This window comes from Calliphora vicina, chromosome 4 (assembly GCF_958450345.1).
Source record: "Calliphora vicina chromosome 4, idCalVici1.1, whole genome shotgun sequence".
NCBI classification, from domain to species: Eukaryota; Metazoa; Arthropoda; class Insecta; order Diptera; family Calliphoridae; genus Calliphora; species Calliphora vicina.
Genome location: NC_088783.1, coordinates 81,423,417 through 81,567,595, shown reverse-complemented (window position 1 = coordinate 81,567,595; position 144,179 = coordinate 81,423,417). Strand labels below are relative to the sequence as shown.

The 144,179-nt window shown below is 30.5% G+C and overlaps 6 protein-coding genes across 6 annotated transcripts; 3 read left to right on the top strand and 3 right to left on the bottom strand.

Moving 5' to 3' along the window:
- Nucleotides 1–34,067: 34,067 nt before the first annotated feature.
- m (miniature) lies at nucleotides 34,068–143,443 on the top strand. The gene is made up of 8 exons (XM_065509169.1): nucleotides 34,068–34,164; nucleotides 52,911–53,056; nucleotides 88,746–88,848; nucleotides 132,524–132,677; nucleotides 132,759–132,886; nucleotides 137,008–137,155; nucleotides 137,351–137,473; nucleotides 141,938–143,443. Exons 3-8 carry the CDS (start codon nucleotides 88,774–88,776, stop codon nucleotides 143,371–143,373), a joined length of 2,064 nt encoding a protein of 687 aa, XP_065365241.1. The 5' UTR covers nucleotides 34,068–34,164; nucleotides 52,911–53,056; nucleotides 88,746–88,773; the 3' UTR covers nucleotides 143,374–143,443.
- On the bottom strand, nucleotides 89,098–89,920 carry LOC135956590 (farnesol dehydrogenase-like). The gene is made up of 2 exons (XM_065507127.1): nucleotides 89,315–89,920; nucleotides 89,098–89,259 (listed from the first exon to the last, which is right to left on the bottom strand). The coding sequence occupies exons 1-2, from the start codon at nucleotides 89,891–89,893 to the stop codon at nucleotides 89,098–89,100; spliced, it is 741 nt and encodes a 246-aa protein (XP_065363199.1). The 5' UTR covers nucleotides 89,894–89,920.
- LOC135957782 (farnesol dehydrogenase-like) lies at nucleotides 94,296–95,450 on the bottom strand. The gene is made up of 2 exons (XM_065508585.1): nucleotides 94,800–95,450; nucleotides 94,296–94,735 (listed from the first exon to the last, which is right to left on the bottom strand). The coding sequence occupies exons 1-2, from the start codon at nucleotides 95,382–95,384 to the stop codon at nucleotides 94,559–94,561; spliced, it is 762 nt and encodes a 253-aa protein (XP_065364657.1). The 5' UTR covers nucleotides 95,385–95,450; the 3' UTR covers nucleotides 94,296–94,558.
- LOC135956589 (uncharacterized) lies at nucleotides 100,100–104,331 on the bottom strand. The gene is made up of 4 exons (XM_065507126.1): nucleotides 103,729–104,331; nucleotides 103,497–103,659; nucleotides 100,422–101,029; nucleotides 100,100–100,350 (listed from the first exon to the last, which is right to left on the bottom strand). Exons 1-4 carry the CDS (start codon nucleotides 104,299–104,301, stop codon nucleotides 100,174–100,176), a joined length of 1,521 nt encoding a protein of 506 aa, XP_065363198.1. The 5' UTR covers nucleotides 104,302–104,331; the 3' UTR covers nucleotides 100,100–100,173.
- On the top strand, nucleotides 110,783–111,618 carry LOC135958776 (farnesol dehydrogenase-like). Its single transcript, XM_065509673.1, has 2 exons — nucleotides 110,783–111,362; nucleotides 111,442–111,618. Exons 1-2 carry the CDS (start codon nucleotides 110,790–110,792, stop codon nucleotides 111,616–111,618), a joined length of 750 nt encoding a protein of 249 aa, XP_065365745.1. The 5' UTR covers nucleotides 110,783–110,789.
- Nucleotides 115,809–116,749, top strand: LOC135957284 (farnesol dehydrogenase-like). The gene is made up of 2 exons (XM_065508006.1): nucleotides 115,809–116,409; nucleotides 116,498–116,749. Exons 1-2 carry the CDS (start codon nucleotides 115,837–115,839, stop codon nucleotides 116,672–116,674), a joined length of 750 nt encoding a protein of 249 aa, XP_065364078.1. The 5' UTR covers nucleotides 115,809–115,836; the 3' UTR covers nucleotides 116,675–116,749.
- Nucleotides 143,444–144,179: the final 736 nt, after the last annotated feature.

The following is a 144,179-nucleotide window of genomic DNA, read 5'->3' as shown; positions in this document are numbered from 1 at the left end:
TATTGATATGAATAGGGGGGCATGATTCTCTAAGCAATGTAAATGTAATGTGTGTACATTTTTGCTCGTTGACTTTAATTTTCCATTGTTTTAACCATTTTTCTAATTCAAATATGTGGTTTTGTAAGTAACGAGACGCTTGTTGAGGGTTTTCATGAATGCAGTATCATCAGCAAATGTTGATGTATGAGTGCGATTGTTAGTTGGCATATCAGACGAATATATCAAATATAAAAAAGGTCCCAGGATACTGCCTTGGGGGACTCCAGCTTCAATGGGTTGTGCAGTACTTAAAAAGATTCCCTCTTTAACCTTAAATGTTCGACCAGTTAAATAGCTTCCCAACAGCTTATGTGTGTTTGCCGGTAAATTTTGACTCAATTTGTATATTAATCCAGCATGCCATACCTTATCAAACGCTTGAGAGATGTCAATGAAGAGTGCAGAACAGTATTTCTTTTCTTCAAACGCTTTTCTCACCATATTTACAAGTCTATGGGTTTGTTCGATAGTACTGTGTTTTCTTCTAAATCCAAATTGATGATTCGGAATACAATTGTTTTCAGTTAACATCGGGTACAACTTGTTCATAAGTATCTTCTCAAATAACTTTGATATATTAGACAATAGGCTGATGGGTCTGTATGATTCTACTTTTGTGTGATCTTTTCCCGGCTTGGGTATCATGGTAACCAGTGAAACCTTCCATTCTCTAGGATAATATTCAAGTCGTAATATAGCATTAAAAATAAAAAGAATTATTTTTATTGCTATCCGGGGTAGCTCCATAAGCATCTTGTTGCTGATCTTATCCATACCAGGCGCTTTCTTGGGATTTAAATCAGCAATAGCATTTTCGATCTCTCGAATCTCAAAACGTAGGGGTACGGCTGCTGCAAAATAGGGTGCAACAGGTGGCAACTCAATTGCTTCGTTTGATGTGTTCGGTGTAAATACTTTTTTTAAATGATTAACAAACAGATTCCCTTTTTCAGTATCATTTCTTGCCCAACCACCACTTGAATTTCGCAAGGGGGACTTACATATAACGGGTCTTTTAAGATTTTTTGTTGCTCGCCATAATGAGTAATCCGATTGTGGGGTTGCGTCCAGGCTTTCTAAATATTTATTCAATGATTCCATTTTTCGAAATTCCAAGAGCTTTTTAAGTCTTTTTATACAATCTTTAAGCTTCGATTTTAGTTGGGGGGATCTGTGCAATTGCCACTCTCTTCGAAATCTTCTTTTTTCATTTAAGAGCCGTTCGACATCTGCAGAATTAATTCTATTATATCTGAATTTTCGGGGTGTTTGGGTAGCATGTTGAGCAGCCATTCTGAGATTTTTATCGAAATTGATAAGAGAGTGATCGATGTTTTCTGGTGTTCTTAGCGGTATGTTTTCCGAGCAATGTGTACTGAGGTATTTTTTATATTTGAGCCAATTTATTCTTGTGCCTGCCATCGCTAAATTACCAGTCGGGGATACAATTTCTAGGGGGCTCAATAAAGTAATAATTGTGGGTGAGTGATCTGAAGATAGTTCCAGCGAGGATTCAATTTGAATCATTTCTCTATGGATATTTTTCATCACGCTAAAATCAATAACATCCGTCAAATTCATAGTCAAATTATTTTCATACGATATGCCAATTGGGAGTTTAGTTTTCGCCGCAATTTTAGCCTAAAACATACCTAAAACATTAAAAAATTAAATATAGTCAGTTTAATATATAATGTTTGTCCTTAAAGTGTTGTAATAAGCTCTAAATACTTTCACATAGTAACATTTTAGTGTTTTCTCCTATTCAAATCGTCTTGAAAAAAAGTATGAGTGGTTTTTGTTTTTTCACTCGTTGTAGTCATTCTCGTGGAATTGCCCATTTGTGACTAATTTCTCATTTTAATTTAAAATTATGTTCACTGTATTGTGCACTGTTCAATTTTTATTTAGAATTTTCGGAATACAAAATTTTAATGAGGATTTAGATAATAGAAACATTTTTGAAAGATCGGAATAATATTCTAAAACATCCATCAGAATTATGACCCACAGAAAATGACTTGAACATTCATAATTGAAGAGCCGCAGAATATTATAAAAAATATTATAAAAATACCAAAAAAAATTAGAAAAAATATCTATTTTTTCTTGCGGCTCCTCAATTGTCTTATAATAACTAATATCGTGTTGAAATTGGAAATTTCGATGCTATATTATGTTTTGATGAGAAATCATCTGTTAGATTTAATATAAGATCTAAAAATGATTAAATCTGAATAACAGTGAATTTTGAACCTATATTAAATCCAAACAGAAGCAAATTTTGTAATTGTGGAGAACCAAATATAATCGGCTTCAAGTGAGTAAATTATTATTTTTTTTCGTCCTCTCTTACATCGAAAATAGTGTAAATTTTATAATAGTACTCCTCTTAAAAGTCTTAAATTTTCAGTTATGACGACTTGTAGCAACATTTTAATTTATGTTTTAAAATTATGTCTAACCACATCCGAATAAATAAACATCAAGGTACTTGAGTTTTTGATATTGCTAACCAACCAGACATTCCTTAGTAACTGATAACTAGCTGAACAAAGATTTTAACTGTTTAAAACTAGTTATTGTTGGTTAATAATAATTTTAATTTCTAAATGACTATTTACCGCTTCTAAATAATTTTCTGTTTTTGTGTTTTCCCCCCCACTTTTCAAATCTTCAATAAATGATTGACACAATTCAATCATTTAAAATAACAACTTAACAGCATCAATTTAATGACTAGATAAATACTTCCGATGCGAAATGACGTTGTCGAATTGCGGTGAATAGAGATGGTTGGAAGCCGGCCACTGGTGTTGCAGTTGTTGTTGCCACTGGTGGTTGGTGGTTGGCGGTGGCGATAATGATGATGACAAAGATGATGAAGACAACAACAATAAAAACAAAAACAAAAACAACAACAACATCGATGCGAATGATTATGTAGGAAGATTATTATTGTGTCGATGATGGTAATTGAGAGTACGTGGATGTACAATGTACTGGTACAAACATGACATGCGTGTTAAATTAAAATAAAGAAAATGAAAGAAAGAATGAATATAAAACCTCAAAGTAAAAAAGCGTCGAGATTTTTTTCCTGAGCCTGAAGGTTGGCTCTATCATGACTCTGTTGCAGTAAGTGAATAATTACACAAATTAACAGCCACCACAGTAACAACAAGCTGAAAATGCAGCTAGTTTCTTGTAGTATTATATTTTTTTCAGTTTTTATAGTCTTTAGCTGAAAACATGCCGACTCATGGAAATTAGAATCATATAGAGAGAGAGACACACATTTTCACATGCACAGTTTAGGATCACAAATGCTATGAGTGAATTCTTTTTTGGATAGTTTTTATAAAATGTGACCAATTGTCCTCTAATATATTTTATTCTCGCACCAATTAAAACATTCCCTTAAGAAAATTGATATCATTTTAATATTTGTTGGATTTTAGCTTTATTTGTATTTAGTTTTTAGTAGTAAAATTCATATATTTTATTTCAAAATTGTTACTGAAGATGATAGTGTTGCTTTAGCTGCTGCTGTTGCTGTTGGTTTAAAATTCTTAAGTCTCAATAATTCCAAGAAATCGTCATAATCATTACCTGAGACAATGCCGACTTTAATGTGAACTACATGTTTAAAACATACGAACATTGTGTGTTAAATTAACATGACCAGCTGTCAAGTGTCATGGACGCATTACACATTTACGACACCTTTAATGAAGAGCAAGTCACAGTGATATATACTTAGCCGAAAATCCTTCATATTCAGACTTCATGGAATACTTTTCAGAATTTTTTTTTAAATCTGATATCAATGCTAAATAATTCGATAACCATTTTGGAACAAATGTAAAATAACAATTCCAATATAATCGGTTCCTTTCAAATAGTGCGATTTAAATCGTACATATGCCACATTTATCATACTATGTCGCCATCTTTCTGTCAGATTTCTGAAAAATGGGGATATTGCTACAGACATCATGTTAACCCCCAAATTCTCGATTAGAAGGTATAAGAACTTTGAACATATCCGTTAGGGACGTAAACCTAGTTTTGATTTAGGAGTGTTGGAAAGCATACACAAGATAATCTATATATATAAAAGAGTAACGTTACTGACTGACTGATTGACTGATTCATCATCGCACAGCTCAAACGACTGAAGCTAGAATTATGAAATTTTAACTGTGGGTTCCTTGCTCCCCAAAACGATCCACTAAGAAGGGATTTTTGGAAATTCGAACGTTTATGGGGTAAAAAGTGTAAAAACGGGTAAATTCGGTAACCTTATATCTTCAAAAATAAGAAAGATTAAAAAAAACTTAAAATAGCATGTTACTCCATTTAAAAAATAAGCTGACTACTTGCTACTTTTTTGGCACCCTGTGTATCTTTTAAACCAATAAACATAGAACCAAAATTTAAATCGTATTCTTTACTTATCAAAAAATAAAAAATATAAGTTTGGTACTATTTGGAAATTCGAACTCTTAAGGGATACAAATTGTGTTTATTTTTGGTACTTTTTCATAAAATATGTTTTTCTATAATTTGCCATAGCCATACGAATGTTTTACTATGAGCTCCTACCACGATACAGAAATTTATTTGAATCAAATTTTACCACCGCAATGGGGATAAAAAGAGTACCAAAAAGGGGATAAAATCGGGAAATAATTATTAAGCCACTTTTGATAATTTTTTAACATTTGTTCCTCGATTCATAGAAAAATTAACTAACAGGATGTTATTTGAAACTCGAGTGAATAGGTGTATATTGGGCCAAATCCGGGTAAACATTTGGGTACATTTACACAGATTTTACTCGTTTGAGACATGTCTGTAGCATTAACAATTTTTGCAAAATGGAATATTTTTAAATTTCAAACTTGATGGGGGTTCAAGGAGGAAAATTGAAATTTGTACTTTTTTCCTAATGGTACTTTTTTAAAATTTTAAAATTATTTCACTTATCGACATTAAAGTTAGCTGATATGTATCTGAGTGAGGTTAGTGTTAAAAATAGGGGATTATATTTAGGTACCAAAATGTGAGAATTGAACTATAGGTACTTTTTTATTCTTCTAATGGTACTTTTAGAATTTTCTATAACAATGGACTTAGAGACATGAAATTAAGCATATATGGTCCTAAGTGAGTGAGAATTCTAGGGGGAGACTTTTTGGTACTTTTTCTTTATTCGAATGGTACTTTTTGTAATTTCTTCACCAATGAACCTAGAAACATGAAATAAAGCTTATATGGAACCGAGTGAGTGGGAAACCACAAGTGTGGAGTTTTTGGTACTTTTTCTATATTTTTATGGTACTTTTTTGAAATTTGTATAACAATGGACTTAGAAACATGAAATTAAGCATATATGGTCCTCAGTGAATGAGAATTCTAGGGGTACTTTTTCTTTATTCGAATGGTACTTTTTGTAATGTCTGTAGTAATGGGCATAGAAATATGAAATTAGGCGTATATGGTCCCAAGTGAGTGAAAATTCCAGGGCATACTTCATGGTACTTTTTCTTTATTTATTCTCATCGAAGAATTTAAAAACCGATAATTTATTAAATATTAAGTGTTATAGAAACAAAATTAGTTGATAATATAGGAAATGCTATACAAATTTGAAATTCAAACTTGACGGGTTATGGTTTAGTGAATGCGAATTTAAAAGTGATAATCAACCGTACTATTTCTTTATTGCAATTGTACTTTTTGAATATTTTATAATAATAAACCTAAAAAATTTAAATTAGGCACACATGATTCTGAATAAATTTGAATTCACAAAAGGTAACTTTCTTTTGCATTTTCTATAATAATGGACTCAGAAATATGAAATTAGACATTTACAATTATATTCACTTAATAGTACTATTTCTTGCTTCTAAAGCGCACCGGGTCAGCTAGTAGGTTATAAATCTCTAGCAACTATTTGTAGATAGTCTCACCGAATTAGGTGCAATATCAGTGCATCGTGTATCGGTAGTTTCCATGGTTCTATGATCTTTATGATATTTTGTGCAGCACTAAACTATATCATAAAGGATTCAGGTTACGTATAAAGCCGATTATGATGAAAGAGCAAATACATCCCCAGAGACTATGGGCAAAGCATGTGCACAGATTTGGTGGTATCTATGATAAATGTGTCCAGTAAATAATCCAGTAATTAGTCTCAAATCTCCCTTTCCGAATATTAGATACTTTTGGGATCTTCATTTGAATAGAGTAAAAGTGTTTGGACTGTCTGAGCTCTGATAAGTTGTCGGATAATTCTTTCCATAGCGTACGAATGCGGGATGTCCAAGAAAGGTTCAGGTACTATGAATGCCTAGCTTGGTATTCATGATCAGGTCGCCAGGACAATGTCAGTAAATTTTGCACAAAAATGCAACGCAGTCCATGACCTCATAGGAAGATAAGACCCTAAGTGTAGCCTTGCTGTCCGATATAACAAAATTCCTCAATCTCAATCTTATACACCCAGCAGAGCATATTAGGATGACGTAAATCCGCTTGAAATATTGATGAGTAAGTAGCTACTAGGGTATTCGAATTATTCGATTTTTCTCATGTTCGAATAAACCGAATAATTCGAATAAGAGATTTTAACTTGTTCAAATAATTCGATCACACGTTTAAAATTAATCGAATTATTCGAATAATTTGAATTTTTTTTAAAAAAGTAAAGAATGAAGTTTTGTTGTCGGTTTTTTAATATTTTATTGTTAAAGAAAAACAAAAAATAACGTTAAAGTTAACAATTCAAGTATTGATAATGTCAAAAAACATTCGAAAACAATATTCTGATCAGATTAACTCCCAAATAATCTACAAAACAATTGACTAGCAAAATATATAGTTTCCGTTTTGGAGCTTTGCTTTAAAAAATTCGAGCTAGTTGGTCATGATCCTGAATTCAAGTACAATATAAACGTATTAAGAACTTTTTTATGTCGTTCACTAATTCGGGTTTTAATGTGAGTAACTAATTTTTTAGTAAATGAATTAATTATTCACTTTATCTAAATTATTTATAACAAATTGTATTATACCCTCAAGTTCTATCAGGGTTCTGAATCTATGCTTAATCAAGTTGTGTTAGGGAATTACACAAATCTGTCCAAAGTTTGATATCATTGTCAGTGAACGTGGCTAATTTAAAGTCAGGCAGTGCATGATTAACGCATTTACAAATACGCAAAAAGTTTATTACCATGTTAGACAAAGATGTTCGAGATTCTTCTAATATTTCGCCAGATAAATAACAAATATTTTATTCCGTACCTTTTATTTTCATTGGTTCAAGTCCTAAGTTAAAAATTTTGAAAGATTTGTTTTTAGAATTGTAACTTCTTGCAGTAATATTTATATATTTATAGAAGGAGCTATCGGAACACTCATCTACAGTGATCGAAAGTCCCTTTGTCTTTAGCTATTTGTCGAATTTCAGAAACAATACAATTTTTGTGAGTCATTATACTTATTTAAATTACAGCTTTAAAATTTGTAATTTTTTTTTTTTAGATTTTTGGTAATTATTCGAACTGTTTATATATCGAGCCCTTAGCGAAAAATTATCGTAAGCGACAAAACACAAATTTTACAGGAGAAGGTTTTTCCGATGATTTTGAAATTTATACATAAAATTAAAAATGTTATGATGCGATATAATATAATTTCGTTCAAGCTATTTGTCTATTTTTCAAAAATATTTATAACTTTTGACAACTAAAAATTCATGGAATACTTTGTTGAAAAATATGATAAAAATTTTTCGAATTGAAATACAATTGTTATTTATGAATAGTTTTTAATGAAATTTCACAGTTATGTAAAATTTTCTATTCAAGATGGAAAAATAAAAACGAATTTTTAAATTTATTATCAGCAATCCCGCAATTCCAAAAAAATTCTTGAAAAATCCCTAAAATGAAATTTTTAGTATTTTGGCTATAATATCCAACCAGGGTCTGAAAAATTTTTAATTTTTTTTTTCAATTAAAATATTTTATGAAAACTTAGCTTTCAGAAAGTATAAATTCCTTATACATCCTCTTAGAATTTTTTTGCGATAACTTAAAAAGAAAAAAGTTATTTTTTCCCAAAAAATTAGCGAAAAATCGGCTTTTTAAATTAAAATGCATATAACTTTGGACTTAGGCATTATTTTTAAACACTTCTTTTTCTATTTGACACATACATATGTTGTTAGTCTAATGAAGGAAAACTGGAGAAAATCGGAAAATATTTGGATACGCTGTTATCAAAAAACTGGAGTATGCTGGGTAAAACTGTTGAAAATTTAATTTTCAAATGCGAATATATCCTAAGCTATAAGAGGTAATTGATAGCTACGACTAGGTCATTTGTAGCGCTCGATGAAAAGATTCTATATCTTTATTTTTTTGAAATCGGAACACAAACGAATAAATAGGATCGTTTTAAAAATGTAACATACCCGAGGTGTCCTACTTTGAGGACCCTTTGTCGCGCTCCAGTTGGTCCCATGAGGTCCACATTCAGAACTTAAACTCAACAGCACTTCTTCTTTGCGCATGTAAAATTTCATTTAAACCAATCTAATCATTTAGAAGTTACAGATTTATTTCCCTCTTTTTTTTCTATACCACTATGTGTCGCTTACGATAAAATTCGTTTACTGTAAAATGTAAACATTGACTTACGATAAAATCTTACCCCCTATAATTTTGAAGTTATTAACAATTTTGATATTCTGAGAACGCTAAAGCATCAGTCGGTCCATAAAATTTTAATTTTTGCTATAAAAAAAAATTTTGAAAATGTCGCTTACGATAATTTGGCGCTAAGGGCTCGATATGCTGAGCCGAAAATCCTTCATATTCAGACTTCATGGAATACTTTTCAGTTTTTTTCTTTCAAAATCTGATATCAATGCTAAATAATTCGATAACCATTTTGGAACTAATGTAAAAAAACAATTCCAATATCATCGGTTCCTTTCAAATAGTGCGATTCAAATCGCACATATGCCACATTTACCTGGTGACGATGCATGTTTCCATCATGTGCCATCTTTCTGTCAGACTTCTGAAAAATGGGGATATTACGACAGACATCATGTTAACCCCCAAATTCTCGATTAGAAGGTATAAGAACTTTGAACGTATCCGTTGGAGACGCTACGTAATCCTAGTTTTGATTTAGGAGTGTTGGAAGCATACACAAGATAATAGGTTATAAATCTCCAGCAACCATTTGTAGATAGTCTCACCGCATTAGGTGCAATAAAAGTGCATCGTGTATCGGTAGTTTCCATGGCTTTATAACCTTTATGATCTTTTGTGCAGCACTAAACTATATCATAAAGGATTCAGGTTACGTATAAAGCCGATTATGATGAAAGAGGCTATGGGCAAAGCATGTGCACAGATTTGGTGGTATCTATGATAAATGTGTCCGGTAAATAATCCAGTAATTAGTCTCAAATCTCTTCTTTTGGGATCATTCATTTGAATAGAGTAAAAGTGTTTGGACTCTCTGAGCTCTGATAAGTTGTCGGATAATTCTTTCCATAGCGTACGAATGCGGGATGTCCAAGAAAGGTTCAGGTCCTATGAATGCCTAGCTTGATATTCATGATCAGGTCGCCAGGACAATGTCAGTAAATTTTGCACAAAAATGCAATGCAGTCCGTTACCTCATAGGAAGATAAGACCCTAAGTGTAGCCTGGCTATCCGATATAACAAAATTCCTCAATCTCAATCTTATACACCCAGTAGAGCATATTAGGATGAAGTAAATCCGCTTGAAATATTGATGAGTAGGTAGGTACTAGGGTATTCGAATTATTCGAATTATTCGATTTTTCTCTTGTTCTCTTGTTCTCTTTTTTTTAATATTTATTGTTAAAGAAAAACAAAGAATAACGTTAAAGTTAACAAAGTTAATTCAAGTATTGATAATGTTAAAAAACATTCGAAAACAATATTCTGATCAGATTAACTCCCGAACAATCTACAAAACAATTGACTAGCAAACCCTATAGTTTCCGTTTTGAAGCTTTGCTTTAAAAAATTCGAGCTAGTTGGTCATGATCCTGAATTCAAGTACAATATAAACGTATTAAGAACTTTTTTATGTCGTTCATTAATTCGGGTTTTAAAGTGAGTAACTAATTCTTTAGTAAATGATTGACGCATTTACAAATACGCAAAAAGTAGTCAACCTTTGGTTGACAATTCAGCTATGTATGTTTTTGTGTTTTTCATTTTTGCTCCTTAGTGTTGATTCGTTGAATCAAACTGGAGATTGGAAACTGATTTTATATTAGTCTTTACTGTGCCATGTGTATTTTATTTATAGATTTTTGGTAATTATTCGAACTGTTTATATATATAATTTGAAAGCAAATTTTTAATTAGGCTTAAGTATAAAAAACTACATTATCAGATTTCAAATAATGGATTTTAGAACTGACGAAATGATTAATAAATTAAAATTTTAAGAACAAAACACACTACTGAAGTCAAATTTATTGAAAGAAGGTATGTACATCGAATTCAATTTAACGTTTGGTAAAATCACTAAGTTTTTAATGAATTATAAGTAAGATTTAGCCTAAACTTATAGAATTATGCGGAATTTAATTTTTAATAGTTTCATTATGTGAAATTTATTCTGAAAAAGTTCTTAAGTAAACTCATCGTCCACTATTTAGAATCATTGTAATTCTTAAAAATATTAATTTAAAGAGCTTTGTATTATAAATCAGCAGTTTAGGTTTCAAATCATACCAATAATGTGTATACAATGAATATTAAAGTTGCACCAAAACATGAGATTTATTAATTTTAATAGCATATATTAAAAATCGGTTAACCGATTAACCGAAAATCAACATTTTAAATTAACCGGTTCGCAAAAAACTGAGATTTCGATGAAAAACCGGTTTTTCGGTTAACCGGTTTATAACACTACATTTTATTCGATTATTTTACATAAAATTTTTCGAATTATTCGTTATTCGAAAATGGTAATTTTTAAATTGTTCGTATAATTATTCGTAAGAAATTATTCGATTAATCGAACGAGCATTAGTCGAATGAATACCCTAGTAGGTACCCACTGGCATATCACTTTGAAAATTGGGCCCTTAAATTTAAGCCCCAGTGTCACTATAAGCTTTTTGGAACCATCGGTACACCACACCACACCTGATCAGCATTTTCATGCCAGCAACTCTGATTTAATCAACAATCCAAGTTGGTAACATGTAGTCTGATACTGCAATACTATAGTCGTTCCCAAAGATTCCTAAATCGTATTTGGTATTACCCCCAAAGTTTTGCAAAAAGGACACTTGCAGGCATAGATTGCCCTAATATCGTTATTGGTAGTGTTGGACAAGAAAGCACTACTAGTAGGGTAAAAATTATTCGAATAATCGAAGAAAAAATATTTATTTTCTATTAGAATGAATAAGATTTTTCTATTTAGAATAAAATGGGAAAACGCAATTTTTTCAAATTTTCCAAAATGTACAGAAATAATATCATGGATATTTAAAGAAAATTCTTCGTTGGTTCCATTATTTTATTTTGTTCAAAGTAAGAACTTACTTTTAACTGTTTCTATAGAAATAGCAACAAAAACTAATATTAAGCGAGAGAATTTTAATACTGTTCTTCTGCCACAAGTGGAGAGGAGCAATACATTGCAGTTTTGGTTAAATGTATTTTTTATTTTTTTCCTGCAAATAACTTCATGTGGTTGTTGCTATGTTTCCTATAATACAAAAAATACTTCTAGAAAAATAAACAAACATAGAAACGATCGCGAACCACTTTCCAAACTCAGCCAGACAAGCAGATGTTGTTGGTTTGTTAAAGCTGCACTTGGAGCAAAAATAGCAAAAAAAAGAAGACAACAACAATAAAGCTAGAAAAATGCTGAACAGATAGATGCACACACACACACACATGGCTACACCAACCAGCCATCTATGAGTATTTGTAGGTACGAGCTTTGCAAAGATTTGCTAAATAAAGCCAGACGAGACGGGTTAGTAGACTTTACTTAACTGTCTTAGCCTGATTGTTGTTCTAGTAGCTCTGACTATTGATGTTGATGTTGGCTTTGTTATTGTTGTGTTATGGTTGTTGCTGTTTCGTCTTCTGTTTGCCATCCAAGTTCCAGAAGCTTGTATTTGAAGAGTTCTTCAAAAACTATTTGTAATCAGCACAAAAAGTAGTTAGTAGTACGTAGTATATGTTGTTGCAGTTGAAATAGAAAAAAAATAGAAACATCCAACAAATTTTCGTTAAAAAACACAACAACAACAACCAAGTTTTTGCAGTTGGTAAATACAGATACAGTAGAGGGGAAAACATAGTTGGTTTAGTCCAATGATGTTCATTACCTACTGTATGAAAGGCTAAAGCCAGTTGATAGAATAATAGGACTGAGAGACACAAAAACCTCAGTAACAATTGGAAATGACATCTACAAACCAGTTAATACCATAAGAGAACTCAGGAAAGAGTTCCTTTCAACTGGCCGCCTTCTGCATTTTTTCTTTGGTGTTATGTGAAGTCAATAGTCGTAATTCGCGGGATACTATCGGCTGGTCTATTGGGGCACCCAAGTGGTATCTGGAATGCGTAATCGAAAATTGGACCATCCTAATGGACCTACAGTGTAGTCGCGGCCAACATTTAATTTTTTTTTTTAAATAAATTTCAGATATTGTTCTTTCGGGTTATAATAAAGATTCCGACATTTTTTGGAAATAATTCTGACATTTCTAAACGGTTGGTCCGATCGTGATAAAATTTGACGTATGAGTATCCGAGTTCATGTTATAAAGTGCGGTACCTTTTAAATATAATAGTTTTAAACACGTACCATGCTGGCATGTGTTTTTATCTCTTATAATTTCGAATTTATAGGCATTTGAAAATTGTAATTTAAAAATGTTGCCATATCTTGGTCCGCTTTTTTAAAAATATATGGCGTACTTTTGTACCGAATGGACTCGAATTCTCTTCGTTAGTTAGACAATTAATTTACCACTAATATACAAATGATTTCAGAGCAATATCAATATGGATCCAAAAATTAACGATTTTCAATATAAAAATTAAAAAAAATTTTACATTTTTGATGTGTTTTTGAGCGAAAACTTTAAGAAGATATATCGATGGCTTAATATAAAAAAGGCGTAACTCGATTTTTTAATACATTACAGGAGAAGGAAAAAACTTAACAAAATCCATACAATTTTAGATACAAAAAAAGTTTTAATGCAATTTTTAATAAGAAGAAACATCACATTTTAAGGAGTGAGATCGAAAAATTCTTAACACACGTTTTTCATTACATTTTTTAACCCAAGTATTATTTGAATTTTTTTTTGATCAAGTTACCTTTGAAAAACATGTCAGTTATTATGTGTAATGTCAATTATATTAATTTTTTTGTTAATCTGATTAAAATGAGTGACCAGAAAAAAGTGCGTACTGAAATTATTAAATATTTTCAACAAAACCCAACTTGGTCTTACAAAAAGTTGGCCAAGCATACAAAGGTCTGCCGTCAAACTGTTTCCAATGTTATTAAACAGTACCGGGAGAACTTGTCAGTTGATAGAAAACCTGGTTCAGGTAGAAGGAATGGTCCACATGATGTTTCTAAAGCCAAAAAAATAGAACGCATTTTCAAAAGAGCTCCCAACACATCCGGTAGGAAAGCAGCCCGGTTAGCTCAGTGCTCGGACTATTTGGTACGAAAAGTTAAAGCTAATGCAGGTTTAAAAACATACAAGGCTCAAAAAGTTCCTGACAGGAACGCTACTAAAAATTTAGAGGCCAAAAACAGAGCACGGAAATTGAAGTCAAGTTTTATAAAAAAATATTCTTGCTGCATAATGGATGACGAAACGTATGTTCTGGCAGATTTTTCGCAACTTCCAGGTCAAAAATTTTATGTTGCTGATGCTCGAGGGAATGTTGAAGAAAAGTTTAGGACCCAAAAGCAGACAAAATTTCCCAGAAAGTTCTTGGTATGGCAAGCAATATGCAGTTGCGGCAAAAGAAGCCACTCATTTGTTACAACGGGCTCTATAAATACCGAAATTTACATCAAGGAATGTTTACAAAAAAGGCTGCTTCCATTCATAAGACTTCATAATGTGTCCACTTATTTTTGGCCTGACTTGGCATCCTGTCACTATGGCAAACAAGCCCTTGAGTGGTACAAGAACAATAATGTGGTATTTGTACCAAGAGAGGCAAATCCTCCAAACTGCCCGGAGCTAAGGCCAGTGGAGAGATATTGGGCTCTTGTTAAAAGAGAATTGAAGAGTACAAAAAAGGTGTCCAAAAGTGTGGTAGATTTTAAACGGAGATGGACTACATGTTCGAGCAAAGTGACAGAAAGCACTATAAAAACGTTAATGGAAGGGTTTCCGAAAAAGGTTCAAAATTTCATCACTAGTGATTAAAACTATAAAAATAATTTTTTTTGTAAATTGTAATAATAATTTCAATCAAATAAAAAAAAAATTAAAGCTGTAAGTTTAGTGGTTTCTTTTTTATAAACATATATGTATGTTAAGAATTTTTCGATCTCACTCCTTATTTCTCATTTAAAATAAGTTTTTTTTTATTTCAATGAAGTTATTTATTTAACCCTTTTTTCATTGAAATTTAAAAAAAAAAAAATAGTTACGCTTTTTTTATATTAAGCCATCGATATATAACAGTTTTATGATTTTCTGTAAGGTATCTTTCGCATAACATTTTGTTATAAAAAACAAGTCCTATTTTTTAATATGTCGCTCGTACGCCCTTCAGAATTTGACCTATTTTTTGTATCAAAATTTCAAATATGGGCCACATGTTCTAAAATCTAAAAGCCGGGATTAGAAAACGGCTTTATTCCTAAAGTACTTTCCAAGCCCCGAAGGAAATGTAAAAAATACAATTTTTGGGATTTTCGCTCCAATTTTTTGGAATTACGGGATTCCCTTTGACCTTTTGGCAAGTTTTTTTATACTTTGTTATTTAGAATGACAAATATAAAAAACGATGAAAATTTCATTGAGTTTTGTTAACAAATAAAGCCATATTTATTGAGCTTCTAGAACTAAATTTTTTATCAAAATTTTAATAGAATTGCAAATGTCAGGAACAATTTGATCCACATTTATTCCGAACTAATTTTTTTGATCAGATAAGTTAATTTTTGGTCTTACAAAAAAAATTCAAGTCAATATCTCAATTAGATTCAAAAATGCTACATTTAAAACTCAGTTTATCAAAAATATTGAATTTCTATTGCCCATTTCAATAACTATACGATCAGCCCTTTAAAAATGATGGAAAAAATTTTGATTCAGCCCCACTGTGGACTGTGCCGAAACTTATATACCCATCCACCAATATAATACTGACACCGATTTTTGTACATTTTATATAAAAAACATTAATTTTCATCATATTTTTTGGAGGTTGCCTCTCTGGTTCCACTTGACCCTGTGGGTCCTACCGTCCCTTCAACCGACAAACAGATGGACGGACATAGCTAGATCGTCTTAGAATTTTATAAGGACCCATAATGCGATGAATATTTCGATGTGTTACAAACGGTATAACAAAATCAATATACCAAATTTTTGGTGGTGGTTATATAAAGAATTATTAAATAAATCTCCCTATATTAAGAGCAAAAGTCCTATATTCCTCACGTATACTGATGATTTTGACATCATTAGAATGTCTTTCGAAACAAGATACAGTATAACTGCTATTTATAAAATTGAATCAGCTAAAGTTGTTCTGATGACAAAAGAGGACAATACCAATGTAATGGTTCCAACTGCAAAGAAGAAGGCACTTTTAAGGGTGCTGTGGCTTAATTGGTTAGCGCGTTTGATCATTAAGCATGATATGGTATTTGTGGCCTGCGTTCGATTCCCAGCCGCTGCCAATCAACAACATCAGTTTATAATAACTATTAGTTTACTAATAACTAATATTTATCACAGCGCCCTGGTATAACACTATAACGCCACCGAAGTAAAATAATTAAATAAAGGTTGTTGGCTTGACTAAGGCGCACAGTGCTTTGTTTTCATATAGGCAATGGACAAAAATAGAAGGAGTTATTGCAGACGAATAAAAATTAGTAGAATATTACCTTTTGGTCAGATTAAGAAAAAATATAATTCTTGAAAAAATCCGTGAAAGGACACGGGTGCCTCCCATATATCCTGAACATATAATTTTGAATAAAATTCACAGTTATACTCCTAACATTTTAAAATTTGGTTATAATCATTTTAATAAAGTTATTGTTGTTTGTGAAAATTTTTATTACAATCGCAGCACGGATTCGGGTGGCTGCCATACATCCTTTTTCTTAAAAAAAAACTATAAACCTGTATAAAATTATTAATTTTCAGAAATTATAGTTCTCTTATAATATTAGATGCAAAATTATGAAAATTTTATCGGAAGGATATTCATAATTCCAAGACATCAAGATTTTAATATCCTGTATAACATCTAATTTTTTTTAAAAAATTCGTAGAAATCGTTTCTTATTTTGGAACCAATTTGGTTATAATCATTTTAATAAAGTTATTGTTGTTTGTGAACATTTTTATTACGATCGCAGCAAGGATTCGGGTGGCTGCCATACATCCTTTTCCTTAAAAAACCTATAAACCTGAATAAATTTATTAATCTTCAGAAATTATTGTTCTCTTATAATATTAGATTAATTAATTTATTAACATTTCAATTCTAGTAAAGATTTACATAACTGCCATATATCCTTTTTTTTAAAAAATACTGAAAATATTGTATATATTTTCTAAATTCGGAAGGACGGATGGACGGACATTTTCAAATGTTGATAGCCTTATGGTTCAGCTGCAATATTAGAAACTGGATGTTGGATTATACTTTAAGTGTTCCTAATATCAGCAGAAGCTCATATTACTATCTCAACCTAAGGATATGTAGGTTATATTCAATTATTGAGTTACTTACATTTACTGTAAAAATGTATTATTTATGGGTGCCACCAAAAAAATTTTTTTTTTAAAGTTCTAGTCAAAACGGACAAATAATAATTTCACATTATAATAAATAAGAGATAGGCATTAGATAAAATTGAAGAAAAATTAAAATTGATTAACATGTTTTTTTTTCAAAATTAAATCAAACTTTGGAATTTTTTTGGATTTCAGCATAAAAACATACAACATGAAGAACCAAATAAAGACCTATTAATACACTTTATGCCATTAAACTACTTTTGTTAAATAACGCAACATTTCTTAGTTATTTAAAAGAAAAAACGGTATTATTTTATAAAAAACCAAAAATCTGGAGCTATTTCCCCAAACCATCAAATTGAAAATTTACGAAATGGTAATTTATACATTTAAACAAAAACAAAATTTTAATAGTTTTCATACGAAAGGACAACTAATGATTACATTTTCTTATAGATAATACTTATGGCTATTCTATAGTAAAACATAATCAAAATAGATTAACACGTATTTTACTAATATTCCAACAAAGTTTTAGATTTTCAGGCTTACAATAAAAAAAACGTTAATTATTAAAAATTGCGCAGATTAAACTGTTAAACCTTTTTTGGCAAAAACAGTAATTTTCCATAATTCCACATTCATATTCTTTCATTTGCAGTCAATCGCGAGTTTATATCTTTTAAAGCGAACTTTTAACAATGATTTTAGTTAACCAAAAAAAAAAATATTTTTCTCCATAAAATTTATGTTGAAAATGTACTAACTTTAGCGACCTCTAGTGACGGCAAAAAGAGATATTTATAAAAAAAGTATTTTTTACACGAATAAGTTATTTAGTTGTCTATTGAAAAATATAAATTTCATTAACATCAAAGACATGATCTTGTTTTTGATTTTTGTCCATTGAACAAAGCACTGTGAGGCGCCATCTCACCACCAGAGGCGCTGCAACCTGCACTAATAACAAACATAAAGCGCAATTGCAGAGTTGTCAATTAAAAGCTTTTCTCCTCCTTTCACCACCTTTTCCACTACTCTATCCCCTTTCCAAAGAATGTAACACATTTATAATTCATGCAAACAGATTTGATACTAAAAATATCCGGAGATGGCCTATGTTTCTGAAAATAATAGTGTCCATGGAGGAATAGTCAGTTCTTGATCTTGAGCTCAATGATTATATTAGAACAACATATAACATCATTCCAGTCAGAATACGAAGAACACTATATAAATCTGCTTCCTATAATGATGATCGTTAGAATCGAATATGTGGATGTAATCTAGGATTTGTTTTATGGAGAAGATAAAAAATTAGCAACGCTGACCTGTACTGTCACAATGAGCCATTGTGTGTAAGTACATCAGCCATCAACCTCATCTAACTCCAATTTGTTTAAATTTTTTTTACATTCACTGTAACTTACCATGCTCAAAAAGATCTAAACTACATTCATAAAAAAACACACACAGATATTCACGTATACATATTAACAAAAACACTTAGAAAGCACAGACACATTAATGAATAAAAAAAAACCAACGACAAAGATGAAGAAGCAGATGAAAATTGAAAAAAAAGTAAGAAAAAATCGCACAACATCTAGCGGTTTTCTTTTGCAGTTATTTACAATGAAAATGAAGTCTCAAACTGGCAGCAGCAGCAGCAAAAAAGCTAAGTTTAAGTTCACTATGACAGATACTCGTACATGGATGCAGTTGGAAGACAGAGCAAAACCAGCAGATTACAGCAACACAACACAGACACATTCAAACACACAAGATGCAGGCAGACTTTTGCCAAATACTGGAAGTCAGGCAAGGCAGCATGTAGACTACAAGACAAGTTTAATAAACGCCTCAATATGTGACGGAGGGTCGGACGGACGGATGGTACGGACTAACTGACTGAACTGACCGAAACAGAAAGAACCACAAATAATAAAAAAAAAATGTCATACTGACTGACTGAGATTCATGAATATACGAAACAATGTCTTCATGTTTGCCCCAACTTTTGTGTGCAGTAGAAGTAACTTAGCAGATCTGAAATCGGGGGGAAATGAAAATGTAAAGAATAAGAATCAGAATTATTTATTTGTGCGAGAATGTGCGAGTACATTGTGGTTAACTGGCTGATGTTGCTCCTGTCGTCGCACAGTGGGGTCGATCACAAATAAAAGGTGTAATTAGCTGAATTTTCTAAAAAAAACTGATCCAATTGTAAAATAATGTATAAACGAATTATAGAGGAGAAAATTAAATTATGTGAACACCATTTTGGAATATAAGATGAGAGCCGACACTAGGGCTATAACCAAATTTTGGCCCTAGCACCACGCGATGGCAAATTTTGTGTTATTTACGATAACATTTTTTTCGGGTCATTTTGGACTAAAAATCTCACCCACAAAATTGGTTTTTTAAGTCATATGTTTCTCAAATTTTTATTACTTTTTTATTTTTTATAGTAAAAAAGCGGATTTTTTTAAATAAAGATTCGAGTCAGGTTGATTATTGATAAAAAAAACTATTTTTGTTTTTTTGATAAAAAAAATAAAAGAATTATCACCAAACTTTAGAGCGTTTTGTGGGTGAACTTTTTTGACAACCGAGAAGAAGTAATACCATTTTTATACCCTTCATCATGAGTGGCAAAGGTATATATAAGTTTGTCATTCCGTTTGTAATTACTACATTTTTCATTTGCGACCCCACAAAGTATATATGTATACTCTGGATCGTTATAGACAGCGAAGTCGATATAGCCATGTCCGTCTGTCCATCTGTCCGTCTGTATGTTGAAATCAACTTTCCGTAGCCTCCAAATAACTTGCATAGATAATTCATACATCAATATATCGGAAATTCTCCCGTCTCGATTGGTATTTAAAATCGACGAAATCGGTCCACAAATCGATGAGATATCAGGAAAAAACCAGGACAACCTCGATTTTTGGCCTATTTTTGATCTATATCTGGTTTACTATGTCATTAATATAGACAATATGGATATCTAATGATAGATATTTCAAAGTCCATTGCAACGATATATATAAGGCTGTAGTAAGTTGGACCTACAATGGGTCAAAATCGGGAAAAATATTTTTGAATCCGAATTTTTTTTTCATCAAAAAACTTTTTTTGTCAAAAATTCTTTTTGTAAAAAAAAATTTAAATTAAAAAAAAATATTAGAAAATTTTAAAAACAATTTTTGTCAAAAATTCTTGTTGCATAAAAAAAAATTAAAAAAAAAAATTTGAAAATTTAAAAAACAATTTCGAAAAAAAAGTTTGTTCAAATATTTGTCTAAAATATCCTCTTATTTCTAAAAAAGTTCTTAGGCAATATCTCAACCATTTAGTCGTGAAAAATAATCAATATCAATTTTTTTTAATGAAATGTAATTTTTTAAATAATTGTAATATTTTTCTCAAATATTTGAAAAGAACTGGCTTCGTAATTGATTGATAGGATATTTTTAAATCGATATAGACATGCACTCTACTTCAGGCAATAGTCAAAAATGGTGATTAGCTGTCGTGGGAATGATACTCTCTGTTGTTAAGGCTTGTTTGGTATTGAAAACAACATCGATCCATGATTTCACCTAGCGCCCATACAAAAGCCTCACCCGAATATTTTTTGAGCATCCAATAATGATACCCCTGAGGAAATGATTTGAACATTCATATATGTCTTATTGGGTGTATTATTTAAAAATGTGGATTTTTTTCAAATACTTAGCTTCTATTTTGAAACGTTTATACAATATAAATTTATTTAAAGCATTGGCCATTGTTAACTATCCGATATTGATCTTGAGGTCAATATCGGATACTCTTTTCCAAAGTGAAGCGATCGAAACAAATAAAGCGGTTGAAACTTCCCAACCACTTCATTCTATATACATTTTAGCAGGTATTGCTATATATGGCCGAACGTTATCATGATGGACTATTACGGTTTCATGACTGACCGTATATTCTGGAAGCTTTTCGGCCAATGCTCGCTTCAAACGAATCAGTTGCGTTTGGTACAGGTTCCCTGTGATTGTCTGTCCAGATTTCAGCAGCTAATAGAATCCTTTTGCTCTCTCCAAATACACAGCATTATCTTAGCGCCATGGATATTTGGCTTTGGTGTCCATTCGGCTGGTTGGCCGAGCTTCACATACGATCTCTTACGCTTCGAATTATCGTAATGGATTAATTTTTCATCGCAAGTAATAATTCGGTGCAAAAATGATTTTTTTTATAGCGTTCAAGCATAATTTCGGACATGCAAAATCGTCTTTCAAGACATCTCGGCTTCAATTCGTATATTACCCAATTTCCTTGCTTTTGGATGAATGAATCCTGCTGCTCGTAAATATTTTGAAATTGCTACTTGAGTAGCTCCCAATGATTCAACAAACTCTTGTTGAGTTTGACAACAATATTCATGCAGTAATGCATCCAATTCTTGGTCTTTAAACTTTTTTTGCTAGCCTGGGTGATATTTCTCTACTGTGTCAATTTCACCATTTCTGAACCGCACAAGCCATCTATAGCAAATTGAAACCGATGAAACACTTTCATCATAAGCTTCGGTGAGCTATAGGTGTGCTTCAGCTCGGATGAAGTGGTATTAAAATATTCCTATTTAATACCACTAATTTTTTGTTGATCGTGCATCGTGGAAGTTGCGTACGTGGTGAGTTTGAGCGAGAATGTATTTTGTGAGTATGTATTTTGTTTATGGAATGTTTCTATCCATCACCACCAAGGTCCCGCATGAGAAAGAGTTAGTTCATGTAAGATGGCTAAGGCTGATATCATATTGGATTGATTGCGTAGTTAATTAGGTGAGGTGTGGACCTGATTTATAATTGTCTTTATTAAACTGGTGTATTCACCCTTGAAATCGTTTGTACCAAAATTAATGTTGCATTATTGGAAGTTCTGCTATGGTATCATTATATTGAATTGATCTTGGTGTTCGCATCTTACATCTTAATATGTAACTGAAATATTTCCGTTATAGTCTTTATATAGGAGCCTCCAAATTAATATCAACCATTGATCTACAATTAACGCGAAACATTGTTCTTTGTCAAAATTTCTATAAAAAAGTTTAAATTTATGTAAAATGTATTTTCGAATGTGAATTCATTCTGCGAAAACACTGCTTGTGCGCTTTGTGTCTGATCAGTTAAAGATACTTCTTCATTATTTTGCAAACTGAATTTATTAAAGTTTGTTTGGGGCAGAATGGTCTGCGACTCGTATTGTCTTTCTCTGGTTGTTGCTGTTGTTAGTCGAAGCCTCAATGAAGTTCAAGTTCATGCATGCTTATTTAGTTTTACTCAAAATATTTGAGTTAAATTTCACAATGTTTTATGATCTGCCAAAGGTTTTGAGTTGAGTTCTCAAGAGCACGAGTACGACAAACCTCGGCTTGTTGTTTGTTTGATTGTGTTTGTTGCTGAATTTTTGTCTCTACTTTGTTGCATTTATGTTTGTCGTTATTGCTGTTGTAAATTCCTATAAACATTTTGAAGAAAATTTCTGAATAATGTTGGAGTTTGGCAAATTTACGCATGCGCACAGCATTTTTTAAGTTGCATCCTCAAATATATTTTTTTTCGGTTGTCCATTGAATGTTGTTGTTGATGTTTGTATTTTTTGTTTTGTTTTTTTTTTTAATTTTTAATAATGTTGTTGTACCTGTGTTATCACCTGTTTTTTGGTATGTGGTTTGTGATGCCATGGTTGGCTTTGGCATCAAGTACGGATGCTTGTGCTTGGTTAGGGCGTCAGGTAGGTTGGGAGGCTGTCACTGGGTAGAACTGTTATGGTGGGAATTGTATCTTTAAACTTGATTTTTTTATTCGTTTACTCTTTGGGGTTTTCGTTCAGTTCAGTTTTGAAGGATTGTTTGGTTACTTGCTCTGTTATAAATTAAACAGTTTTGTTGCTTTTCGATTTTGAGTTTGATACTCGTAGCCGTATTATGAAATTTCCTTCTTAAATTGATTGCTTTAAGAGTCGTGAAAATACGTTAAACGTAGTATTTACTTATTGTTGATAATAAAATCAATTCTCATGCGTATAAAATGGGATTTGAAGAAGTTGAAAATCGAATGTTCGGTGGAAATTTGGAATAATGCTACTAAAGTAAAGTAATAAATTATAAAAAAATATTTTCTCTGAGTCTTAGTCCCAGTTCCTGGAGAAAGAAATGTCAGCGAACAAAATGTTAAAAATTAATCTCTTTTCACACATTAAGCAAAAAAATAAATAAAAAAGTGCCCATTTTACAAAAATGGTAAAAAACTTTTTGATTGTGAAAAAAAAATGGTATGTCTTGAGTTACAAAATATTTATTTTGATATACACTCAGGTCTCGTTTTATGCGGATTCAAATTTATGCGATTTTTAAATTAACGATTTTTTTTTGGAATTTTAACAGACTTTAAAATTTTAGATGTTTTAGCTTATTTTTGGAACATTTTCTATAATTAAACGGGTTTTGTTTTTACTGTTTAAGTAAATGAAATAAATACAGTAATTTTGACTTAGCTGCACAACCAACTTTGCACGATATTTTGTGCAGGTAAGATAAAAATGCAGTTAACCTTAATACACTTACGTGCTCATTGATGCTGGTAAGTGCATTTAAGTTTACTGCCCAAAAAAGCAGCTAACGGCAAATAATTTACATGAAGCTTTGTGATTTTTCCGTCTAAACATAACGACATATTTGTTATTTTAGCTACGTTTCAAATTATTAAAAAGTTGCAAACTTTTAATTTTTTCAAAATCGTATTTTCCTTATTTTGTTTTGATTTAATTTTGTATTAGGCAGCTAAATGATATTTTTTTCATGAAAACCAGTTATAGCTTCCAAAAGTATTATGCACTTATCTTAAATGTGCAGGTACGAACGAACAATGCACTTAAATTATTGAATTTATATGAAGTTTGGTAAATAAATATACAAAGCACAAGTTTTGTGCACTTATATGCAAAATCCTCTTAAGTGAAAGGCAGGTAAGTCAAAACTACTCTATATTTTTATTGATTTTTTTTATGCGATTTGGCTGTGGCTTTTTAATTAAAATTTGAATTTATTCGGTTTTTCAGAATTTTGAAACGAATCATTAATTTTTATATGAAGCTAGAGTATCGTTTTATGCGAATTCAATTTATGCGATTTTTTTGGAACGCATCTATCGCATAAAACGAGACCTGATTGTATATAAAACTTGTATCCCACTAAACGATCAAAATAAAAGACATTTGTTTTGAGCAAAAAAAAAAATTAAATAAATAAAAAAATGGTTCATTTTTTAAAAAAGTAAAAAAATTATTTTGCAAGAAAAGAAACAATGAAATTCTTTGAGGTCGTCCCCTATTCACTAGATTAATTAATGATATTTTACCATATGATGACAATAAGATTATATCATCTAATGATCAAGATTAATCATGTGATTTAGATTAATCATACATATTTACAGAATTTCCAGAAAAATTGTTTTAGCTCATTTTTTTGGACCTTTTTCACTTTTTCTGTAATTAATGAATTAATATTATATTTTGGTTTATTTTTTTTAACTTATTTGGTTTTAATTGTTTAAGTAAATTAAATAAATATATTTTTGTTAATTTTTTTTATGCGATTTTGTTCTAATTTTTTAATTAAAATTTGAATTTATGCGGTATTTTAGAATTTTGAAACGAATTATTAGTTTTTATACGATGCGAATTCAAGTTATGCAAATTTTTTTGGAACGCATCTATCACATAAAACGAAACCTGGGTTTTACAAATCCCGGGATTCGGGATTTTAGAAATGTAAATCCCGGGATATTTCGGGACTTCGGGATTTTAGTTTAACGACAAAAAACATCAAATTAAACAATAAAAACTATTTATTTCATTAATATATTTAAGTTGGGGTAACAAAAGTTGTTGGTCATTCGTTAAAAGAGTAAAGGATAATGCTACTTCCTCAACTCCGGCTCTTTTAAAGGATGGCCTAACATTTACTGACCCGGCTGATAAAGCTAACCTTTCGAGTTCGGGCTCAACCACTGCCCGAACCGGACTATGCCAAATATATTCTTTCGAGCTCTGCTGTTAAAAGTATTTTATCGGATCTCAACGTAAATAAGTCTCCTGGGCAAGATGGTATTCCAGCACTGGCCTTGAAGCAATGTTCTTCGACGCTGGCTCGTCCATTAGCTAACCTTTTCAGCACTTTATACCGTGCCGGAAAATTTCCTGTATGTTGGAAGGTTGGTAATGTAACGCCAATTCCTAAAAAGGGAGAGGCTAACAACCCTGAAAATTATCGCCCAATAGCAACTTGTTCTGCACTTTCCAAAGTTATGGAGAGTATAGTTAACTACCATACTCTCCATTAGAGTCCAACAATCTACTCAGCGACGGAAGACTTGCTAGTCTTCAAATCGGAAAAATGGTGTCGTTCCATACACCGTTTGCATGAGTAGGGGTCATACCCAGAGTGCTGTTCCAAGAAGAAAAAAGAAATATGTACATATGTATATTTAAGTAAAAATATAACAAAGCATAAACAAATTCATTGAATTAAAATAAATTTGACACAAAAAATATTTCATATTTATACCTATATTCTGAACTTAATAATAGTGAAAAATCCATAAAAATTTTAACTTTTGCATTGTTTTTTCCCAAAATTAGGTTTTTGCATACTTCGATATATAATCCCGTAATACACCATTAATAAAATAAAATTAAATGTCACAACATTAAATTGGTTGAAGACCTTTATAAAAGTCTGTGTTAAAAAAAAAATTGCAACTACAGAACTTTAAGTTTTATTAAATTGTTTCCTTCTCCTCTAAAGTAATGAAAATGTTAGTTAGGGCCTTTCTATATTAAGGTAGCGATATGCTATCTTCATAGTAAAATGATACCAATCATGTAAAACTTTGAAAGGCAGTTCAAAAGTTATTTACAATTGAAATTTTTGTCTAACATTTTTGTTTCCTCCCTATATTTAAAATAAAATATTTTTATTTTATAACATAAATTTTGCTTCTGTCTGTCTTTTTAAAACACTATTGGGCACAAAGGAGCTAGCTGGCTAAAATTGTCCACAAATACTCTCTGTTGATAAGGTTTGTTTGGTATTGAAAATGGTCCATGATTTCCCCAGGCCCCATACAATTGTCATATGTTGATTATTCTGCAATTCTTATAAAATGTTGCACAAAATAAGTTTAAATACTCTGAAATTATACCGTAGATTATTGCGGAAATCGGACTACATTCAACATTCATAATTGTCTTATAATAATTAATATCGAGATAAAATTTAATAAACAAATTGTATATGAAAATAAATCCTTCTACCTACTTTTGAGAGATAATAATAATAATAATATAACACCTGTATCAGAAAAATATTTTATTGTCAATAAATATTTTGTATATAATGATATTAACATAAATTTCGATATACATCAATCATTCATAAATGCTGATTCAAGTCCCCATAGAAGTCCAAAACAACATATATATATTTGAAAAATAGACAAAATCCCCTATCCACTGATATATAACTTAGAATAAGAAAAATAATTAGGGAAAACTTAACACAGAAAACTTACCTCACATCATTAAAAAGAAAATAAGTCAATCCAGATTTTTGATTCTATACAACCCAATATAATCTCATTGCCGAAGATCCTTAAGTTTCATGCGCTAGAGGTATCAGCTTTGAGAGCATCCCTTCTGGCCGTAATGTCAACAGGAAGCCAGTTCTGCATGACAAAGTGGTGTTCAAATATCATATGTAATTATCAGTGCCAAAATATGTAGTTTCTTATCCAAAAAACTAAAATGTAGGATGGGTGGATCTATCGTGAACCTTCCACTAAGTAAGAACACCATACACTAGTATGAGTTTAACAACCATATAGAAAAATGCACCAGGTCACTAATATCTCCTTTTTATATGAGCGACTTTTACCACAGCAGATCAAAAGCATCGCTATGAAGGCAGTAATCCCTCTAGAGCTCATATTATTGAATCTGGGGTCAGATAATTACATACATATATGCCAGCTTTCAAGAAATCTACACTCAAAATATTATGTAGGTAAATTCAACAGTTCAAAATTCATTAATAATAACTATAAATATATTCAAAAAACGGACCGCTAACATTTCATTTGAATCAAAGGAATTTTTCATTTATTTTTTAATGTTGTTTTTATAACTAACAAGTTACGTAAAAATAACTGATTTTTCTTTAGTTTTTGTGACAGCAAACGAAAAGCTTATACTGAAAAACTATTTCTGTTTTTAGAATGAAATGAAAATAAATGAGTGAAATGAAATTAATGTGGAAATATGCAATAAAAAATTAACCCCAAAATTTTAAAATTTTCTTCTGATACGAATAAATATTTGTATGTATTGATTCATTTCAGTATCCCTAGTGAAAATTATTTAGCAATTTAGTTTTTTTACAAAATATTATCATTGAAATGTCATATTTTAATATCAACAAATCTATTGATAAGGGTCCCAAAAATTTAGATTTTGGAATAATTGATATTGAAATTCTTACTGATGTACCACAAATAGTTAAGTAAGTGTAAAAATTAATATACATAATTTTGTATTCCAAAAACAAAAAATCGCATTTCAGTTAAGTCTAAAATATCTCAAATAATCGTTGCCCAAGTAAGTAGAATATCTCCATTCAAACAATTTTCACTCTGTTCGACTACCATAAATTATAAAGACTATAAATGCATATGTACATACGTACAGCATGAGATGCTATCATGAACGTTAAGAAATCCACATTACAACATTTTCTTTAAATTCATTACAATTCGTTTCTTTTTGCAATCACGACATTTCCACCTGTTGTAAGCAGATCTTTACAACATTTTTATTTCTTTGCATAATAACTCTTTTTTTGCTGTTTGTTGTTTGTTCTCTGTGTGAGCAAAAAATAAATGAAGAACAAAATATAAAAAAAAGAAAAAAGGTTCAAGGTTGTCCATGTAAATCTTGGCAAATATCGCAAAGAATGCCATCATCATCTCAACCTCCTTTTAATCTGCTCCTCATGCTGCAAACGAAATCAATCGTTTTCGAAATTCGAATGCAACTGAAGAAATGAGCAAAACTAAAGCAACAACAATTCGTGTATGCAAAAACACACAAAAAGAAATACATTTTAAGAAGACAAAACAGAAAACAAACAAAAAAAATAAAAAAAACACACAATCAAGACAACATGCAACCGGATTTGGAAGACATTTGGTGAAAAATCACGGTATTGCAACTGCAACATTCAATAAAACATGAACACAAAAACAAAAATTCAATACAAACTAACCCAAAAGCCGAAAGTCTCGATTGACAACTTTTCTTCTGCTAAAAACGGCTAAAATCAAAACCAAAAAACTGAAAACAACCAGCCAACCAAATAACAAAAACACACATTTTAACTGCAAAAGAAATTGTTTGTAGACGAATAAAATACGACTTTTCAACTTTAATTGAGTACAAACCGTATCTATGTAGAGAAGCTGGAATTAGTTTTTTTTTCCTCTTTAACACCAAATAAAATTGAGTCAAGTGCAACAAAAACAAAAATATACATATTTAACATATAAATCTTTGTAGTTTTTGTGAATGATTTTAAAAGAAAAATCACAATTCAATTCGAAAATGTTTTTTTGCTTTTATTCAACCAACTGAACTCAATTTTTCTCTGCATACCACCACAATTCACTCAAGCAGATAAAAGTTTAACTCAAATATTTTCAAAATCAAAAAATCCATTCAAGCCATGGTTCACAATTCGGTGAGAAAAAACAACAAATGCAAACTACTCATCTGGTACACTACGGCGCATGAGCAAACGCTGCTGCCGCAAGCTGCTTATAGCCGCCAACTTTGATAACCGCAGCAGAAGAATGAAAAGAACTTGATGTTGTTATTTTTGTTGTTTCTTCTTCGAGTTGAATCGGTAGCAAAGAAAGCAGACCATCAACAAAAGCGTCTACTAAACCGTGATGCCAACTATGTAGAAATATAAAAAAGTATATAATAACCCCATATTCATAATACATTTTTCAACTTGTAAAAAGTTTATAAACAACTATGAAAGAAATTTTAAAGTTAATTTTTGTTGAAGTCGAGATTTTGTTTTTATTTGAAAAAAAGCTTTAAAACTTTTTCCAACTACATATACATTCAAATAATTGAAAATATTTTTCAATGAATGTAAATAAAAAAAAGAAATTTCAAAAAATTAAAAAAACAAAATGTACGTAAAAGTTCAAAATAAAAAGTTTTTTTTAAATAATAAAACAACATAAAAAAACATACATACATATATTTGAAATTTGTTTTATGGTACGAGATTTAAATTGGTCCAAAGTTGAAATTTTTATAAAAATTAGGTCAAATTCCGAAGGCCGTAGGGGCGACATTTTAAAAAATAGAACATGATTTTTTTTATACTAAAATATTCTCCGTAAAGATACCTTACAGAAAAACATAAAATTGTTATACACATGATACAACAACATAAGGTACACTCAGTAAAAAATAAATTCTCAATTATACATTTCTTGTAACGTCAAACAAAAGAAAATATGAAAAAAATTCAAAATCAAAGTTTGACGTTATAGGGCTAAATATTGAAAACTCTCCTTAGTGATTCTACCTTCTACAATTATTGTATCATGGTTATACATACATATGTTCTTAAAGGAAGTTTTTTTTAACAAATAAAAGAGTTAAGCCACCTTTTCGCCAAAAAAACAGCAAAAATCTAATATTTTTTGAATTTTTAAATTGAAAATAGTTTATTTTTGGATTGATCTGAAATAATTTGTATATTATTGGTAAGTTGTAAAACTAACAGAAAAAATTGAGTCCATTCGGTTCAAAAGTACTCTCTATATTTTTAAAAAAGCGGACCAAAGTATGACAAAATTTTAAAATTTAAATTTTGAAATGCCTATAATTCGGAAATTATAACACACGTTTTTTCAAAAAAATGGCACATGTTTAAAAATATTATTTTGAGCCCTCATACACCACCCCTGGAGCATGTGTAGGGTTAATTTTTGATTCTGCCACCCAATTTTGATTGGTAGTGCCACTAAAAAATTTCATACCATAACAATTAAGGGTTTCAGTTTAATAATTTCAGAATGAACGAACCGAAATCAAATTGAACTGGTTAATTCTAACACAAAGTTTGCCATAACCTTACAATGTACAGACAATTTTTATACTCTTCGCCATGAGTGGCACGGGAACTATATATAAGTTTGTTATTCCGTTTGTAATTTCTACATTTTTCATTTGCCACCCCTCATAGTATATATATTCTGAATCGTTATAGATAGCGAAGTCCGTCTGTCCGTCTGCATGTTGAAATCAACTTTCCGTAGCCCCAAATAACTTACATACATGATTCATATATCTGGAATTCTTCCGGCTCGGAAGATAAAATCGGCCCACAAATGGATGAGAAAAAACCGGGACAACCTCAAATTTTGACCTTTTTTTAATCTATAAAAAAAATAAAAAACAATTTGGAAAAAAAATCTTGTACCACTACCCGAAATCGTTTACATTTCTTTACAAATTTTAGTATGCTGGTTCCGGTGGCATGTCACAGTGTCCATTGACATAATGTCCATGGACATTATGACACCCCATAAAGTGACATTATGTCCATGGACATTATGTCATTTCGGTAGTGTCATAATGTCCATGGACACTATGTCACTTTGCATAAAACTTGTCTTTGTAAATAAAGTTTTTCTGCGTGGCGGCCTACGGCCGCTCTTAGGGACTTTCTCCTCCATAGAACGCGGCAGGCGGCTTCGCTAAATAAAGCCTTTCTTGTAAATAAATTATTAAAAAGTATTTTTTTGAAGTGAAAGTTCTTAAATTTTTTATTGAACTTTCTTTTCATATTTATATTTTACATTACCCATTTTAATACTTTTACTTTTTTAAACTTTAAATTTGTGACGTCTGAACTCAACTAAATTCAGATAACAGATAACTAAAAATCGCAGCTATCGTCTTATTACTACTTTAAATTTACAACGGTAAATTCGATAGAAGTTAAATTAAAACATAAATACTTAAATTATTTTTTAAATATCATGGACATTATGTCACTCCAAAAGTGTCATTATGTCCATGGACTTTACGACACTTTACACATGGACATTATGACACTACCAAAATGACATAATGTCATCTTTTGGAGTGACATAATGTCCATGGACATTATGTCAATGGACACTGTGACATGCCACCGCTGGTTCCTATTAACCTCCTGATTACTGAAACCGAAAATGTTGGGTGTGGTGAACTGTTGCGAAAACGCAAAGTTGGCTAATAACATGGACATCACAATTTAGGTATTAATAACACTGTGTACGAATTTTACCCTTTTTTTCTATCAAGCGCGGGTTAATCTAATTCGGGTACGCTGAAAAACCGAAATTCGGCAATAACATTACCTTTAACTAAGACGTAGATTTTTTTAATCTATGCAGTCGTTTCAGAAATATATTTTTTTGCAAAACAAAAATTCTACAAATTTCGTTATTTTAGTTTTTTAAAACGGTATCAAATATTGGAAAATGCAGCTACGCCCTTAACTTTTTCTACGCGCATAAAAATAGATAGATATCCCACTCAGATCCCACTAAGCAATAAAATAGGTCTTAAAGGAAAAGACCTAAGCTTTCTTTTGAGCAAAAAAAAAAAAGGGCCCATATTGAAAAAAAAAATATTTATTTCTAGAGTTATTTCTAGAGTTACAAAATATTTATTTTAATAGATATCCCACTCGCATCCCACTAAGAGAGCAAAATTTTCTTAAACAAATGGACCTAAGCTTTCTTTTGAGTGAAAAAAAAATTGGAAAAAAGGGCCCAAATTGAAAAAAGATCGATTTTGCAAAAAAAATCTAAAATTTTATGTGTTGAGTTACAAAATATTTATTTTGATAGATATCCCACTCGCATCCCACTAAGCGACCAAATAGGTTTTCAAGGAAAATATCTAAGCTTTATTTTAAGAAAAAAAAGGCCCGTTTTGGTCAAAGAAGTTTTTGATTTCAGAAAAAAAATATTAAAATTGTTTTATTTTTTTTTTCGAAAGATTGAAGAAAGAGCTATCTAAACTATTTGGAACACATTTAGATAAGAACAATAGGTAAATAAGTTACATGGATAAGAAAAAACCCTTCTTGGCCAAAATGTGAAATTTTGTTCTCGACCGATCTTGTTGAAAAATTGTGTCTGAGTTACTATCCAATAGAACTAACCTTGGTGCAAGTTTCATGCCGATCGGAAGACATCGATTTCAAAAGTTGGTTCACTTAACATGAAATCTTCAAACAAATATCCAGAATCGGAGCAAAGGCACCAACCAGTATCTACAGTAAAAAATAATAGAACATATCAACCATATGAATGTAAAATCAACCAAAAAACTCAGAATTATTGTAGTTTCATTCAAGATATAATAAAAACATAATAAAATGAGAAAAGTTCTCTCGAATAAAGAGCGAGCTTAGAAGGAAAAAAAGATAAAAGTGTTTTGCATACAGTGATTTTGGGAAGAATATACTGATTATATTATATTATATTTTCATTTATTGCTTTTTGATAAACAATTCTCAATACTTTCTCAAGCTAAATTAAAGAGCAGAATTTTTTTTTTTATTTAAATGTGCATAATATTGTTTTTTAAAAAAGCTTATTGGATATAGCTCAATCGATTTAGAATTTCATAAGGATCAAGAATATATATGTAGGACATACATTGTAAGTACTTTGTTTGGGTCTCAAATTTTACACACGTAATGACAAACTTACATACATATGTATGTATATACCACTTTTGGTTGTGGAAACTTCAGAAAATTTCAATGTTAATCGTAAACAAAAAGAGTTTATAAAAGGTAGAAGAAAATTAAAAGCTGACATTGGCATCACTTGAAGTAATCTAGCAGCACCACAACTGCCAGCAGCAGCAACAAGAAAGAATCAGGCGGCAGATGCATAGCAGTATGACCAACAGTTAGACAAATACGAGGCCAAAGAAAGTATCGCGTTTTCATACGCGTATTTTGTCTTCGTCGTTCGTTCAGTTAACACGTCTGCGCGGTTGGCTAAGATCCACAAAATAAACAATTTAACGTTTTATCTTTTTCTTTTTTTGGTTCGTTCTGTTTCTTGTTTACTGTCTGTAGAAATATAAATATTTTTTTTTTATATTTTTGTTGTTCTTTTATTTGTACGAATAATACGTAGCCAAGATCAAAGTGTGTTTCATGTTCTGTTGGTTGTTGATTTTTTCGCCCTGTTACAATTTATGAAGTGAAAAACAAGTGCTTTTTTGTACCGTTCAGTTCTTCTTTTTTTGTTGGTCTTTTGTTTCGTTACGTTTAAATTTTTTTGGTTTGTGTGTGTGTGAGTTTTTGAATCTGTTCTGATTCTGACCGACAGGCACTTTAAAAAAAATTGTGTTGAAAATAAAATAAAATCAAAAGAAAAACGAATTTGTGCTCAAATTGCCCAACTACACAAAACCAGCCACAAAAAACATCACAATAAAAAAAGGTTGTACAAAAAAAATTTAAGAATAAAAAGTGTTTCATATCGTGTAAAAGAAATAAATTGTGAGTGTGTAAATTGTTTTGGCTCTTCAATTTCCTTTTTCATACACAATTTCTGTGTTTTATTGAAATAAATTCGCGGTATCATTCAAAAGAAATAAAAAAAAGAATTACACCAAACAAAAAAAATAAACGTAAAGAAAAAATATATAATTTAAACGTTACAATTTAACATTAAAAGATCCCTCCGCTCGTTAAAGAAGTGAAGAAGTAAAAACAAAAACGAAATTGCAGTATCAGCTCCAGTTCCAGCCCCACTCAACTCAACGCAACGCTACTCAACTCAACTGGGAGATTGAAAATTGTGTTAATAAGGTGCGAAAATCAAAAGAATTTTTTTTTATTTAAAAGAAACCAACAAAATATAACAAATAAAAAATAATATAATAGTAATGTAAAATAAACATGAATTAACAACATTGTTAATGGAATAATTGGAATATATTTATGTACATTTTAAATTCATTTATACACATTTATAGTTTTTGCTCTTTTTTAACTTCTTTTTTGATTTAAATTGGTTGAAATTCGTTTAACATGTAACTGTGTTAACAATTTGAAATTGTTTTTGAATTGGCTTGGATTTGCTTGGTTGATAGTCAAGTTCAAGTTTGAATGGAAATTTAAATTTAACAAGATTTTCATATGAATATTGAGTAAAATTAAATAAATTATATGTTGGATTTGTGGATAATTTCGATATCATTTCAATTGATTTTTTTAAGGCTGACTGAGACAAAAAATACGGGGGATAGATTGGTTTTGACATTCCGTCTGTAAGACATCAAAATATTCTGCGTCCTCATAAGATTCTAAGACAAATGTCCCTCCGAAATACTGTTTGTTAGTTCAAAGTATGTACTCTGAAATTATACTGTAAAAAATTCTGAAAATTGGTCAACATTTGTCCCTAATCCCCAAAACAGTTCCCCCTCAGAAAATGTGTTGAACATTCATAGTTGTCTTATAATAATTAAAATCGTGATAAAATTGAACATAAACAAGTTTGATATAAACATAGTCTTTCTACCAACTTTTGTGATGATCGGTCCATATAACCCAATAAATAATTTATATATAATGATATCAACATAAATTTCAATATAATTCATATACAATTTTTAAAAATTAAACACTCTATCAAATTCTGTACAGTTGGATCATAACGGTTTCAAATCCCCACTGAATGCCAAAAGTATATAACATAGATAATGAAGTCGATATAACCATGTTCATCTATATGTTAAAATCAACTTTCCGATGCTCCCAAATACCTTAAAAACATGATTGATACATCAATATATAGGGTATAGTTCTAGTTCGGTTGATATCAAAAATTGGGAAAATCGGCCCACAATAAGTAAACGATTTTCGACCTATATCTCGATTACTAAGACGTGTGCAATATGGATATCAAATCAAAGGCATTTAAAAGACTTTTCCAACCACGCAAAGCGGAGCCATTTGAGTTTTTCCGTTGGAAAAATCATAACTTTTGAAGCAAATGAGATAATCAAAAAATTTAAAAGGCATATGATAGATAACACAGAGGAACAAAATTGACATTTTGGTTTGGTGCCGCGGAAAATGTTTTTGATAAAACATGTATGGGACATTACATAGTCAAAACTATATTTAGTTTTTTTTTGAGGAGCTCTTGTTTTTAAGATATCGCGGTTTTAATTTTTTTGGAAACTAAAATTAAAAACGCATTTTTGTACTGGTATTCTACACAAAATTTATCAATTTTGTTTATCTAAGTTTCAGGATATATTGGTGATATCGCAAGGATGTTGAAAATTAACTTTTTTCAGTTTCATCCTTATAAGTTTGACCTAATGTAAAAGGGTTCAAAATTTTTTCACTATATACAATAAAAACATATCAATAAACTAGTTTATATAAAAATATTGAAAATTCGCTGAAAATATACTAACTATTTGGCAAATAACTCAAAGTTTTACAATATTTTTTATATGTATTTCATATTAAAAAAATTATATAAATGTTCGTAACTTGAATGTTTTACACCAGTTTTTTTGATAAATATAATTTCTCTTGTTATATTATTTCATTATGGCTAGTAAGATGAGATGCTGTGTTAAAGATCCTAATATGTTTTGTTACATTTGTGACGAATATATGTTAAAAGATCAGCGAAAATCAATTAAATACACTGTTCTCCAATTATATTTAGCTTACTTTGGTATTCAAATTCGCAACATAGACAATTCCTGGATATATAATGTAGAAATAAATCTATATGTTTGTAAACATTTATTTTTTTCTATAAAATACTAGTGTTTTTAATACAAATGTTAAGACATTCTCACCAAAAACGCTGTAAATGATGTAAATATAAAATTCGCAATATTTTAAAAACGTCAAATGATGTATTAATATTGCTGTAGTTAGATTTAAATGTGTATTAAGAAATAGGACTAATGACTACCTAAAAATTTATTTATAAAAAAAAATAGTTTTTTAGGATGTAAAATTTCGGGATATTATCTAAATATTTCTTAAAATTTTTAACTAATTTTTCATATTAATTAAAAACTATGTTCGCAATAATGCTTTGAATGTGCAGTGGTACATTTTTATTTAAAATTTTCATAATGCACAATTTTATTAAGGATAAAGCTAAAATAGTCGAATTTCAACATTCCTGAAAGATCAGACAAATATGCCAAAACATGCATTAGAATCATTATACTCAAAAGAAGCATATGTTTACGTAGACCAGTCTCAGGCTAAAAAAATTTCACATTCTTAGCTGCATTATCCAAAATTTTGAAGAAAAATACAAAAAAATAGGGTATTCAATGAAAATATAAAAACCGCGATATTTCGAAAACGCGAGCTGACTGGTAAAAAACAAGTATAACATAGTATTGAGGGTTCATCAACATGTACAAAACGTAGTTCAAATCTCGGGCACCAAAATCTCTGTTCCGCAGTGTAATTGATCATCCTATTAAATGAGTGTAAATGGTTCTACCCCTTTAATGTGCCTACTTATGGGTTAGCAAAGTTGAAATTTGTGGAAAAATCAATTTTATTAAAATATTTTTTGGTCTTTTATATTTCTTTTTAAAGATTAAAGATTAGTTGGTTTTTCATGGCCATATGTCATTTTTGGAACCATATATTTTTTCAAAATTTTACCTCTAGAAAAAAATGGGGCAAGGACTGGAAATTTTTACATTAGGTAAAGGAATAATCAAAGAACATATTTTCGAAATATAGAGAATATAGAAATTGATATTTTTGTTTATTTTCCTTCAAATTTGAGAAATATTGAAAAAATGGATAGTTGGTAAATATCGATTTACCTGGACAAATAAAAAGAAATTTTTTTTCCTAATAAATAAATCTGTCTATCAACATAATCAAAAATAATGACGATCCGTTATATAGTTTTCGATATATTGTATCAGACCAAATTACCTAAAAAATTTCTCTTTCTTTGATAACTAAAAATCAGTCAATTTGAAGAGCTATATCTTCTGAACCAAGAATTGTAATAAGAGTAGCATATTTGAATTCATTGGACAATTTACTGTAAAATAGGTTTATTCATGAATTTTTTGATTTTTGCAGCATCACTTGTTCTACGGGAGAATTGTGACCGGCAATGCCTCAAAATCTGTGCCGAAAGACATTAATTGTATTAAGTTAAATAAAACTTAAACCGTTCAAAATTAATATTCTCAAAAATACGTAAATTTATTCAAATATTATACAAATTCATTAAACATTAAAATATTACTCGGTATTTATAAATTTATCCACTTTTTCCGGAAACCCTCCCATTAAAGATTTTATATTGTTGTTTCCTTTGCTATTTTGGACGAGGTGGACTCCTTGGATACCTTTCCTGTGTTCTTTAATTCTTTTTTTACAAGATCCCAAAACCATTCCACAGGCCGAAGTTCTGGTCAGTTGAGTTAATTTGCTTGAATACCACTCAATGGATTTTCTTCATAGTGACATGATGCAAAATCGAGCCAGAAATATGAAGGCACTCTGTGCTGTATTAAGAAAGGTAAATGCCGTTTCGTATGCTTTTTAGTTCTTCAACGCATTACGATCTGGAACTTGCTGAATTTTATAAGGCACCGACCCAGCATTAGCATTGGTTTTGCGCACAAAAGAATCAGAGTATTTAAAAAGGGTTCGGCCGATATTATTAAAATAAACTTAGGAAAATTTAAATTTACATAACTTTTAATCTGTTTATATATTGCATTTTAATCGGCTTAGTAGTTTAGGAGTTATAATAACAAATTGAAGCATGAAAAATCGAAAACGTCAGAAATTGTTCAAGTTTATTACTTTATCGCAAATCCATATGTAATTGGAGTCAATCTTTTCGAATATATTCACAATTAAGTGAATTCGCTCATTTTCACAAAATTTTGGTTTTTTGTTTGATATACATAAAATTGAGTAGTTAATGTTCTTCTTTCGATTGATTGATTTTTGAAAACATTTTTGTTGTTGTGTCATCTATAAAATTTGGGAGTTATGCTCTCAGATTACTATTAGTTGCGCCTCTAGTTGTACCCTATGATGTTTACTTTATTGTTTGCGTTATTAAGCTTACATTTTAAAATAAATTGAAACTATAACTTAAACTTAATGACTTAAAACTAATGATAGGGAATCCATAACAGTACTTAAGTTATTAATGCTAGATGACAATTTATATTGGCTTAAAAACCTTTCAATTTAAAATTGAAAAACTCTTTTCATCAAGATGACTTTGTATTTAATCCAACCCAATGCGCATTTTCTATGCCAGTATTCATCTTTCTCAAATACTATATTTTTGTTATATATTTGTGCTCATAAATAAACAAATTTATAAATGTTATCAATTTATTTTATTGTTTCCATAAACATTTTTCTAGTTTTTCTAATTCAAACTAAAAAGCTGTTGGTTGTATAGAAATAATTGCTTTGAATAAGAAAATACTTTTAAGACATAAACTTGTATCTTTTTTTATTGCTCCAATAAAACGTAAGACTTAAGAAACAAACATAGTCTATAAAATTGAGATCAATGAAAGTTGTTTTTGTTTTCGCTCTCATTTGTTCACAAAACCTAAGACTTAACAAACGAACTTTGGTAAAGAATACAAAAGCAATTATATTGTTGTTGTTGCATTTATTGAAATCTTTAGACATAGGAAACAAACTTTTTCTTTCATTTAAATGTGATCAATGAAATTTTGGTTTAATGCATTTAAATATTGTTTAAACATGTAAAAAGACTAATGAAAAGAAACTGTGGCTCTAACAAAAAACAGGTATTTTAAATAACAATTAATGAAACTGTAAATTAGAAATGTAGAAAAATAAATATTCTTTATGATTTATGCTTAAATTTAAAGAGATTAACGTTTAAGTTCTATTGTAGTTTTTGAAAATATAGTGAAAGTGAAGCTTATATGCAAAGGTTTCAGTTCATAAATTCTGCATTGTGTTCAATTAATTATAAATCAATAAATTATTCGGGAAAGGTAATAAAATATTTCATGTATAGTTATTTCCTGCAAATTTTATGTAAAACTAACTAAACCGCCACATACAATTTGCTGAAAATGAGCGAATTCACATAATTGTGAATAAATTCGAAAAAAATCCATCGGTTTTTATGATTCATATCTCATTTTGTTTCTATTACATATGGCTTTGCGATTTTTTATGATTTTTTTATAACAAAAAAATTGTTATTTTCGCATTAAATATATATTTTTTTGCTTCAATTTGTTATTTTAACTACGAAACTCCTGAGACGATTAAATCGCAATATATACAGGAAAATTTGTACAAAGAATGGGGAAAATGTTTTCAAAATTCAATCAATGAAAGAAGAACATTAACTACTCAATTTTATGTATATCAAACAAAAAAGTAAAACTTTATGAAAATTTGCTGTTTTCACGTAAAAAATATATTTTTTGCTTCAATTTGTTATTATAACTAGTGAGCCGATTGAAATGCTATATATAAATGGATTAAAGGCTGTGTCAACTTTTTTAAATGTATTTTAATAACATCGGAGAAACGTCTAACAAAATTTATAAAATATAATAATCGAAAGTGTAAAAAGATTTCTCCCAACTATTCCAATCACAAAGCAAAGTATTTTATACAAAGATAAAAACTATAATTTATATACAAAAATTAGAAATACGCAATGTTTTCTTTTCAAGAATATCGAAACTTTAATTTTTCTGTATACTTAAGGTTGGTTTATGAAATACTCTCCGGTTGTGGATTCACAATCATTTATGTATAGTTTCATGTTTTCCAGATCATGAATATAGAAATTCTAAAAGGTACTAATAGATTTCGTATCTTTTCAACATGGTTTTTGTTTTTAATACCTTATATGTAATTTTTATGAGTATATATCTGTAATTTATTCTCACTTAGGCTGGGTAACTTATCAATATTTTAAACATAGTTAAACTTTTTTTTTGTATGAAAAAAATATATTTGAACATTGATTATGCCTTAACTATGTTTATAATTTTGTATAAATTACCCGGCCTTAGATATTGAAAATTTTCTTCGAATATGTCGAATTTTGTACCAACAAAACGTCATATGTGGGAAAGTTTTCTTTACTTCTTTAATTTATAAACAAAATTGTCGCTGAGGCTTACCGATTGCTCACAAAAGCTTACGGTGAATGTGTTTCATCGTTTCAACGTGCGAGAGATGGTGTGTGCGCAAAAAAAGTTTCAAGACCAAGAATTGGAAACATTACTCCATGAAAATTGTTGGCAAACTCAACAAGAGCTTGCAAAATCAGTGGGTGCTACTCAAGCAGCAATTTCAAAATGTTTGCGAGCAGGATTCATCCAAAAGCAGGGAAATTGGGTACCATACGAATTGAAGCTGAAAGACCTTGAAAACCTATAAAATTAATAATTTTTAAGAGATCCTATGGGAAACCAGCCGAATCGACACCAAATCCAAATAGCCATGGCGCTAAGGTAATGCTCTTTATTTGGTTTACCAAAAGGTTCATATTTATTATGAGCTGCTGAAATTTGACTAGACCATCTCATGGAAGCCTGTACCGAACGCAACTTATTCGTCAAAAATGCCCAGAATATGCCGTCAGTTATGAAAGCGTAATATTCCATCATGACAACACTGGACCACATCTTGCAATACCTGTTAAAAAGTATTTAGAATGAAGTAGTTGGGAAATTTCGCCTCACCCGTCATACCATGCCCCAACCGACTACTATTTGTTTCGATCGATACAAAACCGTTTCTCTGGGATACGCTTCACTCTGGAGTAGAGTATCCGAAATTTGCTTGATTCGTTCATGGCTTAAAAAGATGAGCAGTTCTTTTGTCTCGGAATCCATATGTTACCAGAAAGATGGGAAAAGGTCATAGCTTACAATGGACAATACTTTGAATACATTTATGTTGTACAAATGTTTCAAAATAAAACTAAAAATTTTAAAAAAAATCCCGCACTTTTAAGTAATACAGCCAATAAATTTCAGTATCTTAGTGGGAACTCATCATAAAATATTCATATACTTATGGTTGATTTCATGTCAAGTGAACCAACATTTGAAATCGATGTATTCCGATCGGGATGAAATTTGCACTAATTCAGACACAGTTTTTCAACAAGATCGGTCAAGAACTCTCAGAGTTAGAGGAGGTCAAGATTTTATATTTCGGCCAAACAGGTATTTTTTCTCATCCATGTAACTTATTAAGTATTGTCCTTAGCTAAATTTTGTTTTAAAAAAATATAAAATTTTTGATTTTTTTTTCCAAAATCAAAAACTTTTTTGACTTTTTTTTAAATGGGCCTTTTACTTTCTCAAAGGAAAGCTTAGATATTTTCCTTTAAGGGGTTTTTGGCCGCTTTGGATGCGAGTTGGATATCTATCAAAATAAAGGTTTTATAATTCAAAACATCAAATTTTGGCCTTTTTTTTTTTTGCAAAATCAAAAAACTTTGTTGACTTTTTTTTTGAAAATGGACCCTTTTTATTTTTTTCTCAAAAGAAAGCTTAGGTCTTTTCCTTTAAGAACATTTTTGTCGCTGAGTGGGATGCGATTGAGATATACAGTGGTGGCCACCAATTTAAGACAAATACTTGAATTTTTTTCATCAACTGAATTTTAAGTGCGATAGAGCCAAAATAAAAGGACCTCTAAGGGTATGAAATTTATTATTAATGTTTCTAGTTTCTGAAAAATGTTTGGAAAAATCGGTAAAACATATATGGACAAAGATATATGGAAATACGTTGACCCACCTCAGCGAACATCCGCTGTTAATAACATGATATGACCGAAACTAATGAAACTAAAAATACGAAATTTGGTCCGAATATTTTATAATAATTATATTATAATGAATTAAATGTGAGAAAATATGTTTATTAAAAAAAAAATTTTTTTGGTCAAGTTGTAGAAAAATTTTATGTGTTCATGGTGAATATGTATGAATTGACACAGTCGAATAAAACACACTTGTGTGTTAAAACCGTCCTCATGCATACATATTTGTGGAAATATTTGAAAAAATAATTGACAATTACATGGAATTTAGCAAACAGTTTTTGTCTTAAATTCCTGGCCACCACTGTATGTAAGTATATCAAAATAATATGTTTGGCCAACATATGAAACTCAGAAATTTCTTGACTGATCCTGTTGAAAAATTGTGTCTGAATTATTATAAAATCGGACTAACATGGTGCAATTTTCATTCCGATTAGAAGACATCGATTTAAAAAGTTTGTTTATTTAACATGAAATCCCTCATATATATAAAAATTAAATTTGAATTTTATGACTAACTGGAATATAACCAAAACAAATTGTATATGAGCAAATTTCGTACTGTCAAGATTGACACCTGCTGCATTTTCAATGACGTTTATGTTAAACAATGTGTTATGCAAATTGCAAATCATCTTATTTAAAAACCAAATACTAAGTAATCACAGTATAAATCTTATATATTTAAAACATTACACGCTCTTCAAAATGAATGAATGAATGAATGAATGAAATCTAAAATTTAATTTCTTATTTACATACATTTACATATTGTTAACCAAAACATTTTGAATTCAAATGTTGCTCAGTCAACTCCACATGAAGTTAAATAGAAAAAATAAAGAAATTTTCACCAAAGCGTGTTAATTTCTTGATAACCCGTACCCAGTTAAATAAATATTTAAACTCTTTATTAAATTTAATTAACGAAAATTTTAATGTTTTCTTTATCAAATTAGAACCCCTTCAATTGGAATCATCATTTATGGAGTAAATGTCATGCTTTCTAATTTTCAAGATTCTGCTTTTATCTTGAAATTCTTGTCTAACAAAACTTGCGTAACGGCGTTCTAAAAGCAAATAATAAAAACGAGAAATATTTCAGTTGGTTCTAGAGTTTTATTTTTCTGTTTTTTTTTGGGTAACACCAAAATAAGCCGTTAACAATGTAAACATTAAAAGAATTAAAAAAAAAACTGAAAATATTTCACCATACAGATAAATAAGTGAGTGAGTAAGAGTATCTGTGTGTGTATTTTTGTTTTAATATTTTATGTATGAATTTTTATTTTTTAACAACACACCTGCTTAAACGAAATAACTCACAAATACTTACGATCAGCAACACTCGCTCGCAGCCACAGTTAAAAACGGAAAAGTGTATGAGAAAAATATGTTGAGATTTTCTCCAGATACCACACGCTCTTATGCAGAGTTATGGACGGACGGAGGGACGGACATGTGTGTGAAGAATACCTTAACATGCAAACACACTCGTTTACATATGAATAATGTTGTTGTCAAAATATTTTAAGTGGTGCTGTGTGCTGTTGGTGGTGGGTTAGTGTTGTTGCATTTTTTCACTTGTTTCTCGTGCCGCTGCTGCTGCTGCTGTAGTTTATGCCACAACTTTTCTTTAACCACTTTTTTTCACAATTAAAATATTTTGCTTTTTTTCTTGTTTTAATTTTTAGGTATCTTAGCGACAAAGTCAAATTAAAAAAAAAACTCTTTACTTTGGTTTTCATTTCCCTTGGTAAGTTGTTGTTTCGAAATGAAATTTCTTAGTTTGTGGTTAAAAGGTTTAACATTTTTTAGCTTTATGGATGTATTGATGCTTAGCTATTGAAGTTAATTATCGTAAAGTATGTATATGTTTAGAAAATAATTTTAATGAACTCAGAGCCGTCTGGTTGGCTGGTTATTCAGTAATCTTGCTCACAAATGTCTGTTCGCAATTTTGAAGAAGGTTTGGTTTATGGGTCTTTTGAAATTGCTTGAAATCGGTTGATTATTTCACCTAGACCCCCGTCTGATTTACATAGGTTGTCCATTGTAAGCTATGACCTTTTCCCATCTTTCTGGTAACATATGGATTCCGAGCCAAAAGAACTGCTCATCTTTTGAGACCAAGAACTAATCAAGCTAATATCGTATACTCTGTTCTGAGGTGAAGCGTATCCCAGAGAGAGCGTTCTGCATCGATCGAAACACGGTCTTGACTAAAAGCGGATGAGGTAGAACTTTCTAAATACTTTATAACATTTATTGCAACATGTGGCCAAGCGTTGTCATGATGGAATATTTCGGTTTTATGTCTGGCCGCATATTCTGAGCGTTTTTTGCCAATGCTCGCTTAGTTGCGTTCAGTACAGGTTCCCTGAGATGGTCTGGTCAGATTACAGTAGCTAATAACTTTTGTTCACAAAAAATACAGAGCATTACCTTACTGCCATGGATATTCGTCTTTGGTATCGATTCGGTTAGGTTAGGTTACGTGGGTTGCTCGAAATTTAGCGAGTTCACTCGGAGGCCGTGTGGTCCATTGTGGTACCCTTAGAAATACTATACCCTTATGCTGAAATTTCGTACATAAAGTGAGAATAGTTTCCCTCCCTAATTTCGTTGACCATGTGATTCCTGTGGTCCCCGTGGGAACCAACCGGTACTTCTAATAAATCTGATCATATTTACTAGTAACACATCTCTGAGACAGTCCAGATCATGGTGTAGTCTTGTAAGGCTGGGCATTCACATAGAAGGTGCTGTACCTATTCCTCCTCCTCTTCATCTAAACAACTTCTACAATAGCTATAACGTGGGTAGCCCATACGTTCCGACATATGTCCAATCATACAGTGCCCAGTAATTATACCCGTAAGAAGCCTAATCGAATTCCTGCTAAGAGACAAAAGAGTCCTAGTTCTATCCTCTGTCAGATTGGGCCAGAGCATTCTGGATATTCTACAAGTGATGATATTTGACCACCTGAGTTCCGTCTCGCTCAAAGCCCATTTATCTATCAATTTCGATACTGTCACCAGGGGAGTGTGAATATCCCTTTGCGCTAGAGATACGTCCAGGGACTAACCGTTGGTTGCGCACTCATCAGATACTTCATTTCCCCGGATGCACTCATGTCCTGGAACCCAAATCAACTCGACGTGATGTTGTGTCAGTTGTGCCAGTGATTTGCTACAATTGAGAAGACATTTCGATCTGATCACATTGGAGTTAAGAGCCTTGATTGATGTAAGGCTGTCCAAGTAGATATGTATGGTCGAATTTTCGAAATTGAGTTCCCGGATTCTTCTCGCGGCTGTATCGATGGCATAAATCTCTGCCTGGAAAACCGGGTAATCGAATAGACATCAAAAGGTCCAGCTCATCTGAGAAGATTCCCGAGCCCGTGCATCTTTCTGTCTTTGAACCATCAGTGTAGATTGAGATCACGTCATCCCTTAAATCGATTCGGTTGGTTGGCCGGGATACACATGCGATCTCTTACGCTTCGGGGTTTCGTAATGTATCCATTTTTCATTGCAAGTAATGGTTCGTATGGTAGCCAATTTCCCTGCTTTTGGATAAATCCTGCTGGATAAATTACTTTGATTTTGCAAACTCTTGTTGAGTTTGACAACAATCTTCATGGAGTATTGCCTCCAATTATTGGTCTTCAAACTATTTGGCTGGGTGATCTTTGTCTTCCATGTCAAAATCACAACTTCGAAGCCGCACAAACCATCTCTCGCACTTTGAAACCATAGAATATATTCACCATAAGCTTTGGTGAGCAATCGCTGTGCTTCAGCGGCACTTCAGCGTCAAAGCAAAACTTCCCCCATGTGACGCTTTGTTGGTATAAAAATCGACATGAATAACTAAGTGAGAATAAGATATGTACTCTTCTAAATGATAGGGTACTCATGGGCCCATTAGGAGAGCGACCAGGTGTCCCCAAAGTAGGACACCTCGGGTATTTTGAATTTTTAAACGATCCAATTTCTTCGTTAGTTTTCCGATTTAAAAAAAATTACATAGAATCTCATCATCGAACACTACCAAAAAACCTCGTCGTAGTTATCAACATATTTATAGCTTAGGACATATACGCATTTGAAAATTAAACTTTCACAATTTTTACACATTCTTTTCTTTTAAATCGGGTCCATTTATTTCCCGAGTTTCTCCATTTTTTCTTTACTGGAATAACAAATAAAAAAAGTATTGTTTAAAAATTATGACTGAGTCCAAAGTTTGAATTTAAAAAATATAAAAAGGCGATTTTTCAGTGTTTTTTGGGAAAAAAGTACTTTTCTTCTCTTTAAGCTATCTAAAAAATGTTTAAGAAGGTGTAAAAAATAATTTATACTTATCGAAAAGGTAACTTTACATCAAATATTTTAAATTAAAAAAAATGTTGATGCCAGGTTCATCTAAAAAAGGCCTTTTTGTAAAATTCAAATTTAGGGAAACAATTCTCAAATCGCATTATCGGAATCAAGAAATAGTAACCCATTTTAGATGGCCCAATATGTTCATTATTTCGCTGGGTGTAAAAATATTCATAAACAAAAGTAAAAAGCATTTTTTGTCATATTTTTCAAAATGTATTCGATGATTTTTTTAATTGTCAAAAGTTGTAGTATATATTTTTTAAAAATAAACAAAACCCCTATCCATTGATTATAATAAGTTTTTATGTGTTTTACGTTTTAAATCTCTCGGAGATAATTATATTAAAAACTTAATTTCCTACTTTGGGGACCCCTGGTGGGACTATGAGTTTCCAATTCAAAATTTAAACTTGACAACACTCCCTCTTTGCGCGTGTGAAATTTCATTTAAACCGGAATAACCGTTTAGATGTTACAGATTTATTTCCCTCTTTTTTCCTATAAAACTGTGCAGCATTGTAAATCCTGAATTTTTAACTCAGACATCCAATAATTTGTGTTACTCTATCGTACATATAGATAAGAAATCTGCTGAGCATATTGGCTTGATTCATCCTTGGTCTTAAAAGATCAGCAGTTCTTCTTCTGAAGAATCCTGGATTTTTAAGTCATACTCTCAATTCAAATATCCAACCGAAAATTTTGTCATTTCTGATTTCAATTAATTTTTACCACAGACATTTCAAATTCAAAGTATTCATCAAATAATCTGGTCCAGAAATATGGCTACTAGTACTTTTTAGAAATTTATACATACTTTGTTCTATAATTTGGTAGAATACGCAGCCTTCCTCAAATATTTCATTTAATTTTCGTATCTCATAATTGCTATTGATGTTTATGGTATAGTTGTATATATCTAAATGTCTATCTTTATTCATTTCACACTCCCCCAGTTACAAAATTGGATTTTTATCTCAAGTTTTAAGCAAACCTCCACTTTGCCAGTAGTACATAGCTGTTTACTTATTTACTGTCTGTATTTTTCATATTTTCCCAATTTACTACTTTTTCCATCAGCTTACTTCCATCAGCATACATACAACATTTTTATTATTTATTTAAGTTTTATTGCATTTTACAGATCTTGTTGACTTGTTGAGCACGCGCAGCTTTACGTATGAGTAGTTTTTCAAACAGCATTCAGTAAACGAATAAGTGAGTGTGTATCTATCTATATAGGAGATTCTCTATCTGTCTAGTGCACATAAAAATAAATACATACGATCATATGAACATTCTAACAAACTCACATCCACACATTAAAACAAATTTTCATTTTTGATTATTTATGCTACCATTTTTCCCAGTAAAAATTTTATGGCAGCACACACTTACTACTCGTACACACACAAAACGATAATGCAGTCGAAACAATAGATCAATGCAGTAGATGTTGCATGTTAACAATAAAAAAATAAAACAAAAAATGAAACAAAAACAACTCAAAACGAATGCACTTGTTCCGTTCGTGTCTGAGTAAAAATACGATCATGTTTTTATGCCATTCATCATATTTATTGGAGAAAAAAAGAAAGAAAAGAAGTAAAACAACGTTTTAAAGAAAAATACATCTCTATGCCGCATTTGAGCTGTAAACGGTGGTAAAGTGGTTGTATCTCTGTGTGTGTGTGAGTATGTGGCTGCTTCATGTTGCATTGTGAAATTGTTATCGTTTGTTTTTGGTTTTCTTGTTGTGCTGTTGTTGTTGTTGGTTTGATAAACAGCCGTTTGTTTTTGCTTCATGCCATTGATCTACTGATCTATATTTTACATTTAAGACGTTTGTTTGTTGTTGCTACAAGTGTTGCTGCTGAAAATGTTGATATTGTTGTTGTTGTTGCTGTTGATTTTGTGCTCTTTTAGCTAATTATCAATTTTTCCTCATCAAATGTAAAACAGAATAAACCTCAACAATGTGTTTTACCATAGTAGTTGCTCAGTTCAGTTGAGCAGCACAGTTTTACCCAATAAACATATACTGCAAGTCTTACGATAATGATTTAGATTAGGAATATCTTTATTATATTGATATACATATGTACGTATATATGAATATATAATTATATGACAGATGCTATAAAAACATAAATGTAAAAAATTATATTATTTGACTATTTTTTATAAGACTTCGTAAATCAGTAAAACAACAAATATTTGTGTGTGTATATGGGACATTAGACTGCTCCAAAATATGAATTTTTAATTTTTCCCTAGAATTATTCCTTTTACTGTGATCAGCTATATACGTTTACATGGCACGAACTGCTATCAAAAAAGTCACAGTTAATTATTTAAATATTAAAGTCCCTGTTTCAACAAGCACTGGTGCTGCCAAATTAATCCAGAGAATGTTAATACAGTTACAGTATAACCACTCTTAAATAACTTTATTGCTTGTTTAGCTGGAATTTTTAATTTCTCTCTTAATTTTAAACTATTTTTTTTAAATAAAATTCTACACCTAATTAACTTAAGAGAAATATTTTGGCACTTGTCAAAAACACATTTACCCCTTGGACATTATATTGGACATATTTGGTGCCCCGATAGATTAGACTACCGTGTGCTGGTCTATCAATCTGAGGGTTGCGGGTTCGATTCCCGACAGAGACTCTGGATGTATCTGCAGACAAGCAAAAAACTTCGAATTTTGTATTTGTTTAAAAAAAAATCGACAGTGCCACCAAGGCCACCTAAAAATATGCTGAAAATTTAATTGATCTAAAGAGTTGTGGGTCAGTTCAGCAATATTTACCAAAAAATCCAATTACAAATATTTTATAATTGATGGTTCAATTACACTGCGGAACAGAGATTTTGGTGCCCGAGATTTGAACTACGTTTTGTATAAATTGATGAACCCTCATTAATATGTTGTACTTGTTTTTTTCCAGTCAGCTCGCGTTTTCGAAATATCGCGGTATTTATATTTTCATTGAATACCGTATTTTTTGGTGTTTTTCTTCAAAATTTTGGGTAATGCAGCTTAGAATGTGAAATATTTTTAGCATGAGACTGGTCTATATAAACATATGCTTCTTTTGAGTATAATAATTCTAATAGATGTTTTGGCATATTTGTCTGATCTTTCAGGAAAATTGAAATTTGACTCTTTTAGCTTTATCCTTAATAAAATTGTGCATTATGAAAATTTTAAATAAAAATGTACCACTGCACATTCAGAGCATTATAGCGAACATAGTTTTTAATTAAAATGAAAAATTTGTTAAAAATTTAATGAAATATTTAGATAATATCCCGAAATTTTACAACCTGAAAAACTATTTTTTTTTTATAAATAAACGTTTAGTCATTAGTCTTATTTCTTAATATACATTTAAAGCTAACTACATCAATTTGTAACTACGAATTTTGTATTTACTTGATTTACAGCGTTTTTGGTGAAAATATCTTAAAATTTTTATTAAAAACACTAGAATTTTATAGAAAAAAAAATAAATTTTTACAAACATATAGATTTATTTCTACATTATATATCCAGGAATTGTCTAAGTTTGCGAATTTGAATACCAAAGTAAGCAAAATACAATTGGAGAACAGTGTATTTAATTGATTTTCGCTGATCTTTTAACATATATTCGCCACAAATGTAAGAAAACATATTAGGATCTTTAACACAGCATCTCATCTTACTAGCCATAATGAAATAATATAACAAGTGAAATTATATTTATAAAAAAAAACAAAAAACAGGAAATTAAAGCGAATTTTTATTTTTGAGGCGTTCGCTGTCAATTACAGAAAAACGGGCCCTTAACTAACCGAAATATTGATAGTTTAATTAGTTTTTTCTTATAATTTATAAAAAAAAATCGGAGATATTTTGTGATCAATCTACAAAAATAAATCTTAAGTTTATATATAATCTTGCAGGTGTAAAACTTTCAAGTTACGAACATTTGTATAAATTTTTTAATACAAAAAAACATATGAAAACAAGTAAGAAAGTATGGTCGGTTAAGCCCGAGCATATAATACCCTACACTAATTAAAGGAGCAAAATAATTTTTCCTTTAAAATACCAATAATTTACATTCGTGAGGGAGCTATAGCTCCACCATAGTGGGGAGGGTATTATGCGTTTGTGCAGATGTTTGTAACGCCAAAAATATTAGTCTAATACCCACCTTAAAGTATACCTATCGACTTAGAATCACTTTCTGAGTCGATTAAACGATGTCCGTCCGTCTGGTTGGTTGGCTGTCCATGTAAACCTTGTGCGCAGAGTACAGGTCGCAATTTTGAAGATATTTCGATCAAATTTGGTACATGTTATATTCTGGCTGAAATCGGTCCATTATTTCACCTAGCCCCCATACAAATGTCCTTCCGAAATTGGTTTTTATTGGTCATAAATGATTAATTTATAAATGTATCTCCACAAATTGTGCTCCAAATAAGTTTTATATATACAAAATTCATGTCACCAAATTTTGTTACGATCGGTCCATAATTAGACACAGCTCCCATATAGACCCGCTTCCGAAAATCACTTTAACGTGCATAAATCGCTTAGAAATGTTGGTATACTCACAAAATTCAATATAGTAAACTTTCATATAGACATAAATCACACGACCTAATTTCATGGTGATCGGACCATCGGTCATAGCCCCCATATAAGGCCCACTTCCGAAAATCACTCAAAACTATAAATTATTGAAATTTTAAAAGAAAAATGTTTTGCTCGACCATACTTTCTTACTTGTTTTATATAAATTAGTTTATTGATATGTTTTTATTGTATATAGTTTGACCATAGGTCAAACCTATAAGGATGAAACTGAAAAAAGTTAATTTTCAACATCCTTGCGATATCATCAATATATCCAGAAATTTAGATAAACAAAATTGATGTCAAAGAAAAGATAATTTTGTGTAGAAACCGCGATATCTTAACAACAAGAGCTGCTCAAAAAAAAACTAAAGATAGTTTTGACTATGAATTGTCCCATACATGTTTTATCAAAAACATTTTCCGCGGCACCAAACTAAAATGTCAATTTTGTTACTCGGTGATATCCGAGTTCATCATTTTGGGTTTCCGTGAAAACGATGGAATTAATGAAGGTCAATTCTGTAGTCTTCAATTACTGGAGTCTTATTAATCGAACTGGTAATTCAGATTTATTGCTTCATTCAGATTTAAGTACAATGTGTATGTGAAAGGAGAATACAATATTGAGGCTGGCGTTCCACAGGGAAGTATTCTCGGTCATACCCTTTTATTAATTTACACCTTCGAATTGCCTACGTGCGATACACAGAGAGCCTATTATTCAGCCCAATCTCCAACAAACTGAAACTTTTAAACTGTAATGGATAGATTTTAGGATTGTCATTATCTTTAAAAAATCAAATAATTTGTGGTATTTACTGTAACCATTTCAACATTTTTAACAATATTATAGCCACAGTAACTATTTATATGATTGTGGTAACAATAATATAGTTAATTTACGATTCACATGATTGTATCAACCATATATATGGTTACAGTAAACAAGTATATATTTACTTATACTAGCATATACAAAATTATAAAAGAAGCTAAATTGTTAATTGGGTAATGTTTTGACTCATTTCTACACACATCGAAATGGTTTTCTACGGTAAATATTTGTTTTTTTGTTGGTTTAACGTTACTTTTCATTCTACTTGCCGTTTTTTTTTATTTATTTTTACATTTTACACATTTTAACAATTTGGCGTCTGGCCAAAAAAAAAAAAATATAAAAAAATAAGTAGTAATTTATATTTATTTATTAATGTCTCATTCACATGCTTTTGAAAATGTAATTACATATATACTTACATATTTAAGACCTAGATTTTTGTATATGCAGACAGATTTTGTAAATTTAAAAAAAATTTCGGTAAATTTAAATTTCAAATAGAAATGAGATTAAGTCAATTGCAATCAGTTTCAATAGGGTTCGTCCTTGCTAAATTTCGTTGTTTGATCAACAAAATTTCGATCTGACCAGAAAATTATTCTAAGATTAACATAAATGATGTTTAATTTAATTGAAGTTTAATCAACATAAATGCTTTATGGCATTTATGTGGTACAGAATAAAAATATTTTGAAAAATTATATCTTCCATTTCAAACTGGCTGAACCGATTGGCATGAAATTAATTTCACATTAACATTAACTTGAGAATTTAATTTAATTTTCATGTTTTTTTATTTTTAATCTAATTAATTGATAACATTTCTGCTTTCCTATAATTTCAGCTGCAAACAAATAACAATAAAATCTGTGCTGCTTAACTGTGGGAAATTAATTTAATTAGTTGCAGTTAAAAGACAAAAATAATAAACTTGGAGTTATTTGAGTCGTGCCACACTTTACATCGTTGCAGTTTCTTGTTTCTTGTGTGGTAAGTTATATTATTCAACAATACATATATTTTAATTTGTTAATTTTATTACTGCAAGAGAGACTGGGTGGTCATTTTTCACATAAGATACCGTAACGCACTGTTGAATCTTAATATATATTAATATTAAAATCACAGCGTTTTAACGATTTATCATGTTATTGATCAGTCAAGTAAAAATGTTCTGAGCTAATTTTATAAGTATTGTTAGTTAAGCTATAAATTTGCAACTTAAAAACGAAAACAGAACCAGGCAAAGCTTGGAGAAATTTATAAATGTGAAACCTATCATAGACATACAGCATTATATGCATTATATTTGGAAATTATTTATTTGTAATAAATATCAGCCTTCCTAACTACATTATAAAATAAAACGAATAATCTAACAAGAAATTTTATGATTTCTCACGATTTAATATTGACAAATATCCACTAAATCACAATCAATTACTAAGCAAATTTGTCTGGGAGCCATCACCTTAACAAGCATTTAATTTCTTAAATTTATCGATTATTGAAAGGAAGAAAAAAAAGCAAAAAAAAAACAATTAACTTTTTAATAATGTGCCCCTTAAAAGCCACGATTATAAACATTCAACTAAAACCTATTCAATATTCCTTCATTCGTCTGCAAAAACTCAGTCAATCAATTGCTGAGAGAATTATGGAAAAACTAGAAAGTAAAATGCGATTATTTTTGTTGTTGCTTGTATGGATTTATTTCCTTTTCAAATTTGAATTAGTAACGAACAACGAATTCATACTAGTTCACAAACAAAAATATTCTCACAATAATAATTCTGTCAAAGTAAAATGTTTTGTTTTGAAGACAAATAAAAAGAAATTTAAACATCAATCATCTCGAACGAAAACAAGTTGAGAAGATGATGCTGAGAAAGAAATTGAAGAAAAATTCAAAATGAATATTGTAGTTCATATTTTATGTGTGTGTTTTTTTTCTTCTTACGTTTTCTTTGTTTAAGGTTAAGTTTAGTAGGTTAAAGATACATTCACAATATTTAAAACAAGAAATGGCAAAAAAGAAGTCAAAGCCAAAGATATACAGGTTGAGATTGAAATGATGAATTCTTGTATCTGAAACATTGTTTCGTCAATACAGCATCGTAATGAGTGTGTAGAATGAATGAATTTTTTTTTGAAACTTTTATTCATGTTTAGTTCTTTTTCTTGTGCACTCTACAATAAAGTTGATGTTTTAGCCCAGTTTTTTTTTTAATTCTCATTGTTTTAATTATTCAGGGTGCATTTTAATAAACATTTTAAGTTTCCTTATAAAGATTTAAAAATTTATAATTTCTGTTAAAGAAAAAATTATATTACTATCGCTAAGGTACTCAGCTATTCACATTGATTTCTATTAAAACTCCCGATTAATAGTGGTCGGATCAGGGTCTAGTTATTCTTATAATTACCAATCTCCTCCTGAATCTGAAGAAACTAAAAACCTTGAACCACAAGTGAAAAGTCTGACAGTACATAAGTTTCATCATTCATCACACAACTGGTGTATTTTATTTGTAAAATTTGACCTCAATTTGTTCCATCAATTTCTTTCTTCTAAATTTTTTAACGCATTGCGATTTTGAACTTTCTGAATTTTATATGACTTCAACCCAGCATTAGTTTTGGCTCTACGCACAAAAGAATTACAGCATTTAACTTTACGAGCTGCTTTTCTGATAGAAGTGTTCGGTGCTCTTCGAATTATTCGTTCGTCTTGTTTTGCCTTACCAATATCTCTTAGATCTTTTTTTCTTCCTGATCCAGGGTTTCATTCAATGTTCAAGGCTTCCTTAGACTGTTAAATGGCTTTTGCAATTGTGACGATGAAACTTCAAATCTTTTGGTATATTTTTTTGAAAGTCCATATTGGATTTTTTTGAAAAGTTTTAATTATTTTTTCACGTACTTTTTTTCGGTGACCATTTTGACCGAAATAACAGTTTAAAATTAATGATTTAGAATAGATAATATGTGATTAAATAAATAATAATTTGTTGGACCAAGTATAAGTTTGGGCTGGAATAGTGTGAATAAGTTTTGTTTGACTCAGTCTTTATATCAATTGGTATAGTTCTCATTGCAACTCTAATGTCTATAAAACATTATCGTTGTACAACTTTGGGGGACTTGACTTTGCAGCTTCTCATCTCTGATGTCCACCAAAATTTAGAGGCATAAGTTAGGATTGGTCACACAACATTATAACCCAGAGGTCATTTTTATTTTCTCGTTACCATTTAAAGCCTATAGATTTTCACCGAAAAGTCCAAATTCACTTTCTAAACTCCATTTTCACTATGTTATAAGCGGATCTCAACATAAATAAGTCTCCTGGGCCTGATGGTATACCAGCACTGGTCTTGAAGCAGTGTTCTTCGACGCTAGCTCGTCCATTAGCTAACCTTTTCAGCACTTTATACCGTGCTGGCGAATTTCCAGTATGTTGGAAGGTTGCTAATGTAACGCCAATTCCTAAAAAGGGAGAGGCAAACAACCCTGAAAATTATCGCCCAATAGCAATTTGTTCTGCACTTTCCAAAGTTATGGAGAGTATGGTTAACTACCATCTTGTGGAATGTTTAGAGTCTAAGAATTTACTCAGCGATCGGCAGTAATGCTTTCGTAGAGGACGCTCTACGAAAGTAAAGTGGTGGCTCTAGATATTTCTAAAGTGTTTGATAGAGTATGGCATGGTGCGCTTTTAGCTAAACTTATTTCTTATGGTGTCGGTTACGACTTCTCTTGATTTATATTGAGCTTTCTCAGAGATCGCACTATACGAGTTGTTATAGATGGAATTTCATCAAACGAGTTCAAGATCAATTCAGGGATATCGCAAGGCTCCGTCCTTTCTCCTACTCTATTTCTTATCTTTATAAACGACCTTCTACATCAAACTTACAACCCTATCTACTCTTTTGCAGATGACAGCAACATTTGCCATTCATATGCATTCAATTATAGACCAAGCCTGCCTGAGATTGGGGCAATGAGGCAAAATATGAATGATACGCTCAACCAAAATCTTGTGACAATCTCTGAATGGGGTTGTGCGAATAGAATCGATTCCAATGCACTCACAAACGCACAACAGATCATGTTTCTCCATCTGTTTTTATGGCATGAGTAGGCATGAGTATTCAGTGCGATGTCCGCGGGACAAAACACATTTTTCGAGTGTTGGAAGAAGCATTCAAGTGCCTTGGGTTTCTAAAACGGTGTAAGAAATACTTCACTCCATCTGATCTCCTAACTATTTACTCCACTTATATCCGAACTAAAATTGAATACAACTCTCATGTGTGGGCCGGTGCTTCGAAGTCTATTTTGGAGTTACTCGACCGCGTATAGGAGAGGGCGAAGATGCTGGAACATCGTTGCAATGTGGGTTGAGTTTCACTGTTCTACCGATACTACAATGGTATGTGCTCTGCTGAAATTAGGGAACTTGTTCCCGAAACCTTTAGTTTTTTACGCAACACACGCTCTTCGGCAAGGGCACATCAATTCGTTGTCGACTGGACAGTAGATCGCATAACAAATTTCAGGGAAAATTCGTTCTTTATCCGTACTGTCCGTATGTGGAATAAACTGTCTCCTGAAGTCTTTCCTGTCACTTTCAATATAGGACAATTCAAATCAAATGTCCACAAACACTACAACACAATGCACTCAGGGGATGACCCCTACTCATGGGTCATCCTACAGAACCTTAGCGACATAGATTAGGCTGGTTGGCCGGGCTACACATACGAGCATCATTTCGGATATGCAAAATCTCGGCTTCAATTCGTATGATATCAAATTTAGCTGAATCCTGCTGTTCCCAAACGTTTCGAAATTGCTACTTTAGTAGGTCCGAATGATTTCGCATGATCTTGTTGAGTTTTACAACAATAATCATGGAGTAATGCCTCTAATTTTTGGTCTTCAGACATGTTTGGCTGTCCTAGGTGATCTTTGTCTTCCGTATCAAAATCACCACTTCTGAAGCGTACAAACCATTTCTCGCATGTTGAAACCGATGGAACACATTCACTATGTTTGGTGAGCAATCGCTGTGCTTCAGAAGTAGAACAAAACTTCCCGCATATGATGATCCGTGGGTACAAAATTCTACATTTTCGAGGCAAAAAAAAACTTTATTGTTTACTCTATAATGTTGAATAACTAAGTGAGAATAAATGACAGATATATATCCTTCAAAATGCCATATAATATTAAAAACATAAACTGCCTTCATAAGATAAAAACGCCTTCTATATTCATTGCCAAAGTGTCTCGATTGATCGTTCCTTCTAAGGGTTTCAGTAGAAATGAATGTAGTCTTATTGCTCTATATGAATTTTTTTGTGTAGCTCTCCTTCGCCGACTTTGGTATGAAAACAACTCTTGCATCTCTCTAGCTTATATAGATTTATACATATTATCAGCTGTTGTTGAAGATCAGTGTTAGCGTGTCTTCTAATAGGTCTAAATTGTTTTTTAAAAGAGTAGGTATGAAATTATTTGTCATATTCTAACTCTAATTTATCATCATATGAGAATATTTCACCATCTTCAAAAACTTACAGATGAATACAACCTGTATTTATGCGAAGTAGACATTCATTAGTCAGCTCTTTTGTTTTAGTAAATATGAACATCTGCAATTTGTATATTTAGCACACAAATTTATCCCATTCTTCTACATATATGAAAATGAATCTATTGTCCCTTGATATTTTTGTTTGATTATTTTTGTTCCCAATTAAACAACACATAAGCATTTACACATTTTCCTAGCCAATTTGGAAGCAACTATTTGTAAAAACTGCCCTCAACAATTAAGAGCTTAAAATCTAAATTCAAGAAATAGTTCAACTCTAAATATTTAGTGGAATACTTCCGATAAGAAGAACTTTAAAGGAACCAATTATACACGAAAAATGTATAGTGAATTTAGCTGGCGATATTCTGAATTGAACAACCGATTCTTGCGTTGTTTTGAATTGTGTAGGGTATTTTACCGTTATCATCATTATAAATAATGAATTTATTCATGTTTTGATACTTGATGATTTGCATACAAATTTATGAATATTCGTATAATTGTTTGCATACAGTATGTATATGAAAAGTATTTAGATTTAGATGTGAGCTTTTGTTTGTAGATTTGAAATCCACCTGACTCGATGTGTGTAAAAGTGTGATTTAGCTTTATGAATGTATGAATGTATTTTATCTTTGATTATAATTTAAAACAGTTAACTGTTTTACATTTATTTCAACATTTGACTTGAATGCACAAACAACTCGTAGTATGTTGTTTCTTTTTCTTTTAATGAATGTATCTAGAAATGTATGACAACTTGTGTATCTAAATGGTGGTGATGGCAACAAAAAAAACGTACAATTTACGTGTACGCCCGACTTTTTATCTTCAATGGAGCAGTAGAGCATCTGTTGTTCTTTGATTGTGGCATGAATTGTACATTTCCATATCTATAAATATACACAGAAACACACTTTTGTTGCTACATTTACACACAAGATTTAGAATTAGAGTTAAGATTATTATGTGTTTGAATTTTACTATTTGACATAGAAAATTTAAATGAAGATTTTTTTTTATTTCGTTGCTTTTGGATTTAAATGAGCTGCTTTTTAGTAACTGTAAACAGCATTTAAGCCGTATAAGAATTTTGTTTATTTTTTTTTTTGGAAATGAGTCAAATTTGTTGAAAAGTAAAAGTTTCTTTTGACAAACACATTTGAATGAGTTTAATCTGTTTGGAATTGTTAATGTCATATGTATGTGGAGTTCAAGCATAAAGAAAATTTATAATTTTATGCCCAGTTGGAGGTGTGAAATTATGTTGTCTTGCAACTTCTTAAGAATCTTGTTTAGACTTTTGCTTTCGGCCTCATAAATTATGATAAACAAGCGGAAGTATAAAGAAATTTAAAGATTTCAATAGAAGTATGATTAAGTTTTATTATGTTAGAATTTCATTCAAGCATTTTGGAATATTAATATTTCATTTGTGAATTATTTTAGTTTTATTTTAAAAAAAATTTTTTAAATAGTATTATCGAATTTTAATATCATCATTTAATAAAAGCATTTTTACTGGAATTCAAGTTGAAAGCAAGTGTAATTCAAGCCTGAATTATACATTATTTCAATAGTTTTTTGATTGAAAATTTTAAAATTTTTCAAATATTTTTCAAGTTTGAAACATAATTACATTTGCATTCAAGTCAAATTCCAACAAAATGTTCAAGTGCTTGATTTTTTGAAGCTTTGGTGATGATTGCCTAATAAGCATTTTTAGTGGAATCCAAGAATGAAAGCAAGTGTAATTCAAGCCATGAATTATAGTCAAGCAATTGAATTACAGTTGTATTACACTCTATTTCAGTAGCATTAACCAGTAAAAAGGAAACATAAATTCAAGCTACATATATGATTTTTAATTGAAAAATATTTTTCATGTTTAAAACATAATTACATTTGCATTCAAGGCAAAATTTTAACAAAATGTTCAAGTGCTTGAATTTTTGGTGTTTTGGTGCTTAACGGTGGGATTTAATATCGTTTACCTAGTTAAACAACTTCAATATATTTATGACAGACGAGTGCAGTTAAAAGAAACAAGTAATAGGGGAGTCACACGGTATGTATTGCAAGTGTATTGTGACATGTATTGGGACTATGGTCACATATGGACCGATCCAAACATTTTGTTTTGCGGTTTGCATAGAACTTATTTTTGCTCAATTTTGTGTGGATACTGCTATTATAATAGCAATAGAACATTAACTACAAATAAAATGAGCAGGTACGGAAAAGCTGTAAGAGGTATTGACATAATTTTTGCATATTTTTATTCCCTTTTTTGATCTCAATAAATCCCAATGTGATGATCAAAAAATTCTGAAATTTGTTTAACAAAATTTTTAAAAATTTTAAAATGGAGATTCGAAACGGCCGGAAAAAAAATATTTTTTTTTTGGCCATACCTGCGAATAGGTTAACGGTATCCTACGAAGACAAAAACTCATATACAAGTAAATAAGAATATATTTTAAGTAAAAATAAGCTCTTATTTTAATATTTCTCAAAATATGTTTATTTTGTTCCTACGTTTCTTGTTCTAGTGGCCTGAAACACGTTAATGGTCTGGCGAATTTGTAATAACTTTAACATTTTTTAACCAAATTTTGTCATTTATATCTCATTACAACGATAATTACGTACACATTTCGATTCTTTTGCATTCAATTGCAAAAGTGTTTATTTAGTAGCAAAATTTTTAAAATATCTGAAAAATTTGCATTTTTTCCGAATTTTGGCAATAATACAGTTTTTGGGTCATTTTGACCCAAAGGAGATGCAGGGTTAACTTCCAAAATTTTTTTTTAATTTAATATTCATTAATATAAATAAATCTATACGTTTCTAGAAAACAATGCAGAAATTTAACGAGTTTCACCTATTTATTCCATATAAATAGTAAAATTTTGCATATATCTGAACTTTGACCTAGATGCGCGTCCAGAAATCGTTGCCCGATTTGGCTCAAATTTTCAGCACTTAACCTTTAGGACTAGTGTCACAATATTCAACTCGGCACTATTTGAAATCTAAAAAAAAAATCGGCTGTCACTCTAATGTATATCAAACAAAAAAGTAAAACTATGTGAAAATGAGCGAATTCACTTAATTGTGAATAGATTCGAAAACTATCAATCGATATTTCTGATCGATATCTCATTTTATTCCAATTACATGTGGCTTTGCGATAAAGTAATAAATCTGAACAATTTCTACCGTTTTCGATTTTTCATGAATTTTTTAAAACAAAAAGATTTTCTATTTTTACGTAAAAAATATATTTCTTGCTACAATTTCTTATTATATCTCTGAAACTACTGAGCCGATTGAAACGCAATATATAAATGAAAATTTGTACATAGCATTGGAAAAATGTTTTCAAAATTCAATAAATAGAAAGAAGGACACTAACTACTCTATTTCACGTATATCAAACAAAAAACTAAAATTTTGTGAAAATGAGCGAATTCATTTAATTGTGAATAGATTCGAAAATAATCAATAGATTTTTATGACATATATCTCATTTTGTTTTTATTACATGTGGCTTTAATATAAAGTAATAAATTTAAACAAATTCTGCCGCTTTAGATTTTTTATGATTTTTTTTAAATAAAAAATGCTATTTTCACGTAAAAAATATATTGTTTGCTTCAATTTGTTATTATAACTCCGAAACTAATGAGCCGATTGAAACGCAATATATAAATGAACATTTGTACATAGCATGGGGTAAAGGTTTTCAAAATTCAGTCAATCAAAGGAAGAACATTAATTACTGAATTTCATGTATATCAAACAAAACACAACAATTTTTAAAAATGAGCGAATTGACTTAATTGTGAATAAATTCGTAATGAATCCAAAGATTTTTAAGATCTATATCTCATTTTGTTTCTATTATATGTGGCTTTGTGATAGGGCAATAAATATGAACAATTTCTGAATTTTTCGATTTTTTTATGATTTTTTAAAACAAAAAAATTAGCTATTTTCACATAAAAAATATATTTTTGGCTTCAATTTGTTATTATAACTCCGTAGCTAATGAACCGATTGAAACGCAATATTTAAATGAAAATTTTTGCATAGCATGTACAAAAAAAAGATCATCTAAAGGTAATTTAGCAAACGTTTTCATAATCGAGTTGATCAAATTTTGGGCCTTACTAGATCTGAAATTACTTCTATAAACATGCAAAAACTTTAAACAAATTTTAAAATGTTATGTTTTCTTCATTCAAGTTATTCAGGCGATTTTTTTAAATTTTAAAATTCCTTAAACAAATATTTAGTAAAAAGAAAGAAAACAAATTCTCTACTGCATGTTTTTTGCATTGCTGTATGTGAAATTTGTTTAATGTGAATGTGTTTTTAGGTTTAAATTACATTTTCCAAATATTTTTTGCTTTAACATGCAATATGAAATAGCTTTTATTTGAAATTCCTTATTTTTTTCTCTCTAACAACTTAAATTCTGGATTTATACATACTTATGTATGTAGATATAAATGAATAAACAACAGTAAAATTCATTATAGCGATCATCATGAAAAGTAGTATACTTAATCAGTTTCTTTGGCCAAGTAAAACGAATATAAAATGGTTCTAATTCTATTTATTAGATACGAGTTCAAACATATTTTTTTTATTTATTTCATTATTTCTTTTTTTCCATTTCTTCTCCTTATGATGAATGTGTGTTTTTGTGTTAATTATTTTGCAATTCTTTCTTGTTAAATATAACTAAATAAAATAAAAAATGCCAAGAATGAGAGAAAATTATAAAATACAGTCGTCCACAGAATTCTCTAGTAACTGGTAGACAGAACTGAAAATTAACTGTTCATTAATGCCATAATTTCCAATTAAAGATTATGGCTTAAAACGTCTCTTAAATAGAATTAAAAACACCAGCACTGTTTAGATACATGAAGACAACAACATGACATTATGATCAAGAAAATGATTATTTAGTACAAGTAACCATCATCATCTACAAGAAACTTGGCTAATGCCATCTGTGGTCAACAAACTAAAAAGACATGTTTTCTTTTCCTCCTCTTTGGAATGATTTTTAGATTAAAAATTTAAAAAGTTTGTGAAATTTTCATACTTAATAGAAAAAGATTTTTATAAATATTTTTTATAAAAGAATGTGGAAAATTATTATTTGACATATATAAATACATATGTAGGTATGTACTTATTTACATACATAGAAATTTATATTTTAATTAAATTATACAAATATAGAGATCCTCCTTATTAAGCGGCTTGATTTTATTATTGCCATAATAAAACGTTCTTAATACTCAATTGACAGCAACTCCCTTGCAAGGGAATAGGAACGATTTTGAAGTTTAAATATACACACATGTACTTGATCTCCTATACTCTTAGAGTTTATTAAACGAGGCCATATTGGGAAAGAGGTGAGTCATCTTTAATATTAAATAATATTAAAGAAGAAGAATCTGGGGATTACGGGTTCGATTCCCGCCAGAGACTCTGGGTGTATCTGCGACAAGCAAAATGCTTCGCAGTTTGTGATTGTTTTTTTAAAAAATAAAAGAACTTAAAATAGAATTGGATGTCGAAATCGCGACTACTCTAATGGCGGTCCTTTTGGAAGGTCCAATTTAAATTTAATTTCGAGGAGACATTTGCATGGGAGCAACTAAAGAATCGTCCCTAGACATAACTCTTGCGCAAAGAGATATTCACACACCCCTGATGACCGTATCGAAATTGATAGATGAATGAATGGGCTTTGAGTGAGACGGAACTCAGATGGTAGAATAGGAGGAGGAATCGGTGCAATCTTCTATGTGATTGCCCAGCCTTACAAGAGCGAAAACTACTACATCTTGGCAGCGCTCTTTTTCACGATCTGGACTTTCTCAGAGATGTGTCACTAGTAAATATGATCAGTTTTATTAGAAGTACCGGTTGGTTCTCACGGGGACCACCAGAATCATATAGTCAATGAATTTAGGGAGTGAAACTATTCTCCCTTCATGTATGAAATATTTTTGAATCTTGAACCGATTTCAAGCGCAATCAACAGTATTCGTCCTTGAACCTAAGAAACCGCAAAACTATCAAAAATCCAAACTTTTAATTCAAAATATATTTTTTTTTTATAATTTTGGCCAGCTTTTCGTAATATACATTTTTTCTAGTCCAATTAATGGATTCAAATAAATCAATTTTTTTATTTATTCTCCAGAAAAGGAGCTTCTAGGGTTACAATTGTAAAAGGAAACTATTTATATTGAAGAAACAGATTAACTTAAGTTCTACCATACAATAGCGAATAGGGAATTAATATTCATATTTTATGGGAAGGTGTTCACGAAGGCTCTCCTGCGGTTTCTATGTTGTGCCATATGTCGGATTTGAGGCCACGTGAGTCCTCGTTGTAGATGCTCCACTTCTACAGATATTCGTTGTCGTTTAACATTTCGTATCCCTTGCGGATTTCATTGAAAACTGGCCTTTGCTATGTTGGAGATGTCCTTACGCAGCGTATGGCCAATCCACGACGGGCTTTTGTGATGCGGTTTGGCCAAAATATTTTGTTTATACAACCATACAGAAGGACCAACTTTACGCTGGAATTGAAGATGTTGATTTTGCGTCACCGCTTTTGTGATGCGGTTTGGCCAAAATATTTTGTTTATACAACCATACAGAAGGACCAACTTTACGCTGGAATTGAAGATGTTGATTTTGTGTCACTTAGAAATTTGGAAAGAATTCCAAACTGTACACAGAGAGGCATATGCACTACGTGACCTTTATTTCTTGGCTTTTGAAATGCGCTTTACATGGAGCATTTCGGTATAGCTCCTTTATAAGGAATATGAGAGGGTCAGGAATTCCAATATTTCCCTGTGTAGACCATATTGCCTGACTAATTATGGTATCGAATGATGTTTCGAAGTCCACAAAAAATAAGAAGAGCGATGAGTTGTTCTCTGCGGACTGTTCGATAACACTGTGCTAGTTGAAAAAACTGTAAAGCGGGGCACCCGGTGGGTTAAACTAATTCGGATAGGCAATAAGAAAGGCATTTAAGAAAGGCTTAACATGTTTTTAATCTTCGCAGTCGTTTAAGAAATATACATTTTTTTGGCAAAGAAAAATTATTATACTGTTTTAGTCTACATATGATCGATTCGCTCTAAATCCATTCTGTTCATTCCGAAGAGAGTTTTCAATGGTTGGCGAAATTCGGTCTAAGATGAACATTGTGATAACCTTATGGATGGTGTTCATCATAGAATATAGGAACTGAAGAGTCATTACCTCTTCAGTTCCTACATTCGGTTAGGTCACCATTTTTAGGTAGTGTTATTATTACTTCTTCTTTCCATTCGGTAGAGAATCGGAATGATATCCACTCTTCTTTGACATGTGGTCATATACAGTGGTGGCCACCAATTTAAGACAAATACTTGAATTTTTTTCATCAAATGAATTTTAAGTGCGATAGAGCCAAAATAAAAGGACCTCTAAGGGTATGAAATTTATTATTAATGTTTCTAGTTTCTGAAAAATGTTTGGAAAAATCGGTAAAACATATATGGACAAAGATATGTGGAAATACGTTGACCCACCTCAGCGAACATCCGCTGTTAATAACATGATATGACCGATACTAATGGAACTAAAAATACGAAATTTGGTCCGAATATTTTATAATAATAAAAATATAATGATATAAATGTGAGAAAATGTGTTAACTTAAAAAAAAAATTTTTGGTCAAGTTGTTGAAAAATTTTATGTGTTCGTGGTGAATATGTATGAATTGACACAGTCGAATAAAACACACTTGTGTGTTAAAACAGTCCTCATGCATACATATTTGTGGAAATATTTGAAAAAATAATTGTCAATCACGTGGAATTTAGCAAACAATTTTTGTCTTAAATTCCTGGCCACCACTGTATATGTTATGAGCTCAGGGCATGTCTTTAAGACATGTATTATCGGGGCCAGCAGCTTTAATGTTCTTAAGTTCAGCACCAGCACTGTTCACTTCTTTGATAGTCCATGGTGCTGTGGAGATGTCTCTTTTTGAATTTCTTCTGATTTGTTGCTGAGATGGTGGACTGTATGAGTCGGTTGCCAGAGGACTCGAAGTACTCTTTCCATCGTCCATCTGATCTTCGATGTCGGTGAGGCCCTTATATTTGATGTTTCGCGAGTTTAGATCTGCTTAACAGCTTGATGGCTTTGTAGGTCTCTCGTGTATTGCCATAGGCAGCAGCATTTTCGACCGAGCTAGCCATTTTCTTCACCTGTTTTCAACAACCTTGAATATGATTTATTTGATGGAAAGTGGAGTTCTATTGTGCTGTGAGTAGTTCCATTTAAATGGCTTTCCTTTCTTTGATTTTATCACATGTTGCGTCCCCGACCCGTTATGTTTTTTTCAACTCGGTTGATGTTTAAACAACATGTTAGAAATTAACTGAATATTGCCGTGTTATATTATCATAAATACAAGAAAACTACAAGGTAAAGCCAATTACAGAAAGTTGTATATTTTGGAGCTATTAAGGAGACTTGTAAAAAGATAAGATAAGAAATTCATTCACTGTGTTTCTGTTTGCTTCCGACTAAGTGTTGTTATCCGGTATATAACTGGAACTTTATTGAGCGTGGTATCACATAACTGTTATGGAAACTAATATTACTATTTGGCGATTTCTTAAAACATTTCGTAATATCAAAACTAAAGGCATCCAATAAAGGGATCACAGCTAAGTCAATTAGATCAGGAGTCGTATTGAGATCTATAGGCCAATAGGTTGGCCATAAGATATGGCATCTAGTCTGTTAGAAGATATTGCCGAGAGCCCCAGAATATATGTAGGTTTATTTGTTATCGCAAACTGTTATAAATGTTGGAACTAAAGGTGCAAACAAAATATTTTCCTCAGTGTATTTGTAATTGCTTTCTTTTCATTGAAAGCATTTCAATTTTTTAGCATTTATGACAAAATGTTCAATTTAAAATCGTTGGCGTTTTTTTTTCTATTGTTTTAATGAATATTCAATGATTCATAGCAAAGAAAGTTTATTAAATAATTAGAGCACTATTGTTGAGGGTTGGAAACAAATATTACAAATATATAAGTATATTAATATATGTTTGCATCTACATAATTAAATACAAAAATTACCATTTTCTGCAAAAATAACTTGAAAAACAGTAATAGCAAATTCCAAACATTTAATCGCTTTATTTATCATTTCAAAAGTAACTGTTAAAATCATGACCATATAAAGTTGTAAAACTCCTCCAATGAAAGTGAAAATATTTATGAATTTTTTTTTGCAAAAAAAAAAAACACTTTATAATTATTTTAGCTGTTTATTTTAATTTTTTTTTTATTTTTATTAACCATTAAACTATACCACATTATAATACATACGTGTAAAATTATTTATTTTATGATTTCGTTACACATAAATAGTTTTTTTATTTTAGAAACTGGTTGAGTCCGCAAAGAAATGTAACGCCTTTCAATTGTGGCCTGGCCAGTGCTGTTAAATAGTGGTAATTTTGAAATTTTCTTTATTTTTAATACTTTTTTTTTGGAATTTTTTTAGTAAATAAATATATGGTGGTTTTGTTTCAAGTATTGTTTATTGTTTGGAGCAAAAACTATAAATCTATTTTTTAAGCATTGATTGAGTTTCGAAAGTAGATTTGAATTGATTTTTATTTTAGTTGTGCTTTTGTTTAGTGTTTTTAACACATATTTTGGTTTCTTTTGTTAAATTATACCGTTTTTCTTTTAGTAGACTTGATTTCATGGTTGTGGTCTTCTAATTGAATACATTGGTTTGGAGAAAGAAAAGCTAAATAAATGCTATTGGTTGCAGTTGAAGAAAAAAGTGAAATTAAATTATCATCAAATTCGAAAGTGAAATATGAAGTTGTTGCAAATCAATTTCAAACAAAGAGTTTACAGTTTATTTTTTTTTTGAAATTTTCTTTAACAATTGATATTGTTTAAATATTAATATGTTAAGAAAACGGTTTGTTAATAAGTAATAAATATACCAACCTACATGATTATTATTTGCTAACTTTTTAAATACACATTTTAAAGATACGTTAACAATATTTAAATATATTTGTCGCAAAACCAGAACTTTTGAATTCGAATACAAATTCCCACAAATATCCAGTATTAACATTGAGATAGATTACACAGGTCAACAGCAAAAAAGCGCTTGAATAACAACTGTATAGATTTGATGCACCCTAATTTGGCTACCTAAATACTAAAATGGTAACATTTTTCAATTCTATGAAGCGATTTTTTTTTTTAAATTTTAAAAAATTTAAATTTACATAACCTTTAATCCGTTTATATATTCCGTTTTAATCGGCTCAGTAGTTTCGGAGTTATAATAACAAATTGAAACAAAATATATATTTTTTATGTGAAAATATCTAATTTTTTTGTTCTAAAAAAATCATGAAAAATCGAAAGCGGCAGAGATTGTTCAGATTTATTGCTCTATCGGAAAGCCACATGTAGTAGAAATAATATAAGATATATATCATAAAAATTTATGTATTATTTTAGAATATATTCACAATTATGTGAATTCACTCATTTTCACAAAATTTTAGTTTTTTGTTTGATATATATAAAATTGAGTAGTAAATGTTATTCTTTCGATTGTTTAAATTTTAAAAACAATTTCCTCATGTTAAGTGCAAATTTTCATATATATATTGTATTACAATCGGCTCAGTAGTTTCGGAGTTATAATAACAAATTTAAGAAAAAAATATATTTTTTATGTGAAAATAGCGGATTTGTTTGTAATAAAAAATCACGAAAAATCAAAACTGGCAGAAATTGTTCAGATTTATTGCTTTATCGCAAAGCCACTTATAATAGGAATAAAATAAGATATCGATCATAAAAATCAATTGATTCTTTTCGAATATATTCACAATTATGTGAATTCGCTCATTTTCACAAAATTTTAGTTTTTTGTTAGATATACATAAAATTGAGTAGTTAGTGTTCTTCTTTCGATTGTTTGAATTTTGAAAACGTTTTCACTATGCTATGTGCAAATTTTCACATATATATTGCCTTTCAATCGGCTCAGTAGTTTCGGAGTTATAATAACAAATTAAAGCAATAAATTTATTTTTTACGAGAAAAAAGCTAATTTTTTTATTTTAAAAAATCATGAAAAATAGAAAACGGCAGAAAGCGTTCAGAATTATTACTTTATTGCAAAGCTACATGTAATAGGAACAAAATGAGATATCAATCATTAAAATAGTTGAATTCTTTTTGAATTTATTAACAATTAAGTGAATTTGCTCATTTTCACAAAATTTTTGTTTTTTGTTTGATATATGTACATAAAATTGAGTATTAGTGTTCTTCTTTCGATTGATTGATTGAATTTTGAAAATAATTTCTCATGCTATGTTCATTTTACCAGATGTAATACATGTGGGTTTGCGATGAAGTTTATTACAATTATATATGGGTGTTTCGAATGTCAAGAACGCGACATTAAAAAAAATAAAAAAATTTTAATTTTTTTTTTGTTTATATTGTTTGGTAGCATATTTGTAACACTATAGTTATTTCCAATATATTAGCAATAAAAATGGAATCCAGAATGCCACAAAGAACAGAATTCGTTTTCAACTGCATCTAGAAATGCAAAAATCAGCAAATTGAAACGAAATTTATTTAGAGAAATTATATTGTATTAAAATGGAATAATGTAGCTATTAATTGAGAGTTGTCTTGTTGAAATTGATTTATGTTTTATAATCTTTAGTATGATTTGTCACGCGACATATTTTTCAAAATTTCTTAAACTACATAAAACTTCGAAATTTATTATATTTTTTATAATTACATATACATTTTTTGTAAAGTTTTGGCACTTGGCTCTTACACTTAAAAGTTTTGTAAATTACAAACAGCAGCACAAACAAATATTATATGATTTAGTGATGTAGATTATAATAACTGTTAAGTTTTCTAAAACAAAGAAAACAAAAATCTAGTTAAACTTTATTATTCTTAACACTGACAAATATTTTACAAGTTAAAGATATTTGTATTTTACAATCATTAGTTTGTTAAAGTTTTAATAAGCAAATTTAATTAAATAATGCCGGATGATTAAATGAGGCTTCATTTTCATTTCAATGATTAATGAATCTAGCCAAAGGGACAATTCTACACCAAACAAGAAAACAAATAAACAAAATTCCCAAAAAGTCATTAATAACACTTTTGTGGTAAAAATGGAAGACATTTGTTCAAATTGCCACAAAGTATAAAAGCAAAGTTCTTTTTTTTTTTAATTAAACTTTTTGGACATTAATGAAAGTTTACATACAAATTACATTCATTATAAAAAACAAAAATAAAGCATTACAGGTCTTAATAAATAAATAAAAAAAATATTTAATGACATCAAGTTTTGGTGGGAATTTAAAGTTGATTCTAAATATTACATGTGAATATAAATAAAACTCTGGTCAATTCTTTATATTTAATGAGTGCGCAAAACGTGATATAAATTAAAACATTAATTCGCAATTTTCTCATATATAAACAATTAATAACTAGAGTTCAATTTAGTTTCAGCTTTTTGACTTTACCATAATCCACAGCTAAATACGCCTTAAAGCTAACCCGACAATTTCCCACCAAACTACATCACTGATAGAGACTGAATGAAAAGTATAAGAAAAACGCCCACTTTCCAAACCCAAACTATTTAGCAACAACATAACTACAAAAAAAAAGGAGGAGACACTCACCACAACCACGAAAAAAAGTTCCACTAAGAATCCAACAAAAAACATAAGAACACATATACAAAGTATGACAATAAATCAAATGATTTTTTCCTGTAATGAAATAATTTTCAAAACAATATTGCCGCCATAATGGGAGGACCTAACCATTCTACACTTTTCAATATCTCAACAACTTCGTCTCTCCTGATCTAACATTAAGAGCGTACACAACTCATAAATATGTCATAAAAGGTGTTCAAATGGTTGGAAAAATCTTTAAAAACTTTTGTTGTTTAGTTTTAGATTCATTTCAAATTTAGTTTTAAAATAGAATAGTACATAATCTAGTTTTATGACCAACAATTACACACTCTAAAATGTATGTTTAAAGTGTTTTATTTGTAGAACAAACAAACATTTCTTGATTTCTAACAACTCGCCGTACGCCCATCTAATATATTTCAACATTTAACTTTAAATTTATATACAGTGGCAACTCCCAATAGTTGACAGCTATTTTTGCAAATAATTTATTCATTTAAGGAAGGTGTGTAATTTCGAGAAAGGAATTCTTAATTAAATATGTATGTTGCAAATAATGTTTCTTATATAAAGTTCAGTGGTGAGAATGTTGATACGATCAAGTGAGGCCCTCGACCGATTTGAAACTTTCAAACTATTTTCAGTATTTCATGTATAATTATTGTAAATTTCTTTAGACTCAGCATGTTTTCAGGATATAGCTAAGCTATGAAAAATGTTGTATATAACAGTAACATTAAATTTTCAGTATTACATCATTTTCTTTAGAAAATTTTCAGTATAATAGTAATTTTTATAGAACATTTTCTATAGAAAATCTGGTATATAACAATATTATCTTTAGAAAACCTTGTGTATATCAATATTTTCTATAGACAATTTTTTGACGATCGGTCCATAATTGGTCATAGCTTCCATATATGAACAAACTTCCGAAAATCATTTTAACGAGTATAGATTTCTTAAAAATGTTGGTATTTAAATAATGTTGTTGTTCAAGTCCAAGGAATTATGCTACTTTGACTGGATTAGTACATATATCCATAGAACTCACAGAGGGAAGATCAAACAAATTTTAATATATGTATGCGTTTCATGGCCGTTATTTTTTTGTTTCAGAAAATGTATGTACCAAATTTTATGCGAAAAAAATCGATCTGGATTGTGTGGGCGGCATGCGATGGGCGTAACAGATTTTAATAAAACTGAGCTTGTTTCAGAAAATGTATGTACCAAATTTCAATACCTTTTCTTGGATAGGAATAATTTTATGCCAAAAAATTGATTTAGATTCTATGGGCAGTGGGCGTGGATTTTGATTTCTTAATTTAGTCCATATAATTCTCGGTGCCAAATTTCAATGCTCTATGACCACTCCTTATAATTTTTGCAAAAAAATGGATGAAAGAGTATGGGATGTAGTGAAGTATGGTTTGCTGAACAGTTGAATATGTGGAGGGTGTCGTGAGGACCCTGACCACATGCTGAACATAAGTTGAAGACGGTACGGTCTATGATGGACCAAAAGGCATTAAGCCTGTTGCTTCATCCTGATCTTATTTGTGCCAGAAGAATTCTTGTTTTACGCAGCAGCATCTACTCTGCTATCTGTGGTGGGCGACTTCCAAGTAAGACATTCACACTGTATCCCGCAGAATTGATGGCATCCTGCTACCGCAGAATTGTATGCTTCCCTCGTATCTGCGTAGTTCCTGTCTGACATGGCTCGGGGAAGACCCCAACTGTGTGATGTCGAAGCTTGGATAACGCCTCCGGTGACATCCCAGAAGAAACTGCTGTGTCAACATGACGTTGTGTTCCTTTACCGGAAGATCCTTAGTTTCATTATGAATATGGTGTTTGGGGTTAATTTGAAGGGAGCCTGTGGCGATCCTTAAGGCCGCGTTTTGACAGCTTTTAATATTTCTGCACCGTGTATCACTCAACGCAGACGACCACACTGAAGCAGCATAGTTGATCACTGACCGACCAATCGTCTTGTAGGTAAATAGCTAGGTTCCTTTGACCATACCGCAAGTACCGCCGGTTAGTGCCTTGAGGACTTTGTTCCTATTTCGAAATGTACAGTGGTGGCCACCAATTTAAGACAAATACTTGCATTTTTTTCATGAACTGAATTTTAAGTGCGATAGAGCCAAAATAAAAGGACCTCTAAGGGTATGAAATTTATTATTAATGTTTCTAGTTTCTGAAAAATGTTTGGAAAAATCGGTAAAACATATATGGACAAAGATATGTGGAAATACGTTGACCCACCTCAGCGAACATCCGCTGTTAATAACATGATATGACCGAAACTAATGGAACTAAAAATACGAAATTTGGTCCGAATATTTTATAATAATAAAATTATAATGATATAAATGTGAGAAAATATTAAAAAAAAATTTTTTTGGTCAAGTTGTAGAAAAATCTTATGTGTTCGTGGTGAATATGTATGAATTGACACAGTTGAATAAAACACACTTGTGTGTTAAAACAGTCCTCATGCATACATATTTGTAGAAATATTTGAAAAAATAATTGACAATCCCGTGGAATTTAGCAAACAATTTTTGTCTTAAATTCCTGGCCACCACTGTATGTGTGATTGCAGTGGCGTGTGCTGAGGAGGTAAAAATGCAATCAAAAGTGACACCCAAGATTTTCGGGTTGTTCACTGTCGGAATTTATTTGGCATGGACCATGATTCCTAAGTTGTGTTTTTCCTCCATCGTACTGGTGGTGAAGAGTGTTGCAGATGACTTCATTGTTGATTACTGCAGGTTATGTGCAGAGAAGAAATTGTGGATTTCACTGAGATAACCATTTACCATACCGCAAAGCTCACCATCGTTGTGACCTGTTGCCAAAATAGTGAGGTCGTCCACATAGGTAATTACCTCCACACCATGGGGGAGCACCGGGAGTTCTTGGTAGTTAGTTTTGCTGAAGTTGCTAAGAAAGATGCCTGAAAGAAGGTGTCGTTGAAGAAAATACACTATCTTCAACGACAACATATATCTTTTTCGAAAATTTACTACAATTTTTATGTGATTCTTTGTGAATTCTTACTCTATTTTAAAAAAGTAGCATTTGAATAAAAAAGTTTACCCCTTTTTGAAAATTAATGTTTTCAGGTTCATTATAAGAGAAAAATCTACTTCATCTAGGATTACATGAGCTTAATTTATTTTTTTCTGGGTTTGTTATTAGAGAAAATTGTGGATTTTGTATCACTCAGGAATTACTATTAGAAAAAGAAAAATAGTACCATTAGTCCTTGGATCGTTACCATAAGCGAAATTTATTATAATAGAAAATTAGAAGAATAAATCAACCATGAGGGTGCTGTGGCTTTTTTGGTTAGCGCGTTTGACCATGAAGCATGATATGGTAGTTGCGGATTGGGTTCGATTCCCAGCCGCTGCCAATCGTCAACATTAGTTCATTATAATTATTAGTTTACTAAGTATCTATCACAGCGTCCTACTTCGGTGGCATAGCATTGAAACGCCGCCAAAGTAAATTAAATTATTAATTGCTTTAAACTAGTTATGAATAATGTACCTACTCACCAGCAGAGGCGCTGCAACCTGTACTAATATGAAACATAACGCGCAATTACAGAGTTGCTCAATAAAAATATCTTCTCCTTTCACCACCCTTCCTTCTCCAATCGAACCCATTTTCGAAGATAGTAGCACCAGAAAGATACCATTACAATTACTCAATTACTTTATTGAAAAGCATACCCACTTTCATATTGGTGAGTTCATTAAGGAAAAATATTAGAAAACTTTTCTTGAAAGAAAAAAGGTTCCAATTTCCCAGTAACACAAGTTATGGTAAAATTAATTCTATGATTCCTCTTGGTTTCCTTGATTATTTAATTCAATCAAATCTTACTCATTTCACAAAATTCTCATCTCAAGATAAAATTTAAATTCTTGAAAAACTAAAAAACTTAAAACTTAAATATTATTGCGAACAGTATTGTGATCTTTGACATTTTCTATTTAAGCAGCTAAACTGTAAATTTTTTCCCAACTATAATTGGCAGTAAATTGTTTATTTAGCAGAGTATAAGTAGACTTTAAAGAAAAAGAAAGGTGTGTTTAAAAACTTAAAGTGGGTAATTAATTAGAGAAAAAAAACACTTCAAATTAAGAAAGTTGGTTTTTTAAGCTTGTGGTCAATTAGTCAATTAACTAATTGTTTAATTGATTTCAGCAAAAATATTTTTAAAATATTTTAAAATTTATGATCAAACAAATCAATCAAAATATGTGAGACTAAAAGCAATTTTGTATAAATACAAGTTATTTTTAAAAATTTTAACAAATAATTAACACAATTTACCACAGATTTCACAAATGAAGGTCAGCGAACTCAAGCGTTCCATTGTTCAAGAAACAAATATTAATAAATAACAATGTTCTTTTTAAAGTAATTGAATTAAGTAAATTGAAAAATAACAAATACTAATGTAATTATGTCAGAGAAATTTCTGTTATTTCTTTTAATGAACATCTATTTATAAGAATCTTTATAATGAAAGAAATGTGATAAATATTTTACAAAATTTATTTTAAAATCAAAAGTAAACCAGTCAAAATAAACATCAAAAAGAATCAGTCAGACAGTAACTAAAAAAAAATAACAAAAATGTTTTATTATCCAAAAGATTATTCTTCTACCCAATGTAACGTTAATAATGACAGACAATGATTTACGCATGCGCTTCAGCAGTTGCTGGCTGCCAAGCTTGATCATTATCACTGTAAACATTTAAACAAATATCAACCAAAATTATCAAAAATATTTAAATGTTCACAATTTTGAATGAGGAATGAAATGTTTTGATATATTGTTGTTAACTCTTTTATAAATGTTTTAAATAAATAAAAAAAACATTTCACTTAACTGAGTTTTTCCTTTTAAACTTGGTTCTCTTTTTATAGTTTATTTATGCGTTTTATTATTGGTTTTTTTACTCGTTTTATATTCTTCGTTAAGAAATTTAAATCAAAAAGACATAAGGTATTTTTAAAAACCTTATGTGAGTTTGATTTTGATTAAACCTGTAACTGTTTTTTAGTTATATTAAATAACAGCTTATTTGTTTGTGTTTAAAGCATTTTATTTGTAACGGTTTATTTCGAAAGTGAAATAAAAACGAAATTCATCTGAAATATAGGTTGGCAAAAGAATTTATTAAAACTCATATTCAATTTACTCTGGGAATAAGTCTTCATTTAAAGACAATGTGATGAAAGATGATTAATTTACTGCTGGTTGATTCATCCATCTTACAGTTAATTAAACCTGTTACAGTCAGCTCTTTATAACACATACAGTGTCTCACATACATACGTTTTTATACTTAATGATATTAAACATTTTACAAATTCATTTGTAATATTAACTGTACAATATTAAAGATTTATATCACAATTTAAACACTTTTAAAAATCAGCTTTACAACTAAGTTTTTGAACTTTTTGTGTGGGAAATTAATTTTCTAGATTATTCGTATGTAAACTAAATCGATAAAGACTGAGTCAGAAAAAACTTATACATGTACTAAATTAAATAAAACTGAAACAACTGAAAAATATGTACATTTATTCAAATATTGTACAAATTCGTTAAACATTAAAATATTGGCATATTACTCGGTATTTATAAATTTATCCACTTTTTCCGGGAATCCTCCAATTAAAGATTTTATAATTGATCCCGTTACCTTTTTGGACGAGACAATACCTTTTACAAGACTTCAATACCTTTTCACAGGTCAAAGTTCTGGACAGTTGTGTAAAATTGCCTCCCGTGGTACAAAATTAACATTATTTCATAGTGGCTGATGCCAAATCGGGCTAAAAATATGAAGGCACACTGTGTTCTTTTGCCACTAAGTTCTTTACCGCATTGCGATCTGGAACTTTGTACAACTTCAATCCAGCATTAGCTTTGGATCTGTGCACAAAAGAATCAGAGCATTTAACTTTACGAGCCGCTTTTCTGATAGAAGTGTTCGGAGTTCTTCGATACAGTTCTTCTTTTGCTTTACCAATATCTGTTAGACCTTCTTTTCTTCCTGATTCAGGTTTTCTTTCAATGTTCATGTCTTTCGTATACTTTTTAATGGCTTTTGAGACAATGTACCTTCAGATCTGCTCCTATTCTTTTTAAAGGATTGTTTGAAAAGTTTTAATTATTTTTTAACGTACTTTTTTTCGGTGACCATTTTGTCCGAAATTACAATTGAAAGTTAACGATTTAGAAAATATAGGCCCATAATAATAGTCAAACACTAAAGTCGGTCCTTCTTATAAAAACAACTTTAAAATAAAAACCAGCTTTTAATTATTTTGCAACTATAGTCAAAATTAAAGTGTCTTTTAAATTGAATCGACTTTAACTGGGTGCCACCTTAAATGTACAAAATGTTTTCATACAATTTACAAAAAAATATAGACAAGTGGCACCACTGAACAGCTGACATAGAAAATTAAAAAAAAAAAAAAAAGGTAAACAATAAAAGTAACAGCGAAATCTAAAGAAAAAAAGCAAATTTTGGTGGAAAAATAGAAAAAATAAGATTAATATCATAATTAGGATAATTGCAAAATCTCTGCCAATATCTTTTAAATAAACATTTTTGAATTTGTGTCGAACATTTTTACTTGGTGAAGAACAGCTGATGCTGTTGTTAAACAGCTTCAGCTGGTTTTATATTTACATCGACTTTAACGTCAAAAGTATATTTTATCTTGTCTATGGTAGACCTAAAGTCCACTCTTAAGTAAAGACGACTTTATTTCTCTTAAAATATACTTTATTTCTGACTATGATTATGGGCCATAGTATCTGGCATATTTTCAAAAGATAACGTGATTAAAAAATAATAATTTTTTGGATAACGAATAGTGTGTACAAGTTTTTTTTGACTCAGAATACTGCTAATTACTTAGGAACTTATTTGGGTCACAATTCGGGTGACATTTTTACAAATTCTTCATATACAGACCTTTAAATGGGCGTTATGGGCGAAATAGATATTTTACCTAATTGATTCTAAAAATAGAAACAAAAACTGTTCGGAACCAGTCTAAATCTTAAGCTATCTGAAGGAAATGTTTTTTATTATGTGGACTCCACATTTGAATGTTCCAGGTTGCAATATTGTAAAATGTTTTTGTCTGATATTATATTAATTAAATTTTAGGCCTATTTTTGTAACAGTAGGCTTAAAAATTTATTTTTTCTAGTTTCCTCTGTATGTATATTCCTAATAAGTATTTTTACTGCAATTTAAGTTGAAAGCAAGCGTAATTTTAGCCTTAAATTATAGGCAACCAATTGAATTACCGTTGTATTACACTTTATTTCAATAGCATTCTCCAGTAAAAATGAATCACAAATTCAAGGCATATGTTTTTTATTTGAAAAATATTTAATTGTTCAAATATTTTTCAAGTGTAAAACAAAATTACATTTGCATTCAAGTCAACCAATTCTAATTGAAATTGACATAGGAAAAACTTCTCCAGGAGTTCATTTATTATTCGGACAGTCCAGCTAAAAAGCAAAATTTTCCCTTCCATACATGGAAGTTATATTCCATTGGATATAGGTGATGTGAAGTATTTCCAACACTGTTTCAAACACCCGAGGCACCTGGATGCTTCTTTTAAGTCTTGAATAACTAAAATCTCATGCCCAGAACATCATAAGTAAAGATGAAGCATGATCATGATCTGTCGTGCATGTGTGAGTCCAAATACAACATTGAGTCTTACATGCTTTGTCGCGAGATCCTGATAAAACGAATTATTCTTGTTTTGTTTAATTGTCCCAAATTTCCGATAGGTTTGGCCTACATACGATTTAATGACAAATGTTGCTGTCATCCGCAAAATAATAGATGTTGAAATAGCACAGGAGGAAGAAGCGAAGGTTGCCTTTCGTTACGACTGAATTAATCCCATGATGAGTTCCCATCTACAGCTACTCGAATATTGCCTTTGTTGCCGGCATTTGTTAATAACCGCCACCTTTTGATAATAACTTACTTGTGAAAAATACAGCCAAAAGGTTAGCTTTATCAACCGTGTCAGTGATCATCCTTTGAAAGAGTTGGAATCAAAGAACTATTATCATCCCGTTAAATAAACTACGAAAATCTTTGCTCGTATAGAATTAAGTTGTAATTAATGAATTATGATATCTAAGGTGGGTCGACTTTTTTTCACAATCACATCTACGAATAATTATAAGCAACTTTGCCATAGAAACCACTTCCAAATTTATTGAAATTCTGAACAAGAGTTCAATTTCGTCCCGTTTCGTAACGCAAATTTTACACTAACTTTGCAGCAAATTTATGAATTTTTTTCGACCCAACCTAATGACAAATCTTGTAACTAATTGGAAGAAGAATTTGTGAACATTAGCACTTTGTAACTCGTTCCTAAGTACTTGACACTCAGTATCACTATTTGTTAGTGATCGGACCACTGTTCTTTAAACGACATGAATGTATCTCCAAAGTGATTATGAAATTTTAATTAACTTCAAAACTGAAAAAATCTCTATTCTACAGAAAAACATAAATGTCTGTTGCCAGGAATCATGCATAGTGACATAAACATCACATTTTTTGCACATTTTTCGTGAATTCCAAATTTTTAGCAGGCAAATTGCATACAATTTGCAAATTTAATCCATTTTAATCTTCCACTTTTCATTTCCAACATGATCTCTATTAAAATTTCTTAAATTTCACTTGTCTAAAAAACCTTTTGAAAAAACACAAAAAGCAGTGAACTGAACTTTATGGAGGTGTGTGTCGTCAATGTGTGTGAGTTTATGCGATAAATACTCATATATGGACGGACTGTGGCACATTCACATACATACATACATATGTGCTGCAATGTTTTACATTTACCTCCTTTAGTCTCTGGCTCTTTTAACTTAGCAAACTATTCGTTCAAATAACCTTGCTGTTTCTTCATCATTTCCTATGGTTTGTTTGTTTTTCATCTCTATTTTTCGTTTGTTTGGATTTTCATTCAATCTCCTTGACTTGTGTTTAATTTTCCTTTTCTGGCCATCGCATAAACAATTCATACATTCAGTCATTCTATCCACTTTACACAGCTAGTAGGAGTATATGAAGTACCTACGTTTTATATGACCTACACCACCATGGTTGGAGTGGGTATTATGCGTTTGTGCAGAGGTTTGTAACGGCCAAATATTTTTTCTTTAAACAATCACAAACTGCAAGGCTTGTCTCCAGAAACACCCAGAGTCTCTAGCAGGGTCTCTATTGGTTCAATACGCTACTTGAAGCTTATTAGTCGACTGAGAATCACTTTCGATTTATTGATGACAACCGTTTATGTAAACTTTGTAATCAAACTACAATTTTGACAAGATATCTTTTATTAAATCAAAGACAAACTGTATTGAAATGGTCCATTATTTCACCTATCCTCCTGGAGAAACAGAACTTTATCGGCCTTAACTCTTTCAGACACAGTTTTATATGTATATGTTTATAATCAAAACAATTGCATTTTTACTTTAATTAGGCTTCAGATATTATATAAAATAAGAAAAAATAAAAATACAGCTAAAGGTTTTCATGGAATAAGGTGGTTAGTTTATTAACCACCATGGCGGTTGTGATCACCCGGCCCTTCCAATCGACAATTTTTCACCGCTTTTGGTTCCACAACAACAGTTTGGATAGATAATTCAGAAATATTAGCCAAATTTTGTAGAGATATGTCATCATCCGAATCAAAATCTCCATCATATTTTGACTGGAGCCCCGAAGGTACGTCACCGAGCACTATCATCAGATCGACTTGCTCCTAATAATTCTCTTCTTCGTCGGGTTCATAAAACGTTTTCAAAATTCAATTAATCGAAAGAAGAACATTAATTACTCAATTTTATATATAACAAAAAACTAAAATTTTGTGAAAATGAGCGAATTCACTTAATTTTGAATAAATTCGAAAAGAATCCATACATTTTTATGATCGATATCTCATTTTATTTCTATTGCATGTAGCTTTGCGATACAACAATAAATCTGAACAATTTTTGCCGTTTTCGATTTTTTATGATTTTTTTAAAACAAAAACATTTTCTATTTTCGAGTAAAAAATATATTTTTTTGTTCAATTTGTTATTATAACTCCGAAAATACTGAGCCGATTGAAATGCAATATATGTATGAAAGTTTGTACATAGCCTGGGAAAAATGTTTTCAAAATTCAATCAATTTGAAGAAGAACACTAACTACTCAATTTTATATATAACAAACAAAAACCAACATTTTGCGAAAATGAGCTAATTCACGTAATTGTGAATAAATTCGAAAAGAATCCATACATTTTTATTGTCGATATTTCATTTTATTCCTATTATAAGTGGCTTTGTGATAAAGCAATAAATCTGAACAATTTCTTCCAGTTTCGATTTTTCGTGATTTTTTTATTACAAACAAATCTGCTATTTTCACATAAAAAATATATTTTTTGCTTCAATTTGTTATTATAACTCCGAAACTAGCGAATCGATTGAAACACAATATATAAACGGATTAAAGGTTATGTAAATCTCAACTTTTCTAAGTTTATTTTAATAACATTGGACAAAAACTTTTAATCATGTGGAGAAACGTCTAAAAAAATTTATAATTTTACTTAAACATTTTTAAAATTAAACGTCTCCATAGAATTTAAAATTTGGACCATATTTGTACTACTACAACCACAGTACATCAAAATTGTGTAGAGGTTTGAAAAGCCTTTAAATTTTTTCGATTTTGTTGTCTTGTGTACTTAGTCCACTTCCGAAATTTACCCTAACGCACGTAAGTCTCTTAAAAGGTCCATAAGTAGATAAATCATTCTACAAAATTGTATGACGCTTGGTCCATAATAGATCATACCTCCCTAGGGGGCTTAATTCTTTAGAGAGAATAGATCTCTTATCATTTTTAGTAAAGAGACAAAATTTTGTATTGCTATGATTCATGTCATACTTATGAATTCAGACCATAATTAGTGCACAAATTTCTTCGAAACCTTTATTAGTGAAAGAAGGATTGCTTCATAATTGACACCAGATTTATTAGGTGCCTCATCCCAGATCTAAGTCTCATTATAAATGCTACCTAATCCTTAAATTTGTTCATTATATTTATACACGTAAGGTATCCTAGGTTCGGACTTGACCGACTAAACTTTCTCACTTGATTCTTTTCAATTTTGTTATTTCACGTTGTTTGTGGTACATCTTATAAATACAGATTGATTGTAATTGATTCTTGTTTGTTGTTGAGTAAATTGTTTGTAGTTAGTTGCTGATAGTGCTGGGGCTGATGTTGCTGCTGCTGCCGCAGCTCTTTATGGCTGGTGTGTGTTACAAATGACTGTTGGCAGAGTGTGGGTGGCAAGAAAAGGTCTGTCTTTCTGTGGCCTGTCTGTTGTTGATGATGTTTTGTTTTATATTTGTGGGCTGTAGGTGGATTATTTTCGCAAACGACAGTTTTAAGTGGTTGCCAAAGTTGTTGTTACTGCTGCTGTTGCTATTTGGTCGTAGTTGTAGTCCATGTCGTTGTCGGTGTCAGTATTGTTGTTTATTGCTAAAGACTTTGATGAAATGATAAACAAAAACAGTTCAAAACAAAATTATTGAAACCAATTTTATGGAATCTTTATCGTCGAATGGAAAGGATATCAATTGCAGAAAATCGTTGTTTGAAGAAACACAAGCCACACAAAAAGTTTCAGCAAAATAAATTGAAATTAAATGGTTAGACGAAGAATTTAGCAATATGTACTAAAGGATGATGAAAAATGGATTTTTAATGGACAAAACTGTTACAATTTTTGGTAACATATGTTCATTTTTCATATATATAGATTTGATAAACCAAATCAGCAGTAGTTGAACAAATTCTATAATAGATTTAAACATATATACTCCAATTAGCTATCAATCGCTTTATATAATCTTAATCATTGTTAATGTTTTTTTGAAACCCCCAATTAAAAACTGAAATACAAAAATTGCTAAATAAGAATATGCATTGCTAATAAATTTTGTTTAATAATATTTAAATATGTACCGCCAAAAAGCAAATTAATAAAATAATGCCAAGAACTCCAATTTATTGATAAACGAAATGTGTATTACGCACTTGAAACCTTAAAACCTTCAAATCTTATTAAATTTGTGCACGTTAAGTGTAACACGTATGCCTTCTTTTAACTCCACGTACTCATATGCTCCTGTCAAAGAAACGTGCAACTTTTTTTCTTTTCTTCCTTTCTTTCGTTTTTTTTTTTGTTTATTGGCCACTAAATGGCATGTATTAAAAGATCATTGAATCCATGATCTTTTACTAATTTGTGGTCATACAAGTATTATTTCGACACACCCAGCTAAAAGCTCAAATCGTAGATGTTCATACGAAATTTTTGGCAGAATAAAGTTCCCCTCCACCCTCCAAAAACTCATAAAAAATAAATGTTTAACAAAATCGTGAGCCATAAACAGTTAAAAGGAAAACTGCCTAAACTTAAATATACATTTGATATGCCAGCAACAACAGCAACAACAAAAAACCGCAACTATAACAATTTGTTGAACAAAATATTTGCAACAAACTACTGATGTTGCAGCAACGTATCGTATCGAAATGCCAGTTACAAACAATGGCTATAATAAAAAAGGATCATTATGAAAATCAAAATTTTTTTATTTGGAGATGTAGGGGTACTGAAATGGTACTATTTTCATAGCATTAATGTGTACTAAATTGATTAAGGTTAAATTGTTTCTTAGCAAAGTAGATGCTTCACAATTCTGTCATGTTATCAATGTAAAAATGTAAGAATTATAATCTACCAATACCTACCCTATACCGAGTTATACACTCGATCGTAATGAAGAAATTTAGAAATAGTCATCTAATAATCGTCAGTTATTAGGAAATCCTTGCACATCTCACCTTACGATGCAGAAACTATAAAATAGTTTTCAGAAGTGGGAAGTTCCTATATAAAAACTATGATCAATTACGACTGATCTGTACAGTCCTGACCTCTTAAATTGTGTGACATTACTTACAATTTTAAGAAATTAATTCGCTTTAAAATGTTTTCCGGTATTAGGCCCTTTATAAGAGTTATGCTCCGATCGAACCGATCGTCATCAAATTCAGTGCAGAGGTATCTTATTTATGTCTCGATATTAATTCTAATAAGAGATTTTTACTCCTTAACATTTTTTCGGAAGTGGAGCTTACTTATATGGGAGCTATGATTCATCGACCAAAACCAAGATTAGCATACCGCCAATCACTATCTTCTACTTTCAATGGTTCTGTTGCTTCTGCAAACAGTAAAAGTAGATACAATTTATGTCCCGAAATTTGCAATACCTTAAATATCAGTACTTAAACCAATGATCTTCTTTCCGCTTTCGTTTGTAACCACACGTGTTCATCGAAGTGACTTCTCCAATGATCTAACAGCACAAAGTTCCGAGGCCAATGGATCCCCATGATCCTAGATATGACTCTAGTGAGCTGCGAATTTAAAAGAATTAAATTCTTACTAGAAATGAGTTCCGTGCACCTCAAGGATCCCGGTGTCGCCCTATAAGCCTTCAGAGATCATCCACACGAGAACTTTACGAGTTGGTAATACAAGGAGGTTTGGCATAGGCACGTGAAAGTGAAATGGAGAACCATAAGCATTTACCAACATTGTAAACAGATTTATTTAATAATTTCCAGGCACGGAAATAGTCTGTGAACTTAGGAAACTTATTTCGAACTATGAAATCAATTTGAGGAAAAGTACTGATATTCCTTGATGTCAAAAGTATTAAAGTCCCCTAGAGCAAATAATAGAATATATGACTCGCTGGGGCAGAATCGAAATTTTTTGGAAATAAATCTGGCATTTTTAAACGGCTGGTCCGATCGGATATAAATTTGACGTGGACGTAGTCAAGGAGTATTCGAGTTTAAGTTATTAAAATGGGACCTACAAATGCTCCACGGCGGGGCTATGGGAACTCAAAGTAGGGTACCTTCGACATGTAAAATTTTTAAACACGTGCCATTTTTTTGTTTCCCATCCTTCCCAGATTTTTATATTTTTGGAAAGCGCTCATCTAGGTCTTGAAAAAACAAGCTTGGATGTGCTATTTATTTCTTATAATTTCCGAGTTATAGACATTTAAAAATTTTAATTTTAAAATTTTGCCATACCTTGGTAAGTCGGACTTTTGGACCGAATGAACTCGAATTTTTTTGTTGGTTATACAACTAAATTATGAATAACACATAAAAGATTTCAGAGCAATATCAATTTTGGATCCAAAAATAAACGATTATTAATTTAAATATTCAAAAAATGGTTATTTTTTTTTTGTTTTTGGCCGAAAAGGTGACTTAACTCTTTTTTTATTTAAAATAAACTTTCTTTAAGAACATATAACAATTTTATATTTTTCTGTAAGGTATCTTTACGAAGAACATTTTGGTATAAAAAACATGTCCTATTTTTCGAGTATGTCGCCCCTACGTCCTTCGGAATGTGACCTATTTTTATCAAAATTTCAACTTAAGGCCACATGTTCTAAAATGTAGTCCATTTTTTATTTATTGAATCTTTCTTTTCAGAAATTTACAATAAGTATTAAAATCTTAACTTAAAATAAAAAAAAAAATGTATATCAAACATCCTTAACATTTAATGTGGTGACTTATGGAAGTTAGATGTATCTATTGATAAGTAAGAAACTTGTTACCATTTCCAGGTTCATGCAGTTTTTTAGGTGGGCGAAATAAATAAAACTCATTTTCGAAAAAATTTTAAATGTGCGAAAAAGTACCTTTTGTTCTGCGGCTCCTCATATACAAACATAATCATAAAATAACAGAACAGAATACAGCACTGATCGCAGAGGCATTTTTAAAAATCGTTCACAAATATTCATATTTTATTCATACTTTTCACTTTATTAGAGATATTTAAGATTTATGCAGGTTAAACATTCGAAACTGTGCCTTATGTACTATATAGATCTATGATCAATTATGGGATGATCTTTATAAAATTGGTTGTGTTCTGATTTAAAAAAGTTATTTGTGCTGAAATTTTTATGGATACCGACATATTAAAGGCATTTATGGCAGCTAAAACCCTATTCCGGGAGAACAATTGTATGGGAGCTAGGTAAAATCGACTCGTGACTCTGACTCAAAATAAGTTCTGATGGAGTAGGATACAATAAAGAATAAAAGTAAAACAATATCATCTTGATGACTCCATTTAGTGATTATTGTCTTATGAATTCAAACCGTGTTACGGTTTGCGAGAGATCATGATCTGAAGCATACTGCTTGGAGCAATCAATGATCGCAGAATACCAAAGTTAATCATGTTTGATATCAGGAGGGGAACTTAATTTAAATATAGTATTCAGTCACAATATTTAATTTTGTTCGATTTTAAAACTTATTCAATTTCACTTTATTAAGTATTCCCATTTTGGCACGTTTTAGGAACAAATTTGGCTATGAATAAAAATATTTCTTACTTCACTATTTTAAACCCATACTAATGAGATAAGTACCAAAATTAGGTACTTTTTTGCAATAAAGTTCCTTAATTAATTGCACCCCCCTTAATTTTGCAAAAAAAAAATTGTATGTTTTTCCTTATTAACGCTGTAAATGCGATCAATGATCAAAGTGATCGTAAAGCAATTATTATGACGAACCAATTTGAACGAACATCCACATGTAGGCTTAAGGCCAAAATGTAATAAAACGTACCAACAAAATCCGTTGTATAGATTTCTGTTGTTGTTATTTTTGGGTTATTTGTTGGTTAAATAAAGGTTGATTATAGTGAAGTACCAGAGGAAACAAGAAAAAAAAGCACACATATCTTTGAAGGAGTAGGCCAAGCATACGGAAAAAAATTGTATGGTAGGCCAGGTCTAACTGTTTTTTCCGCCAAACACACATACATATGGCCTTACAATACATTGACCACTAAAGAGCAAGAGGTCGTCCAAACCATTGTTGCCATGGAAAAGTCTGATACAAAATACGAATATGTGTTATGTTGTGTTGTATTGTCGTATTTGGTTGGCTGGTTTGGTTGTTTGTTTGTGGTTGTTGTAAGAACTAATTTAAATTGGCATGAAATTTCATATAAAGGCGGTAAATTTACTTTCGAAATACCACAAAAGCAACACAACACAACAAAAACTAACTATAGCTGCACTGTACATTCTGAATGCCCAAATATATTTACCTGGGAAACATTGTGGTTTAATGCAATTTTTGCTCGTCTCTTTGATGATTAAAAATTAAATGTTTGATTTAACAGTTTCTTTTTTTTATAGTTCGCTTTTGTTTGAGTCTCTTTCAATTTAAAATGAAATGAAAACTGAATGCAGAACATAAAATGAAATAAAGTTGCAAAGAAAAGAATTAAAAAGGGCTTTTATGTCAATATTTTTGTTCCAGGGTATTTTTATGTTCTTTCGGCTTGTGTATAATAAAGTTGTCCTACCAGATTATTAAGACAAGCAGTAACATCTTTATATGATTATTTTTATTTTTTTTATTTTTGATATTTTTTGTTAAAATTTGTTAAACCAAAAATATTTTACGCAAAAATGCTTTAAGGACTTTTTGGCCCCAGAGGTTAAATGTGTAATGAAATTTTGTGCAACATTTTTAAACATCTTACTTGAATTCATTTCTTTCTTTTTTTGTTGAATTAAGGTTTTTTAATTGTACAGGTTCTTTGTGTGTAAAAAATTATTGGGATCACAGAAGTGTATAGGGCGAGTAAAAATAAATAAATAAATAGTGTGGTTTTTGAATATAATTGTTAATTTATGTCATGATTCTTTTAAACTATATTGTATAATTATAAATAGGGAAAAAACAAAAATTTTTCACAGGACATATGGTACATATGTACTTTATGCTTAAAATTAATTCAATGTTGATACAAAATTTTAAATTCACTTCGTTTATCATTCAAATTTCAGGTTCAAATTTAAAATTTTATAAAAGAGTGATGTACAGCCGCTCAATTACAATTGCATGGTTAACAAGTCAGAGAGCTATATTAGGCTGTGCCGAATCTTATATACCCTTCACCAAATTATACTTCAAAATACCAATTTTAAATATTTTTAGGTAAACAAATTTTTTTATTTTTCCAAAGATGTTTTTTTAATTTCTTGGAAAAAAAAAATTTCGAATTACATATTTTAAAATTTTTTTTGGTGAAAAAAAAATTCGGGTTAAAAAATATTTTTTCCGATTTGGACCCATTGTAGATCAAACTTACTATGGTCTTTGAAAAGGTCTTTGAAATATCTATCATTAGATATCCATATTGTCTATATTAATGACGGTAATCCAGATTTAGGTAAAAAATATATCAAAAATCGAGGTTGTCCTGGTTTTTTCTTCATATCTCAGCCATTTGTGGACCGATTTTGCTGATTTTAAATAGGAAACCTCTCGAAAGCATTTCTGACAAAATTGTTGAAGATTTGGGTCCCGAAGATATTTCGGGACCCTTCTTCAGAAAATTTTAATGTTTCGGTTTGTTGGAGATTGAGTTGAATAATAAATTCGGTTGTGAAAAAAAAGATTTAAGTCGGACTATAATCATTTTCATGATCCTAAAAAAATCAAAAAATTCGCGGGTGTTAACTCACTTTTGAGGCTGTGTATATCTGGATTACTAAGTCATTAATATAGACAATATGGATATCTAATGATAGATATTTCAAAGACCTTTGCCACGACGTATATAAGACCATAGTAAGTTGGACCTACAATGAGTCAAAATCGGAAAAAATATTTTTAAAATTTTTTTTAAATTTAAAATAACAATTCAAAAAAAAATTTTTTCCAAAAAATTAAAAAAAAAATGTCGTTTACCTAAAAATATTTAAAATTTGTATTATGAAGTATAATTTGGTGAAGGGTATATAATATTCGGCATATAGAAGATATAGCTGCTCTCTTACTTGTTTTTTCTTATTTATTTTCTTGTATAATTCTAAATAAATATTAACACATAATTCAATTATTTTTATTTTTAGATTTACCATCATACGATACAGCTCCGGGATGTGGAGCCCACAAAAAGGTCCTACACGACTGTGGGACCTTAGGTTTAGTCTTTTATTTATTTTACAATTAATGGTAAGTTTAACAACACGACATACACAAGTATAAATATTAATTTAAATCATTGAAATATGATTTGAACAATTATTTAAGTATTAACTAGCTAACAGCATTAATCTTTGGTGTAAAATCCCTTATATTCTTTCACCTATTGGTTTAATTGTTAGTTCATGGATCTAGAAATTTAAAAAAAATAATTAAAAAACATTTAATAATTTTTAATTAGATTTTGAAATTATAGCAATCTGTCCTAAATCTATAAATTTAACCAATATGGAAACACTTTACCTGCACATGAGGTGGAGTTTGTAGACAATAAACTACAGCATCTGCCACATCAGAAGATTCCAGTATTGGTGCATCTTTTAAAAGTATCTCCGCTCTTTCAGGAAACAATTCTGATTTCACTAAACCCGGACTAATACTCTGAAATAAAATTGTTAAGCAATTATTTGATAAACAAAAACAACCACCTACTTACGGTTATTTTGATTTTCGTATTATTCATTAGAAACTCATTCCTATAGACTTCTGTCATGGCTGTTAGGGCATATTTTGAGGCGGCATATAAATTTAAGGACAGGCCCGGAAAACTCACCACACTATGGCCTCCCACACTATTTATTAATATCACATGACCCTGACTGTTCTCATTCTTGGACATGGTCTTGAATGCCTCTCTCGTGCAATATACCACACCCATGACATTTGTATCCATGGTATCACGTAAGTCTTGCGTATTATTCTCTTTGATCAGCTGTGTATCACGTACAATGCCAGCATTATTTATTAGCACCGCTATGGCACCATATTCTTGGACAATCTTTTCGAATGTCTCAACTACTTCAACTTCATTGCGTACATCACATTTGAGGGCATGCAAACGTTGTTGTTTTTCTTTCTCACCCGGCCATGTATCACGTAATTGTTCGATTCGTTCTTGGCGTCTGGCCAGACCCACAACATTCATGCCATTTTCAACCAGTGCTATACAGCAGGCCGCTCCAATGCCCGCACTGGCTCCCGTCACTACAGCCACCTTATTGCGCCACTTTTCCATTGTTTATGGGAATTCTATTTATTTCTAATGTAATTTATGCTTTTAGGTTGACACTATTTTTATTTAGATTAGATTTGAATGCGAGTATTTATTTAAATGTGCAGTAATAATGATGTGAACTCTTCAAATAATGTAAAATGAATGAATAGAATTTTAATTTAAAAGCAGGCAATATTTACACATTTTATATTATAGAAACCACGATGGTCAAGCTTTTTAATTACTGCAGTTTGTTTTTTGTAAAGAAAACATTTAACGATAATTTTTCTGAATTAAACACATACAACCTAGCAAAGCATTTGGTAGTAATTACATATCAGTTCAACATAATTTGCAGCTTCTAACAACAAGTAAACTCTGGCTACGAATTAGGAATATTATTACACAACACATCGGGAAAATATTAACTACAACACCATGACCAAAAGTAACATTTTTTAATATTTATTGGAGGATTTTGATTATGATCATTATCAGTGTGTGTTTTAAAATAGTTGTTACAAATTTTAAACTACTGATCGCTTTTATTTAAAAGAAATAAACCACCGTTTTTAAAAGGTAAAAACATAACAATATGTTTCCATAGTTATCATTCTTTAGTTGTTTGGAAAATAATTATGTTTCAGTGAACTATACTCAAATTTATAATTGTGATGAACATAAATAAATTACAATAACTACAACATTGTTGACATTAAAGTAACAAGTATTAGTGTACGACAACAATGTATGTATGCCGTACCATGTTTTTTCTGAGTGCTATTTCGACTTAAACAAAGATTTTGCTGGGATGCATATTAATTCTATGAATTTGAAAATATACTAATCAAAGTATACATTTAGTATTTCTGTAATTATATGTATAACAAATGCAGATTTTTATATAAATTTATCATAAAATATACCGTGCACTGTGGTTTGTTGTAATTGCAAAATGATTTTAAATTAAAATGTTATTGATTTTTGAGACGGGTTCCAATTATCCGATTGGTTCCAAATATTCCATAAAATAGTTTTAGATACTAAATAATTTAATAATAACACTGTCCTACAAATTGAGACTTTTTGATTGCAACAGAGTAGGGGCCCTATAATTCTGAAAGGGCATGTTGAGTAGATAATTTTTGTAGAATAAACTTCAGCTGGTCGAATTTTTTTTACAGTCGGTCAAGGTTTTAATTTTTTGACCGAAGGAAGCATTATACTAATTGAAAAAAATGTTGTAAGTTCATGTCTGAGATAATTCATATTGTAAGAGTTATTTTGTGAAAATTCAGACCAGCTGGACTATAAGTTTATTCTACAAAAATTATCTACTCAACATGCCCTTTCAGAATTATAGGGCCCCTACTCTGTTCCAAAAATGCTGTTGGACAGTTTAATTTACTTGTTACCCTAAACCATAGATTTATTTATAAAATATTTGAAACTTATACCAGATCCTCCAGCATTAATGACTGTTGCGTTTTTATACAAAATTGTTCGTAGATCCCAAAAATTGTACATGAGGAAAATCAAAAATATTGGTCAATTTGACTAAAATCTTTTCTTATGGCACGAATGCCATTTTTTAGTTGTATACGCCGCGGCATATACAAGGACGGAGTTTTAAAGCGGCATATTTTTTAATCTAATTGAGAGATTGACTTGAAATTGAATAGTTGGGAATAAATGTGGATCAAATTGCTCCCAATATTTGCAATCCTATCAAAATGTTGATACAAATTTTGGCTTTAGAAACTCAATAAATATGTAATAAAATCTTTATTTATTAACAAAACTCAATGAAATTTTCAACGTGTTTTTAAATTTGTCATTCTAAATAACAAAGTGTAAAAAAGCTTTTCAAAAGGTCAAAGGGAATCCCGCAATTCCTAAAAATGAAGCGAAAATCCCAAAAATGGTATTTTTTACAATCTTGCTCATAGGGTCCACATTTCCTTTGGGGCTGGGAAAATCCTTTTGGAATAAATAGAGAACAATTGATCTAAGCTATGGGATTTTAGAACATATGGAACAAATTTGAAATTTTAATAATAAATAGGACAATTTCCAAACGACATATTCGCAAAACTGGACATGTTTTTTATACCAGAAAGTTCTCCGTAAACATACCTTAAAGAAAAACATAAAAATGTTATATGTTCTTAAGGAAAGTTTTTATTTAATAAAAAAAGAGTTTACTCTTTGCGGTCACTTTACTAACCACCTTTTCTATAGTCTTTAAAACATAGTTTATTGCCATCTATTGCCATTTTGCTAAACAATTATATTTTTTGAAGTCATCGTTTATGATTTTTTGCAAAAGTTTGCCGTCTCTGGTGCTCTGGTTAGATAAATGTAATAATTTGAAAATATTGTAAAAATCAGTTTTAAGAGACTTTCACGCATTCAATAAAAAAAAGCACAGAGTGTTTATTATTCATCAGTTTGGCCCTATATTTATAAAAAAGTGTACCAAGGTATGGCCAAATTTTGAAGTGCCTATAACTCGTAAATTATAAGAGATAAGAGATGCCCACGTCAAAGTTTATCCCGATCGGACCAGCCCTTTAGAAATGCCAGATTTATTTCCAAAAAATTTGGATTCTGCTCCACTGTATGCTGTATTGATAATATACATTTTATCAATCACGATGAATTTTTACAAATAGGTACTTACAAATACGAGTTTCTCACAGCACGACTTTTATTAAAAAAGTGTGGAATTTTTTTTTAACTTTTTTTTAACGGAAAATTTTAAAAATTTGGATTTTGATCAACCGAAACGGTGGTGTCATTTATAAAGAAATTCGGTTAAACCGATATTATAGACAAGTTCAAAGATATCTGTGAATGGCAATCGCAAAAAACTTTCACTTTTTAAAAATTTACAACAATTCTTTGAAAGTCTGCCGCCAACAAAATATACTTTTAACTGTTAAAATTTTTAATAAAAAAACTGAAAACTTTAAAAAATCGGTAAATTTTGACTTTCTTAGCACTATATATTTTTTTTGCCATAATTATTTATAGGCTATAACAAATGTCATAATCTAGTGACTCTAATTTATTTTGGATTTAATCTGTAATAGGGGGGTCAGACGGCATGTATTGCTTGTGTATGGGGACATGTATTCGACACATATGGAATTCCATGTGTATGTCAAAATTCATTTTATACATACGATTCATAATTTCCATGTTCAAACGTACATATGTAATTGCATGTGACATAACCTCTATTAGTTTATATGTTTGTTGTTTTTAACCATATATTTATTTAAAACATTTTTAAATAACAATAAATATATTCAATGCAATGAAACTTATTTTGTTATGATTTTTTTTTTTTTTTTTTTATTTTGCACTCACACAGTGTTGTATTTCAAAATACAATACTGTCATACACACGAAACTAGAACATGCTCTAATTGCCAAAAATGTCACGAGTAATACACATGTATTTTACATACACAAAGTTTCATATGGATCACACGGTATGTATATGTTTACATGTGGAAAAATGTCCCAATACATGGCACAAAACACAAGCAATACATGCCCTTTAAGTCAGTAATTTTGTGAGTACAGATGTTAAAATGATGAAAGATCTCTTGAAAGTTTCAAAGCTTAAATACTCAACTTTTAAATGACATTTAGAGGAGAAAGTTTAGTAACCTAAGATTTCGGATTCATAGGTTTCTTGTGTATGGTCTACCAATATGTGTCACTAATTTTTTTCATTTCGATAGCCAAAAGAAAATTTTTATTTTTCCTCATATATTCGGGGCTTGTCTGCCTTTTGAAAGCATGCGAAGTGCAATTTAATTTTTTAATTTTCACCAAATATTGTCTGATGATCATATTGCAAATTTGGTATTGGGTATTGCAAATGGGCAAAATCGATCCAACCAAAAAAATAATTTAGAACAAATTGTCTATTGGTAAAAATAAATAAAACACGATAGGGCCTTAATGTAGAAATCCAAGATATATTACAAAGTTATTGCTAATATAAAACAAACCAGTTGAACCCGGTAAAAAGATTTGGATCAAAATATAAGAATAACTTTGTTTCGACTTTCACTTACATATTTTATTCCCAATAATATTTAAAGGAATGAATCTAGCAAGGTGATATTTACCAGTGATAATTTCTAGCAGTAGAAAATATAAAATTATCTAAATCTGATAAATGTTTTCATATAAAATTCACAAAAAATGGTGCCGGTATTATATTGGAGGTTATAAGAAAACAAATCCTCAAAACCAAATTATTTGCAAAATAAAATATTTCTAAACCACTGTACATCGTCTAAATGCAAAAGTGTTTTTGTCTCACAATTGCTAACACACTTTATGCTCAGTTTTTTTTTTTTTGCTAAGCCAATTTTTGCTCAGCCCCAACAAAATGTTTACATTTTTATGAGTTTTTTATAGTTTTTTTATTACTTATTTTTAATATTTTTGTTTTCTTTCAACCAAATTTCAATACAAATCTAAAGCACATAATAATTCACATGTTCTGCAATATTATTTATATAATCTTAAACTAAAACATTCATCTTGAAGGAACAGCAATTATTTTGAGTATGATTTCCAATCTAAATATAAGCTAGATCTTGGTGAGAAAATCAAAAGTCCATTAAACTCTATTAAATGCAACTGAATTCTTATTTGTAACTAAAAAGTTCCTCCTAGTGGTCGTATCATTAATTCATGTATTTGAACATTTGGTGGGGTTTGCAAACAATAAACCACTGCATCGGCTACATCTTGGGGGCGTAGTAGAGAGTATTCGGCTGGTAGATTTGAATATTCACCCACTATTGGTGTTTTAACAGCTCCGGGACTTATGCTCTGTAGGAATATCACACAAACATAAACTCTCAGTACAATTTCACTTTATCGTTTTGTTACTCACCGTTATTTTGATTTTGGTTTGTTCCATTAGAAACTCCTGACGCAAAACTTCCGTCATGGCGGTTAACGCATACTTAGTGGGGGCATACAAATTTAAACTCAGACCAGGCAAATGGGGCACAAAGTGACCCATTAAACTATTGATTATAATGACATGGCCAGTGTCGCGACAATAGTTTTTCATTATGGCAAAGGCTTCTCGTGTACACAAAGCTACTCCTAAAATATTTGTATCCAGAACGTCTCTTAAATCCTCGGTATTGTTTGGCTTGATAATTTGTGTATTTTTCAAGATAGCCGCATTATTGATGAGCACATCTATGCCGCCCAAATGATCTGCTATCCATGCAAATGTGTGACGTATATCGTTCTCCGAACGCACATCACATTTCCGGGCATGAAAACGATATCGTTGTTCAGCTGGTATATTTGAAAGAACTTCTTGTTCCATTTTATCTTGGCGACGAGCCAAGCCCACAACAATCATGCCATGTTGCAACAAGGCTGTGCAACAGGCAGCTCCTATACCCGAACTGGCACCCGTTACTACGGCAATTTTTAATGGCTTCTGCTGAAGATGAGACATTTTCAAGACTAAAGATGAGTTTTCAAAATAAAGATGTTCAAACCTAAAATATTGTTTATTAGTTTTGTATACGCATTAATAACTGATAATAGAAATTTTTGTTTATAAATACGACCGAAAATACTGATAAGAAGGCAAGAGAAATTGGTTAGAACTAGAAGCGCAATTGAGATTAAAAAATATTTACTCTCTCCCAAATTTTATCGCTGGCACTACAACAAAATGCATTGATTTACAATGTAATACATGTAATACAATACATGTAAATTTTACATGTATTGTGTAGTTGCAAGACTTATTTTTTTAAACAACCGATTTAGATTGTTTTGTTGTTTACTCCTCCAAAAAGAGAGTAACAAATTACATATTTGATTTTTTTTAAGATAATGGAAACCTAAATTCTATTCACCGATTAAAATTTAAAAGTTTCGGTTTGTAGAAGATTTGGCTGAATAAAATATTCGGTTCTGAAAAAAAAAGATTTAAGTCGGACTATAATGATTTTATGATCTTAAAAAATTTACTTATTCTATGGCAAGAGATTTCTGTGCTACTGCAACATAAAAATCTGGAACTTGATAAAGGCTGAGTGTGAGAGTGTTGATTGATTTTTAGTTAATCAATTGGTAAGTAATGGATTAGAGAGTGCAGCAGAGATAAGCAAAAAGAGAGAGAAGATTTTAAATAAATAGTAGGATTGTACTACAGTGTATACAAAACAAACAATAGATTAGGGCATTCAATCGGATTTCCATTGTTCTGCCGATTAATAATTGGAGTAACTGAACATTTTCAAGTAACGAAATTCGATTCAAAAACCCGATTAACCGAATTTTCTTATATAAAAAGCTTAACTTATAGGTGTGAGATATTCAAATTTAGATAAAGAAATTAAACTATGATCAATAAAAAATTTCGTTTATTTAATATTATTTTATTAAGTTTGTAACCCATCTATATATATATAAAAATGAAATGGTCCATGTATGTAATGTCATCACGTGAGAACGGCTGGAGCGATTTGGCTGATTTTTTTTTATTCGATTCGAAATTTTCAGGAGATGGTTTGTAAAGAAAAAAAATCGGGAAAACTGGGATTTTTTTTTGGAGTCCAGTCAACTGTAATAAAAAAGCTATTTGCAAGTAAATAAGAACAGGCAGGTTTATTTGGTATTAATATAATGTAATGTAATACCGGGCGAAGCCGGGGCGGTCAACTAGTCTATTATAAATGTATGTATATTGAATGTACATATGTTTATTTGTGCGCCAAACATCTGAACTGTATCTATTGACATTTGGAACAATAATAGATCTTTACTAGGAAGCGTCAACAGAAAATATTTTGTTGCAAAAATTAGGCTTGAAAAAGGGGACCTTTTATATTTAAACAGTAAGAGAGCTATATTCGTCTGTGCCGAATCTTATATACCCTTCACCAAATTATACTTCAAAATACAAATTTTAAATATTTTTAGGTAAACAAAATTTATTTTTTTCCAAAGTTGTTTTTTCATTTTTTGTAAAAAAAATTTTTCGAGTTGCTATTTTTTTTATTTTTTAAAATTTAAATTTTTTTTTTTGTAAATTTAAAAAAAAAAATTTTGGTTTTTTAAATTTTTTTTTGGTGAAAAAAAATTTGGGTTAAAAAATATTTTTCCGATTTTGACCCATTGTAGGTCCAATTTATTATGGTCTTATATACTTCGTTGCAAAGGTCTTTGAAATATAATTAGATATCCATATTGTCTATATTAATGACTTAGTAATCCGGATATAGGTAAACAATTGGTAAAAATCAAGGTTGTCCTAGTTTTTTCTTCATATTTAAGCCATTTGTGACCGATTTTGCTGATTTTAAATAGGAAATTTCTCTGTCTGACAGAATTACTGAAGATTTGGATCCCGAAGATATCTGGGGTCTTCAGAAAATTGATTTCTACAGACAGACAGACGGACATGGCTTAATCGACTCCGCTATGTATAAGGATCCAGAATATATATACTTTATAGGGTCGGAAAATTATATTGTGGAAATTAAAAACGAAATGACAAACTTATATGTATATACCCTTCTCACGAAGGTGAGAAGCAATTCAGCACACAAATTTTGTTTTCAGTTGCTTTATTAACATCATTATAATTTTTAATAACCATTTTATTTACTAAAGTTTGGCAATGATCTTAAAATTTACGGTTCGTAATCCATTAGGGAAAAACACAATCATTGGGTAATGCCCGGCCAAAATTTGTTTCATGTTTAACTTAACAGCGTATTAAGCTATGTTAAACCAACAACTAAAAAACTAGCTCTAAGTATTTATCGCAATTCACAAGACAGCACTTCAAACTAGAAATATGCCCTAAAAAAGCGTTTTAAGCGCTTTAAATATGCAGTAAAAACTTTAAAATATGCTCTTAAAATTTAAAAAATATGCTCTTAAAAAAACAAACTTTTACATAATTTTTAATCAAAAAAAAATACTTTTATTTAAAAAAATCAATACAATTCATTTCTAAAATGGTAAAGTAACATAAAATAAACAAAAATAACATGAACTAAAACAAGTATAACAAAAAACAAGTAATAGTGCTATATTCGGCTGTGCCGAATCTTAAATACCCTTCACCAAATTATACTTCAAAATTTTAAATATTTTTAGGTAAACAAAATTTAATTTTTTTTACAGTTGTTTTTTGAATTTTTTGGAAAAAAAAATTTTTTTTTGTTTGTTATTTAAATTTTTTTTTTTTAAATTTAAAATTTTTTTTTTTTTTAAATTTTAAAATTTTTTTTTTTTTAAATTTTAAAATTTTTTTTTTTTAAATTTTTAAAAAATTTTTTTTTTATTTTTTAATTTTTTTTTTTTAAAAAAAAAAATCTGGTTCAAAATTTTTTCCCGATTTTGACCCATTGTAGGTCCAACTTTCTATGGTCTTATATACGTCGTTGCAAATGTCTTTGAAATATCTATCATTAGATATCCATATTGTCTATATTAATGTCTTAGTAATCCAGATATAGGTAAAAAAATAGGTCAAAAATCGAGGTTGTCTTGGTTTTTTCCTCATATCTGAGCCATTTGTGGACCGATTTTGCTGATTTTAAATAGCAAAATTCTCGAAAGCATGTCTGACAGAATTATTGAAGATTTGGATCCCGAAGATATCTGGGGTCTTCAGAAAACTGATTTCAACAGACAGACAGACAGACAGACGGACAGACAGACAGACGGACATGGCTTAATCGACTCCGCTATCTATAAGGATCCAGAATATATATACTTTATAGGGTCGGAAATGAAAAATGTAGAAATTACAAACGGAATGACAAACTTATATATACCCTTCTCACGAAGGTGAAGGGTATAATAAATACAGGATAAAAACTATAGGAACTTAAACTATGAAAAGGCCTCGAGAGTTATTTTTTGATGATATTTTATATAAATATAAAGTCACTTCTTCAATTAAGGTTATTATTGCAATAAATTACAAAATATTGACTAAAATTTTCAAATAAAAATCGTTGTCTATTGGATCTGAAAACATTTTTATACATAGAAAATGTTCTTTCGACATCAACTGATGTTGTAGGAGCAAATTTAAAAGACAATATTTCTTTAACATTTAGAACGGTTAAGTTTGAATTAGAACTAAAATTTGATATTTAGATGGCGCTATTATTAAAATAGTCCTTATTTTATATTAAAAAAAGCCATCTATTTTTCAATTTTGAATTTTAAACAAAGAAAGTAAAAAAGCGAAAAATAAGTAAGACAAAATTTGTTTTTGATAAAGTCAAAATATGCTATTAAACAGTAAAATATGCTCTATATGCAAAAAATAAAACGTGTAAATATCTTATACATGTGCCCATTAGACTCACCAGAAAAAACATGCATCTGCATATTTTGGTTTCCCTGCACGCAGAGAAAAAACATGGTTGTGGTAACCATAAACTAACATATTATGATCAGATTTTTGCTTGTAGTCCAAAACATATTATGATCATTATTAGTATCATAAAATATCATAATATGTTCTGAAATAATCAAATTATGATAAACATCAATCATAATATGACCCAAAGTCATCATATTTATGACCCAATTAAATCATATTATGATACAATTAAATCATATTATGATCCAAAATAATCATATTATTATTAAAATTTATTTTTGGAAATACAAAATTTTAATAGGTTTTAGTTTTAAAGTACTAAATTCACAATTAAAATATTATTGATTAAATCAAATTTATTGTTATTCGCTCTAGGAAAGTTAAAGATAATATACAAATAAAACTATAGAGCGAATGGGAATTACAGACACTCAAAATTTACTTGTAAAAATAACATATGTAGCTTAGACAAACACCAACACTCACAAATGGTGGGAAAACAGACAATTAAAAGTAAACATATTTTGTTTGCATGTTAAACATATTATGACTACGCGTATATAAACTTAACATTTAATGGATGTACATAAAAATAATATGTTTACCTAATTATCATTATTTTGTTGTTCAAAAACCATATTCATATTTATAATTGCGATGAAAATATAAACGTTTACAGTAACTATAATATTCTTGAAATTAAATTAAAACAATAATTATATGGTTACGACAACAATATATTGTTACAGAGAACATAGTATAGTTGTTGTAACCATGTCCAACCATGTTTTTTCTCTGCGTGTGGTTATCACACATTAATATTCCATAAAAAGTTACACAAAAAACATAAATACGTTGCCTTCATCTAAACAAACTCTAGAATTCAATAATCAAATCCCAGGGGACGTATAAATAAATCATGTATTTGAACATGAGCAGGTGATTGTATACCAAAAACAATGGCATCGGCAACATCTTCGCTATTGAGGGCGGGTATATAAGATGGATATTCAATATCATCACCCAAAATACCAGTACGACAAGCACCAGGACTAACGCTCTAAAACAAACAAAAAATATTTAACAAATTTCATAAATTAAAATCAAATTTTCTTGTAAAATTTTGCTTACCGCAATTCTTATTTTAGTACCCTGAGCTAGAAGTTCCTGTCTCAGCACTTCCACCATGGCGGTAACAGCATGCTTCGAGGCTGGATAGATATTCATACTTTGTCCCGGTAAATTTGGCACTATACGACCACAAATACTATTGACAATTGTTATGTGACCATCTACATTACGTTTCTTCATGCTTTGAAATGCTTCACGGGTGCACCAAACAACAGCCAAGACATTTGTGTCAATGGTATTTCTAATGTCTTCGGAATTATTTGAACTGAGCAAAGGTTTCTGTCGTATAATACCAGCATTATTGACGAACACATCAACACCACCAAATTGTTTTTCTATGAGAGCAAAAGTTTCCTTGACATTCGCCTCGTCTCTAACATCACACTTAAGACAGTGGAAATTATGCTGTTGTGCTGTGTTCAGAGAGGATTTCACTTGCGTTTCCATTTTATCAAGACGTATATCAAGACCCACAACAATCATACCCTTTTCTACAAGAAGTTTACAGGTGGCTGCTCCAATACCAGATCCAGCTCCAGTTACCACAGCAATTTTGTTTTGCCAACGTTGCATTTTGGAAAAGTTAATGTGTTCGTTTGGATCACAAACTTATTAATTACTGAAATCAATTTTGTTTTATTTTAATAATTAAATAAAATTAAATTTTTGTTAAATATTTATTATCTTATCTATGCATGTAGTATTAAATGTGGTGACAGTGCCATCAACTGGCCAACAATTATATTAATACCACCCTGCGTTGCGCGGGTTTCAAACGAACTGCTGAATAATTTGACTGAATCAAAATGTTCCCTTTTCTTAAATAATAAAGTTTTAGGTGAACGTGATCAGTAATTGAAAAATGTGCAATTTTATAACAAAAATACCAAATGTTTTAATTGAGTTTTTGAATCATACATTGTTAACTAAAATTTTAAGAAACTTAAATTTTGAGTTAAAGTAAAAAACAACTACAATTTTTTAGCTCTTTTTCCTCAGTGTATTATAAAGAAATATGTATTTAACGTTTATTAAACCAATTATGGATCTGTTGTAAGTAATGCATGATTAAGTGAAAAAACAGAAAACAAAACGGACTTCAGTTACATACCAGAGATTAAAAATTTGTTTCGAAATGGATCAATACAATTTCGAAACTTTGTGCTTATCTAACACAAACATCTTAAAACTTATTCTAAAAGCTTAATTTATTTGTTCATTGATATTCCACAGACATTTTTAAAACCACCGTCATTATATATGTATATTGATTTTGGATAGGTCTGGGGGCGACTAGGTCCGCTTAAGTTAGCCAAGTTTTACTTTTCACGCTTTTGCATTAGGTTCTCTTTTTGGATCATATACAAATTGTATATAGTCCCGAAGAAAATTGTTTATCTACAAAAGAAAAACTATTGGGACTTTTTCGGGAAAAAGCGTAAAAATACGTCCATTTTTAGATGTTCAAATTTTGGATGCGTGTACATTTTTATAAGGACGAGTTAACTGTTAGCAATTGCTTTTATACACAGAAAAAACTATTTCCTAAACCGTTTCAATTCAAATATTTGTCACATATTGAACTGGTTTCAATTATTTCATAATTAAATCAAGTATTCATTTGCTCAAAAACAAAATTTCTTGATATTTTCTATTGAATTTTCAATTTGATTATTTTGACAATTGAATATACAATATTCGATATTGGTTGAATTTCAAATACAAAAATTATTGAATAGATAATTTTGGTAATTGAGAACACATTTTTGTTATTTTTTGTGTTTCAATTACGAAAATTATCTATTCAATAATTTTTGTATTTGAAATTCAACCAATAACCAATAACGAATATTGTATATTCAATTGTCAAAATAATCAAATTCAAAACTCAAAATTCAATAGAAAATATCAAGAAATTTTGTTTTTGAGCAAATGAATACTTGATTTAATTATGAAATAATTGAAACCAGTTCAATATTGGATAAATGTTTGAATTGAAATATAATTTTTTCTGTCTAGTATTCAAAATTTTATCGCAAATATAGGTGAAATTTTAGAAAAAAAATTTCGAACTTCCGTAGGCCCTACATATCTAAAAAACCAAAAATAGATCGATCCGAATTAAAAAAAATAAATAAACCTAAATACATAACTTTTGAACTGAAAGAGATAACTTACATATATATGTATGTATGTTTTTGTAGATTTCATTAAGACTATTTATACTTAAAATTTCAGCTCATTCGGATCATACTTGGATTTTTGTAGATTTTTTTTTTTAAACATGTGAGATTTTGTAAAATGTGTAATTTTGCTAATTAAGCGTAAAGAGCATTATCTACAACTTTTGTATCTTTGGCGACCCCCACTGAAATTTTCCGGCTAAAATGTTCGTCGAATATTTTAAACCTTAAATGTCCTTTTTAAAGGACTTTTTTAATTTTCTCGAAAAAATTATCAAATTGACCCCTAAAGAGAGGAGATAGAGGGTTAAGATCTTCCTCAAAAATGATCCCCATAAAATTCCACTATATAACTCTGATAATAAGAATTCTCTCAGACATTAACTTACAAAATTTTTTCCAGTTAGTATAATGCTCCCTTCGATCAAATACTTAAAACAACAACAAAAATTCAGACTAGCTGGACTATAAGTTTGTTCTTCAAAAGGGTCTACTCAACATTCCCTTTCAGAATCATAGGGTCGCTATTCTGTTCCAAAAATGCTGTTGGACTGTGTAATTATTATCGTTATGCAATTTTATATAAACAAGTTTTATATGATTCTAGACCTTTCTAGGTACTTTTTTGAGGATCGGTCCATAATTGACCCTACCCCTCATATAACCCCTATATCAGAAACTATTTAACTGTCACATATTGATGATCGGTACAAGAATATTCGGCATAGCCGAATATAACATTCTTACTTGTTGACACTTGTATTGGCTTATCATGTCGGTCATAACTTTGAGAATCTAATATTGAGAACAGATTTCTGGTAAACGTAAATGTTTTATTTGTTTCACAATTCCCTAAGTTTTCTAAAAAAAATAAAAACCCACTAATTTAATTAAAAAACTTCACCGACTGGTTTAATAATCATTTCATGAATTTGTACATGAGGGGGAGTTTGTATGCAATACACCACAGCATCGGCGATATCCTCACTTTTTAAAACAGGCAACTCGGGAGGGAAGTCGACAATATGCGTTTTAACAGCACCAGGACTAATACTCTACAAAAACAAAAAAACATTTAAAATTATAAAATTTCATCTCACATTCATTAAAACAAATAAACCCACCGTTACTTTAATTTTTGTATTATTCGCCAAAAATTCCTGTCTCAAAATCTCTGTCATAGCTGTTAGGGCATGTTTACTGGGTGGATAAATATTCAATGGCAAATCCGCTATGTTGGGTATACAATGACCAGTCAAACTATTCATTATAACCACATGACCATCAACCTGACGTTTCTTCATATTTTTAAATGCCTCACGGGTACACCAAACCACAGCCAAAACATTTGTATTCAGGGTATTTGTAATATCTTCGGTATTGTTTTCGGCCAACAAAGTGGTCTGTTTATAGATGCCGGCATTATTTACCAAGACATCAACTCCTCCAAATGTTTGTTCTATCCAGCTAAAGGCTGCCTTAACACTTTGCTCCTCACTCACATCACATTTGTAACAATGGAAATTTTGTTGTTTATCAGCTGCGATACTTGGTCTAACTTGTGATTCCATTTTGTCTACACGTCTGGCAAGACCCACAACAATCATACCCTTTTCCACTAAGGCTTTACAGGTGGCAGCACCAATGCCGGAACTGGCGCCGGTTACCACAGCGATTTTATTTTGCCAACGTTCCATTTTGAGAGCTTCTTTTCAAGTTTTAGTTAAATGTTGTGTGTTCGTTTGAAGAACTTAATAAAAACTGAACCTTTATTCAAAAATAACAAGATAATCATCAATTTTTTTTGTTATTTTGATTAATATTCCCTCTTCGTATCTTATCCATTTAAGCAGTCGTTTGTTGAACATATGTTTATAACGTATGTTAATCTCTAAAGATATGATTTCATTGTTCAAATGTTTGACGAAATAAGCGTGATCATATGCGGCTTTTGTAAGAACAAACATTGACAGATAATTTAATAGTGAGCTTTTATTATAATCATGTTAACCCTTTACATTTAGTGGTACAGGCATAGTTATATAAGTTTTTCATTCTGTAAATTCTACAACATTTTTATTCATTTTTCTTACCGATATATTTTCAATTAATATCTTTCAATAAGTATCTTTAATTTCGACTAATATTTGTTAAATGTGAACATGGTTTGTACTATATCCAGTGTATGGTGATTAACTACTTTTTGTATTTTAATGACAGGTTTATTATTGTCAGCATAGTTATTAATCCATGTACAATTAATTATCATTTTGTATCTCAAATAAATGTGATTACCACTAAATTGCTGTTGAAATTTAAACAATAATTTTGGCGTTAACAAAAAATATTTTATATATTTGTTTGTTGGAAATACTAGTTTGTATTTTATTTAGAATTCTCAAACTTAATGACTTAACATTTGTCTCCCACTTCTGCTTCTCATTTACCTAAATAAATCGCAAAAAACAAAAACTAAATACATAAACAAATCATGAATTATTTAGTATTCATTGCAAACATTAATAAATTATTTTCGAATTAGGTATTAATAACAAACAGGTATTTTTATCACAGTGACTCAATTATTTTAATCGTACAACTTAACGGTTTTTATACGCATTAATTTCCAAAATTTGATGTTTAGTTAACAGGGAAACAAAATTTAAAAAATTTTAGAGGCTTTTTAAATCTCTACACAATTTTGAAGTATTGTGGTTCCAGTAATACAAATATGGTCCAAATTTTAAATTCTATGGAGAGGTTTTTTTTAAAAAAATTTAAGTAAAATTGAGAATTTTTAGACGTTTCTCCACATAATTAATGATAACTCAAAAACGGTTAGGCCGATATTATTAAAATAAACTTATAAAAATTAAAATTTACATAATTTTTCCATTTATATATTGCAGTTTAATCGACTTAGTAGTTTCGGAGTTATAATAACAAATTGAAGCAAAAAATATATTTTTTTATGTGAAAATAGCAAATTTTTTTGTTTTAAAAAACATTTTTTTTTAAAAAACATGAAAAATCGAAAACCTCAGAAATTGTTTAGGTTTATTACTTTATCGCAAAGCCACATATAATAGCAACAAAATGGGATATAGATCATAAAAATCAATGAATTCTTTTCGAATGTCTTCACAATTAATTTTCCAAAATTTTGTTTTTTATTTGATTGATTGTATATTGCGTTTCAATCGGCTCAGTAGTTTCGAAGTTATAATAACAAATTGCTACATGAAAATAGCTATTTTTTCATTTAACAAAAAAAACAAGGAAAAATCTAAAACGGTAGAATTTATTCAGATTTATTACATTATTGCAAAGCCACATGAACTATGAATCAAATGAGATATCGATCATACAAACTGATGGATTATCTTCGAATTTATTCACAATTAAGTGAATTCGCTCATTTTCGCAAAATTTTAGTTTTTTTGTGATATACAAAAAATAAGTAGTTAATGTTCTTCTTTCAATTGATTGAATAATTATGGCAATTTTTTGTTTTAAAAAAATCATGAAAAATCGAAATCGCAAAGCCACATATAATAGGAACAAAATGAGATATGGATAATAATAATCGATGGATTCTTTTCGAATTTATTCACAATTAAGTAAATTCTTTTATTTTCACAAAATTTTTTGTCAAGCTCATCACAGATTACAACCAATTACTTAAAAAGGATGAGCAACAAAAACAAGTCGCCAAACTTCCAAAAAATCGAGATTTTCAAAACTTTGAGGCCCCAGTGGCACGTGTTAACATCTTTCAATCATGCTCAGACTTTGGCAATCTTAAAATCTAACAAAATGAAACATTTTAGGGAGGTGCCCCCCAAAAAATCCGACATCGATTTTTTAAAACCACCCTACAGTTCATGCATATTTAAAACTCTTATCGCACTACTCCCAGCAGTGTATGCTTTTAATATCTTTAAGCATAATTTAAAAAAAATTAAAAGTGTAACCATTGACCTTTATTAGGTCTTAAAATTTAGATCTTCTGGTCAAATTTGACACAAATGGAAAAAAAATATTTTTGTTTGCCAATTTTTTTTTGTTTAAAAACCTAATATTGTTGACATTTGAAATTAAATAAAAGTCATAAAATATCAACCACACACTTTTAGAAAAAATTTAATATTAATTTCAAAATGGGTCAAATTTCACACGAAGACCTTATGAGGGATAAGAAAAACATTGCTTTGGTATTTACCCGGGGAATCCCAGTTTGCATACAATTAAGTATGATGAAAAGAAACAGATATTTCTATATTAGTGCTACCAAAGCCCTTAAACATTTAACTTAATTGTGCGTAGCAAAAATTCAAGATTTTGTATGACCCAAAGACCTTAAGTGCAAAAAATTGTATAAATATTGTTACGAAATTGTACTTGAATTCAAATATAACGATTTTAAGGGCTGATTTAAAAGTAGCATAATGCTTTCAAATAACAGTGTTGTAATAGCAAACTGTAACATATCTGTGGGGATTATTAAATAAAAGCTTTCAGTTGACCATTGATCGTAAGTTGGCAACGCTGTTTGAATTCGAATATTCAGTTAAGGAACATTGTAGAAAGTACACCACAGATGGCGTATGTATTAGTAAGATCTAGAATATTCGAACTTTGACAGTTAAAGAGCAATCTAGAGTGCAGATGGCAGTGTTATAAATAGTGGCAGAGGTTGCAGTCGTTAGTGACTTTATCAGAGACTCTATTAGAATAAACATCAACTGAGTGCCTTAAAGTGTGCTGTATTTTTCAAGTGAATTCGTATACATTATAAAACATTGAGTGACTATTTAATTCTGTTGTTGTACATTTTAAATAAATAATGAATTGTTACAATTTTCAAACTACTAAACGGCTTTTATTTGCAATCAAAAGTATCCGGTTTACGTAACAATATTTTTTTTGCCAATTTCTTTTTTCTAAAACGTAGTTGTTGACATATGAAATTAAATAAAATTCATAAAATAGCTGCGAAAATAATTCAAATTAGCGTTACCATTTTACTGTTTTGAATTGGTAGCCAACCTTGATATTAACTTAAAGGTTTTAGCTGATTTTCGATCCAAATTATAATTCGTTGGAGAGACCATTAAAATAACTTTCATTTGATACATAATAACTATGCATACTATTGACTTTATTAGTGGTTTAAGTAAGATATGAGAACTTCCACTAGCACAGCAAAAAATTACACATTTTTGATATTAAATATATGTAAATATTCTTGAAATTTGGTTTATATATCAGATTTGCATTATTTTCTAATCTGATAAATGGTTGTCCGCTTAAATAAATTAGAAGTACTACTTACCCCCATTTTCTCCATATCTGATTGTAGTAACGATATACTTCCAATTAATATTTTTATACCCTTCACCATGAGCGGCAAGGGTTGTCATTCCGTTTTTAATTTCTACATTTTTCATTTGCGACCCCCCAAAGTATATACTGTAGCCCAATAAAGTCTACATACAGGAATTCAAATTAAATTTCTTTCGATGAAAGCTGTATTTGTAAGTTAAAATTAATGAAATATATTTGTTAAAAAACTAAATTCACACTAAAAAAAATTAAAACAACATCACTTAAGTCGGGTTTAGTAACATTTCCTATAACGTCCAAAATTTCACCGTTATTAGAATTTTTAATTCCGTGTCATTTTTGGTCATTTATGTTCAAAATATTATGAAACTTAATAGCTCCGCCCACCCAAAAGTAGGTGTAACCGAGAATAAATTTTTCTTTATTTTACTCAGAATCAATAACTTTAATAACGGTGAACTTTTGGGCGTTATTTAATTTTTAAAATCGACATAAGACAAGTATTATTATATATCTCATAAAAAAACTAAAAAATAACTGCTTTAAATTAAAGTAACATACTAATTTTTCCTATATGTAGACTTTCTTGGGCTACTGTATAATATAATATATAAGGACAAAAACCGGAACATCCTCGATTTTTGGCCTATTTTTTATCTATATCTGGATTACCAAGTCATTAATATAGACAATATGGATATCTAATAATATATATTGCAAAGTCTATTGCAACGATATATATAAGGCCATAGTAATTTGGGTCAAAATCCGATTTTTTTTAACCAAAAAATTAAAAAAAAAAATTTGGAAAAATTTAAAAAAAAACAATTTAAATTTTGTTTACCTAAAAATATTTAAAATTTGTATTTTAAAGTATAATTTTGTGAAGGGTTTATAAGATTCGGCTCAGCCGAATATAGCTTTCTTACTGGTTTTTGTATGAGAACTGTCGGTATATCGCGATATATCGTCACGATAACAAATAACCAGAGATTGAGAAAATGGAAATGTAAAATTACAATCCTGCGAGCAGTTTCTCATAACTATTTTAACATATATTGTAATTTAAACTTAAACATATCCATTCCTACTTTATTAATGAATTCCAAATATGTATTTGATTAATAAAATATTTTACTTTATGATTTATCAAGTATTTACATCAATTTTACTATTTGTTCAACAAATAGATAACATTGGTGTAAAGTACATACATGTGCAATAGTAATCATTATCTAATCGGTAAAAATTTTATAGTTTCTAATCAGTACCTGCAAATTTAAATTAAAAAATATTTTAATATTTTAAATATTTAGATGTCAATGCACTGAGTATTTTGTAATATGATGTTTACTGTCCACAAATTATAACAGTGGTTACGAAATTAGGTATTCTTTTAATTATTAAACAACTTAAAACATTGAGTACTTGAATGTGACTAAAAGTTGCTGTTAACAATCCAATATGTATTGAACAAATTAAAGGTAATTTTAAAGTAACCAGCCATGTGAATACCATACGTTGACTACTTTGGACCAGCTATTAGATATCCCCTTTGTAATCTATGTAGGGTCAATTGAACCCCTTCTAAATACCTGCTCATGGTAAATATATATAATTAGTAATGACTGTAAATGATAGTTAACACCACTAGTTCGTGGCAGTCACTTAGAAATGCTTGGTATTATATAACCGATATGTGTGAAAAGAGAATAATTGTTTTTATTGACATTTTTCTCTCCTTCCATTCTATGTATGTATTCTCTTGTTTATTGATATAATTAGTTTCCGAACAAATTTCGTTATATAAAATGAACTATAAATACATAATTTGAATAAAAATACCAACCGTATTCAAAAAAACAATGTGCTAACTAATGAGTAGGTAACTTTTTTGTGAGTAAATTCCCATAAGAGAATAACAGTCAGAAACAATGCGAATCTATAAAAGGTGACGACAGAAGAACAGCTGATTATTTTTTTATTCAGTTATTTAGACAAGTGAACTGTCAATTAACTTGTGTTTGTTGTGGCGATATATGTTGTTTTTGTATATGTTGTAGTTCTGTCGTCACCTTCTATAAATTCGCCTTGGTCAGAAATTTACCCAGCTGGTCACGTCTTCAAGATATTCTTTAGACGGCAAATCGTCAACGACGTTTACGAATAAATGTTACGAAAATGTTGGGCGATTAAAAGAGTGACAATATAGCTCAGTTTCACACAATAACAATGTGTGAAGATTACACTGATCACATTCAAGATCACTGAAGATCACATTCAAGACAAGACAGACATGTCGTTAACCATGTTAGATATATGATAACATTTAAGACATTGGCGCTCATCTAGACATTGGCGCTCATCAATCATCAAAATCAATATCGTCTACAACGATTTGGCCAACTGGGTAGTAAGAACTCTTTTATAGAAGACTCAAACAATAAAACAGAATTATTCTCCATGACTTTCAGAGCTACCCACGTTCTTTAATTTGAGTTTAATAATTCTACGTCACTGTCATGATACAGCGAAATTTCAACCGAACTTATTTAGTAGACTTGTTGGGAATGCCGTCTACATTATTTCGACTGAAAACCTGTTCTTTTAATTCCACCACTACCACTTTTAAACAAATTATTTTCATTGAATGACTATTGATTTTGTTCTTATCACAACATTGTTGTTTAGATATTTATTTAGTTGTATTCGGAACTACTCGCAGAGCATGATGAATCGATAATTTTCTTTCGGCTAAACAATAGTTATAACTTTATAAATAGTTAAGTATTTTTGAGAAATTTGTCAGTATTAGAAAAACAGTAGAGTAGAGATTACAATGGAGCGTTGGCAAAATAAGGTCGCTGTGGTAACGGGAGCCGGTTCTGGCATTGGTGCCGCAACTTGTAAAGTTCTGGTAGAAGAAGGCATGGTTGTTGTGGGTCTAGACATACGTTTGGAGAATATGCAAACCAAGGTTATGCCAACCATGGCTGCTGATAAACAACACAATTTCCATTATTACAAATGTGATGTGGGTAATGAGGACAGTGTTAAGGAGGCCTTTCAATGGGTGGAGCAGAAATTTGGCGGTGTAGATGTTTTAATTAATAATGCTGGTATTATAAGGACAAGCAGCATTTTGGCTGAAAACAATTCACAGGATTTGAAAGACATCATTAATATTAATGTAATGGGTGTTGCTTGGTGTACACGAGAAGCTTTTCATTCAATGAAGAAACGTAAGTTCGATGGTCATGTTATTCTTATTAACAGTTTGGCCGGACACAAGGTGCCCATTTTGCCTGGCATGAGTTTCAATATTTATTCACCCTCCAAACATGCCGTCACCGCTATGACTGAAGTATTTAGGCAGGAATTTTCAGCAGAAAAGACAAAAATTAAAATAACTGTAAGTTGTTGTAGTTATAAAGATGATTAGTGGTTTGTTTGTTATTAAAGTTTTATTTTCTATATTTGTTTATATTTAGAGCATTAGTCCGGGTGGTGTAAACACAGCATTAATGGGTGAGGATTGTCCCATGCCGGACGATATACCCATTTTACAACCAGCAGATTTGGCTGATGCCATTCTATTTAGTTTAAAGACTCCACCTCATGTGCAAATTCATGAAATGACCATTAGGTCTGTGGGTGAATTGGTTTGATGATATACATATTTTTGTTAATGTAATTTTTAAGCAATTATAAATTTATTTATAAAACAATAATGTATTTTATTATTTAATCAGCAAAGTTAAGTAGGGCAACTCTTCCGCACTAACTATTCTGCGTTAGGTCATTGATATTCATTTATTGTATAGGTATATGAGCTTTGATATTCCAGCGCGCTGCAGCGTTCGGGTGAATATTTTTTTTTGACATTTCAACTTACAAATTCTACAATCAGCTGGACTCCCGATGACGTCCTATTTAAGGCGTCTTGTTTTGTATGTAAACAAATCAAAAGATATAACAGCTGTTATCATTCCACTTTCTGCTCAATGTGTAAACGCAAGAAACAACATAGAATCGATTTTTTATAACTTTTTTTAAAACGTATCATAAAAATCCAATTTTCACCTCGAAAATTATCTGTTACGATTAAGCTAAATGTTTGACAATTATTTGCATTCTTTATATGATACATACAGTAAATAAATATAGAAATGTCATTGAAAAACATATTTCTATTTCACGCTGATACAATAAGTGTGTTCGCGTACTTTCCAGTAAAAATTATCCAGTAAAGTAGAGCGTAAAATTACTTTTACTCTCAATCTAAAAAAATATCCAAAAAAGTACGCGAACAACAATTTGTAAAATTAAGTTGTATTTTATTATAAATCAATTTAAAATGTTTGTTTTGTATTATTTTACTTATTTTCTTTGCAAGACTTGTAAATTGTGTTAATTTTCAACTTTTTAGTTTTGTTTATATCTGCAATCATATGTTTTAATTTAGTCATTTGATAGTAGAGAAATATTAAAAACAAATTAGACTGCTATATTTAAATTTATTACTTTATACATTCCACTTAATCTAGCGTGAAGTCAATTGCTACTTTAAAGTCTCTAACTAATTTAGAGTGCCGTCACATTTTTACACCAACCATCAAAAAGATGTATGGAAATATTGATTTTAACATTCCGTTTGCAACACACCAAAATTTTGGTCGTAGACACACACAATTCTATACATTCTGATTCCTTAAAAGACCATTTGGGTTTTGCTAGTTTTAGCCGCTGTTCGGGTTTTCTGGCCTCATGTTTATTTTGGTTAAAACTAGATTTTTCCGAAGAACACGGTCTTTGTTATAGATTAGGAGAAAAAAGTGTAAAGCAAATTAACCCCAAATAAACTTTATATAGTGCCACAAATTTTCTAAAATGTCTAAAAATGTGAGGCAGAATCTGGCATTTCTAAATGGCTTGTGCGATGGGGATAAAAGAATGTTTAAGTAATTAAAATGGACCCTATAAATGCTCCAGGGGCGGCGCTATGGTGACTCAAAGTAGGGTACCTTCGATATGTAATGTTTTTAAACACGTCAAATTTTTTTGTTGCCCATCCGATTCCAAAGATTTTTATATTTTTGGCTCGGCTTGGTCTTGACATGCTTGTGTGCTATTTATCTCTTATAATTTCTGAGTTATAGGCATTTGAAAAATTTAAATTTAATAATTTTGCCATACCTTGGTCCTGATTTTTAAAAATATTGGCGCACTTTTGAACTGAATGAACTCGAATTTTTTTTGTTAATTAGACAACAAAATTACCAGTGTCATACAAAAGATTTCAGAGCAATATCAATAATGGATCCAAAAATAATTTTCAATTTCAAAAATCAAGTAAGAGAGCTATATTCGGCTGTGCCGAATCTTATATACCCTTCACCAAATTATACTTCAAAATAAAAATTTGAAATATTTTTAGGTAAAAAAAATTTATTTTTTTTTCCAAAGTTGTTTTTTTAATTTTTTTGAATTGTTATTTAAAATTTTTTTTTTTCTTTATTTTTTGTGAAAAAAAATTCTGGTTAAATAATATTATTTCCGATTTTGACCCATTGTAGGTCTTATATACGTTGTTGCAAAGGTCTTTGATATATTTATCATTAGATATCCATTGTCTATATTAATGTCTTAGTACTCCAGATATAGGTCAAAAATCGAGGTTGTCCTGGTTTTTTCCTCATATCTCAGCCATTTGTGGACGGATTTTGATGAAACTTCTCGAAAGCATGTCTGACAGAATTATTAAAAATTTTATCCCGAAGATATCTGGGGTCTTCAGAAAATTGATTTCAACAGACAGACAGACGGACATGGCTTAATCGACTCCGCTATCTATAAGGATCCAGAATATATATACTTTATAGGGTCGGAAAATTATATTGTGGAAATTACAAACGGAATGATAAACTTATATATAGCCTTCTCACGAAGGTGAAGGGTATAAAAATAATAGATTTTTGCTGTTTTTCTTGGCGAAAAGTTTACTTCTTTAAAAATATATCTTTAAAAATAATAATATAAAATGTTATGTTCTCCTGTAAGTTATCTTCACGGAGAACATTTCGGTATAAAAACACGTCCTATTTTTCGAATAAGTCGCGCCTACGCCCTTCGGAATTTGACCTATTTTTTATCAAAATTTAAAATTTTTTGATGTTATAAAATCCCAAACCTGTGATCAGAAAACGGAAAGCAGCTTTGGTAACCTTGATGTGTTCACTATTTATCCCCTAAGTATTTTCCCAGCCCCGAAGAAAATGTGGACCCTATGGGCAAAATTGTAAAAAATTAAATTTTTGGGATTATCGCTCTAATTTTTAGGAATTGCGGGATGCCTTTTGATCTTTTGACAAGTTTTTTTTACACTTTGTTATTTAGAATGGCAAATTTAAAAAACGTTGAAAATTTTCATTGAGTTTTGTTAATAAATAAAGCTTTTATTACTAAGGTGGACCTTCAATGTATGGAAAAATTTAAAACTAATCGGTTTCAAAAACGAAGAAACTTTGTGGTTAGCATAAAAAAAATTGACAAAAATTTGAGCTCGATCGGTTAAAAATTGGCGTGCCGCACGAGGGTTAAAGTTCGTTTTCAGTTGCTATTTTTCAGTTTTTGTAAAAATGTTGCCATTAAATAATTACTTTTGCAATTTAATATAAAATAATCGAAATGTGATATAAAAAATGTTAAAGAATTAAAAATTCCCCAAACCATTAACGTGTCTGAGGCCACTAGAACAAGAAATGTAAGAACAAAATTCACACATTTTAAGAAATATTACAGTAAAATCTCATTTTTACTTAAAATATATCAATATATTACTTGTATATGAGTTTTTCTCTTCGGAGGATATCGTTAACCTATTTGCAGGTATGACCAAAAAAAAATTTTTTTTAACGGCAGTTTCAAAATTTCATTTTCAATATTTTAAAAATTTTGTTAAACAAATGTCAGAATTTTTTGATCATCACATAGGTCTTTATTGAGAATATAATGGGGAATAAAAATATGAGAAAAAGATGGCAATAACTCCTACATTTTTTCGTACCTGTGATTTAAATTTTGCGATTTTCGAGAAAAACTAATTTGTTGGTCATATTTTGGCGTATGATAAAAATTTCTTTACTATTATGAATTTTAAATAAAGCCTATACAGAATATTATAGGCTAGATAATTCTAAATATACTCTGAGAGTGTTACTAAAACCGGACAACGTTAACCCTTAAATCGTGAAGGTCAAAGGTAAAATTTTGCAATATTTGGAATTTCTAATTGAATGATAGCGAATATTATATATTTTTGAGCCGATTTTAATAAAAGTTGCGGTCTTAGATTTGCAATAACAGTGCAAAAATGGAAATTAACCCTTAAGAGTACTCCGGATCAAAATTAACCTCAATTTGACTGTGTTTTTCGTGATTTTAAAAGTTGAGGGTCGTTTGGACCCAACGTACTCTTAAGGTTTAATTTACATTTTTGCACCGTTAGTGTAAACCTAAGACCTTAATGGTATACATGTACAGATTTTCACAATATTTGTTGAAGATAATCCATTTTTTGTACAACCCTCGCAACTTCAATTTCATATAAATAATTGATATGTACGTCACAGACAATGACACTAAATAGACCTGTTGGTTGGTGGTGCAGTCTATAAATATGTATATTTTTGATTAGAGGCATGCTCGTTTAGTTGTTATTATCACTCAACAATTGTCGAAAAGATTGTTTCCTTATCGCAACACTGTTGATTAGATATTTATACTCAATGCAATGATAATTCGATAAGTTTTTCGGTTATACAAGGTTTACACATTTTTCAAAAGTTTAAAGAAATTTAGCAGTGTTAGGAGAGCAGTAGAGGACAATGGAACGTTGGCATAATAAAGTGGCTGTGGTAACGGGAGCCAGTGCTGGCATTGGCGCCGCCACTTGTAAAGCGCTGGTAGAAGAAGGCATGATTGTTGTCGGTCTAGCCAGACGTTTGGTGAAAATGAAAACTAAAGTTTTGCCAACCATCGCTGCTGACAAGCAACACAATTTCCATTGTTTCAAATGTGATGTGGGTGATGAGGGGAGTGTTAAAGAGGCCTTTGAATGGGTGCAGAGGCAATTTGGTGGTGTAGATGTTTTAATTAATAATGCCGGTGTTGCGAAGTCAACCAGCTTGTTGGCGGAGAACAACTCACAGGATATAACAGACACCATTAACACAAACGTTATGGGTGTTGTGTGGTGTACGCGTGAAGCTTTCCATTCAATGAAACAGCGTAAAGTCAATGGTCATGTTGTTATCATCAACAGTGTGGCCGGACATAAGGTGCCCGTTATCCCTGGCATGAGCTTAAATATTTATCCAGCCTCAAAACATGCCGTCACCGCTATGACTGAAGTATTTAGGCAGGAATTTTCAGCAGAAAAGACTAAAATTAAAATCACAGTAAGTTGACGTTGTGGCGAGGATGATTAATGTGGTATTTGTTTGTTTTGCTTGTTAAAGACCATTTTTTATGTTTCTATGTCTTTAGAGCCTTAGTCCGGGTGGTGTTCACACAGAAATAATGGGTGAGAATGCTGAGATGCCCGAAGGTATGCCCATGTTACAGTCTAAAGATGTGGCCGATGCGGTTTTGTTTTGTTTAAAGACTCCTCCTCATGTACAAATTCATGAGCTGACCATTAAGCCAATGGGTGAAATGATTTAAAATTTAAGAGCTGCTGCTGTTATCACATTGAGAGATTATGTTTTTGTTAATGAATTTTTAAAGGAAATTATAAATGTTTTTAAGTAAAAATATCTTTCTTTTTTATGATTTAATTAGCAGAATATCGGTCATGAATTTAAGAACAAAACTAGCTAATTCTCTCTGTGTGTCTGCTGCGACTACATGAAATTCCATGCATATCTAACACGGGCCAGTGAAAAATCTGGAATTTAATATAAAAAGACTATTTAAATTCTTGGCCACACCTATACAGAGGTGTTTAGCTTTCGGAATAATCTGCAAAGTTATCATGTGGGATATAAGACGCCAAAGTCGGGCATTTTGGTTATTTGCAAAATTGAAAAAAAAAATACAAATTTCCAACTAGTTAAATTAAGTTAGGTTAGGTTAGGTTTCCAGGCAGCCGCGAAGTGAAGACAGGAAAGAAGAGCAGCTGACTTGGGTCCAGGCAATAGGTTCCTTTTTGTAACCTGAAAGTAAAAAATAGAAAAGAGAAACAGATAGAAATGAAAAGAGAAGGGACAGTCAGATATGATGAAGAGATTCAAAAGTGAAGAGGAAGAAGTTCCGAAAAAGAGAGAAGAAGAGATTACTATTACGCACCAGTCAATTTTCATATTTATTTTTATTTATTTAATTTAGTCTATGGATATTATCCTTACAGACTGACTGAGTGTTAAATTAAATTATACAATTTTTTCTTAAAGTAAATATTTTTAGTTGTTTAAATTGATAATAATATTTCGTTTTATAGCATCAACATTTAAAGTGAGATCTATAAAGTTAAACATTGCGTTAAAATTACAACATAATTTCGGAAACTGATCTGCCATTTCGTAGTTTGTTCGAAAAGTTTTAACATAAAGTGGTTTATTAAATCGTAATGGTCGTTGAGTAACATTTAATGATATCTTACTTAAAAGAAAATCTGAGAAAACATTTCCATTTAAAAGATTTACAACAAATGAACCATTAAGCATAATTCTTCGGTTTTTTAATGTTGGCAGTCGAATCAAAGCAAGTCGTGAAGAATCTGGACAGATTCGATACAATCAATGTAAACATTATAGTAGGGTCCCACAAAATTGAGCCATATTCTAAAATCGGTCTTACAAGTGACGTAAATAATGTTTTAGTGATGGATGGGATCATTAAATTCCTTTGCCCATCGTTTGATAAAAGCTAAGATTCCTCGAGCTTTGTTAATATGTTGTATGAAGTTCTTAATATGTTGTATGAAGTTTAATTTTCCATCTAACAAAATACCAAGATCCATAATTGCTTTTGCCGACTCTAGTTTATAACCACCGATGTAGTAGTGATCAAAAACATCACACCTTCTCGAAAAAGTCATGCGCTTACATTTTTTCAGGTTTAGTTCCATTAAATTATGGATGCACCAATTATAAAAATAGCCCAAGTCCTTCTGAAGATAAATATGATCTGGTGAATGTTTGAAGCTTAAAAATATTTGGCGGTTAGTAGGTCTCTCCGTGGAGATTCCCTTGTCTGGCCTGATTATCGAATTACTATTTTCGATAAAGGCATTAATCATCTCTAGCTTTATGTCCGAGAGCTAAGAAAGACTATTTAGGAAACGATGTCACAGAAACCTTAAGCGTAGATCTCATAATGCCGGACAATAATAAAGAATATGAAAAATTGTCTCATCCTCATCTTCATTTTGACAACTTCTACAGAAGTTGTTGTAGGGCAATCCATGGTTGCCAAAATTGTAACGACTGGTAATAATATCAAGCCAAGAAGTCATGTTGTCCTCCCTCGGATCAGTCAGGGCCAATAAATAACCATCAAAATTTAAACTAAGCAATACCTCTTTATTAGGGTATTCAAATTATTCGATTTTTCTTTTTAATTTGTTCGAATAATTCGATCACACACAGATAAAACAGATTCGTAATAGCAACCGAATTTGTTGCCAATCGAATAATTCGGTTGCACACATAGAATTTTTTGGTTTTATCAACAGAAAGTCAGTTGACAAAGAAGAATTTCAGTTAAACCAACCAAACTTTTGTTACCCCTTTTAAAATTTAGTAGCCATAATTGTAAAATTCAGTCACTAAGGTAGAATCATTCGATTGGCAACAAATTCGGTTGCTATCACGAATCTGTTTTCTCTGTGCACGTTTAAAATTAATCCAATTATTAAATAATTCTTTAGTAAATGAATTATTTACATTTTCTAAATTATTTATAACAAATTGTGTTATACCCTCAAGCTCTATCAACGTTGTCGAATCTTTGCTTAATCAAGTGGTCTTAGGGAATTGTACAAATCTGTCCAAAGTTTGATATCATTGTCAGTGAACGTGGCTAATTTAAAGTCAGACAGTGCATGATTCACGCATTTATAAATACGCAAAAAGTTTATTACCATGCTAGACAAAGATGTCCAACTATGTTTAACATCATGTACAAGACGAACTCCATGTTTTTTTTTTCAACAAAACGTTTGCAATATTTTGTGTTTATCATTATTTATATTTTATTCATTGGTTCAAGTCCTAAATTAAACATTTTGAAAGACTTGTTTTTAGAATTGTAACTTCACGCAGTAATATGTATATATTTATAGAAGGAGCTATCGGACCAGTGGTCGAAATATTCCCTTTATCTTTAGTTATTTGTCGAATTTCAGAAACAATGCAATTTTTGTAAGTCATTATTATTTATTTAAATTTGGAATTATGAAAAATTTTAAGCAATTTAATGAATTTAAATGTATATGTACATTTATTCGTTTTATTCGATTATTCTATATAAAATTGTTCGAATTATTCGTTATTTTTAAGTTTTTCGAATAATTATTCGTAAGAAATTATTCGATTAATCGAACGATCATTATTCGTATGAATACCCTACTCTTATTTGTTTTTTTTTTTAATTTTCCCACTTGTTGTGAACGGATTTCAATAATACAGTTTCAAATACAGATATTTGAATTAATTGTAATATATAAATAGTAGATTTAAATTCAATTAATTTGTCAACTTTTTAACTTTAAACATAGTTTTAATAATTAAGATAAATTTTTAAATGATTGACACTTTTAATTTTTATTACTATCAAGATTTATTGTCAACAAGTAAAACTAATAGAAAAATATACAAGAAACAAGAATGAAAAAAATAATATTTACCACTTCCGATTTCCACATCAAAACAGTTTAAACATTAACCTCACTTTTTAATAAACGTTGCCACCTCTATACATATTAACAGTTGTTTCTTTCCATCACTGGACTCAGTTTCTATGCCAACATGGCCTTCAGGCTTATTATAATATTTAATATAAATTTTTTAAAACATAGTTGCAAAAATCAGCATGCCACAACAATATTTACAGATACATTTGCAAAGGTACCACCTTTTTAATTCACAACCATACACACAAATACAGTTTGTAGTATCTTGATTATAAACATACAAAATACAGTTGGTTTGAAATAAATCTAATAAACTGTTAAGTTGGTGCGATGACAGGAAATTCTGGTTATCTTGTTTTTATTTATTTTTTTCTTCACCTCTCTCCTGTTTCTGCGGCAACATAACCGCCACCGCTATCACTACTCGCCACTGCCTTGCACCGTTTGAATTTGTTTATGCCAGCGTAACTGTGGCTTTGATTTTCCTTTCCAGCATCAATTGTTGTTATTTTGTATTCCCATAAATCTGTCTAATTATACCCTACATGAGGTTATATTTATGAACATTTATTTGGTTCATTGTAGCAAATGTTACATAGAAAGGGGTATTTTCTGAAAATGTTATTAAAATTTGTGGTCAATACATTTTTTAATAATCTAACTAACTAGGTTATGTTGAACAGTCGAGCCATTCCAATTGTAGTTATACAACTACCACTCCCGGTATCTGCATATTTTGCACTCTAAAATACTAAACCATGTCCAAAGGGAGGAATTTCCAATATCAGTCAGGCTTTCCTGACCTGGACATATGTCCCGAGATGGGGGTTTTAAAAGGCCCAATTGCGTTTGGAGACAACGGATTTTTTTTGGAAATATTTTAAATTATTTCGAGAAAGTTACTTTAACTTTAATATTTCATGTGCTTGGGATGAGATTGAAAGAATTTTGAACTACACCCGTTGAAATCGAAAGTTATCTCTGCAAATATTGGCAACAGTGAGGAGTTACAACAAGGTTAACATAAAACACGTCAATAAAAAGTGGACAGTAAGATATTAAACACAGTTGCTTATGCGGACAACGCATTATTGATGGCTATCCGAATGTTTCTGGATGTGATTACCCATGCTTTGGGAATGCTCAGGGACTAGGTCAAAGAGAGTTAGCTCAATTAACCCAATCAAAAGAAAACTGGTTCTCTTTGCCAGGCTTCAGACTACCTTGGATATGGGACTGTGAATTCTCCCTATAAGAGAGTGAACAATATCTAGGTATTGGAAACTGAATACACATACATCGCATGATTAAGAGGGCATTGAATGCTTACTATACCTGTCGTAAGATATGCTTGGCTAGTTAAGATGATAATACGTCCATTGTTTGCTTGTAGATCTCTAGTTTAATGAACCGAAACAGAAAGGAAAATGTAGTAGATCAACTGTAAAGATACATTTCGCACTAGTCCTTCAGAGAATCTGAATACAACAGTGCAACTACCTCCAATATACCTTTATTTAATGGATATATAAAGGTCTTTAGGAGCTAGTTGCAATGTAGTGTTCAGAGTCTCCACATTGCAACTAACCTTTATTTAATGGATATATAGGAAGTTTAGGGTGGTTAAATCGGAGGTGGTGGCAGAATAATGCTAATGGTTCCAAACAGGCTAATGGTGACACGGGGTCTGGCATTTATGGGCCCAATTTTCAAAGGGGTATCCCAATGAGTACATTCCCATCAATATTTAAGGAGGAGATTTACGCCACCCTTATATGCTCCAATGAATGTTTAAGAAGGAATGTTTAAGATTAAGGAATACTAAGGTATTTGTTATGTCAGATAGTCAGGCTTAGAGACTTATCATTAAATGAGGTGAGGTCTGGTGTTGTTATGGACATAGACATACTTGAATGAACCCGGTGCATACAATGAACTCACATTGAGCTGGGTACCAGGCCATGAAGGTAATGCTGGCAAGGAACGCGCTGATTGTCTTGCAACCAGGGGCGCCCGACCTGAACCATTCTTTGGCATCGCACGTGGATACAAAATGGACCTTATACGTTCCTGGGTTGAATCGGAATTTGCTCGATTTTGGTGTAATTTATCAGAAATAAGACAGTCCAAACGGTTTATTACCCTATCCAGACGTAGATCCCAGTCATTACTTTCGTTCCGACAGGGTGACTTGAGAATGAACAGTGCAGATTTTGTGAACTTCATGCCGAAACCTCTGAACATGTTCTATGCGACTGCCCAATGCTGGCAACGTGCAGAACTAAATGGCTCGGAAGGGCTACTATGGCCCCGGGGAAAGTAACTGATCTCTCATCAAATAGAATAATTGACTGCATACATACACAGAGAAAACAGATTTGTAGTAGCAACCAAATTTGCTGCCAATCGAATGATTCGGTTGCACACATATAGTTTTTCGGTTCTATGAACAGAAAGTCAGTTGCTAAAGAAGAATTTCGGTTGTAGCAACCAAACATTTGTTACCCCTTCTAAAATTTTGTAGCCACAACTATAAAATTTGGTTATTAAGGTAGAATCATTCGATTTTCAACAAATTCGGTTGCTATCACGAATTTGTTTTTTCTGTGTAGCCTAAATCTATTGGTTTGAAAAATCCTATTTGTCGCAGTGCGTAAAGTCTCACTACTAATAATAATAATGGATATATCCTTTGGCACTTAAATATTCTGAATGTTCTAAGAAGAACAGTTCCATATGATGTTTTCTATGATGCATTGGGGTTAATGTTATTAATATGTGTTCCAGATAAGGCCGTTATATTGACGATCAGGAAAGCTTGCAAAGTTTTATGCAAAAGGAAAATTCGTTGGGGCAGTCCTTCTCATGCGATGCATTTTGTTGGGACTAGCAAATAGGTTATGAGAGTGAGAATACTCTCTGGCTTTCTGACAGAACTTATATTATTTGAATCTTATATCACATATTTTAAATTAGTCTGACAGTGTAAAGAAGATCTATCCAGGCTAAGATGTCTAGTTTGGGTTCCACATTCCTACGGATTTGAACAATTAATAATTAAATATGCAAAATTGTTAGAAAAATTATGAAAAACGGACAATATAGCACTTGTATAAGAACCGGAAGGGCGTTTTGATGGGTGATCGGTAAACACACAAGTAACCTTGGACTTACTGTTGCAGCTGCCGGGAGCGCGGAAAGGATGAATTATTTTTACACCTTCTCTATGAATAAACAGCACTTGATTTCAGGCTTATTTAATACATGCATTACTGAGCGAACTTTTGCTGAGGTATTGCGAATCACATTCCGGATCTACTACTAATTTTAGTAGAATCTTGGTCGTCGAACTAATTGAGAGTTATGGTCGTATCAGAAAGCAGTCATATAAATTCTACCATCCAAACAATTTCATTTGAATGCAGTGGCCCTATAGGTAAATTTTCTGTTAAATAATGTTTGTCGCTAATGTGACTAAACTCAGACACAATTAAAGCTCGAGTATCTTCTCGGATACACAGTATCGTCCACAAAATATGGATGCAACTTAACCATTATTTAGGAATATTTGCTGGCTATGGTAGCCATTTCCAATGAACGGTCTTAACCAACTAATACATTGTCTACTTGTTTTCTAATAAAAGTGGTAGTAGTTGGCTTCTTTTTTTTGTTTTGTTCACAAAGTGGTTTTTGTCATTTAAGTAAAAGTAGCCATATTTATTAAGAAAAAAAAAATGATGAAAGAGAATAAGTCAAGCCATAAACGACATTACCATTCCAAGTTTTCCCAACCAAGTTTTGTTGTGGCCAACGTCTGCCAAGGAAGACACCACACAACATACACAAAGATGACATTAAAGTAAATGAAAGAGCAACAAAAAAAAATAAAAACAAGAAAGACAAAAATGAATGTTCAAGAATTCTTTAACGATTATCATTAGACTAAATGGTGCCATTTTGTCTACAAAAGATGTCAGATGAAGAAAAGTTCTTCTTGGATTCTTGAGCATTTTTTCTACCATTTTTGCGCAAATAATGTTTTCTTTCGCAGAAAGGTATAATGACTCCAAGTGTGTGTTTGCTAGAGTCAGCTCTGTGTATGTGGGTATTTATGACCAAGTTAGTGTGTGATAAATTCATAAAAAAAATAATTATTATTATTACTCGTACTTAAATAATATGAAAACTGTTTTTGTTTCTTTGTTTTGTATTCTTGTAAGAGATATGAAGGACATTCTTTGTACAAAAATAATGACATTTTATCTGCCAAATATGTACGTTTGGTTAGAGTATTTAATTCCATGGAATTGCATTGTTTAACAAGTCGTCTTTAGCATCTAATTTTCATTCGCATCTTCCTAAAATGTTTTCTAAAATATGGCAATTAGAAAATTGTCTACATTCCATTTAAATACTCGTACATTCTATTCTATTCTAGTCATTCTAATGCCATTACAATTTATACAGCAGCAGCAGCTCTTGTAACTGTTGTTTGGAAAAGGAAGAATAAAAAGAAAAACTATTATGAAAATCTGTTATAATTTATATGCATTTCACCATTATTATTTGTCAAAGTGGTAATTGCAGTTTATTCACATACAAACTTATACACTTTCAGCCAGTCACTCATTCACATACACACACATTTGCTGGAAAGATACACCTGAAGAAAACTTATTGACGAATTAGCACAGTCATTTAAATCATTTTATTTAATTTACTAAAATTGTCAATTAAACATTGTAACATATGATTCAAATCATAGATAAAAACACATAGATCAGAAACTCTCCTGTCAAAGACTTAACTCAGTTGTCAAAAGCCTAAGTGGTGAGAATGTATAAGTAAAAAAACTATGTGAAAACAAAAAAACCTTTTTAGTTTCCGCTCTATGTATATTTCTCTATGATTCAAACTATAATTTTTTAATAATTTTCTACCAAGTGTTTTCGTAAAGTTTCACTGCTACCAGTTTTCCGATTCATAAAAATATACACGATTGATGTAAAATTTTGAGCATAGAAAGATCAGCAATGGATTAATTTTGGCATGTTATGCTCACTTGAGTCCAGTTGTGGTACCTTAAGCTAAATGCAAACAAACGACCAAATTCAAGGGTCGCCATCCATATTGAGTAACCGAAATTTCGAGGTAATTAAGGAGTGGTACAATAGATATTAGTTTTTGTATTAAAGTTGTAGCCTTTGAGTGTGTATAAGAGTGTAGTGAGGGGTTAAGGCTGTTAGTTAGTTCCATAGATAGGTTTCACTGCTAGAAACTATTCTTCAGTTGACATTTTTATAAACACCTTTCCGATTCATGAACGACTTTCGTTATCAAAAACTTAGTTAGAAACGTTTGATAAATATTCGATAGTGATACGAACTTCGATTCACGATTGAGATAAAATGGTGATCATAAAAAGATCTATGATTCGAAAATTTTCAATATAAAAAGATCAGTGATTATTGTAATACTTATTTTCAATATAAAAGATCAACGATGGAAATATTTTTACAACAAATATATCCATTATTGATGTAAAATTTTCAACATAAAAAGATCAACGATTGAAATAAAATTATTACTACAAATAGACATAAAATTTTCTATATATGAAGATCAACGATTGATTCAAAATGTTAAGTTTAACGATTAATGTAAAATTTTGAGTCTAAAAAGTTTGGTTTTGAGTCTAAAGAGATCCCCGATTGTTTTTGAGTCTAAAAATATTCACGATTGATTTTGAGTCTAAAGAGATCCATGATTGATGTAAAATTGTTGGTCTAAAAAGATCCCCGATTGATTTTGAGTCTAAAGAGATCCCCGATTGATTTTGAGTCTAAAAAAATCCACAATTGATTTTGAGTCTAAAGAGATCCATGATAGATGTAAAATTGTTGGTCTAAAAATATCTACGATTGATTTTTAGTCTAAAAAGATTCCCGCTTGATTTTGAGTCTAAATAGATCCCCGATTGATTTTGAGTCTAAAGAGATCCATGATTGATGTAAAATTATTGGTCTAAAAAGATCCACGATTGATTTTGAGTCTAAAGATCTTCGATTGATATAAAATTATTAGTCTAAAAAGATCCACGATTGATTTTGAATCTAAAAGATCACGATTGATTTCGAGTCTAAAAGATCTTCAATTTATGTAAAATTTTTAGTCTAAAAGATCTTCGATTTATGTAAAATTTTTAGTCTAAATGATCCACTATTGTTTTCGAGTCTAAAAGATCTTCGATTTATGTAAAATTTTTAGTCTAAATGATCCACTATTGTTTTCGAGTCTAAAAGATCTTCGATTTATGTAAAATTTTTAGTCTAAAAGATCTTCGATTTATGTAAAATTTTTAGTCTAAAAGATCTGCGATTGATTTCGAGTCTAAAAGATCTTCGATTTATGTAAAATTTTTAGTCTAAAAGATCCACGATTGATTTCGAGTCTAAAAGATCTTCGATTTATGTAAAATTTTTAGTCTAAAAGATCCACGATTGATTTCGAGTCTAAAAGATCTTCGATTTATGTAAAATTTTTAGTCTAAAAAGATCCACGATTGATTTTGAATCTAAAAGATCCACGATTGATGTAAAAATTTTAATCTAAAAAGATCTACGATTGATTTAGAGTTTCAAAAGATCAACGATTGATGTAAAATTGTTGGTCTAAATAGATTAACGATTGATGTAAAATTTTTAGTATAAGGATATCCACGATTGAAGTAATATTTTCCATATAAAAAGATCTACGATTGATTAAAAATTGTCAATATAAAATGATCTTGGCTGGGAGTAAAAAAAACATCCACGAATTCAATATAAATTTATTTACTGGCACAAAACTTTAATAACAGCATATGTAAATATGGGAAGTTATTGATTACTATACTTTTGAACTTTGACGAATAACACAGAGATTCGTAACTATGAATTTTATATAATTTCATTTAATTTTTCGAGTGTAAAACTAAAATTTTCTAAAATCCTTTACATATGACTGCATGTGAATGCATATGGATTCGTAAGTGTATTCCTTGCCTGCATTCATATCAGTTTTGCCACTATGTCTGTCTGTCCGTCCGTCAGTCTTTCGTTTTAGACTCTTTTTGTGTTTGCAACAGCATTCTTTGAATAGCACACATGAAAATAAATCATGTGTTGCAGCTGCGTTTAAACTGCAATTTGTTTGTTAAGAAGTGACGGTTTTCAACCCCCTCTTTCATCCTCCCTACCCCGTAAACACTTACAAATATGAATAAAACAAAAAAATAAAAAAAATAAACTAAACTTGAAATCAGTTCAAGTTTAAAACAGTTAACAAAAGCAGAGGCAAAACAAAAAAAAGAAAAATGTAAATGTAGTAAAAATGTTTTTAATACATGCACGTTTTGCCAGAGATTAAAAATTGTGAACAAGAAAATCTGGTCGAAATAGTAAAAGTTTTCTTGTCGTTTTCTTATTTATATTTTCAATATTTTTATTGTTGCTGCTGCAACTTCAGTGATTACCATGATTATTTAAGTGAAACTTTATTACTTTTTATTTTTTCTTCTTGCGTTATGAATTGTTTATAAAATTTTAGCATACGCGACGACGAGTTTGCATTGATTTGTGATATAAATCTAATAAAAATTAAGACAACTTAATTGTGATAAGAGTTTTTCAAAATAAACAAATTTAGTTTATGACCAACAAAGTAAATTTTTTTTATTTTTTTTAATTGAAGCAAATAAAGAGAAAATTTTGTTTAGAATTGCAAACATTTTTAAATATAATGCAGATATACATAAATATTTATATACATACGTGTATAAGTAGTTCTATTTTTCCACAGCATTTATGTTTATTTTTGCATGTTATGTCAAAAACAAAAAAAAAAGAGCTGGAATTAACGTTTGAATCCATCCTCTATATTAGTTTCTATTGTTATGAAGAACTAAAAGAAAATTAACTGCTTCCACTAAATTCTCAAGTATTTGTTATTAATTCGAAGAAATGAAATGTCTGCATGAACTACACCACACTGGATGGCATTATCCGTTCAACCTATTAAAGGCTATAATTAATGCTCTTATTTAGGTATGACTGTAAAGCAAATCGTATTTTAGCAGATAAATAGGTTTGATTGATTCGCAGCCGCCTGAAACAGAGCTCACTCTTTTCTAACATTAGCTAACCTCTAGCTTTAAAAAACGTCCAAATTAAAGTGTCAATCTAGCGTAACCAAACTGTCGAGTTAATGAAGGATTGGTTTTAATCACCCCAATCGCGAATCAATATTTCACATGAAATATGTTTCTTTATCCCATTTTTATACCCTTCACCTTCATGAGAAGAGTATATATAAGTCTATCATTCCGTTTGTAATTTCCACAAGATATCTTCGAGATCCAAATCTTCAATAATTCTGTCAGACATGCTTACGAGAAGTTTCCTGTTTAAAATCAGCAAAATCGGTCCACAAATGGCTGAGATATGAGGGGAAAACCAGCACAACCTCGATTTTTGACCTATGTATATCTGGATTACTAAGTCATTAATATAGACAATATGGATATCTAATTTTAGATATTTCAAAGGCCTTTGCAACGACGTATATAAGACCATAGTAAGTTGGACCTACAATGGATCAAAATCGGAAAAAATATTTTTTAAACCGAATTTTTTTGTCACCAAAATAAAAAATTTTAAAAACCAAAAAAAAATTTTAAAATTTAAAAATAAAATTTTAAAATAACAATTCCAAAAAATTAAAAAAACAACTTTGTAAAAAAAATAAATTTTGTTTACCTAAAATTATTTAAAATTTGTATTTTGAAGTATAATTTGGTGAAGGGCATATAAGATTCGACACAGCCGAATATAGCTCTCCTACTTGTTCGTTCATCAACTTTGATGGAATTTTGTAAACAATAAACAGATGTTATGAAAAAAATCAACTATTGTGAATGAAAAGTTCATGGGAATATCACGATAGCTAATTTCCCCTTCAAGGAAAATTGATAATATCAATTTGATATTTCATGGGAACATAAATTTTACATGTTATTGCCGATAGGGGTGAATATTATGTTGCCAAAGGCTGTTCCCATGTTTACTCCTCGATTTTATAGTTTCTACTAAAGTCAAGACCAGTTAACACCGGTACTAGGTTTCTTAAATGGTTTATTAACCGGAATTCTAGTTATTTTTGCATTTATATATAATGTGGAGTGGTTTCAATTTTACTTTTCTCCAGCTTAGATCACTACGGCTGACTTCGATGTTCAGTTGCCGACGCCATTTATGTAACAGTCTGCCTACTCTTCGTGTCCTACCCTGTAGGTTACTGTCAATGGCATTTTATCTATGTCATCTGAAGGCCTGCGCAGCGTGTGGCCAATCCAGCGCCATTTGCGGTTCAAGATATCAACATGAACTTTTTGCATTTATACAGGGACTAATTTTTCTGAATTCGATGCAAGCGCAAGAGTTCTTTCTCCGATATTTTATTGTAATGAAGTAACAGCTTACCTCATGGAGGAAAGAAATGTTCTCAAAACCCGTCAACTAAGTGCCGTTGTTTAGGTACCCCAATGAGTGGAACCGACAAATATTAAACAGAAACGAAATTATTTTTTAATTTTGGATAGAATTTCATTATTTTTGACAAAATCTATTATTTTTTCCTCTTCCAATAAAGGAAATTATCGTTAAATTTATTTTTTTATTCATTTTGATTTTCTTTAAATTTTAAATAAAAAAATAATTCAAATAATTTCGTTCCTACAGCACCGAAAACGACCTACTTCAATTTGTTTTCTTTCCGACCCCAAATGACAGGTTTTTCGTTACTGATCGGTGCCGTTTCGTTCCCAATTTTCGTTGCCGATTTCTGAAACGAACTTTTTTCGCTGCAAATGTATGGAATTTGGTTTTCGGTGCCGATTACGGTGTATGCGGAAACGTGGCTTGGGTTGTTTTTCAGAAACGAGACGGTGACGAACTCCAACGTTTTTCAGTTTTCGTTATTGGCGCCGATTACGGTGTATGCGGAAACCCAGCTTAAGGGACACTCAAATTCATATGAGCAGAGTAAAAGTCATATACAACTCTATCCCGTGATCACGTTGGCCATAATTCCGTGTTCCAGACAAAATACTGCAGTTTGATCGTTATCAAGCTATACAGATTTATTAATGAAGCCCAATTTTGGACTTTATAAATTTGGACATTATAAAAACCTATGATTAAAACAAAATGTTGCCATAGACTTACGATTTATTTTACAATTAAGCAGCATTTCGGAAATGCAAAATCGTCTTTCAATGTCTCTCGGCTTTTGAAACATTTGTACAATATAAATTTACTCAAAGTATTGGCCATTGTTAGCTATGATCTTATCCCATCTATCTGGCAGTCTGTAACGACTGCCTGCAACATTTATCATATTTTTACGCAGGTCCATCATTAGAAGGTTCTACTTATCAACAATTTTGATAGCATGCTGTTGATTAGCATTGTTTATAAGTATGACAACAGCGAAAGCTCTAGAATTCGAATATACCAGTTTTGACAGTTAAGAACAATCTAGGCAATCTAGGTGTATAAATAGTGTGCGGTGGCATTAGTGAGTCTAATTTAAATTATCGTTAAGTAAAGACATCAACTGCATTGCCAGTGTATACTTATACATTATAAAGTGTGTATTTCTGCGAATTTATAAACGTGTATAAAAACACTGTGTGACTATTTAAAGTGCTGTTGTATAAATTTAAATAAATAAAGAGTTGTTACAATTTTGAACTACAAAGCTGCTTCTTATTAGCAATCATCCAGTTTATTTAAGGAAATAAACAACGTTTTTAAAAGGTAAAAACTTAACAATATAGATTCCGAGCCAAAATAACTGTTCAACTTTTGAGGCCAAATACGAATCAAGCCAATACTCTGTTCCAAAAAGTGAAGCGTATCCCAGAGAGCGAGAGTTCTGCATCGACCGAAACAAATAAATAGTAGTCGAATAGGTCTTCAAACAATCAGTTATGTTCGCTACATGCTCCCTGTGATGGTCTGGTCAGATTTCAGCAGCTCATAATACATAGGACCCTTTTGCTCCCATCAAATACAGAGAATTACTTTAGTGCCATTGGCTTTGGTGGCGATTCGGCCTTACTCCTTACGATTCGGTCGTAATGGATCCATTTTTTATCACAAGTAATGGGTTTCTTTTATAGCGTTCAATCAGAATTTAGGAAATGCAAAACCGGCTTTCAAGGTCTCTGGGCTTCAATTCGTATGGTACCCAATTTCCCTACTTTTAGATAAATCCCGCTGCTCTCATACGTTTTGAAATTGCTGCTTTAGTAACTCTCTATGATTTTGCAAGCTCTTGTAGAGTTCTACAACAATCTTTATGGAGTAATAGCCCCAATTCTTCGTTTTCAAACTTTTTTGGCTGGCCTGGACGATCTTTATCTTCATTTTTGAGTCATACGACCAATACAATAGATAGTAAATTTAGGCATTATGCAATGGAGCTAAGTTTGAACCAAATGATTGTAGCTAATTTTTGTCATTATAAAGACCTACGTTGAAGTTAAATTCTAACTTTAAAAACATTTTAGATTGATGTTAATTTTGGATATTATAAGACCTAAATTTGGAACAAAGTTTGCTAAAGATCTGAGATTGAAAGTAAATATTAGCATAAAGATTGAAGTTAAAATTGTGTCCCTGCAATGACCGATACGAGTTTAATTCGTATGCTTAATTTGGATTATATAAAGACCTACGATTGAATAAATTTGGGCACTATAAAGTCTAAATAAAAACATTAAAAACTAAATTTACTTTATTGCAAAATTAGAGTTTTTACAAGTTTATAGGCAAAAAATCGAAAACATTTAAAAAAAAATTTTGGATTCACACATTTTCAAATTGCTATCAGTCGAACACGAATAGCGACAATTTAAAGAAATAAATTGTAAATATCTCAAAATATATTCCAAAAATTTATCAAAAAACTTTTTTTTAAAAAATATTCATAAATATCGAAGTTATGAGCAAAAATCTAAAATGTATCCATATGGATACAATATAGCGAAAGGGTTAAAAAAGAGCTGTGTACGTTTGAAGCTAAAATTGGACTTTGTAACGACCTACGATTCAATATAAATTTGATGATTAAGTTGTATTTTTTAAGAACAAAAGATTCATGCTAAATTTCGGTATTACAAAGACCTAAAATATATGAAATGAAACTAAACCAACAATGAAACCATTTTCTATACATTATCAGGTAGGGTGTCTCGTTGTTTTCCATTGCCAATTAAACTGTTCTTTCAAATATTTGTATGTTCTTTTATTATTTTCTTTACATTTCTTTGCTTTTAACCAAGTTTGTTCTATTTTCGTAAAAGTTTTTTTTTTTCTTTGCAGACACAAAGTGATTGTTTTAAGCAAAATTATTATTTACAAAGCAATTCTCATAGATTTTAATTATAAATTCCATTTACTACATACACACAACATTTGTTCTTTTGTACAAACATTCATTCATTATTTCATTCCTACATTTATTCTCAAACTTTTTGTATGTAAATACATACTACAAACATATACAAATTCATAATAATTAATTATTTTTATTTCTTTTTGTTTTTCCCATTACAGTTTAGTTTAGTTTTAGCTGGTAATGAATTATGGCCAATGGAAAGGCCAGATGGTATGCCAAACATAGTCTCATTAGAAGTGATGTGCGGTAAGGATCACATGGATGTACATTTAACATTTTCCCATCCATTTGAGGGTATTGTTAGTTCAAAGGGTATGTTGTTTGTCTGTTTGTTATTCAAATCTCTTCCATTTGAACTTTTAATTTATTTGGCTTTTGTTTTGGTTCATTTAGGTCAACACAGTGATCCACGTTGCGTTTATGTACCTCCTTCGACGGGTAAAACTTTCTTCTCATTCAGAATATCATACTCGAGATGCGGCACGAAACCAGATTTAAATGGACAGTTTTATGAGAATACGGTAAGTTAAACCTTCATTATTTTGTTAGGAAATTTTATATTTTTTGACATTGCAGACAATGTACATAATATGTATGTATGTATATTGAAATCAAATTTTATGATTTCAAATTGTCAAACAATTATTTAATGAAAGAAAGTCTCTGTATCATCAAAAATACCTAATTGGAAATATTACGATCATATTGAAATAATATATTAGTAGCTAATCAAAACCCCAATATATATTATTTTAGACAATCGAAACATTCTCAAACCAACAGCAACTTTTAAATCAAAAAAATTATTTGAAAAATAGAGTTTTATTAGATTGATCTCAAATTTAATCCCATATTATGTTTAAACCTAAATAGAGGTTTAAAATGATGCTGGGTTTAGAATAGTAATAGAGAATATATCACCCTTTCATTTACTGTACATAAGAAGATATTTCAGTTTATATTTAAAAAAATATTTTTATCATAACCTTAGGTTATGATATTTGTCAAATTGAGAATTCATTTTCATAATGGTTATGTAGTGCTAAATATTATTTTCAAATAATTATAAAACTTTTGATATTTAAATTGGAGTTTGATTTTAAATCATTTTCAATAAAAAATATGGCTAAACGGATAGTCTTTTTAGTAAATAGCATGGCTATAGAAAATATATGATTGAATTTAAATTTTGAATATGGGAATTATAAAAGAATCTGTTCAGTCAAGTTTTTAATACTATACTAAGTCAAACCCCAGTAAATTTTTTAAAATAACCCCGAAATATTTTAATGAGGTACATATGTACTTTTATTAAACCAAAACTTAACTGTATCTCTTAAATTGCATCTCTAACCGGGAATCGGGATTTTTTTTCTACATTCCCGGGCACCGGGCATCAGAGCTTCGAATTAATTAATACAATTTGAGCTTAATTAACTAAAATCTTAATCCGTAATTAAAAAATGTCAGCCTTTCATTCCATAAATCCATTCCCAATATTAATTTTTTAAGATTTTAAGATTTGTTTAAATTAAATTAATTTTGAAGATAATTAATAACAGAATTTATTCAAATTGAGTTAAAATTTTTTTCTTGATTCAGTTTTGTTTTTATCATTTACAAAATTAATTAAAGAAAAATTTAATCATTTAATACATTTTTGAAGCTATTTTATTATGGATTTGAAGAAGAAATTGGAAAGATTCAATAAGATATAAATTCTATAAATAAAGAATTTTTTTTAAATTTTCATACCAAAAATCCCATATAAACAACATATAAACAAAAAACTGTAAAAAAAACATTTCGTGGTTATTTGGTGAAACAATTAAGTTCTAACTTGTTTTCTTTGTATTTTCATCAATTTTTAATTCCCGGGATTCCCGAATAAAAATCCCGGGAATCGGGTAGTGAAAAATTGGCAAAATTCCCGGGGAAATTTGTACCGGGAATTCCCGGGATAAAACCCCTACTCATAACCTTTCCGCTAAAGATTTCATTATGAATTAATTCATAGGCTTAATTCATTTCGTCACCTTAAATGCAATAAGGCGTAACAAACAAAAACTTCAAAATTGAGTTTTTAATCGATATTGGTACAGCGCACGTTGGGGCAGACATATGGGACGGTTGGCGATAATTCGAAAATGAAAACTGTTTTTTTCTGGGAAAAAATTATATCCGCGGAAAGCTGACATCTTTGAAACCGTACTCTGATTTTTTCAGTCGGATTTCAATGAACCGCTATGTCTTCTCAAAGCTAAGAAAAAAATTGTCATGAAATAGTTTTTATTAACATACTTTTTTCATTTCATTTTCAATCCATTACATAGTAGCTTTAAAAATGTATTGAATGATTAAATTTTTCGTCAATTCAAATCTATTACGAAAAGGCTTAAGTAAATTGTTTTAAATTTTGTATGAATGATTGAAAGCAAAACAAAAAGAAGTAACAGTGGTGGCCAGCTAATTAGGGACAAAATTGTTTGCTAATTCCATATGATTCTCAATTAATTTTTCAAATATTTCCACAAATATATATGCAAGAGAACACAAGTGTGTCAATTCATACATATTCATCACGAGCACATACGGTTTTTCGGCAATATTCGGCTGTGTCGAGTCTTGTATACCCACCACCAATATGTGACAATCAAATGTTTTACTGATTTATATGGGCGTGGGGTCAGTTATGGACTGATTTTCACAAAATTTGGTAGGAAGATTTAAGTTCAAATAAAACTTGTTTATGTCCAATTTCATCACGATATTAATTACACTGTCTTTTTTGATCAATGCGAGCATTATACTAACTGGAAAAATGTTATAAGTTAATGTCTGAGAGAATTCTTATTGTCAGCCATATATTGTGGATTTTTAAGGGGATCATTTTTGTGGAAGATCCTAACCCTCTAGCTCCTCTCTTTTTTCGGGGAAATCAAAAAAAATCCTTTCTAAAAGGACATTTAAGGATTCAAATATTCTACGAAAATTTGTGTCAGAAAATTTCATTGAGGGTCACCAAAGCTACCAAAGTTGAAAGGACTTTTTTTGGTTTTCTCAAAAAAGTCAAAAAAATGTACCCCCAAAGAGAGGAGAGGGTTAGGATCTTTTACAAAAATTATCCCTATAAAAACTTTGACCAACTGTAAAAAAAAATTCAGACCATTTCAACTTATAGTCCAGAAGTTTATTCTACAAAAATGATCTACTCAGCATGCCCTTTAAGAAATATAAGGTTGCTATTGTGTTCCAATCAAAAAGTCTCAATTTGTTGGACAGTGTTATTATAAGATAATTATGAATCTGAGGGGGACCATGTAAGGGAATTTTGGACAAATGTTTCCCGATTTTCGCCATACTTTACAGTATAATTCAAGAGTACTTAGATCTAATTTGTGAAAAATTTTATCTGGATTGCCGCATAATCATATATTTCTGACTGTTCCGTGGGAATATTTGTATGGGGACTAGGTGAAATAATGGACCGATATGGCCCATTTTCAATACCCAACAAACCTTATCAACAGAGAGTATTTGAGTATTTTCAGCCAGCTATTTAGCTCATTTCATGTTTTCAACAGACAGACGAATGGACATAGCTAGATAGTCTTAGAATCTTATGAGGACCCAGAATATGAATTGTCAAAAAATTTGGTTGCTGTTTTCTCTGTGTAGGAATCTTCAACAATATAAGTTCAATGAATTGTTTTATTGCATTTCGTTTTACTCTCTGAAAATATAAAAAAAACTTAAGAAGAAATATAAAACTTTTTTTAGATAATCTACCACCATCAGCCATAATTACTTACGCGCATAAAAATATTCAATAATTTAACATTTTGTTGTCACAATCTCCATTTAAAACATCTACTTATTGGAATTTATAACTCTGTATTACTTTGTTTTATGTTACACGAAACAAAAAACAATAACAAATAATTTTATAGCAGCACTTTCTACAAAAAAAAAACAGTCTTGCGAGTCACTGATTGTTTCAAAAACCAATAAATCTTTTCCACACAAATAAACAATTAAGCTGATTTTAATCGCTTAAATATACATGGACCTCCCCAAAAAAACCCAAAACGTTAAAACAAAAGACCCTTAAAAATCAATAAAAAAATCGTTTAAATAAAACCGAAATTTGTTGAGATCAAAATTCACAAATAAAAGAAAATACCCTGCAACAACAGCTACATAATGCAAAAAGATTTTTATGACAAGATATTTTTTAAACGGTTTTTTATTCATTCTTTTATTTCGAATATGAATTTTATTTTTTTTTTTGGTGGATACTCAATGAATGCATTTTGTGTTTGGTAAATTTACTGCAACGGTAGTAATACAAAAAACAACAACAACAAAAAAACTAAACTCCACAGGAAAGTTACACTTGCTGTATCTTGTAAATGTGGTTGTTACTCGTACTTTTATGTGCCCCATTTCTGATGTACTGCTGCTGCAAATGTTGATTGCAACTTCATGCAATTTTCATTGTTTACATGTGAAATATTTTACTCGCTTTTTGATTGTTTTATACAGTTTTCTGTTCTGTTTGTTAGTTTGTTTGTTAAATAAAAAAATAAATAAATATTTGTTTTGATGTTTTCATTCATGGTTTTTATTTTCTTTTATCCAGGTGGTCGTGCAGTATGACAAAGATCTGTTGGAGGTCTGGGATGAAGCGAAACGTTTACGTTGTGAATGGTTTAATGATTATGAGAAAACAGCATCGAAGCCACCAATGGTAATTGCTGATCTAGATGTAATACAATTGGATTTTAGAGGTGAGTACTTACATACGATATACCACACAACATAACAGAAATTAAGGTACTTAAAACGTGCCATGTCGAATGCCAATGGGATTAATTTTTTTGGTATTACAACAAAATTTCTTTAGAAAACATCATTAAAAGATGTTTCTGATATGTATCTCTATTTCAATATAAAACAAAAAAATTAAACAATTTCATTTCCAGGTGACAATGTTGATTGTTGGATGGAAATTCAACATGGCAAGGGACCATGGGCTCCACCCGTTAGCGGAATTGTACCTTTAGGTTCCACACTTACTCTCGTTGTGGCGATAAATGATTACCGTGGTAAGTTATTCATCTATCCATATCAGGCTACTAAAAATATGATATAGTGTTAAAAATATTAGGTGCATATCAATATGTACAAATATGAGTGGTAATTAGAGTTCCTACGCGGATAGTTCATCAAATTTGTTTATTTAAAATCAGATTTGTTTTATAGATTTAACATAGTCGAAATTCGTAAGTTTTTTAATTAAACAACGAATTTATTGATTTTATCAGGCCTGTTACAGAATTCCATTTCGATCGAAAATGGAATTAATTCCGTATTTTGCTTCTTCAGAAAAAGTAAAACGAAAATTTCTTTCGGAATGAAACCACTTTCAGTTTCCAAGGTGGAATTGATATTTGATTGTAATTATTTGGGTTTCTAAAACTTTTAATCAATTTCTGTACCTAAATCTTTACATTTATTTTAATAGGAAAAACGCTGTCAAATTAAAATAAAAAATACAGAATTATGAAATACTTTTGGAATAAATTACACGGAATCTGAAGAACCTAAAATGAAATCGATCGGAATAAAAACTACGGAATTGCAAAAATGGAAATTTTTAACCAAAAGTGCAAATTTAGCTCAAATTTTTAATAAAATTTAAAAAAAAAATAACAGGATTTATTGATTTTATACCGATTACGAGTGTAGCTAAACCCAAGGCTAACATTGTACAACCAAATATAGTTATTTTAAACTTATTTTCAAAAAGGCCAGTAAAAGTCTAAGTCGTTTTCTTATTCGGGTTGGTTTAATTTAGTTTTAAAAATTCCCGGGAATGTAACGGTTTTTTAATTCTCTCCCGAGAAAGGAAAAATTCCGGGAAATTAGGTACCCATCTCCATTATTATACTTCAATTCCATTAAATAACTCAAAGGGCTAATTTCGTTACCAGATACTACAATAGTAAATAATAGTCAGGTACATATTTTAAAAAATAACTATAGTTAAAGATTATAATCTTTATATCTTGAATTCTTAGAAAACTACTACGATATACAGCCGATTTGATGGACAAACTTAAATATATTATGACTCAATAAACTATCTGAGTTATCATACAATTTGAATAACAGCTACGTATTAAGCTTTAATAATTAAAGCTTCATATCTGATAATCAGATGAATCAGAAAAGCTTCTCAAATGAGAAAGAATTTGATAAATTAGTGAAAATGTGTTTGATAAATTAGATGGCTTTGATGACTTCAAACTTATTTGTTTAATATTGAACTAAGTTGAGAATTCAGGTGTTGCAAATATAGATTAAAAATCGTCAGCCTCTGATGCACGCTGTCTAAAATATCAAACAAAAGTCGTATATGAGCATTTCCAATGTCACGTACGCGACATCCGAACAATTAAAGAAACCTGAACAACTTATATTTTTCTTATTTACACATGTTTTGTGACGTAGCACATGTTTTGTTACGATTAGTTGCTTACATTATATTATCAATAAACATGGTATCCCGAACGAGACAAAAAATAAAACTTGTCTTCGGCTGCCTCTAAAAAATGCAAAAATCAGCGAATTAGAATATAATTTATTAAAGTTGTTTTTTGTAATTAAAAAGTGACTAAGCTATCAATCAAATTCAACTCAAAAATTTCATAAATTAAAAAAAATTCTTCGTATTTTTTTATACAGCACATGATCGTATAAGTATTTATTTTAGGTTAAAGGTTCCAAAGAAAATATTAATAATTAAATGTTCAGAATCAAATACATTCTCTTAATAGTTACACTAAAACAATTAAAACATTCAGCACTGTCATAATTAGCACTGCAAACATACTGAATTCATTTTATTAAGAATTCATTCGTTATAGAATTACTTCCTTGTGGAATCATTAAAGTTTTCTTTAATTCAATTCCATTTTTCTTCAATTCAAATCTATTATAAGAAAGCTTTACACAATTTTTTTTTTATTCATTATGGAAATGATTAAAAGTGAAACAAACCAAAACTGAATGAAGAAACAATATTTTGCTTATTATAACAATCTGGTAGTACTGATAACAAACGATGATTTAGGTACCGTAACGCGACATTGGAACATAAACAAAAGCTATGTTCAATAACTAAAAGTTGTTACTAGTTAGTAACAATTGTTACTGAAAAAGCGTTCATTAACTCAAAAACTTGCAAGTAGAGAAAAAATCAAGAGCGTATAAATTTTAAAGAGTGTTCTCTCGTTGCAAACTATTACAAGTTCTATTTTGTACTCGTAATAGTTAGCAGCTTATATTTCATGTGTTTCGTGTTATGCATTAAACACATTGAAGACAGCAGGCTTCACGACTTCACGAACACAAATGCTGCTGGCTGAAGTTGCAGCCGTGCGGCAGCCGGTGAATTCTTTTAAAGACGACAGCTTCAAAGTAAACAGCTGATTTATAATTCAGTGATGTCACTTTAATTTTTTATTTTAATAAAAAATAACCGTACAAAATTCCAAAGTAATTAAACGTTAAACAATTATTTTGAGTAAATATATATATGTGGTAATAATTTATGTACCTGTTATTAATTCATTTCAATATGGTTATCAGAAACTTCTCTTAATTAAGTAAAAAAAAATATATTTTTTTAAGCACTAATTTGATTTACATTTTTTATTATATTAGCAACACTATTTCTGTTTTGAAGTTGACAAAAATAGAAATTAGCCTAATTGGGCAGCAGCAGCAAACGAAGTCGTGTCGTCGTGAAGTTGTGCTGTCGTCAAAAGAATCGTCTTCATATAAACGTGTGTATTCTATTTTTGACAGATTGAAGTCGGAAGCCTGCTGTCTTCAATGTGTTTAATGCATTATTCTTTATTTATTTAAAATTTTATATTTGTGGTGAAAAAATGTCAAAAAAAAAGAATTTTCAATAAAATTAAAGAAAATGTGAGTATTTATACATTTTAAAAGAAACAAAATAAGAAATTTTTACTATTTTTGAGAATTTAAGAGAGTAATTTTGTAAATTTTGATTTTATTATCTCGTTGCAAGTATTTACTGGGAAAGTAAATGAACAGACCTAATATCAAATGAAAAATATATATTTCATCGAGCTACATATGTATGTTCAAACTCTTTTAATTTTTTTTAAAATAATTTGTTGTTGATGGAAATATTTTATAAAGAGAAAATGTCATTAAAAGTAGATAAGAGCTAGAAAAAACATATAAATTGTCAGATTTTTCTAAGCCCCCAGGTCTAAGAGATTTTAAGCTACTGATGATCAATTAAATGTTAAAGAAAATGTATATAAATACAGAAATTTATATTAAGAAGTCTTTTTTTGCATATGGGCAATTCCATGTCATTGTACGTGACATTTGTACGCGACATTTGTACGCCTATAGAGTGTAATATATTTAGAACAAATAAGAGTATCTCAAAAATATTTTTTTTCTTCATGTTCCATTCAGAGGGTACTATATTTTTAAATAATAATAAGTTCTTTCCAAACATTGTTGTCCAAAATATCGAGCGAAATAAGGGTATATCGTACGTGACATTCATTTCATACTACATGCTAATTGGGAGCTTAGTTTTCGCACCATATTTGCCTAAAACATACCAATTAAATTAAAGAAATAAATATAGTCAGTTTAAACTCTTATTTTTTTCCATTAAAATGTTGTAATAAGCTCTAAATACTTTCACAAAATAATATTTAATATTTTAGAGTTTTCTCCTATTCAAATCATCTTGAAAAAAAGTCTCAAGGGTTTTTGCTTTTTCAGTCGTGGTTGTCATTCTCGTGGAATTGCCCATATGCCAATGCAATGTATACATCTCTTGGCTGGTATAAGAACAAAAATAAGTATTTTCTGTCAATAGTGGACAAATCTCCAAACCGCACGGAACTCAGGACAAAGGAAGATATTTATTTATTGTTAAATGATTAAAGAAAAGCCCACGATGTTTGTATATACATTTTAAAGGTGTAACAAACCGCAAACGATTTTGGATCGAAGGGAATCCGGAAAAAGCTAACATTATTGAAGCACAAATCTTTTTAGCATTTTAGCACTTTGAATCCTCTCTGAATCGATTTTCTATTTAGCACACCTGCTTAAAATGATAATGTTCTATTCTCTGGTGGAAGATTTTCAACAGAATTTCTAATTGAAATAAAGAAGCAAATCTTTGTGATCAGTTAAATAAAATTTTTGAAAATAAACATTTAACATTTGTTAGCTGACCGCTATTTTTGAAAATGTTCTAGTAAAATAACTATACATTGATCTGTGTTTGAAATGAACAACTTACGCTCATTTTGAATAAAATCGTATAGGTTATATAAAGTAAAAGTATAAAATAAAAGTAGCTTTCTTAGTTCAGATTTTGGGACTAAATATCTAGTAAAGAAAATGAACATAATCTGAAGCGATGATTATTATATTACTAAAGTTATTTCTGATTATTAACAAAACTAATAAAAGTTATTTTCCATTTCTCTTCCCTACAGGTGAATTCGATATGCGTGTCAAATCCTGTGTAGCTTCCGATGGTTCCGGACATGTCATCAATCTATCCGATGAATTTGGTTGTGTTTTGCGACCCAAAATGATATCGCGCTTCCTGAAAGCCAGGGCTCCAGACGAGAGAGCCACTGTCATTACCTATGCTTTCTTCCACGCCTTCAAATTTCCCGATGCTCTGAGTGTGCACATCAAGTGCAAGGTGGAGATATGTAGACACGGCTGTTTAGATCATTGCCAGCTGAACGAGAATGCCAATGAACGCAAAGATGTCATGATGAATGACAATATGATTAATCAAAATAATTTGCTAAGTGACATGAGCAATGGAGGTTTAGGTGGTGGTGTGGGAGCAGGTTTAGCTGGATCCGCTGGCTTAGGTGGGAATCTAGGCGGAGGCATGGGACACGGTCCCAATGGAGCACATCATAACAGCATGGCTGGCCAAACAAATGATATGGGCATGGGTAATCCTGAGGCAGGTCTTCATGATCATGACATTTTCTATGATGACATCATACACAATCGCAAGCAGTTGTCGCAAATCAATAGTGGCATAGCCAATATTTTGGATCAATTTAACAATGTCCATGAAAAGAATGCCAATATACCACCCCGACCAGTGCACGAAGATCCTGAAGAGGCCGACTTGGAGGACATATTTGGCGAAGAAGAGTTAGCCGACTTGGATGAGGCCCAGTATATGGAATTGCGCAAGAGTGGTAAATTCCCTCATGGTCCCCGACAATTGGCACAAAAACGTATGGGTGTACCCATGGCAGGACCAAGATCATTAGAACCTAAAGACAAAGATGAACAACCCAGTCCCGTTTATAGACCCCAAGCTGAGGCCCTTAAACAAACACGAGAAGATCATATCGATCTGGATCAGCACGAGGATGAAGACTCAAAAGAAGCCACTAACAAAACTCAAGAAGGTTCACCTCGACGCAGACGACGTTCTATAGTGATTTCTGATCGTAAAGTACGCAGTGCTGATGTGGGTGTCAGTGGTCTTTATGATGTTATCTCTGAAGCTGATCTGGCTTTCTCTCCCGATACCAAACAGGAAGCTGTCACAGTATTCCAGGGCAAGATAAGCGAAGAAGTGGTCTATGGCATTTGTATGCCTGTACCTGGTTTCAGTATACTCTTTATTGTGGTCATTTCCGCCACGATTGTTTCGGCTTTAATAGCTGGTTCCCTGCTCTATCGCTATCAGCTGCAAAAAGAGGCCATGGAGAAACAAACACCCATGCCTCTGCAGGGTACTCTGGCCTCATGGATGACCCTAAGACTTTTCCGCATGCGCGAACAACAACATCAGCAAAGTGCCCAAAATGCTGCTGCAGTGGCTGCTGTTCAAAATTCTTTAGCTGCCGCCGCTGCTGCCGCCAGCTTAACCCATGAATCCGTACAATAATTTAGGCTTTTCCTTGAATACTTTTCATTGCAACAAAAAAATATTTCGTTTCATAGAAAATTCTTAAGAACAAATTTCGTTTGGAGTTAAACAAAACTGACTGAAAATCTAAAATTAATTTATCTATTTTATCTATAAATTTCGGGCATAATTGCAATAGTTAATTTATTATTTGCTTTTTAATTTTATTTTGTTTAATTATTACTTTTATTTGTAATTTACAAAAGCAACTTTTAATTTTTGTCAAAATTGTTTATTATTTAAAAAAATTGTATCTTTTTTTTGCTAGTTTTTAAGATTTTATTTAATTTATTATTCTTAAATTATTTTATGTTTATTTTTATTTTAATAAATATTTATTTATTGGTGCTTTCTGTGGTGCATTTAGTTAAATCTACACAAATCATACTTTGACTATGAAAATCTCAATTTCAATTCAAAATATTAAAAAAAATTTTGTTTAATACACACAGAGAAGGAGTTTGCAAATCTAATTGAAATTATAATTATTCTACGAAAAAATATATTAAATAATTCTCTACACACAATTATCTAGTAACAATAATATATAACTCTGAAGTTAACACTAACCAGAAATTTTAAATAAATTTTGGGAATTATCTCTTAAAAATGTTGACTTTCTTCTAACCAATACCCAACTTATAGTTTAAATTTAACTGACTTTTCTTTCTTTGAAGTGTATTAGATATTATTTTTATATATTTTAAATTTATTTAAATACGTACGTACATATATTTCTTATTTCCTTTCATTAGTATTTTAAGTTTCTACATAAATAATACAAT

What these genes read in the sequence shown, in the direction of transcription:
- LOC135956590 (XM_065507127.1), bottom strand. Translation starts at nt 89,893, where the DNA reads ATGGAAAAGTGGCGCAATAAGGTGGCTGTAGTGACGGGAGCCAGTGCG. An exon ending in ATACGAAAATCAAAATAACC is followed by an intron (nt 89,260 to 89,314) that starts GTAAGTAGGTGG and finishes ATTTTATTTCAG; the next exon opens with AGTATTAGTCCGGGTTTAGT.
- LOC135957782 (XM_065508585.1), bottom strand. Translation starts at nt 95,384, where the DNA reads ATGTCTCATCTTCAGCAGAAGCCATTAAAAATTGCCGTAGTAACGGGT. An exon ending in AAACCAAAATCAAAATAACG is followed by an intron (nt 94,736 to 94,799) that starts GTGAGTAACAAA and finishes ATATTCCTACAG; the next exon opens with AGCATAAGTCCCGGAGCTGT.
- LOC135958776 (XM_065509673.1), top strand. Translation starts at nt 110,790, where the DNA reads ATGGAGCGTTGGCAAAATAAGGTCGCTGTGGTAACGGGAGCCGGTTCT. An exon ending in AGACAAAAATTAAAATAACT is followed by an intron (nt 111,363 to 111,441) that starts GTAAGTTGTTGT and finishes GTTTATATTTAG; the next exon opens with AGCATTAGTCCGGGTGGTGT.
- LOC135956589 (XM_065507126.1), bottom strand. Translation starts at nt 104,301, where the DNA reads ATGGAACGTTGGCAAAATAAAATCGCTGTGGTAACCGGCGCCAGTTCC. An exon ending in ATACAAAAATTAAAGTAACG is followed by an intron (nt 103,660 to 103,728) that starts GTGGGTTTATTT and finishes TTGTTTTTGTAG; the next exon opens with AGTATTAGTCCTGGTGCTGT. An exon ending in GTACTAAAATAAGAATTGCG is followed by an intron (nt 100,351 to 100,421) that starts GTAAGCAAAATT and finishes TGTTTGTTTTAG; the next exon opens with AGCGTTAGTCCTGGTGCTTG.
- LOC135957284 (XM_065508006.1), top strand. Translation starts at nt 115,837, where the DNA reads ATGGAACGTTGGCATAATAAAGTGGCTGTGGTAACGGGAGCCAGTGCT. An exon ending in AGACTAAAATTAAAATCACA is followed by an intron (nt 116,410 to 116,497) that starts GTAAGTTGACGT and finishes CTATGTCTTTAG; the next exon opens with AGCCTTAGTCCGGGTGGTGT.
- m (XM_065509169.1), top strand. Translation starts at nt 88,774, where the DNA reads ATGTGGAGCCCACAAAAAGGTCCTACACGACTGTGGGACCTTAGGTTT. An exon ending in GGGTATTGTTAGTTCAAAGG is followed by an intron (nt 132,678 to 132,758) that starts GTATGTTGTTTG and finishes TGGTTCATTTAG; the next exon opens with GTCAACACAGTGATCCACGT. An exon ending in GACAGTTTTATGAGAATACG is followed by an intron (nt 132,887 to 137,007) that starts GTAAGTTAAACC and finishes TCTTTTATCCAG; the next exon opens with GTGGTCGTGCAGTATGACAA.